Below are 126,042 nucleotides of genomic sequence, written 5' to 3' on the forward strand. Positions count from 1 at the left end.
CTGGCTTGCTCTGTAACCCATCATGACAGTATGATATCTATGCTAAACATGCCAAAGGCACCACTGCTGCTTCAACCACGTCAACCTCTTCAACCCAGGAGGCTACCACCCTAACAGTATAGTCATCATTATCCTCTTCCTCCCCTGAGCCAGGAGAAGCGAGTATTTCAGGAGCTGGAGGCAGTATTAGCCGCTCAACAACAACTGATGGGGTGAAGCCCAGGCAACAGACCACTAATGCTCCAGCATCAGATCCTCTTCTCCAGGATAAAAATTCCATTTGGATGATAAGATTCTATCCAGATCTTTCTGCCACCATGCTGCCAAGCAAATAGGAATGATGCGCACTGCTCACTTAAAGTAGTCCTCCAGTGGATGAAAAGTTATTTAAGTAACAGGCAACAATTTGTGCAAATGGGTGACTGCCAATCATCATGCTTGGACATTGTTTGTGGTGTCCCCCAGGGGTCAGTACTGGGGCCAAAATTGTTTATTCTTTATATTAATGACATCTGTAAAGTTTCTACAATACTAAAATTTGTTTTGTTTGCCGATGATACTAATATTTTTGTACAGGTGATAATTTGGATCAACTTGTAGCTGATATCAATTTAGAGTTATGTCAACTTAAGACATGGTTTCATATTAATAAATTATCATTAAATTTGGATAAAACCAAGTTTATGTTGTTTGGAAACTGCAAAACTAATGTACATATCCTAATAGACAACGTAACAGTTGAGAGAGTTAATGAAATTAAGTTTTTGGGAATAATGATAGACAATAAAATTTGCTGGAAACCTCACATAAAATACATTCAAACAAAATTATCCAGAAGTATTGCTGTTCTCAGCAAAACCAAACATTTTCTAAATTATGCTGCCCTTCATATTCTGTATTGCTCACTGATCTTACCTTACTTGAGTTACTGTGTGGAAATATGGGGCAACACCTACAAAACCTTGCTGCGTCCGTTATGTACATTACAAAAAAGGGCCATCAGAATGGTCCATAAGGCAGGATTCCATGACCATACTAATGTACTATTTATAGAGTCCCGCCTCCTCAAACTCCCTGATCTGGTAGAATTCCAAACAGCTCAGCTTATGTATAAAGCTAGAAATAAACAACTACCAGAGAACATTCAAAATCTGTTCACTAATAGAGTTGGGCCTAGATCTGAAGAGGTTCAAGAAGAGATGAAATCCAAAGTCACTGACATCCATCAGTCTGGAAATGATTACAAAGACCAAAGGAAACGGGAAACTGAACTACATCAATATGTAATCTATATAGTTTCCTGTCAAACTCTAATGGCTCTAGATGTATCGGATCAGCTGCTCAAACAGGTTCTGACTGGATCCTGCTGCCCAGAATCATAAAAACAACCTAGAAATGTTGTGATCCCTAAAACAGAAAGAGTTCTGTTTGTTTGAACCATCAGAGACAGGAGCAATTATAGAATTGCAGCAGGAAGCTGCTGAAGGTTAATTATTGAAGATGTTGAAGTTATATAAAGTTATAGTAGTTGATCTTTGCCCTGTGAGATGATAATTAAGACTGCTTTCTGAGTATCTCATCTTTCAATCTCAGAGGATGACGATGGAGAAGAAGTCCAGGAGTTTCTCTTCTTTTACACAGACCTGGTTCAGATAGCAGAGCTGCAGAGTGAAGATGCTCATGGGAAGAAACTGAGTGAGTCCATCTTTTTTCTTTTAAATCTCCGAGCAGATATTTAGACTCTTGACACAAGTCTTATCCCATGAGACTGTACAGCAACAGGCTGTGAGTGAATGCTGAGGAGCTGCAGGTTGTTCCCAACTTGAAATCAATCCCATTGTGCAATTTCATTCCATCTGCTGCCGATTTGTGGCTTCAACAGACCAACTATATCACTAATGTCCTGTTTATCTCTATATATAACTTTGTTTATCTCCAGATTCATCAGTAAGAGACTGCAGATGGATTTTCATGAAGAAGATTTAGCACAGAGCACCGAGTTCTCCCTGCTGGTTTCTAACAGTGTTGTTGATCAGATTTGATGTTCTGGGGTCCATTTCAATAAGCAGGTTTAACAAACTCAAACTGCGAATCTAAACTCAGAATTAATCTAGCCTGAGGTTGGAAGCTCTGAGTTTTCAGTTTCACAAAAGGTGCTGTGACTTAATTCAATAAACTCCAAGTACAGTTCAGATTTGAACATGTGCGTAACAAGTATGATAAGCCATTATTAGTTGAGCCATGGAGTCACCGTGACGACATGCAACAGGAAGTGTTCATTTCACCCCAAGGGAAGTAGAGATTTTAATACGGAAATTAAGAAAAAGAAATGGAGAATGTCTTTAACAGGGAAACAGCACTACAGTTGTAAAGGAGAAGATGACAGCAAAGGAGAAGATTGTTACTTTAGTTGATGTGTAAGTGTATATGAAGTCGGCAATGGCAGGCCGTTTTAACATTTGTTAAAAGCAATCTACAAAACATTAAACCAATAATACATCAGTTACCAGTTTAACTTCAATAGTCAACGGTAGTTTTAAACAAATTGGTGACAACAAATCTGTTATATATTCAGGTACTGATCCATTCAGTGATTTAAAGACAAAAGAGTGATTTTAAAATATATTTTCTGAGCTACGGGGAGCCAGTGGAAGGACTTCACAACCAGGCTGATAGGTTCTATTATCTTAGTTCTAGTGAGAACCTGGGTAACAGCGTTTTGGATTAGCTGCATCTATCTGATGGACTTTTTAGGCAACCCTATGAAGACACTTTTACAGTGATCAATTTAACTAAAGATAAATGCATGAATGTTCTTCAGGTAATGAAAGGCTGACTAAGTAACTGCCTTTATGTCCCTCTGAAGTTTCTGATCTGGGTCCATCATTTCCGCCATAATCACTGATTTGTAGCTGTCGTACCTGAAGATTATTACCTCAGTTCAATTTTTAATCAGTTGGAGAAAATTATGGCGCATCCTCATATTGATCTGTTTTATGCATCTCCCCAATGCTCTGATGGGTTCATAGTCACCTGGTGACATTGTGATGTAAAGCTGTGTCTTGCCTCATAGTTATGGTAAATGATCTTGTTGTTTGCTATAATCAGAGTAAACGGGGGCATGTAGATGTTGAAAAGAGGCCCCAGAATGCAGCCTTTTAAGAACCCAGCGCATGATTTTTCTGGTCTCTGATTTAATGTTCCCTGCTGATACATAAAAGACAGCATGATAATTTTCATTGGGATTGATGTGTAGACTGATTTTCTCATACCCTGAAATTTTTCAGTAAAAAATTTTGCATAGTCATTGCAGGCCTTTTTCTGTCAGAATGTTGGACTCAGAATTCAGGCAGACAGACTGAATTGATCTATAAAAGCGTTTATTGACTTCTTAGAAAGTCCAAGGTTCAGCATTTAGGACTAAATAGCCAGAACCTCTGTGGAGTGGAAAACAAAGTTTAGTGACCACATAACTATAACAAAGGATGATTTCTTGGAAGATAATATTCAATTTTATTTAACGTCCTTTGGACGGAAAGTATATAAAAACTCTGACTCAATCATACATTTACAGTCTTTAAAAATCCCAGCACACTCTCTCTCTCCCATGAAACTAAAATCCACCTCCGGCACAAAAGAGCTTTCTCACACACTTGAACAAAAGAAGGAAAACAACTCAATTCATCATACACAAATTTAGCCATATAAACATTTCAGACAACTGTTTTCTGTTCACACCAGAAAAAGGATGTAAGAACCTTAAACACAGTAAGGACATGTTTATCTATATTTCCCTATAAGAAATATCTATATTTCCCTTCTATATTTTATCTATATTTAAAGAATAAAATGTAGAAAATAAAAAATAGAAAGTTTAATTTAAGTACAACACAAATTTGTTTGTAAAACGTTCATCCTCCAACAGGGCAAATAGACATCAAAATGGCAGACTTAAAGTTTAGCCAACAATTCAACCTTGAATGATAGTTTAGATCAAAATGTAGCTCTTGAGACAAATCAACACAAGGCAACAGTTTGCAAGCTCAGGGATTTACAGGTCCTTCCCAAAATATTAGCATATTGCGATAAAGTTCATCATTTTCCATAATGTAATTGAACATTCATATATTTTAGATTCATTGCAAACCAACTGAAATATTTTGGGTGTTTTATTGTCTTAATATGGGTGATTTTGGCATACAGTTCATGAAAATCCAAAATTCCTATCTCACAAAATTTGCATGCCATAAAAAAGGTCTCTAAAGGAGCTATGCACCTAATCATCTGAGTCAACAAATTAACTCTAAACATCTCCAAAACATTCCTGAGGCCTTTAAAACTCCCAGCCTGGTTCATCACTCGAAACCCCAACCATGGGTAAGACTGCCTGCTGTCGAGAAGGCCATCATTGACACCTTCAAGCAAGAGAGTATGACACAGAAAGATATTTCTGAACCAATAGGCTGCTCCCACCATGCTGTATCAAGGTACCTCAGTTCGAAGGAAAAAGTGTGGCAGAAAACGCTGCACAATGAGAAGAGGTGACCGGACCCCTAGGAAAATTGTGACCGATTCCAGACCTTGGACTGAGTCAGGAGTAGAAAAATTAAGAGCCACCGTGCACAGGCGTGTGCAGGGTGCTCTACAGGGTGGGCTACAGGTGCCGCATTCCCCAGGTCAAGGCACTTTTGAACCAGAAACAGCGACAGAGGAACCTGACCTGGGCTACAGAGAAGCAGCCTCATTATGCAAATAAGGAAGGAATGTGCCTTAGAGGGTCAACTTCTGCCAATTGGTTGGCGGCCTATCTTCGTAACTCAAAAAGCTCAGACTATTAAGTTAAAAGTTCTCTTTTCTGTTGCTATTGATCTTTTGAGGAGAGAACATTATTCTTTTAAGTGTCACTATATGGCCCATTTACCGATTTTATGTGTAATTTTTGAAAAAAATGTTCTGAAGTTGTGGGGGCGGTGGCAACCAGCAGTGCTCCGAGGCTAACGGCAGCCAGGTCTAATCCTGGCCAGTCTGCAGTGGCCCTCTCTCGGCATAGAGAGAGGGCCGCTGCAGTGTGAAGGACCCCTGGCTGTGATGGCGATTCTTTTGTTTTATTTGGCAAAATGTTAATTTGATTTGTGTCTCTCTGACTGTGTTGATTATTACTCGCCCACTAAATGAAAAAAAAGTCTGAATTTATTATTATCTAGAGACTATGAATAACAGAAAGTGAAATGCAGCTTCAGACGAGCCGAACATGTGGTGACGTCACAAGTAATGCTTCTGTTCCAATTGACCATATACCTCCTTAACGACCGACCCTTAACAATCATAGACAGGTTTCAGGTATTACAGGAGACAACCCCCCTCTTAATCCCCCCCCTTTAATGACCGACCGTCAGAATCATAGACAGGTTTCAGATATTACAGGCTAACAATGGAATCAAACGACCCAGTCATCGGTTACCATTTGCATGCTTCCAAAAAATACAAGGCTTTGTCTATACAAGACTCAAACTCATTGCGGATCTAGACATTTGTATTGAGAAAGCTTCCTGGAGAGGTGGCGAAACATCTTCAAATCTTGGAAACCAAGTGCAGTGGATATTTTTTTAACTTTTACGAAATAAATACGAGGCTAATGATTTAAAAATTTTTAAACGATGAGGCCTTAATCGGAAAACCAAATTCTACAACAAACAGCTATGATATAAAAACATGACTGTAGATCAATCCCTTTTTAATGTTTCTTCACAAATCTCAAGATGCCTATCCATCCATCTTGGTCCGCATATCCGGGGTCAGGTTGTGGGGGTAGTAGCTTCAGTAGGGAGGCCCAGACGTCCCTCTCCCCAGCCACTTGGGCCAGCAGGCCTCCAGGTGAATCCCAAGGCGCTCCAAGGCCAGCCAAGAAACATACTCACTCCAGCATTTCTTAGGTCTCCCCCTGGGCCTCCTCCCGGTGGGACGTGCCTAAGACTACTCACCAGGAAGACGTCTAGGAGGAATCCTAGTCAGATGCCCAAGCTTCCTCAAATGGCAACTCTCAATGTGGAGGAGCAGCAGCTCTACTCCAAGTCCTCCTTGGATGTCTTAGATACTCACCCTATCTCTAAGGGGGAGCCAAGACACACTGCGGGAAAACTCATTACAGCCGCTTGTATCCGGGATCTACCATCCTGACCATGGTCTTGAATTTGGAGGAACGGATCCTCATCCCGGCCACTTTTCATTCAGCTGTGAACCGCTCCAATGAGAACTGTAGATCACACCCTCATGAAGCCAAAACCGACAACAACTACGCTACTCCTTTCTGAATCAGAGATTTGACTGTCGGACTCACTCTCCTTTCCAGAACCCTGGAATAGACCATACCAGGGAGGCTTAGGAATTTGATTCCTCTGTAGTTGGAACACACCCTCCATTCCACTTTTTTATATAGAGGGACCACCATCCCAGTCTGCCAATTATTGGGAACTGCCCCTGATGTTCATGCAATGTTGCAGAGCCGTGTTAACCAACACAGCCCCACAACATCCAGAGCCTTAAGGTCACCCACCCCTGGGGCCTTGCCACAAGGAGCTTTTTGACCACCTCAGTGACTTCAGCATCAGAGATGGGAGAACCCGAGCAGGAGCCCCTAGGCTCTGCTTCCTCAATGGAAGACGTGTTGGTGGGATTAAGAAAGTTTTTGGAGTTCTCCGCCCACCAACATACGATGTTCAGAGTCGTGGTCAGCAGTACACCAACCCCAATATAAACAGTGTTGGTACTGCACTGCTTCCCCGTCCTTAGACATCGGATTGTGGACCAGAAATGGCTTCAAAGCCGTATTGAAAAAAACTCATGATGTTCTTTTTAAAATATGACATGCCATACATTGTACAAAAACAGATCTCATGGCACAAGCTGCCAACTGCACTGACCAGAAGTAGTCAATCAGCTGTAACCCACATTATGTTGCAGTTTAAAAGCATCCAAGTCTATGACTATAAATTAAGATATTTAAATAAAGATTGATAGGCTTTTACAGACTCCTGTTACAGAGGCCATTTTTAGTATATGAAGGCCATGACTTGGATAGGTTTACCTTTTTATTATATTTAGAAAATACTTGTTTTTTTTATTTGAACACATTTGAGTTCACCAGTTAAATGTCAGACATTGAAATGACTTCCATTGGAGCTTTTAATGTTACCTCTCCGATCCAGACTGATCCTTTAGTTCTGTGTAGTAATTTGTGTGATGATGCGGCTCTTGCTGCTGCTGGATGAGTCCTCAGTCTTGAGCTGTGATATAGGAGCCAGATTCAGCACTTCATCCCCAGCACATGAAAAACCAAGGTGTAGTGGGGCTGAAAGTCATTGCAATTTACTTTAACAGCAGCACCTTGATATTCAGTGGGCATTGGTAATTGAGCAAAATCATTTCCCATTGTTCCTCGATGTTCCAAAGAGAATGCATGCCAGAGGTAGTGATACGCTACCTGAGCTAGCTGCTGTTATTGCAAAGCAGCCAGCTTCACAAGAAGAGTCGGAAGGTCATAATACATTTCACTTTTTCCAATGTGGGGTGTTATTACTCACAGGAGGTTGTCCTTTAATCTGGGATGTATGTACATACCAGAGGGGCAGTTTGAGGAGCACGCACCCAGAGAGGAAAATCCAGTATTTTATAGCAGCATGCCCGTGTGGCATCTGTGGCAGCTCAGGAAAACTCTGGTGCTTGATGTACCTCCTCAGTTGAGCTATGTTCATCTACTTCTTTAGCCTGTTCTGGTACTCTGCCAGTGAACTTTTTACAGTGGGAAGCATGGACCCTGCTGATTCTCTCAGTGGCCTTTACTGCTGTGCGGGTGGTCAGGAACACCTGGAATGGACCCATCCACTTCCATCTCCAAATCTTCCTCCTAATTTCTAGTAAAGACAAAATGTCCTGGCTGTAAATCATGGAATGGGTTAGTAACTTGCGCAGGCAGTCTTCTCTGTGTCTGGTCTTCCACTTCCTTTAGCTGGGCTGTAAGATGTATTAAGTAATTAAGCATTTTATCATAACATGCGAGTGTAGATGTGGTATGAGTCTCTGGCAGTCCTGCAAAGAGAATTTTAAAAAGACTGAGGTTAGATTTTTTACGGCGCATGCGCATAAAAACAATGGGAAATGTCTACACCCAATTCAGATCTGTTTCTTCACATATCTTATTTCTCTGTCAACAGCTCCCCCACTCTGTGAATGATAGACACTATGCTTCATTAGGTTAACATGAGGAAATTTAGCATGTGTTGTAATATTCACTTGCAAAATGGTAGGCTTCAGTCCATCTTTAAAACATATCTACATCACCAAGCACCATTTCTTTCCTTCACATGGAGTTAGTTCAATAAAATCTATAATAAGATGTTAGTACCTGCAAAAAAAAGCTGAAATCTAAAACTGTAAATAGAGAGTCATATGTTTATATTACTTTTTTAATGTATTTTTTTACTCTTTTCAAGGCTGCACTTTAAAAGATGAAATTGTGTAGAGAGCTTTTCTTAACAAAATTTCTTTTACACTTGGTTTACACTTGTGTATACCAAATTACAGAATAAATCCGTCTAAGTCTAAGAATGGAGCATCAACTGTTTTTGTGGGCTCCCAGGCCTATCATTTTCTGTCCTCAAGAAATGTTTTGACTTGCACAAATCAAACAATCTTCACAAAACTTTGTTGCTGTTTGAGAAAAAAAAAATAACAGTGAACCAATCTTTACCCAATTTCTAGTCCTCCCTCTATGAGGCATGGTCCCCCATGGGTCAAAACACAAAAGGAATGGAAAAATTGTTTAGGTAACCATTTAAGCCCCACCAGACGCTATTTGAAAAAAGAGTAGAGTCTACTATTCATGGTTAAACAGACAACGTGGACCACCAGAGTGAGAGTTGCGAAAGGGAGTTTGGGCAGCGGAACCAGATAAACCATTTTAAAGAACCTGTCAATGATGGTGAATATACCAGTGTTACCTTTAGAACAAGATAACCCGGCAAATGTCAATAGCTATGTTATACCATATTTGAGGCGGATAGGTTGAGGTTGAGAAAAAACCAGATGGAGTTCTTTCAGACATCTTGGACTGATTGCAAAAAGGGACAAGCTGCCACATACTCCCATACATCTGAAGACAGAGGATGCCACCAAATCTGAGCCCTAACACTTTTGATGACAAAACAAACGGGAACTGTGACAAAACTCTAAGACCCACTTTCTTTAAGCATCAGGGAAAGACAGACAGTCATTAGGGTAATCTGTTGGGGAATGCTGATTTTGGAGAATCTGTCTGACTTCTTTCTCAAGGTTGACCATAGTGATGGAAAATCTTACAGACTCTGGTTAGACAAATTCCTCTGTACCACCGGAACTCTCCTTGCCTCAGAGACCCTGGACAGAGCATTGGGTTTAACATTTTTGAAACAGAGATTATACATCCATCTCCATTTTCTTTTTTGAGGCCCAAGCTTTTACTGGAAGGAATCTGGAGGAATTCTGATGAAGTTACCACTGGAACTTAAAGTATATCACAAGACAGTGAGTTGAAAATCCTGATTGCCAGCACTTCTATCTTTCTTTGCATGTGCAGAAGACAGAATCTTTTGAAGATTGAATGTGTGACTGAAACATATAATTCGTTCAAAGTAATGTATGTTATGTATATGAAAGCTATGCATTCATTCTATTTGAATTAATACTGATCATTCTATAATAATATCCTTGTCAAAAGGACATGCAAAGCATGTTTTTTAAAGCCTAATGTTTCTAAAGGATGGGATGAATGCATTCTTTAATTGTAGGCACACAACTATGAAAAAATCTCCTGTCTAAATAAGAGGACCCTGATTTTACTGACCAAAACCTCCTGACCAGATTAGCTCTTGAGAGAATATTACTATGTAACAAAAATGTTTGGTAAACTGTCTTTCTGAAACTGAAAAGTCTGCGTTTCCCTTATTTCTGGTTTAGAAAACTTAGTTTTCAGTAAATCTGCTTTTTGAAATGGACCCCTACTAAATGTTGAGTGTTTTCTCCTCAGATGAAGGTAGAAGGTGTGTGAGCTGATGTGAAGTGAGCAGCATGGATCAATGTGAGGACAGAGAGGACAGAGTCCCTCCATCTAAAACAACTCTGTTTGGAGAACATGAGGACCAGAGCAAAGCTCAGAGGTCAGATCACCATCTCTAACTGTCCAGGACTCTTCTCCATGTCAGAGCTTAGCATGAACATCACCAAACCATCTTTATTCACAGAAAGCCAGAATCTGAAACCAACTCTGTGACCTTAAAGCAAAACAGATCAAAGGATGCTTTCTGTGATTTGATATCACACCATCCTACTGCTGCAAACAGGTGAGCTGTAAATGTTTTCACTGATCACTTACCTTTATTCCAACAGTGTGTGGTGGAGGCTAAATAGTATAAATAATCAAAGGATTGTATATTTGTGTTGATAGAAATGATCTTGTTAGATGACATTGGAACTAAACTTAAGTGTGAAAGACACAAAATCCGGTTTCACATCTGATAGGACAAAAAATCATGTCAGAGTGGTCATTGAAGGTCACTGAGGATGAACACACCGGACATGATTTTCAAGGGGGCTGGTGTGGCTCAAACTGAGGTAGACCCCGGATCTATTTTAGTCGGGCTACACAGTAATTCAGAGGCAATTTCATGTGTTTGGCAGACAGTGAGACTTAGTTACAAAGTAAAACACATGCGCTTTGTGGGAAACTAAAAAATAAATCTGTTAATTGAAACTGTCAGTTTTGGAGTCGCACAGAGCATGAACAGCAAGCAGGACAGACTCAAGCAAAAACAATGTATAAAACATTTAAAAAAGAATACTTTACCCATGATAGGAGTTCAGGAGGACAGAAAACAGATATAGTAAAATGTCTTTTAAAAAAAAACCCTAATAAATAATTGGGGCCAGACAGTGCAAGTAAGCACAACACTCTCCTCTATTAAAAAAAAAAGAAAAGCACAACTTCGATAAACTTTACAGATGTCTCTCTGAGAATCATCTCTCAGTCCCTCAGTCAGCATATAAACTGTCCCACTGCATTTATTGCTTTTTTTCCTTTTCATTAGAAATTCTTTTCCTCTTTTTAGTATGGGCATATGAACGTTCTCTCTCTGTTCTTGTTTGAGAAGACCCATTAAGCAGTGGTGTCAAAAGTACACACATTTGTTACTTAAGTAGAAGTATAGATACTGCAGTTTAAAAACACTCTGGGAAACATTGAAGTATCAACTTGACCTCTTTACTCAAGTAAAAGTGAAAAAGTATGTGCTCCAAAAACTACTTAAAGTATAAAAGTATAAAGTAACCTTTAAAAAAACAGCCAGATGATACTATATTATTGAAAGCTCAATTTTTCAAATATTATGAAAAATTCATTGAGATAGGGCCAAGGATGAGGGAGGTTGTTGGTCTCCATCTCCGAATACTCTCTAACCTGTGTCCAACCTTTCAGACATTTCAACATATTTTTCTGAATCCGACATTGTACCATGGTATAGACCAGGCATCCCCAAACTCGGTCCTCAAGGCCCCCTGTCCTGCAGGTTTTAGAGGTTTCTCTGCTCCAGCACAGCTGATTTTAATTGAAAGCTGATTAACAGGCTTTTGGTCTACTGCAGTCATTATAACCAGCTGTGCTGAAGCAGAGAAACCTCTAAAACCTGCAGGACAGGGGGCCTTGAGGACCGAGTTTGGGGATGCCTGGTATAGACAATTCGCGTTTGCAGTTTGAAGAACACCTTGCTTCTAATGATTTCCTTTAGCTAACCAATTAGTGTTTGAGTTATACGACTCATCCAATTACACTAGTTTTCACCAGATGTAGATGGAGCCAATGATCAGCATTGGATGCGCATGACGTGAAATAAATATTTATAAACATTATTATTTTTGATGATCTGTTATTTTGAACAGAATTTAACACTGAAATTAAATGAGGTATTTATGCATTCATGTCATACATTCAATTCAATTCAATTCAGTTTATTTATATAGCGCCAAATTCACAACACATGTCATCTCAAGGCACTTTACAGTTCAACATTGAATAAAAGAAAAATAGAAATTGCCAAAAATTGCATCCTGTGCTATTTCAGAGGAGTTGACACTTGTATGACTGTATTGCTGTATATCCATCAGTAGTTAAAAGACAAGGGTCAACAAATAAACATTTATAAACATTAAACCGAAGCCAAGTGTAATGAGTAACATTTCTTTTAAAAATGTAAGGAATAGAAATCACAGATACTTGTGTGAAAATGTAATGAGTAGATGTCAGAAATAGGAAGAAAAATAAGTAATGGAGTAAAGTATAGATTCCTAAAAAGTGTACTTAAGTACAGTAACGAAGTATTTGTACTTCGTTACTGGACACCTCTGAGTAAAGAAACCTAAAGATTGTACTTAAGTACAGTAATTAAGTATTTGTACTTCGTTATTTTACACCTCTGCCGTTAAGTGGTGCTTTGCTTTATAGTTACGCCAGTGGTTTTTACTTTTATCTTTATTTTAATAACTTTTAAAAATCTGTCCAAGTCAAATGTGGGAAATTGTTTTCATTTGTGTTGCACAGAGAAAGATGTGAAAAAAATTCTGCAAAGATCTGGCCACCTGCCTCTACACGCAGTCAGTATGACATAGAAAAGAATAGGATTACAAATTAAAAGGTGGCATGCAAGTGGTGTATTCAGGCCTTTAAGTGTTCTTCCATCCGTTCACATTAGTGAACCAGAGTTGGTGCTTCTGCAGACCTTAAAGGGGTCATAGAATGATCATATAGGGGTTTTGGTGCTGGTCCTTAAGGTCACTGAATAGGGTGTTTAGCAATGGTTGGGCTGAGAATTTCATATTTGTTCTATGCACCATAATGCAAATCTGGTTAAAAGGCTTAGAATGAAATGACAGGTGTTCTTCCTTTTATGGTATACTCATGAATATTTAGATCAGCTGTGCTCTGATAGGTTGGTTTTCAACGAGATAAGCTGCAGAGCAAAGATGCATCATAGCAACAAGCACTCACTCACTGAAACATCCAAATCGTTAATATGTTTACCAGATGTCCTCTTTTTCCCCGACATGTCGTATTTTGCATACCATAAAAAATCTCTGTGGGGGAATTTCAAAATCGTCCGGGATTTTGGTCCACTACAGTGCAGAATGTAGTCGAAACACACCGGGCACTCAAACCGAGCTGTCAGCTCCGGGGCTGATGATTGCTCATTTTCAATATAAAAACTGCCTGCTTTGTAATTCTTGTATAAGTAAACCCAACTGTAGGTTAAACAGCCAAACTAGTATCTTACTTCTTTGCGACCTTTATTCATGTTCTTGGGCCAGTGAACCAGTGGGCTGGTCTGTATGTAAATTTCAGGGCGTGACAAAAGTACAGACCAGAACCAAATAAGGCAACACCCCTGAGTTTAGGTCCACTTGGGGCCTCGTTTGGATTCACCTGTTTTATGGTGGAAGTTTTGAATTGTGAAAAAGGGAGGTGTCGATGGGGTTTGAACCTTTCTGTATGTCTCTTTCACCCAATGAATCATCGTTATTCATCTATGACAATGTAAACTTGGTTTTGCACTCTATGACCACTATAAGGTGACTGCACATGTAGGCAAGTTATGATGCCGATTTAAGTATGGTATTAGATGGAAACTAAACCATCCAAAATAAATCTATTCGAAAACATGATCTCTCACTGTTATTTGCAGATATCAGTGAAATCAGCAGCTTCCAAAGTAAATTTGTATCGCCTTACAGAAACCTGGCTGCAGCAAGAGGATTATGAAAGCATAAATTATACTCCTTCTAGTTTTTTTTAATGTTCACATGCACAGAAATGGTTGGCAAGAAGGAAAAATAGCAACTATCTTTCAATCTGACTTACTCCAAATACTAATATAGGACAGGGCCTTTATTTCACTCAGGTATATCTTGGTCCAGGCCATTATTTGAATGAGCCCAGAATTAGATTAGATTAAATAGAAATAGAGGCAGGCATCTATTCTCAGTCATGGTCAGAGAAACAGGACCACACTGGAAAACAGGCCAATCTCCAACATCTATAAACAAGGGTGTTGATGGAAGCAGCACAGCTGATGTTTCTCTCCAGGATGACGTCACAGCCAAACAGGAACAGACGAGGCAAAGCTACTCTGAGGAAAAGCAGAGAGAGCAGAAGGTTAGAGATTGAACTAACAGATTCTGCAGAATAGGAGAACAGAGAGAGAATGAAGCAGAATGATGAAATGGGGGTCCCTATGTCCTCCAAAAGTCTAAGCCTATAGCAGCATAACTATAGAGATAGCTCAGGATAACATGAGCCACTCTAACTATAAGCTTTATCAAAAAGGAAAGTTTTAAGCCTAGCCCTAAAAGTAGACAGGGTGTCTGCCTCACGGACTAAAACTGGTAGTTGGTTCCACAGGAGAGGAGCCTGATAACTAAAAGATCTGCCTCCCATTCTACTTTTAGAAATTCTAGGAACCACTAGTAAACCTGCAGATTGAGAGCGAAGTGCTCTGTTAGGAACATAAGGAACAATCAGATCTCTGATATCAGATGGAGCTTGGCCATTTAAGGCTTTATATGTGAGAAGGAGGATTTTAAATTCTATTCTTGATTTAACAGGAAGCCAATGAAGAGAAGCCAGGATAGGTGAGATATGATCTCTCTTTTTAATTTTCATTAGAACTCTGGCTGCAGCATTTTGGATCAGCTGAAGGCTTTTAACTACAGTTTGTGGACTTCCTGATAGTAAAGAATTACAATAGTCCAGCCTTGAAGTAACAAATGCATGGATTAGTTTCTCAGCATCACCCCTGGACAGGATATTTCAAATTTTTGCAATGTTCCTCAGATGAAAGAAGGAAATTCTAGAAACCTCTTTGATATGGGATTTAAATGACAGGTCCTGATCAAAAATAACACCAAGATTTTTTACTTTATTATCTGAAATCAGTTTAATCCCATCCAAATGAAGTGACTGGCTAATCAGCTTCTTTTTCAGAGACTCTGGTCCAAAGACTATAACTTCTGTTTTGTCTGCATTCAGAAGCAGAAAGTTAAGAGTCATCCAGGTTTTTATGTCTTCAAGACATGCCTGTAATCTATGCAATGGGTTAGCTTCATCTGGATTTATAGACAGATATAGCTGGGTATCATCAGCATAACAGTGGAAATTAATCCCATGCTGTCTAATAACTCTACCAATTGGGAGCATGTATAAAGTAAAGAGAATTGGTCCTAGCACTGATCCCTGTGGTACTCCACAGGTAACCTTTGAGCATGTTGAAGATCTATCATTAACATGAACAAACTGAATTCGATCAGATAGATAAGATTTAAACCAGTCTAGTGCTGTTCCTTTAATTCCAACAAAATATTCAAGTCTTTCTAAAAGAATATTATGGTCAACTGTATCAAATGCAGCACTAAGATCCAACAGGACGAGCACAGATACAAGTCCATTATCTGAGGCCATGAGAATATCATTAGTGACTTTCACCAGAGCTGTTTCAGTGCTATGATGAGCTCTAAAGCCAGACTGAAACTCTTCAAAAAGTTCATTATGGTGTAAGTGATCGCAAACTTGTTTGGCAACTACTTTCTCAAGAATTTTGGATAAGAAAGGAAGACTGGATATAGGTCTATAATTAACCAAGTCATCTGGGTCAAGAGACGGTTTCTTAAGCAGAGGTTTAATTACAGCAACTTTAAAAGCTTTAGGTACATATCCCTGTAACAGAGATAGATTAATCACATCTAAAATGGAGGAGGAGATCAAAGGGAATACCTCCTTAAATAACCTGGTTGGAACTGGATCTAACATACAAGTTGAAGGCTTAGATGAAGACAATAATTTTGCTAATTCAGAAAGTTCAACTGGATCAAAGCAGTCTAAACCCTGTTCAGATTCCATCACTACCTCAGATACAATCGCAAATAGAGGAGTGCTTATGATCTTATTTTTAATAAGATCAATCTTATTTATAAAGAATCCCATAAAATCATTGCTGCTAAGAGCAGGTGGAATGGACGGTTCAACAGAGCTATGGCTCTGGGTGAGTTTGGCAACTGTATTAAAAAGAAATCTAGGATTATTCTTATTCTCCTCTATTAATAAGGAGAAGTATGCTGCTCTTGCTTTACAAAGGGTCCTCTTATTCAGCAGTAAACCATTTTTCCAGACTAGGAAGGACTCCCGCAGGCCTGTGGAGCGATATTTTCTCTCCAGTTTCCTAGCATTTTGCTTCAAAGTACGAAGCTCTGCATTAAACCAACGAGCAAGCTTTCTATTTTTAACGGTTTTCATTTTCAGGAGCTGCGTTGTCTAAGGTAGTACGCAGAGAACTAGCAACCCCATCAACAAAATCATCAACCTGTGAAGGGGAATAAGCTATGCTTTTGCACTCTGCAGCACTGCTCAGTGACACAGAGGAGAGAGAAAGTGAAGCAGATTCTTTAAAATTTATAACTGCACTATCTTGTTTTAACTTTTTCCCCAATTGAAGTTATTTTGATTTTAATTAGATTATCATGATTTACTCCTTTGGGAATCTTTGCTAATTTATTAGATTTTGGTCGTGGGCAAGACACTGTCTGGATGGAGTAAAGAGTGGGTAACAGTAGAGAAGCTGCAGAGATGTGTGTTAAACTACAACTCTGCTTCCTGGTCTGCACCCTGGGTGGTCAGGGTTTTGGAGGACTAATAAATGTGGCCAGATTCCTAGAAAGAAGAGCTGCACCATCCAAAGTGGGACGGATGCTGTCTCTCCGAATCAGACCAGGCTTTCCCCAAAAGGATTGCCAATTATTAATGTAGCCCACGTTGTTTTCAGGACACCACCTAGACAACCAGCGGTGGAATGACGACATGCGGCTAAACATGTAATCACTGGTCAGATCAGGGAGGGGACCAGAGAAAATTACGGAGTCCGACATTTTTTTGGCAAACTTACACACCGAAGCAACACTAATTTTAGTGACCTCCGATCGGCGTAACCGGGTGTCATTACCACCAGCGTGAATAACAATCTTACTGTATTTAACCTTATCCTTAGCCAGTAGTTTCAGGTAGGATTTGATGTCGCCCGTTCTGGCCCCCGGCAAACATTTGACATCTGCCAATCACCAGAGTGGGCTTCTCAGTGGGTGTGTCACTGAGTGGGGAAAACCGGTTAGAAACGTGAACGGGTTGGTGGTGACCAGTGGGCAGAGATCCACGACTACGCTTTCTGCGTACAGTTACCCAATCGCCTGGCTGCTCAGGCACTTTTGGAGGACAGCTACGTGGGGGGCCTACTTTAACTCCTGGATGTTCAACAGCCTGAAGCCTGGATTCTAACTCTGACACCCTCGCCTCCAAAGCTACAAAAATACTACACGTATTACACATCCCATTAGCACTAAAGGAGGCAGAGGAATAACTGAACATCTGACACAGAGAGCAGGAGAGAGGAGAGGAAGAAGGAAGAGTTGGAAAAGAGTCAAGCGAGGGAGAGAGAGAAGCCATAGCAATGCTAAGCTAGCGCTAGCCTATGCTAGCTACTCCTTGCTATCAGAAATAAAACCGTGTGAAACTGACAAGTGCTCAGTAGAAAAGTGCAGCAGAAGGTGCTATGTTTTAAAGTAGTCAGTTAGAGTTACTCAGATACATAGACATCACAGAGAAAATAACTTAACTTCAGATGGAGTTCCTTTGGACAGCTGCAACAGCTGCACACTCAGTCAATCCAAACAGGAAGTGAACAGCATCTAATATATCTAATCTACCTTTTGTTATCTGGAAATCTTGAGAAAATAGCTGCTAAACAATTGTGTGTTTAAAGAGTTTCAATCAGGTTTTAGAGCTAATCATGGCACTGGAACAGCTCTGGTGAATGTCACTAAAGATATTTGGCCCTGTTGGACAGGGCCGCCTGTGGAGCTAGCTAACAGTTACCTTTCGTTTCTCTTCTTCCTTTTCTATGTCTGCTTGTGTCTCACTGAACCCCAGTCGGTCTTGGCAGATGGCTGCTCACACCAAGCCTGGTTCTGTGTGAACTTTCTTCCGGTTAAAAGCCAGTTTTCCAGTCCACTGTTGCTACAAGCATGCTTAGTGTGAAGGATTGATTGCTGAAGAGTCAATGAGTCTATCTAATAAACTGGTTTTCCTTAGATAGAAAACTTTGAACAAGTCTGACTGGATGATCTGGTTGAATTGTCTGTTTAAAGTGCTTTGAGATTACATGTTAATCGAATTGAATTAAAATGCAACTTCATTGTTTAACGTTAAATACAATATTATACTTAGATTTGCGGCCATTTCATTTTGATTTCACTTTTTTTTCTACAGGATGCAACAGAACCTCAAACCAGAAACAGAACCCAGCTGTGTGTCATTAAAGAGCGACAGGTCAAAGGGTCTTGGTATTTCCTTTAAATCAGACCAAACTTCATCTGCACAGAGGTGAGCTCTGTCTAAATGTTTTAAATGTATGAAAATACAATTAAAACGTTTGAAATGTTTTGATAACACAGTTTTCTAAGTTTTTATTATGAAACTATTTGTTTTTTTCTGGATGTATTTTCACTAATTTAGTGTCCAGTGAGTTCAGGGTAAAGGGGTTTGCTTATCAGTTTGAGACTTGAACTAGAAAATTACCAAAAAAGAACATAAGTAAACTTTTTTCTCTTTATCGACAGTTCTGACTCTGATCCAAAGTAATAAGGTATAGCAGGATATGAAATCGTAAGGCATCTAATAATGTTCTACATCAACATATTTTGATGACTGCTAAGTTCTTATTCATAAACCCAAGTTTAACCCTTTATTATAAGTATTATTATTAATCCATCATTAATATACATTTAGCATTGAAAAAATAAATATTTGGATCCACTTCAGTCTAGAGCCACTGTGGGACACTTTAGAGTTTTGGGCTTCACTGTTTAACTTTAAATATATTATTAGACTAAAAGTGAATTCAGGGTTTTTTCTTCAGGATCCAACAGACTTTCAGACCAGAACCAGAACCCAGCTGTATGTCCTTAAGGAGCAACAGGTCAAAGGGTCTTGGTATTTCTTTTAAATCAGACCAACCTTCATCTGCACAGAGGTGAGCTCTTTCTAAATGTTTTAATTGTATGAGACTGAATGACGCATTTTGAAATGTTTCCAAATATTTTAATTTATAATTATGAAACAATTGTTTGTTTGTTTTTTTTGGGATGCTTGTCCACTAATCCAGTGTCAAATGAGTTCAGGGTAAACACTGTTGGTGATATTTCTAAGGGGTTATTTTGCTTGACACATGGACATTCAACTCAGAAAGTGAGAAACCCAATACAGCAGGGCTGACCCTAACCAATTTGGTGCCCTAGGAAAAATTTTGGGTGGTGCCCCTTGCATCACAATAAATTCCACTGCCAGTTTATATGAAATCATACAAAACTGAATTGGCTTGTCTTTGACTTTTTCCTCTTATGTTTTGAGGCACAAAAAAAAACCTACTGGAAAAAAAATGAAACCAATGAAATAGGATAAATCAACATTAGCTAAAATTATACAAAATTGTATTTTTAACTGCCTTTGCAAAGTGCAATATTGAACTATCTACAAAATAAAACACTGGAAACAAGTAACACGATAAATTCCAAATATAATACAAATAAAACCCCGCACAAAGTGTTTTGGCCTAAAGGTACTACAGAAACCAGCATTGGCACGACAAATAGAAAAAAATAAGTGCAGAATTTCAATTGAGTGTAATGTGTATGTATAAATAAATATGTTACAAAAACTTTATCTGAGATCAATTTAATCCCAACTAAATTAGGTTAGTGAATAATCAGCTTCTTTTTCAAAGACTCTGCTCCAAATACACTCACCGGCCACTTTATTAGGTACCCCATGCTAGTAACGGGTTGGACCCCCTTTTGCCTTCAGAACTGCCTCAATTCTTCGTGGCATAGATTCAACAAGATGCTAGAAGCATTCTTCAGGGAGTTTGGTCCATATTGACATAATGGCATCACACAGTTGCCGCAGATTTGTCGGCTGCACATCCATGATGTGAATCTCCCGTTCCACCACATCCCAAAGATGCTCTATTGGATTGAGATCTGGTGACTGTGGAGGCCATTTGAGTACAGTGAACTCATTGTCATGTTCAAGAAACCAGTCTGAGATGATTCCAGCTTTATGACATGGCGCATTATCCTGCTGAAAGTAGCCATCAGAAGTTGGGTACATTGTGGTCATAAACGGATGGACATGGTCAGCAACAATACTCAGGTAGGCTGTGGCGTTGCAACGATGCTCAATTGGTACCAAGGGGCCCAAAGAGTGCCAAGAAAATATTCCCCACACCATGACACCACCACCACCAGCCTGAACCGTTGATACAAGGCAGGATGGATCCATGCTTTCATGTTGTAGATGCCAAATTCTGACCCTACCATCCGAATGTCGCAGCAGAAATCGAGACTCATCAGACCAGGCAACGTTTTTCCAATCTTCTATTGTCCAATTTGGATGAGCTTGTGCAAATTGTAGCCTCAGTTTCCTGTTCTTAGCTGAAATGAGTGGCACCCGGTGTGGTCTTCTGCTGCTGTAGCCCATCTGCCTCAAAGTTCAACGTACTGTGTGTTCAGAGATGCTCTTCTGCCCACCTTGGTTGTAACGGGTGGTTATTTGAGTCACTGTTGCCCTTCTATCAGCTCGAACCAGTCTGGCCATTCTCCTCTGACCTCTGGCATCAACAAGGCATTTCCGCCCACAGAACTGTCGCTCACTGGATGTTTTTTCTTTTTCGGACCATTCTCTGTAAACCCTAGAGATGGTTGTGCGTGAAAATCCCAGTAGATCAGCAGTTTCTGAAATACTCAGACCAGCCCTTCTGGCACCAACAATCATGCCACGTTCAAAGTCACTTAAATCACCTTTCTTCCCCATACTGATGCTCGGTTTGAACTGCAGGAGATTGTCTTGACCATGTCTACATGCCTAAATGCACTGAGTTGCCGCCATGTGATGGCTGCTTAAAAATTAAGTGTTAACGAGCAGCTGGACAGGTGTACCTAATAAAGTGGCCGGTGAGTGTATTATATTAGTAGAAAGTTAAAGAGTCATCCAGTTTTTTATGTCTCCGAGACATGCCTGTAGTCTATGAAAACGATTAGTTTTATCTGACAGACATAGCTGAGTATCGTCGGCATACCAATGGAAATGACATGATCCTTAACCAACCTCTTAAGAAAGCGACAACTGCGGACAAAGGTGAAGATTTAAGAGTTTTATTTCCTGCATTAATAGAGGAGTGCACTGTCGACTTAGAAATTAACAGAGAACACAGAGAGAGTCTGTGTTTGGATCCTTTGCCGGTGGATGGTCTGGTGTTGGACTGAGGGTGGACAGGCAGGCTGGTAGGTCACGTACGGAGTCACCGGAGAGGAGACAGTTCCGCAGCAGTGAGGAGATGACGGGAATGGGCCTGATCCGTGTGAGCGTCCGTTGTTGTTCTGTAGAGGACAAGAGCAATGAGAAGTTAATAGGAGACTCTGGGAGCTTAGATTGCTAACAGAGCTTGACCCGTTTTACCACTGAGAGAGCAGAACCAACTGGCAGCTTGCTCCAGGAAACTGCTCCAATAAAAAGGCCCCTACTGATTGTCATTAACGAGTAACAGCTGGAATCCATCAAGCCTGCTACCCTGTAAATAAACCTAACACAAAGACCTAACAGTATCCCCCCTTCAATGGTTGCCACCTGGCGGATGACTTGAAACAGAGGCCGTCAAACACTCAAAGTCAGTGTTGAGGGAGGGATTCAAAATGAAGGAGCACGGAACCCAGGAATGCTCCTCAGTACCATATCCCTCCCAGTCCTCCAAGTACTGTCTACCCCGCACCACAAGGCCGCACAACCACAATACGCCTAACTGTGTGGGCTGGGTGACCATCGATGATACGGGCGGGGGAGGTAGATTGGGAAGACACAGGGGACTAGAGAGGTAGGGCTTGTTCAGGGAAATGTTGAACACAAGATGCACTCGGAGGTTGGAAGGCAACTTGTGGCGAACCCCTGATGGACTGAGTACTGACTCAATGGTGAATTGGCCTAGTAAACGGGGGGATAATTTACGGGTGAATGACTTAAATAGAATGTGTTTTGAAGACAATCAAACTCTTTGACCAGGCATGTAGATCGGAGCAGGAACTCTCTTGCAATCAGCGAGTCCGTTTGGGCATCTGTAATCCCCCCTCTGAGTTTTTGTTGGTCTTATTTCCATTTTTGTGTTCTAGTTATTTTCTATTGTATTTGAGTTCTTAGATATTTTGTTGTTTGCCCTCTTGTGTCAGTCTCCTTTTCCCTAGCTCCTTTCTTTCCTCTCTTCACACCTGCTCCCAATCTCTAATTAGCCTGGTCTTTGTTTCTCCCATACATTCTCCTCCTGTTCAGTCACTCTTTCCTCCCTTGTTGTGAGTATTCCTGGTTTTCATACATTTTGGATTTTTGTGGATTTTTGCTTCTGTTGAACCCTTCTGGATAATAAATCTGCAAGTAGCATCTTTCAGATTCCACCTGCCTTTGGGTCCTCCTTCAAACCTCCACCCCACTGTGACAGTGCAAACCAGTCAAAAATGGACCCAGCAGACCTGGACACAGTTTTGGGCACCCAACAACAGCTTAACAAACAGGAGAAGCAATTGGCTTTTTTTAAAAGAAGAGATTATGGTCATGTTATCATTTACAAAACAACTCAACTTCCTTGTGGAAAAAATCCCAAGATTTCAAAGGTTCTCTGGCCTGCATGTTACTAACCATACTCCTCCTAGCCACTCCACCACTCAACCGGATTAGTTTTCCCTCTCCAGGTTTAGCCCTAGTGTCCCTTCTCTAGCCTCTGCCCCCTCTAGTGTCCCCTCTCTAGTCTTAGTCACCTCTAGTGTCCCCTCATGAATCTCATGCTCCTCTGGTGTCCCCTCTCCAGTCTCGGATCCCTCTGGTTTCCTTGGTGTTCCCTCCCCAGAGACCCCTGAGCCCGCTCTGTACCGTCCAGAGACCCCTGAGCCTGCTCTGTGCCGTTTAGAAACCCCTGCGCCCACTCTGTGTCGTCCAGAGACCCCTGAACTGCTGATGAACTGGTACCTGATATAGAGCTCAGTGACAGTTTGTCCCCAAAGCCCCTCAGCGGGCCCTCCTCGCCTCCAAGACCCATCAGCAGGCACTACTTGCTGATTCGTCTTGGGTCCCAAGCATTTGTGTGCTGCAGTCGGCAGGACCCAAGGTTTGTGTGCCACTGTCGGCGGCACTCAAGGTTCGAGTGCCAAAGTCGGCATCTCTGCAGAGATGCCAGCCCCCAGAGGTCCTCCTTCCTCTTCGTCCTCACGACTGTCGTCCAGAGGTCATCCTTTGTCGTCGGCCTCACAGCCGGCCTCCACAGACTCTGCCTCATCTCCGGCCTCACGGTCGGCCTTCAGAGACTTTTGTTTGGCCTCCGGCCTCATGGAGACTCTGTGAGACTCTGCTTGTCCTTGCCCACCTTTGGTGGGTTGTTTTTTGTTTGGACCCAGTTTTTGTTTTTTGCCCTCCTTCCTGTTTCCCCTGTGCCCACCCTGGGTGGGTTGCTTTGTGTTTTGGACTTTGTTTTTGTTTTTTGTGCCCTCCCTCCTGGTAACACCTCCAACCATCATGAGTGGGTTGTTTTTGAAAACCTGGAATCCACCCTTAAGTTCAATTCAATTCAATTCAGTTTATTTATATAGCGCCAAATTCACAACACATGTCATCTCAAGGCACTTTACAGTTCAACCAGATCATACAGTCAAATTGATACAAAGTTTTCTGTCTAAGGAAAACCAGTTGATTGCATTGACTCATTGACTCAAATACAATCCCTCACACTAAGCATGCTTGTAGCGACAGTGGAGAGGAAAAACTCCCTTTTAACAGGAAGAAACCTCCAGCAGAACCAGGCTCAGTGTGAGCGGCCATCTGCCGAGGCCGACTGGGGTTCAAGGACACGGAAGCAGAGACACAAAAAGCAGCTGTAAAAGGCAGCCCCGTCCAGGAAACACACAGCCAGGCAGACGAGCTCCGAGCCAGCTCCCATTCCAGAGGACGAAGAGAGCACATCCACTCAGTCACGGTCAGAGAAACAGGACCACACTGGAAAACAGGCCGATCTCCAACATCTAGAAACAAGGGTGTTGATGGAAGCAGCACAGCTGATGTTTCTTTCCAGGATGACGTCACAGCCAAACAGGAACAGACGAGGCAAAGCTACTCTGAGGAAAAGCAGAGAGAGCAGAAGGTTAGAGATTGAACTAACAGATTCTGCAGAATAGGAGAACAGAGAGAGAATGAAGCAGAATGATGAAATGGGGGTCCCTATGTCCTCCAAAAGTCTAAGCCTATAGCAGCATAACTATAGAGATAGCTCAGGATAACCTGAGCCACTCTAACTATAAGCTTTATCAAAAAGGAAAGTTTTAAGCCTAGCCTTAAAAGTAGACAGGGTGTCTGCCTCACGGACTAAAACTGGTAGTTGGTTCCACAGGAGAGGAGCCTAATAACTAAAAGATCTGCCTCCCATTCTACTTTTAGAAATTCTAGGAACCACTAGTAAACCTGCAGATTGAGAGCGAAGTGCTCTGTTAGGAACATAAGGAACAATCAGATCTCTGATATCAGATGGAGCTTGGCCATTTAAGGCTTTATATGTGAGAAGGAGGATTTTAAATTCTATTCTGGATTTAATAGGAAGCCAATGAAGAGAAGCTAGGATAGGAGAGATATGATCTCTCTTTTTAATTTTCATTAGAACTCTGGCTGCAGCATTTTGGATCAGCTGAAGGCTTTTAACTACAGTTTGTGGACTTCCTGATAGTAAAGAATTACAATAGTCCAGCCTTGAAGTAACAAATGCATGGACTAGTTTTTCAGCATCACCCCTGGACAGGATATTTCTAATTTTTGCAATGTTCCTCAGATGAAAGAAGGAAATTCTAGAAACCTCTTTTATATGGGATTTAAATGACAGGTCCTGATCAAAAATAACACCAAGATTTTTTACTTTATTATCTGAAATCAGTTTAATCCCATCCAAATGAAGTGAGTGGCTAATCAGCTTCTTTTTCAGAGACTCTGGTCCAAAGACAATAACTTCTGTTTTGTCTGCATTCAGAAGCAGAAAGTTAAGAGTCATCCAGGTTTTTATATCTTCAAGACATGCCTGTAATCTATGTAATGGGTTAGCTTCATCTGGATTTATAGACAGATATAGCTGGGTATCATCAGCATAACAGTGGAAATTAATCCCATGCTGTCTAATAACTCTACCAATTGGGAGCATGTATAAAGTAAAGAGAATTGGTCCTAGCACGGATCCCTGTGGTACTCCACAGGTAACCTTTGAGCATGTTGAAGATCTATCATTAACATGAACAAACTGAATTCGATCAGATAGATAAGATTTAAACCAGTCTAGTGCTGTTCCTTTAATTCCAACAAAATATTCAAGTCTTTCTAAAATAATATTATGGTCAAATGTATCAAATGCAGCACTAAGATCCAACAGGACGAGCACAGATACAAGTCCATTATCTGAGGCCATGAGAATATCATTAGTGACTTTCACCAGAGCTGTTTCAGTGCTATGATGAGCTCTAAAGCCAGACTGAAACTCTTCAAAAAGTTCATTATGGTGTAAGTGATCGCAAACTTGTTTGGCAACTACTTTCTCAAGAATTGTGGATAAGAAAGGAAGACTGGATATAGGTCTATAATTAACCAAGTCATCTGGGTCAAGAGACGGTTTCTTAAGCAGAGGTTTAATTACAGCAACTTTAAAAGCTTTAGGTACATATCCCTGTAACAGAGATAGATTAATCACATCTAAAATGGAGGAGGAGATCAAAGGGAATACCTCCTTAAATAACCTGGTTGGAACTGGATCTAACATACAAGTTGAAGACTTAGATGAAGACAATAATTTTGCTAATTCAGAAAGTTCAACTGGATCAAAGCAGTCTAAACCCGGTTCAGATTCCATGACTACCTCAGGTACAATCGCGGATAGAGGAGTGCTTATGATCTTATTTTTAATAAGATCAATCTTATTTATAAAGAATCCCATAAAATCATTGCTGCTAAGAGCAGGTGGAATGGACGGTTCAACAGAGCTATGGCTCTGGGTGAGTTTGGCAACTATATTAAAAAGAAATCTAGGATTATTCTTATTCTCCTCTATTAATGAGGAGAAGTATGCTGCTCTTGCTTTACAAAGGGTCCTCTTATACCGCAGTAAACAATTTTTCCAGACTTGGAAGGACTCCCGCAGGCCTGTGGAGCGATATTTTCTCTCCAGTTTCCTAGCATTTTGCTTCAAAGTACGCAGCTCTGCATTAAACCAAGGAGCAAGCTTTCTATTTTTAACGGTTTTCATTTTCAAAGGAGCTGTGTTGTCTAAGGCAGTACGCAGAGAACTAGCAACCCCATCAACAAAATCATCAACCTGTGAAGGGGAATAAGCTATGCTTTTGCACTCTGCAGCACTGCACAGTGACACAGAGGAGAGAGAAAGTGAAGCAGATTCTTTAAAATTTATAACTGCACTATCTGATAAATATCTACTAAAATTGAACCTTCTTTTGGGGGAGGAGAACTCTGTTAAAGTAATCCTGAAGGTTATTAGAAAGTGGTCAGAGAGGACAGGGTTGTGAGGAAATACTGTTATTTCTTCACATTCTATGCCGTATGTCAGCACAAGACCCAAAGTATGAAGATGAGAATGTGTGGGACTATTCACATTTTGAACAAAGCCAATAGTGTCTAAGATAGCATTAAAGGCTGCTCTTAAGCTATCGCCTTCAGTTTCAGCATGGATGTTAAAATCTCCCACTATGATGACCCTGTCAGTATTTAATACCAAATCAGAAAGGAACTCTGAAAACTCATCTAAAAATTCAGAGTAAGGACCTGGTGGATGATACAAAGTTACAAAAAGAAGAGGTTTTCTTGCCTTGAAATTTGGATCAGGGAAATTAAGGGTTAAATGTTCAAAAAAGTTGTAGGTATTAACTGTTTTGGGAGTAATCAGTAAGTCAGACTGGAAGATTGTTGCTACTCCTCCTCCTTGCCCAGAACTTCTGGGTATGTGAAAATTTAAATAGCTTGAAGGAGTTGCCTCATTTATGCTCACATAATCCTCTTGCTGCAGCCAGGTTTCTGTAAGGCAAAACAAGTCAATGTGATTATCACAAATCAAATCATTAACTAGCAGACTTTTAGAGGAAAGCAAGCTTATGTTAAACACACCGCATTTAATTGTTTTAACTTTTTCCCCAATTGAAGTTATTTTGATTTTAATTAGATTATCATGATTTACTCCTTTGGGAATCTTTGCTAATTTATTAGATTTTGGTCGTGGGCAAGACACTGTCTGGATGGAGTAAAGAGTGGGTAACAGTAGAGAAGCTGCAGAGATGTGTGTTAAACTACAACTCTGCTTCCTGGTCTGCACCCTGGGTGGTCAGGGTTTTGGAAGACTAATAAATGTGGCCAGATTCCTAGAAAGAAGAGCTGCACCATCCAAAGTGGGATGGATGCTGTCTCTCCGAATCAGACCAGGCTTTCCCCAAAAGGATTGCCAATTATTAATGTAGCCCATGTTGTTTTCAGGACACCACCTAGACAACCAGCGGTTGAATGACGACATGCGGCTAAACATGTCATCACTGGTCAGATCAGGGAGGGGACAAGAGAAAATTACGGAGTCCGACATTTTTTTGGCAAACTTACACACTGAAGCAACACTAATTTTAATGACCTCCTATCGGCTTAACCGGGTGTCATTACCACCAGCGTGAATAACAATCTTACTGTATTTAACCTTATACTTAGCCAGTAGTTTCAGGTAGGATTTGATGTCGCCCGTTCTGGCCCCCGGCAAACATTTGACATCTGCCAATCACCAGAGTGGGCTTCTCAGTGGGTGTGTCACTGAGTGGGGAAAACCGGTTAGAAACGTGAACGGGTTGGTGGTGACCAGTGGGCAGAGATCCACGACTACGCTTTCTGCGTACAGTTACCCAATCGCCTGGCTGCTCAGGCACTTTTGGAGGACAGCTACTTGGGGGGCCTACTTTAACTCCTGGATGTTCAACAGCCTGAAGCCTGGATTCTAACTCTGACACCCTCGCCTCCAAAGCTACAAAAATACTACACTTATTACACATCCCATTAGCACTAAAGGAGGCAGAGGAATAACTGAACATCTGACACAGAGAGCAGGAGAGAGGAGAGGAAGAAGGAAGAGTTGGAAAAGAGTCAAGGGAGGGAGAGAGAGAAGCCATAGCAATGCTAAGCTAGCGCTAGCCTAGGCTAGCTACTCCTTGCTATCAGAAATAAAACCGTGGGAAACTGACAAGTGCTCAGTAGAAAAGTGCAGCAGAAGGTGCTATGTTTTAAAGTAGTCAGTTAGAGTTACTTAGATACAGAGATATCACAGAGAAAATAACTTAACTTCAGATGGAGTTCCTTTGGACAGCTGCAACAGCTCCACACTCAGTTAATCCAAACAGGATGGGTGGGTGGTACTGTCATGGTTTTGGTTCTGTTCAAGTTTTATTTCTGAGCTTTCATTGGTCTTATTTCCATTTTTGTGTTCTACTTATTTTTGGTTTTATTTGAGTTCTTATATATTTCTTGTTAGCCCTCTTGTATCTTCTTTTCTCTAGCGTCCTTCTTGCCCCTGTTCACACCTGCTCCTAATCTGCAAATTAGCCTGGTCTTTGTTTCTCTCCTGTATCTTCCTGTATCATCTTGTGTATCTTCCTGTTCAGTCTCTCTTTGCTGGTTTGTCGTGATTTCTTTACCCCCTTTTTGTGAGTATTCCAGGTTTTCAGTAGTTTTCGATTTTTGTGGATTCATCTTTTTGTATTTTCGCTTCTGTTGAACTCGTTTGGATAAAAAATCTGCAAGTAACATCCTTCAGCTTCAGCCTGCATTTGGGTCCTCGTTCAAACCTCCACCCCACTGTGACAATGACAGTATTTGGATTTTTTTCATGTTTTTGTTGTCAAACAAAAACAAACAGCTAGAATTAACACAGACTCTAAATCTATTTGAATATACTTTCAATTCTTTTTTATTTTCAAATTCTTTTTGGAGAAGTAAATGCTCACACATTGTAATGACAGACTAGCAGCTAATTTATCCTGCTGTTTAGTAAGGTCAGTTGAAAAGCAGCACCAATACCTTTATTTTGCTTCTGTTATTGAGAGATCCAAAAGGGCAGCTTAGTTGTCTAAAACTAGAACATGTCACGGTGGAGTTTTGAGAGCGCTCAAATGCGGACACTGAAGCAGAAGCTTGTTACATGTAGGTTCAATAAACCAAAAAGGGAAACAGAAGCAAAAATCCAAAAACATGAATCCTTAGAATCCACAAAAATACTGAAAAAACAGGAAAACTCACTTGACGGGGATGAAATGATGACAAACCAGCAACAGTTACCAGGCTAATTAGCAGATTGGGAGCTGGTGTGAACAGAGGTGTCTAGAAAAGAGCTAGGGAAAAGGAGACTGAAACAAGAGGGCACCAGAGGGCAAACAAGAAATACCGAAAAACTCAAATAAAATCAAAATAAATAGAAAATAAAACAAAATGGAAATAAAACCAATGAAAACTCAAAGACAGAACTTAAACAGAAACAAAATGACATGATAGAACAAACATATTTAGATGCTGCCCTCGCTCTTAGTCATCTCTTTGCTTCCACCTGCTGCACCAAACCCCAGTCTTATAGGTCAGATGATTGTGTGGAATTCAGTTGAGATTTTACCTTTTGATTTTATTTTATGGAGTAGTAAAATCAAATTACGACCACTGTTTTACTACAATGGTTCTGAATTATTGGCCTGGTGATTTTCTTTTTTTTTTTTCATTCCTGCAGCACAGCAGAAACAGTACTACTCTGACTTTAAAAATTATTGTTTAAGTAAATATTGTTTCATGGGACTGCTCAGGCATCAAAACCATGCTCCCGGTGCTGCAGTGAAGAAGAGAGCTGTTGATCCCCTCTTAATGTTCATAGTTTGCATGGAGTGTGAAGCAGCAGAAAAGAGAATCAGCTCCTCTCAGTTCAACACCATGGTTTTTGTCCAAACAAAAGGTGGCTTTTCCACTTCAGGTTAGAGGAGTATTCATGCGTCAAATCAAGGAGTATTTAGGATGCAGCTGCTGCTACAGCTCATATCTTTATGTTGTGGTGAAGAGAGAGCTGAGTTAGTAAAAGCTGTCGATGTATAGCTTGGTCTAAATTCCTACCCTACTCCTTGGTCATTAAATCGGCATCAGGACCGAAAGGACAACCCCTGATTGAAACAGCTCAAATGAGCTTTACAGATGAGGAGGGTGGCTAGGCACTCTCTTAGTCTCAGTCTCAGCTGAGAATCCTGCAACAAAAATGAAGCAGAAGACAATAGCTACAAATACAAGTCAATAGATATACGGATTGGATAGGTTGCCAAAAAGTCCTTTCTGTTACAAACTATAATAGGAGCTGAAGCTGTACAGTTTAATGAAAATTAAGCATTTAGAGACATTTTAAATGAAAAAGAAAAAAATAACTAAAAGTTCATGATTTTATGTTTTATCACAGTTGGTCTTAATATTTGTTAGTGTTTTATGTAGTAATAAATCAACCATATAGAATTTAATAAAATAAAACAAAATTGTTTGAAGTAATTCTTATAATCAAAAACTCAACCTCTGATCAAGTAGGAACTTCCTCGCTCTGTACAGTTTGTGATTGGAGAAAGCAGGACACTGCAAGGACCTAGGTCTTTGTCTGTTTGTTGTTCTACAGAATGTGAGTTACTCCTTCCTGGTTCCTTCACAGAGTCGACCAGCAGAACTCAGTGGTTGCCAGTGGTCCATCTGCCCAGCAGCATCAAACCCAGCTGGACTCAATATTTATGGTCAGTACATGTACTACAACTACTTGTTTATGGGTCCTGTTCACAGTCATCTCAATGCTGCACTTTGTAGAGCAGAAAACTGTAGTTCTGTCCAACATGGATCTGATGTGTGGCTCCATGATCTCAGTCTGATGTGTCCTTTATTTATTATTCTGTTCCAGCTGCTGGAGGAAAACATTGTTAGTTTTGTCAAAAATGAGTTGAAGAAGATCCAGAAGTTTCTAAGTCTGAATGGCTCGGAGGGATCAAAGAGTACATGGGAGGTTGAGGAGGTGTTGGAAGGAGAGATTAAAGAGCAAACAAGCAGCAGAGAAGCTTTGGTGAGGATCACCCTGAACTTCCTGAGGCGGATGAAGCAGGAGGAGCTGGCTGAACATCTGAACATCAGTATGCTGATTTTTCTTTTTTAACCTGCATCACAAATGAGTTGTTTACCCAATCAGAAGTTCAGGAAACATAAAATCTATTGTTTGGGATTGTTTCAGTGCTAATATTACTTTTTCTTCTTTTAGAGCTTTTTGATTCACTTTGTCAACATAACCTTAAATCCAGTCTGAAGAAGAGGTTCCAGTCTGTGTTTGAAGGGATCGCTAAAGCAGGAAGTCCAACCCTTCTGAACCAGATCTACACAGAGCTCTATATTACAGAGGGAGGGACTGGGGGGGTCAATGATCAACATGAGGTCAGACAGATTGAAACAGCGTCCAGGAAACCACACAGACCAGAAACAACAATCAGACAGGAAGACATCTTTAAAGTCCCACCTGGAAGAGATCAACCAATCAGAACAGTGATGACAAAGGGAGTGGCTGGCATTGGGAAAACAGTCTTAACACAGAAGTTCACTCTGGACTGGGCTGAAGGCAAAGCCCACCAGAACATCCAGTTCATATTTCCATTCACCTTCAGAGAGCTGAATGTGCTGAAAGAGAAAAAGTTCAGCTTGGTGGAACTAGTTCATCACTTCTTTACTGAAACCAAAGGAATCTGCAGCTTTGATCACTTCCAGGTTCTGTTCATCTTTGATGGTCTGGATGAGAGTCGACTTCCTCTGGACTTCTACAATACGGAGATCCTGACTGATGTTACCGAGTCTACCTCAGTGGATGTTCTGCTGACAAACCTCATCAGGGGGGAACTGCTTCCCTCTGCTCTCCTCTGGATAACCACACGACCTGCAGCAGCCAATCAGATCCCTCCTGAGTGTGTTGGCATGGTGACAGAGGTCAGAGGGTTCAATGACCCACAGAAGAAGGAGTACTTCAGGAAGAGATTCAGAGATGAGAAGCAGGCCAGCAGGATCATCTCCCACATCAATAGATCTAGAAGCATCCAGATAATGTGCCACGTTCCAGTCTTTTGCTGGATCACTGCTACGGTTCTGGAGGCTGTGTTGGAGACCAGAGAGGGAGGAGAGCTGCCCAGCACCCTGACAGAGATGTACATCCACTTCCTGGTTGTTCAAACCAAAGTGAAGAAGGTCAAGTATGATGGAGGAACTGAGACAGATCCACACTGGAGTCCAGAGAGCAGGAAGATGATTAAGTCTCTGGGAAAACTGGCTTTTGATCAACTGCAGAAAGGAAACCTGATCTTCTATGAATCAGACCTGACAGAGTGTGGCATTGATATCACAGCAGCCTCAGTTTACTCAGGAGTGTTCACACAGATCTTTAGAGAGGAGAGAGGGCTGTACCAGAACCAGAACAAGGTGTTCTGCTTCGTACATCTGAGTGTTCAGGAGTTCCTGGCTGCTCTTCATGTCCATCTGAGCTTCATCAAGGATGGAGTCAATCTTTTGGAAGAACAAAATAATATTTCTGTTTGGTCTAAATTATCTAAGATTGTAAAACTAAAAAGTCTCCATCAGAGTGCTGTGGATAAGGCCTTACAGAGTCCAAATGGACACCTGGACTTGTTCCTCCGCTTCCTCCTGGGTCTTTCCCTGCAGACCAACCAGACTCTCCTACAAGGTCTGATAACAAAGATAGAAAATAGCTCACTGACCTATCAAGAAACAGTTCAGTACATCAAGGAGAAGATCAAAGATAATCTGTCTGCAGAGAAAAGCATCAACCTGTTCCACTGCCTGAATGAACTGAACGATCATTCTCTCGTCCAGGAGATCCAACAGTCTCTGAAATCAGGAAGTCTCTCCACAGATAAACTGTCTCCTGCTCAGTGGTCAGCTCTGGCCTTTATCTTAATGACATCAGGAGAAGATCTGGATGTGTTTGACCTGAAGAAATACTCTGCTTCAGAGGAGGCTCTTCTCAGGCTGCTGCCAGTGGTCAAAGCTTCAAACAAAGCTCTGTAAGTACCTACAGAATTTGGGTTTTGCTCTCACAACCTAAAATTAAATAACAGTGACTATTAACTTGCACAACCTGAGCTACGCCTAAGGCCATAAAAAAATTAGGGATATTAGGGACCTTGGTGAAAAGCTAGATTTTAAATCTTTTCTGAATCCAATTCTTTAGACACAAGAGAAAGATTTAAAAACGGATAAAGCATCAAATACACTTCCTCTGTGAACAAAATATGTATAATACAAAACATCTCAACTGGGGTAATGTTAACATGGATTAAAATTTACATCACATTACCCAATAAACAAACTAAAGGGTAGGGTGAAATATTACATGTCAGAGAGTTTGACAGTTCCTTTCATACAAGACACAAAAAGCTTTGTAATGGTGTGCATGGATATAGTTACCTGGTGTAATAATTGAGCATTGTAGGCAGATATCACACTGTATAAAACTCGTCTTGAACATATAATACCCTGTGTAGAGTACTCTGTGAAATAATTATTTTGAATTAGTTCTAAGTTAGGATTTCCCTTGATATTAAATATTATCAAGCAAATCTGAGACCAACAATTTCAAACAAAGCAAACTGATAGATCAATCTCCCATTTGTTTAATGGGAAAGGATATTGATTCATCTATTTTTGACAATTTCCTTGATATTTTGGACAGTAATGTTGTAAAGTTAATGTTTAGAAAATCATTTATATTTGGTGGCATTTGTAAACCCACTTCATTAATCTTAAATCTGTCTTTAATTAAATACACTATATGTTGGTGTCTAAAAATGAAAACCACAAACTGCGGTCACTGTTAAGCACAATGGGATATAGTTATTTTGTCATGTTGGGTTCAAGGCGTCTAACCCACATGCAGAAAAACACTCGTAAACAGGGAAAAAGTTAAATGATTTATTGAACAATGTTCACAGGTAAAATGATGCACTGGTTCTGGGTTCTTCATACTGGTCACGGGAGGAACACCACTGAGGAGGACAGAGCAGTTAGAGTTGATCCAGAAAAAAACTAGCAGTTTACAGATGACAAGGTAAAATACCTGCTCAGAGATGGATCTGATCAGCAGGGGGGGAACCTTATGAGTCGGCAGGCAGAGGGCTGAGGGCTGAGGCAGAGACTGAGACCAAGTGCAAGCAGGCAGATTCCAGACAAAGATTTCCCTCTCCAGGATTTCAGGTTTCAGGAAAGTCAGGATCTGTGAGGGAGAGAGAAACAGGATCAGACAGGTTCTCAAAAATCAGGGTTACAGATCAGGCAGGCTGGCTCGGGTTTGTTAACCATTACTGGCAAACACTCTGGCAGGGACACTGCATGAAAAGTGAGATTTTCGTCCCCGTAAACTCCCGTAAACTCCCGCTGATCTCCCTGATTTTTGTCAGTTTCCGACAATTTGCAACCCGCGCTTGTCCGCGTTTGTCATGCCACAAATTGTCAGAAACGGACTCTGACGTATGTGGAGAGCGATCAGCTGTACTAATGGCCCTAATTAGCATATGAATGCAGCAAACCCGCGCGGCTGGCCAGGTCTGGCTTGAATAACCTACTCAGTATTGGCTGAAACCACTATTCTCAAACAAGTGAAATCACTCGTGATTGGCAGCAAAACCACACGTGGCCACGCCAGGCTTTAATTTTCTTACTGAGTATTGGACGGAACCATTTCTTTTTAAACAAGTAAAGTCGCTCGTGATTGGTTGGCATATATATATATTTACATATAAATTTACATATATATATATTTATGAATATATATTTATTTATTCATATATTTATTCATTCATATGCTGTGTATTTATGTAATCCTACACTACTACACAATTATTAGGCTACCATCAAGGACATGAATGAATTTATACAGGAAATGAACATTTGCCAGGAAGCTGTTTATGCAAAGAAAGAGCTTTATTAAAACACACACACAACTATATACAACGCGTATCCAAACACATGCGTATCTAAAAATTAAAACTCCGTGAACGGTCCGTTTGCTTCCTCGGGGTTGGAGGTAACTGGCAGCATTCCCTCCGAGGCAGGTCCGATGTGCAGACGCCTACTGTACGTGGCCCTGTACTTCGGCATCGCTTCTAACCGGGACTGCAGCTTAACACAGAGTTCAGTGAGATCCGGCCTACGAAATGGCGGCGACTGTACAATCCATCCAGAGACACCGCCGACGACACCATCTTCTTCGTCGGACATGAGGTCGACGGCGGCGGACTTCCAGAGTTCCACTTCCTCATCTGCTAGCACACTCTGCCTCGCTTTCAGCAGCTGAAAAAAAAAACAATGAATCAGCGCACTGCGTATGGACACAACACATCTATTAATGCACCTGAAAAATAGTCACCAAATAAAGTCTTACCCTCTTTCTTCTAGCCCGACTCCGAGCAGATTGCTTGGCAGCCTCCGCACTCAATGTGTTGGCTGGCTGCGTATATCTGAAGCTCCTGCGTACCGTCTGAAAATACGTCTTACAGGCAGCTGGAAAACAATTAAATGAGAGTGGTATGAATAAAAAATTAAACGCAAGTCACAGTAACAAGGAAGGAGAAAACATTAAAAAAAGTCACTTACACACAACGTCATCTTTATCAACATCGTGCAAATCTGGACTTGCTGATATGGCTCCGAGCAAATAGGTCACCGCCTCATTGTGAGGCGACAGTAGTCTGTGAAAACAAAATGTACAGCTATGATCGGTATCCATTTCCTTTTACCGCAGAATGAAAGCATATTCTTTAAATCTTACCCTTGCTCCGGTTCATAGCGCCTGCAATTAGTCTCCGAGTTGTGAAGACGGCGTTCTGCTTCCTGTGAATCACAAAAAAATGCACTTTAATAAAGCTTGTTCTAAAAGCAGCCTAGCCTAAGCTACGGCTAATAGCAGCCTAGCCTAAAGCTACGGCTAATAACAGCCTAGCCTAAAGCTACGGCTAAAAGTAGCCTTGCAAGCTTAGCAGGCAGTAATCGAACATATATTTACCGCTAGCTTCTCTTCTTTGAGTTTGTCTTGTTCGATGCAGAGTCGCCATCACGTCCAAGAGGAGTTTTACCCCGAAATCCCACATACTCCGCTCCAGACCGCCTGCACAAAGCAAAGCATACATCCTTCTTCTTCTTCTTCTTCTTCTTCTGTTGTTTTATGGCGGATTGGCAGGCCAACGTAAAAGGTGCATTTCCGTCACCTACTGATCTGGAGTGTGGAGTGCACAATTTTGGAAGATTGCGCTATACCCCCAAAAAAAAAAAAGAATCCTATAACTAAATCCTATTAATTGTTCCTGTATCTTTTAGATATTTGAATAATATTTCATTAACTCTTGTTTGTCTTATCTCGTTTCCTAACAATGCTTTTATTGAATTCCCATTAATCCCTGTTTTTCTCAACTCTTGTATGAACTTCATTCTCTCCCTTACATACGCAGTACACTCAAAAATAATATGTTGTACTGTTTCTGGATCTCCGCATTTGTCACAATTTCCTGTTTCATGTTTCCCTATTTGAAAAAGACTGTAGTTTAATGCTGTGTGACCTATTCTTAGCCTTGAAATAATTATATCTTATTTCCTATTTCCATATATTTTCCTCTCCTTTCCAATAAACCTTTGAATCTGATACAAATGTCTTCCTTTTGACTCATTATTCCATATCGTTTGCCATTTCTTTCGAGTTTCAATTGTAATCAATGTTTTCATTTCTGATTTACTTAAAAATACATTCATTTCTATTTGCTGATGATTTAATGTTTTCTTTGCTAGCTTGTCCGCTCTCTCATTTCCATCTACACCCACATGTGCTGGCACCCAGAGAAAGTATACTAGTATTTTTAACTGCCTTATTCTAAATAGACTTTGCAATACTTCAAATATTAAATCTTGCCTAGTTTCAGATTTTCCACTTAGAAGACTATTTAGCGTAGCCATTGAGTCTGTACATATTACATAGGGTGACCAAACGTCCGTATTTCCCGGGACATATCCGTATTTCACGTCCTGTCCCGGGCGTCCCGGGTTTTTTTTAGAAAGTGAGGAAATGTCCTGATTTCACTGCGCACGACGCTCCGTGTGACGTAATCCCTGAGCCGCGTCAGTGCGGGCAGCCCTGTTCTTAATCAGAGGCTCTTGCTCTGTTCGGAAACCTGGGCTGCATCCTCCAACGACGCGGTCTACCTCGACTGGATCCTTCGAAGTCTTTGAAAATAAGGAGGCCGGAAGAGTTTTGGCTGTAAATTCGAACAGGTATACCCGTCGGCGGGTTTTACCGCCGTATGCTCTGTTGCTTAGCAACCGTGAAAGTTGACACACAAAGCAGGAAAAGAATGAATACCAAGGTTTTCAAAACTGTTTATTTTTTTATTTTTTTAAAAGTTAAAGTGAACAAAGACTACACTCACAAGAATCCAGAGTGGAATAAAGGTTCCAACCACCGGGAGCAGGAACAAATCAAATCAAATGTAGTGATATAAACCTTAGTCAGTTAAATAACCTGCTGCTGTCATTCTGCACATCTCTGATGTTGCTGCTATTTTAAAAAATCCATTACTGTAAAAATGTCCCTAGCTGCATATTGGTTATTTATTCTCCAGTTTTATATTGTTAAAACACTTTACAGAATTGTATTTTTTATATTTTAACTCTTCCCTATTATGTTATTCTTATACATTTTTCTAAGGTCTACATTTGTGTGACCATTTTCAATAATCTTTCTGCTGCTGTAAATCTGCCCATTGTGGGACAATAAAGGGATTTTCTATTCTATTCTATAAAAGGGGTAGAGAGATATAAGTAAATCTAAACAATGTATCTACAAAATATATCTGCAAAATCTCTAATATTCATCAAAAAAAAAAATACTTAGTTAAGCATATTGTGCAAAACAACAATAAAAAAATTAAACTCCTATCAGATTTATAGTCTCCACTCTGCAGATATATTAGAATCTGTCCTTAAATTACAGCCAAACTCATTTACACAGTAACAGATAAAAACCTTTAGATAAACCACACATTACCGCCACATATCTGACTCTATAACCACTAAATCGACTATTTTCATTCATTTCAGACGGAACTATTCACAGAGTTGTATTATATTAAACTGAACTTTTCACCACTGTTCTGCGCCAAGTAACATTTCCTCTGATCACGGAGACATTTGATTCTATCAATCAAACCCCCCCCCCCCCCCCCCCCCCCCCCTTTAAGGTGTCCTGGTTTTCCCAAATGAAAATATGTTCACCCTATATTACAGTTCTTAGTGGTTGAACTTCTTCGATCCACTGTAGTGCTAATATGATAGCTAATACTTCAGTTGTAAATACTGACACATGATTAGATATTCTTTTTGCAATTTTCATTTTGAATGTCGGAATGTATACTGCTGCTGCTATTCGTCCAGACTCTGGCTCCTTAGACCCATCTGTATATACCTGTTGAACTGAATAATATTCTTTACTTAAATGTTGTTGTACTATAATAGCAGTTGGTGTATTTTTCCCCCGTTTATTCATTATTTTTTGTATTTGTAAATCGATCACTGGTGTAGAAAACATCCAAGGGGGAATTGCCGGGATTGGAACAGTTGGGGTTATTACATAATCTTTCAAATTCAAACTGCTTGCCTCTTTCTTTACTACCCATCCAAAGCTTTTTATGTCGTTATATACATATTCCCAACAATCTTTCAGAAGAAGTCTGACCGGATGATTTTCTTTATGTCCTTTTACACTAGCCCAATATCTCATTCTCAGTTGAGTCCTTCGTTGTTCAAGTGGCCTTTCTCCCAATTCAACTATGATACTACTGGAGATGATCTAAATGCTCCACAACAAATACGTAAAGCCTGATTTTTTATAACTTCTATCTTATTAAGTAAGGTTTTATTCGCAGAGCTATAAACTATACTACCATAATCTATGTTTGACCTAATCACTGCATTATAAATTCTCTTCAAAGACTGACAGCTTGCTCCCCAATCAGCTCCTGACAAGCATCTTAACACATTTATTCCTTTTTTGCATTTTTCTATTAATTTCTGAATATGAACTCCAAAACTTAATTTATAGTCCATCCACACACCTAAATATCTCACTACTTTCACTTGTTCCAGCAGGTAACCGTACATTTTGATATTTAAAGTAGGATTTTGTTTTTTATTTGAAAAGCATATTGCATACATCCTCCGCTGTAGAGAGCATGCGTGAGATGAACCAGGGTTTCCACGGATCAATAAAAATAATAAAAATTAATTCATTTTTTTTTTAAATCAAGGCCTTAATTGGCACTAAAATTATTTAAATATGTTTATCGAAGTATTTATAATTCTTTAATAAAAAATGCTTATAAAAACAATTTCGTCAGATATATTATATCGCTCCAGGCGGAGAAAAAGCTAGAGGATATATATATACATATATATGTGTGTGTGTGTGTTTACATACATACAGGAGTCATGGAACTCTGCTTGCAGCTCCTTCATATTTCATGTACACTAATAACTTGTGTACATGGTTCTTGTTGATGGCATTAAAATCATTGCTAATAGCATTAAGCCATTTAGGCCTAAAACGCTTGGAAAAAACACCTTAAAAACCTATGGCCGATTTTAAAAAATACCCCTAAAACCTGAAGTTTTTCTGTAAATTCAGCAACTGTGTCAACGCCTAGTAAATTATTGATATCTCAGCTTCTGTAGCAGATAGAAACAAAATTCAAAAAGTATTTGAAAGCTGACACATGTGGCTTTCCTGGGAAATTGAGTTTATTTAGATACTCCTTCACAAAAATAAACAATGTAAAAGTAAAGTGAACATTAATATTTTCAATCAAAAATAGTAAGAAAAAAATAATAAATAAGTAATATCAACTTGTGTCAGTGACTTGATGAACTGTTAAAGGAATATTCCGGTTTTTAACACTTTTAGCCCATTTTCTGTAGTGTCCAGGATGAAATCGAATGATCGACACCAAAATTTTGACGATTGGTCCTGTCTCCAAATGGCTCATGCAGAATCCCCCCCTGGCTGCTTCAGAATGGCTTCCATAGTGCATGTCCGATAATGTCCTTAAAACAACCTTAAACGTTCTTTTTTTAAAATATGCTACTCACCGGGTCGTCAGCGCTGTTCAATGACGTTCCAAAAAAAGTTTCGTGAAGAAAAACCGTTCCTGTAGTGTTTTATTTAGCATTAAGAACAAGAACAGAACATACTGATGACTTAAACAGTCTGATTCACATGTAACGACGATAGTACTTGCCGAAGCACTCAATGTGCAGTGGCAGGCTGCACTGTTTACAACCTACTTTTTCAGTGTCCGAGACAAGCAAACACTCCCTACACTGTTTGCGCTTGTCATAGACTTTTCCAAAGTCATGTTGTGGAGGAGGTGTGTCTACTCTGCTACCTGCAGATGGAGCTGGAGAGGGAGGAAGACTAGGAGATGGTGAGGCAGGAAGAGAAGATGGAGGAGTCACATTAACAGCCCTGGTCCTGTGCGGTGTGATGAGCTGCTCAGCCAGGTCCTCCAGCCAGGGTTTGTAGCCTCTGTACTTGTGTCTGAAGGCTGTTCCTCCAACAGACCTTGCAGCAATGTAGGCATTGTGGCAGTACATAGCTAAGAAAAAGAAAAACACCCTTCTCCACCACTTCTTTGATCGATGCTGGAATCCATAATAGCCAATCATTTGATCAAGCAGATCGACGCCTGGAACGCACAGAACACTCAGTTGACACACATGAAACTCAGACATTTGCACTCCAAAGACCAACAAAACAAACCTTTCATGTGCTTCTGGTAGTCTGCGAGGGAAGCTGGCACTTCCACCGGGACGTGGTTGGCTCCGTCTTTTTTTCGATTCACTGTCCCTGTCTGAGTTGGATCGTGATGGTTGGAGAGCACCATGACGGTTTTTGTGTCTTGCCAAATATAGAACGTGAGGTCGTCCTTCTGAGCTACCCTGAACTCGTGCTTTTCCATTGAGGTGTTTTTTCTAAGCCTCTCATTCTTTGGGAGTCCAGTCCGGTTGGCACGAACAGTGCCGCAAGCGTTCAACCCATGGGTCTTCATCTCCTCAAACAGAGTTACCCCCGTGTAAAAATTGTCCATATAGATGGACAGGTAAGACCCATAATATGGTCTGGCTAATTCCATCACCACACGGTGTGCGAGACCCTTCTCTATAGAGCCTTCACGACCAGCATACACCTGGAAGTTGGTCACATATATAAAAAATAAAAAATAAACTCTTGTTTCAGCATACAGTAACCAGCACTGTACTATACTGCACTCCATGTTTTTAATACTATTTATAATCTGTTCACTGCACCTTAGGACTGTTCACTGCACCTTATAATGTAAATACGTGTGGATGTTATGTTATTTTTACTTTTTCTTATCTCATTGTGTTGTTACTGTCACTATGTGTAAAGCTGCTGCTACACTGTAATTTCCCAGCTTGGGATAAATAAAGTACATCCATCTATCTATCTATCTATCTATCTATCTATCTATCTATCTATCTATCTATCTATCTATCTATCTATCTATCTATCTATCTATCTATCTATCTATCTATCTATCTATCTATCTATCTATCTATCTATCTATCTATCTATCTATCTATCTATCATCTATCTTTCTCTCTTCTCTCTCTCTCTCTCTCTCTCTCTCTCTCTCTCTCTCTCTCTCTCTCTCTCTCTCTCTCTCTCTCTCTCTCTCTCTCTCTCTCTCTCTCTCTCTCTCTCTCTCTTCCGGTGAGTGTGAGTGCAGGTGGTGGACGTGAGAGTGGCGCGGAGATTTGAATGTTTTTTTTCTTTTCTTCCTATGGTCTGATTTTGGTTTCTATTGTTTCTCTGACTGCTCTGAAATGCACCAAACCAGGTAAGGTTATTATTATTTATTTTCTCATTGAGGTTTAGCCAGGTAAACGGTAGGTGCGTTAGTTAGTTGTTTCCAGGAGGCATGGCGTCCCCCGCGACGCCTCCTCCGTCTATCAGGCAGGGAGTGCGGATAGTCCCGCCGGATGGCTCTGTATCTGTAGAGGAGGTGTTGTTGGCTGTTGGTGAACAGGTAGGACACGACAAACTCTCTCACGCTTCACGAATGAACAAAGCAGTGGTGGTGTTTTTGAAAGATGAGCCGACTGTCCATCAGCTGATTGAGGCCGGGGTGGTTGTCAGGGATTTATTCCTGCAGGTCTCCCCGCTGTCAGTGCCATCCACACGGATCACCGTATCCGGTGTTCCGCCGTTTATACCAAACAACCTGTTGGAGAATGAGCTCCGTAGATTTGGCAAACTGGCAAGTACTTTTAGAACAGTTAGTTTGGGGTGCAAGGACCCCAAACTGAAACATGTCCAATCTCTGAGGCGGCAGGTGTTTATGTTCCTGGAATCACCCACACAGACCCTGGAGGTGGCATTCAGAGTAAAACATGGAGATGGTTTTTACATGGTGTATGCCAGCTCGGGACACATGAAATGTTTTGAGTGTGGAGATGTTGGACACAAAAGATCTGGGTGTCCACATAAACAACAGGAAGGAGATCACTCAGCGGATACAGCTGGTGACTTTGCTGCCGGGTCTTCGGGGAGCGCGGTGTCGGTCGGCGCGGGCCCTGTGCCCGCGGGTGCGGCGCCCGGTTCTGACGGGGCTGCGCCCCGCGCTGTGGCCGCGGTGCCCGCGGGTGCGGCGCCCGCTTCTGCGGGGGCCGCGCCTGGTGTGGGGGGTGCGGCACCCTCTACGGAGGCTGTAGTGGCGGATTGTAACGTTGTACAAGAAGTAATTGAACCGAGTCAAGTGGAGAAACAGCAGGTGTCTGAAACTACAGAGAGCTTAAATGAGAAACAGTCAGCAGGAATTGCTGAGGACAGAGCTAGCAGCAGTGTAACGGGACAGAGTGACGTCTGCAGTCAGATTTCATGTGAAGGAGATGAAATGGAATATGAGTCTGAGTCAGACACAGCTTCTATTCCTGAGGGTGTAAACCGAAGGCGTGATCTATACTCTCTAGATGAAATAAATGAGTTTCTGGATGCAACTTTTAATAAATCAGTTAAAGTGAGCGATTACTTTGAGGACACAGATAAGTTTATCAAATCGGTCAGCACTTTAAAGAGACAGGTTGGCAATGACCTCCTTGATGAAAAGAGGCGTTATCGTCTCAACAAACATCTGGCAATACTGAGGAAAGCTAAGAAAGGAAAAGTTGGTAAGAAAGTTAAGAAATAGGAAAAAAAAATGCATCATCACATGGCGGCCTCTTCTTTCTACTGCTTTCTACTGGTTTCAGCCTGTATGTTCCTTCTTTTCCTTAATATCTCTATGCAGAGCCTAAAAATAGGATCTTTAAACATTAATGGAGGGAGGGACAAACATAAGAGAGCTTTAATTTCTGAGGTGGCATCTCAAAAAAACATTGATGTGTTATTTTTACAGGAAACACACACTATTGAAACTGGTGACACAGATTGGGCCTTAGCATGGGGTGGATCATGTTTCCTGAGCCACGGCTCTAATCTGAGTGCAGGTGTAGCTATCCTTTTTTCAAATCGTATTGTTCTGTCAAATGTAGTAGTTTCTGATATAGAGCAGGGTCGGATGCAAATAGTACAAGCAACAATCAGAGAGACACCTTTTGTGTTTGTTAATGTATATGTTTCCACCTATGCTGGTAACCGCCTTGATTTTTTTCATAAGCTTAATGACACATTAAAACAGTTTAATAGTAGTTCAGTAGTAGTGGTAGGAGGGGACTGGAATTGTACCACAAATGATTCGGTTGATAGGAATGGAAGAGAGCCTAATTTATCATCAGCTTCTCTTTTATCAAAAATTATTCAAGAAAATGATCTTGTAGATGTCTGGAGGAAACTCCACCCAAATAGTAGACAGTATACGTGGGTGAAAGTCACTGAGGGCAGGGTTAGTGCAGCCAGACTGGACAGATTCTATGTCAACCAAACATACAACAATAGGTTGAGTGCAGCCATGATATCACCTGTTGGTTTTTCGGATCATCATTTACTAACTGTTCATTTTTCTTTAATGGTGCATCCCCAAAGATCTCCCTTTTGGCATTTTAACATCAAATTGATTTATGACAAAACTTTTTGTCAGTATTTTTCTGATTTCTGGGCACAGTGGAGAAGCAAAAAATCTAGTTTTGAAAACATAGGTCAATGGTGAGAGGTGGGGAAAACTCAAATTAGAATATTTTGTCAGCAGTACTCATCACACACAGAAGCAATAGAAAGGGATCACCTTGAATTATTGGAGAAGGAGATTCTTTTATTGGAAGACGGCATAATTAATGGGTTGGATAAAAATAATGATAATAATTCAACTTGGGATACGAAGAGGACATCTTTGAGTAGGTTTTTATATGAAAAAGCTAAAGGTGCTCTAATTAAATCAAGAATCCTGTCTATTAAAGACATAGATGCGCCCACTCGTTACTTTTTTAAGTTGGAAAGGAAAGTCAGGCAACAGAACCAGATGATACACCTCAAGAACCCTAATGGAACGGTGACTGCTGACCCATCAGAGATGAGGAAGTTGGCTATAGACTTTTACAGAAGCCTGTTCAGTGCTGATGACTGTGACTCTGACTGTGTGGAGGAGATCCTGGAGGGACTCCCTCGGCTGGAGGAAGCATCTTCAGCCTTACTGGAGTCTGTTATTCATTTCGATGAACTGTCTGCAGCGGTGAAACAGCTCAGCTGTAGTCGGTCTCCGGGCATCGATGGACTTCCTGCAGAATTCTATAAGACTTTCTGGAATTTAATTGGAAAGGACTTCATGGAGGTTTTCCAGGGATGTTTGGACTCTGGGACACTACCAACGAGCTGTAGGAGGGCAGTCCTGACATTGCTGCCGAAGAAAGGAGATCTGGGTCTCCTACAGAACTGGCGGCCTGTCTCACTTTTGTGCACGGACTATAAAATTCTGGCTAAAGTCTTATCGAATAGACTTAAAGAATGTATGGACACGATTGTACATGCCAGCCAAACATACTGTGTCCCTGACAGGACTATAATGGATAATTTGTTTTTGATTAGAGATATTATTGATTTATCTAAATTTCAGGAGTTTGATATAGGTTTGTTTTCTTTAGATCAAGAAAAAGCCTTTGATCGAGTTGATCATAATTATTTGTTTAAAACATTGAAAGCATTCAGGTTTGGTAAAACCTTTATTTCATGGATTGAGTTAATATATTCAGGAGCCACTGTATTGTTAAAGGTAGGAGGGGGTCTTAGCAAACCAGTAGCTGTTCAGAGAGGAATCAGGCAGGGATGTCCTCTATCTGGGATGCTGTACACTTTAGCTATTGAGCCTCTTTTGCATAAGCTTAGGCAGAGTCTGTCAGGGTTAAACTTGGTAGACAACATAAGCAAATCAGTCAGGTTGTCAGCATATGCTGATGACGTCACAATTTTTTTATAACATGTCAAAACGATATTAAGATTCTGGAACAAGGATTAAAACTATATGAACAAGCTTCTTCTGCTAAGGTCAATTGGTCAAAGTGTGAGGGACTTCTACTGGGAGAGTGGAGCAATAAAGAGCAGCCAACCTTACCAGCAGGGCTGCAGTGGGGCACAGAGGCAATGAAAGTCTTAGGTGTGTTTCTGGGAAATGAACATTTTCAGTCCAAAAACTGGGAGGGTCTAGTTGAGAAAATAAGCGCCCGATTGTCTAGATGGAAATGGGTCCTGCCCCAGTTGTCCTACAGGGGGAGGACTTTGGTCGCCAACTGTCTGGCTGCATCTATGCTCTGGCACCGTGCCATGGTCGTAGTTCCTCCAGACAAAGTCATTAAAGAAATACAGAAGAAACTGGTGGATTTTTTTTGGAATGGATATCATTGGATTAAATCTGCAGTACTGTTTTTACCTGTGTCTGAAGGAGGTCAGGGACTGATTGACCTGAGGAGTCGCATAACTGCGTTTCGGCTTCAGACGGCACAGCGTTTTCTTTACAGGACACAGCAGCCCTGGACTGAAACGGCTTCCTTGTTGATGCGTAGAGTGAAGAACCTGGCTTATGATAAGCATTTTTTTCTCTTGGAGCTGGACGGTATGGAGGTAACACAGACTTCCAGTTTTTACCAGTCGGTTCTACATGACTGGAGAACAGTTTTAAAAAGTAAGAGAGATTTCTCTCAGTTATATGGGTTGGTGGAGGAGGAACCTTTGTTTTATAACCTGGCTATTCAGAGCAAGATTCTGGGCTCTGACAGCATTCGGAGGATCCTTACAGCTGCTGGGCTGACGAAGCTGGGAGGACTGAGGTCAGCGGGTCAGTGGAAAAGTGCTGCCAGACTGTGTCAAGATGTTGGAAGTAAGTCTTTGCGCCTCATGGACAAACTGGTGGAGGAGGTGATGAATGGACTTCCTGGTTCTTTCAGGAGAGCATTAGAGGTAGAACACCATACTGAAGGATTTCCTGAGCTGTCCATCTGTGCTGCAGTGGTGGAGCAGGAGGAAGCTCATGGATTTCTGTTGTCCTTCAAAACACCTGAGTTGGGGAACTTCTCTGAGGCATCAAAAAAGAGTTTGTACGCTGTGTCTGTGAAGGTCCTGAACAGAGCGATGTTGTCCGGGGTCAGAGAGTCGAGGTGGGCTGATGTGTTGGCGCCAGGTTCATCTCCCAGGGGTAGCTGGAGGTCCCTGTACAAAGCTCCCATAGAGAAACGCAGTGCGGATCTCCAGTGGAGGGTAGTACACGGGGCCGTGGCCACGAACAGATATGTGGCGCGTATTGATCACAGATCAGGGAGTCAGTGTGCCTTTTGTCAGGCTGAGGAAACGCTACAGCATCTCTGGCTCGGATGTTCCAGACTGGTTCCTCTCTTCTCACTGCTAAAGCAGTGGGTGGGCGGATTAGGATTCAGTTTTAATAATGAACTGTTTATTTTTGGTCCCAGATACTCAGTAGCACAACGGCGTAATATTTGTCTGGTTAATTTTTTGTTTGGTCAGGCAAAGATGAGCATTTGGCTCAGCAGGAGAAATAAAATGAAGGAGAAAGGTTCTGTAGATGTTGACCTGATGTTCAGAGGGCTGGTAGCTGCACGTATTAGGACAGAGTTTGCCTTTTATAAGGTGGTGTCAGACTTGAAAGAGTTCATCTGTATTTGGGGAAGTAGAGATATTTTATGTCGTGTAATTGATGAATTGCTTACTCTCAGTTTTTGAGGGGTTTTTTGTTTGGATTTCGGGCTGTTTGTATGACTGTATATATATAACTCACATGTGAGTTTTTTGTAATGACATATTGGACCAATAAAAGGAGTTCATGGTCTCTCTCTCTCTCTCTCTCTCTCTCTCTCTCTCTCTCTCTCTCTCTCTCTCTCTCTCTCTCTCTCTCTCTCTCTCTCTCTCCTCTCTCTCTCTCTCTCCATATCCTGTGGAGCTCTCTGCCATTACCCATACCTTGACACCCCACTTTGTCGGCTTCATGGGGAGGTACTGCCTGAAGGAGAGGCGCCCTTTGAATTTGATCATGCTCTCATCTACAGACACGTTGCCATCTACCTCATACAGTGCCTGGAATCGGTCAAGGAGGTAATTCAGAAACCAGCGCATTTTCCATAGCTTGTCATCCTTGTTGACATCTGCTGCCTGGTTATTCTGAAGGTGTAAATACCTGAAAATGCACACCTAAGTTATGTTTTAGTTTTATGTGAAAGCATCACATAAAATATTGTCAAGCTTTTGTAACACATTTGGCATACAGTTGTTTATTTTTTTATTTTCAACACTATTCACATTGTAGATTATGACTGAAGACACATGTAATTATGTGATGAACAAAAAGTCTAAGGTAACTCAAAATATATTTTATCTTTGAAATTCTTCCCAAAAAAAAAAAAGTGAAAAGCAGTAATCAAAAAGAAAAAAAAAATTCAACCTTTTATTTTTTCCATATGTGATCATGTCTTCATTGAGAATGTGCAATATAAAACGTTTTTAAAATAAAGAACAAACATTACATAAATAACTATCTGATGATTACTTATTAACAGTATTATTATGCATAATAATGCATATGTCTGTGTTATAAATTGCATACAACTTACCTCCAGATGGCCACAAATCTGTCCCGGGACATATTTTGGGGGAACTGCGTCCTAAAGAGAGGTTTACTCTGTCGCCAATAATCTCTTCGTACTGGCAACACAAGAAGTCCTATGCCCATACACAGCCCAATAAATGTCTTCATCTCCGTCACAGTCACGGGTGACCACTTTGCCATCTTTGCTCTTGTTGGAGTTTGGTTTGTTTAGTCACTGTACCTATTCGTCTCGGTAACAATATGCAGCCAAAGTTCTTCATTAAAAATATGTTCAAATGCCTGCAGCGGTGTGGCGTCTGCAGGCAAATCAACTTTCACTCCAGGTGTGCGGTTGAAAACACTCAGTGCATTGCGGTGGTAGTTCTCCGTCTTCCAGTCACTATCAAAACCTTCAAACTCATCGTCGCTAGCGTCCGGCTCGTCGTCTTCGAACATATGTCTTAACCACAAATCCCGGTCGATTGGTTCAGCACGTTCAAAGTCATCATTTTCATCTATACCGTCATCAAAGCCGACACACTCCTCAAAATCACTGCCTTCCGACATCTCTTCTCTGTCAAACTCCTCCATGTTTGCTTGAAAAAAACTTCCCAAACAATGACCAGAGGGTAATTACGTCACTCCTTTATCTCTATTCTGATGCATTTCATTGGCCTAGAGGCCGACAGGCGGTGCAAAAACCTGTATACACGGAAACTGACTTATATGCTCTCCCGGCGTCAATGGTAGAATTACGCAACAGCGCCCCCGGCTTGAATGGTAGAAATGCGGTAATGCTTTCCCGGCCTAAATTGGTTAAAATAGCATTAAATTAGAGTCACTCATTCCTGTATGAACCCTGTGAGCGCTTAATTTAATATGACATGTTAAAAAAATCCCACCATCATCCAGCATATGTTCAGTTTCTGCCCAAATATATATATATATTTTTGTAGATTTTTGTAACGGGGATAAGGATAATTCAAAACTGCTTTTTTTGAATGAACTTGTTCTCTACTCCCAAACTCAGCATCTCTTTTCATTCCTGTAATAAGTTTCTTTTGAATGGATTTGATTAAAGTTTAAGTCCCTCGGTATAAAATAAATATATTGATGGAGATGAGAAATCTGCTTCCTCGTTGGTGAATAACCAATAGTTTGGATAAACGGTGTTAGTTTTTTTTTTTTTATATATAACAATTGTGCTATAATTTCTAGTCACCGATCTGTTGCTGCTATATTTTAATTTGACGAACCGGAATTTGTCGATGTTCTTTTTCCTGTTTGGTGCGATTGCAATTGCGGATCTTGACCTGGCCGGACCTTATGACCACAGTGTACCAATCTTCTGATGGCTACTTCCAACAGGATAATGCGCCATGTTATAAAGTGAATAATCTCAGACTCATTTCTTGAAACTTTTCCACTTAAGTAATTGTGAATTGAGCATATTGACAGACAACATTTTATTTTTTATCTTAAATGCAATTTTTTTTAAAATAATTACTGCTCTAAATGTATTGCTCTGTCAGCTAAAGATGTGTTTTGGTCTCTATACTTTAATTAAATAAATCAATTCAAGCTAAAATGTAAGAGGCTATACTGAGCCTGATCTCTTTGTATCAGAGATTTTCTTACCTTTTAGAAAAATGTCACTTGGAGTAAAACCCCCCCTGCAACCCTGATTTGCATTTGTATAGCTCACAGCATGTTCATTTACATGTTAAAGCCTCCCCTAGAATTCCATGGGGGGGAGGCATGGGGGGAACACTGCCTAAGAAATTCCACATCAATTTCTGACAATTTACGGGAGTTTTCGGCGAAGCCTGCAAATTGCCGTAAACCTGAAGTTCCACGACAATCTACAGTGCCCCATATTGACGAAAATCCCACTTTTCATGCAGTGGGAAGTGTCAGTCTCCTCCTCCTTAAGTAGGTCCTCTGACGAGCAGACAGGAAACAGGTGTGTAGGTGAGCTCATGCCCTCAGGAGGAGATCTCAGGCACCCTCTGGTGGAGAAAGTGGACAAGCCTCCAGATCCCAACATATTTCTGTCAAAAAAAATTTCCAAGAATTTAGTTTGTTTCATAATCCAATCAGGAAAATGTATCATCATATTTTTGTATGATAGCATTGTTATTAAAGATAAGTGGGTAATTTTAAGAAACCTCTACCAAGATGCCAAAGATGAGGTGTTGTTAATGCTGTTGTTATTTACAATTAGATGCCTCTTTATATGTGCTCTAATGTATAGTAAAACTGCAACCCTTATGTTAAATGATAGTGTCTGTTCTAAACAGTGTTGTTTTTGACAGCCATCTTAGATTTAATCCTAATCTTCAGGAAAAAAAAAAACTGTTATTAGTTTCAGTGACATGTTAGCTTTACAGTTCAACCAGATCATACAGTCAAATTGATTCAAAGTTTTCTATCTAATGAAAACCAGTTGATCACATCGACTCATTGACTCAAATGCAATCCCTCACACTAGGCATGCTTGTAGCGACAGTAGAGAGGAAAAACTCCCTTTTAACAGGAAGAAACCTCCAGCAGAACCAGGCTCAGTGTGAGCGGCTATCTGCCGAGGCCGACTGGGCTTAAAGGAGACAGAAGCAGAGATACAAAAAGTAGCTGTAAAAGGCGGCCCCGTCCAGGAAACACACAGCCAGGGAGAAGAGCTCTGAGCCAGCTCCCATGTCAGAGGATGAGGAGAGCACATCCAGCCAGTCACGGTCAGGGAAACAGGACCACACTGGAAAACAGGCTGATCTCCAGAATCTATAAACAAGGGTGTTGATGGAAGCAGCACAGCCAATATTTCTCTTCAGGATGGAGTCACAGCCAAACATGAACATACGAGGCGCAGTGATGGGCAGTAGCGCCGCTACATGTAGCGAAGTTATTAGTTTAACTACATTTTCCAGTAGCTTGACTGTAGCGTCGCTGCTTTATTTATCAAGTCACTTTCCAGTAGTGATGTTATTGCTTTGATCAAGTAGCGACGTAGCGTCCACAAACGCTACAAAATCCAGGGTATAACTAAGAAATGAAACCAGGTTTTCTATTTTGAAACAACAATCAGAGTTATTCGTTGGACATTCATGTATGAGCCTCTATTCTGCCTCTTGTGTGTGTATCTACCGCAACATGCGCATGCGCACGGCAGTGGAACTCAAAGAATGACACACACAGACACACGCACACACACAGAGCCACACACACAGGATGGAGGAGGAGACAGGAGCAGAGCGAGAAGAGCAGCCAACTGCAGTTTACCTGACAGGATGTTTATACAAATCTGTTTTTAGGCTTTGCACAGATAAGATTTTTTAGGTATTGAGGAACAGCTCTACTGTATATGAAATAAATAAATAAATGCTCAATAAATAAATAAATAAGCATTCAATTAATTGCCCCCAAAATACAATGAATAAATATGTAGGTAGAAATTAAATTATACGGTGGGACATAAATATATGTATCACTTAATTAGCTTCTTTATTTTTTCACTTTCTTTTGTAAACAGTTTCATTTGTTACTTGAATCGACTGTTTAATTGAGGTCTGAAGAAGTTTTCTCTAAGGGAGGCCCTAAAGAAATAAGATGCCTTTTGTAAGGTTTTGTTTTCCCTAGAGATGTCCATTGAATGCAAACTCATAGCCATGTCTCCATGTGTAGAACACTACACAGTACCTTTAATTTGGTTCTAATAACAGCAGATTGTTTACTAGTTTGTCTATTAGTAATTACTTCAGTTTTTATTTTGATATGTTGATCATAAAGCAATGTTTACACTGTGATATGTCATTGGCTGATCTTTAATAAATGTTTTAACTAGTGTGTCAGACTCATTTTGAATTGACATTAGCTTGGTACAACATTAAGTAGCTTCTGATGTAATTAAGCTACTGTTAACACATTAGTGTAACTTAGCTTGCTATAATTCTTTAGGTGGTAGCTTTTCTGTAGTGAAGGTTAATTTATTGTTGAGTAACTGATAGCTTAGCTCACTACATTGGACAAGTAGCTTGCCCAACACTGACGAGGGGAAGCTACTATGAGAAAAAGCAGAGAGAGCATACGTTAGAGATTGAACAAACAGATTCTGCAGAGTGGGAGAATAGAGACAAAATGAAGCAGAATGATGAAATGGGGGTCACTATGTCCTCCAGCAGTCTAAGCCTATAGCAGCATAACTATAGAGATAGCTCAGGATAACCTGAGCCACTCTAACTATAAGCTTTATTAAAAAGGAAAGTTTTAAGCCTAGCCTTCAAAGTAGACAGGGTGTCTGCCTCACGGACTAAAACTGGTAGTTGGTTCCACAGGAGAGGAGCCTGATAACTAAAAGATCTGCCTCCCATTCTATTTTTAGAAATTCTAGGAACCACTAGTAAACCTGCTGATTGAGAGCGAAGTGCTCTGTTAGGAACATAAGGAACAATCAGATCTCTGATATCAGATGGAGATTGGCCATTTAAGGCTTTATATGTAAAAAGGAGGATTTTAAATTCTATTCTGGATTTAACATGAAGCCAATGAAGAGAAGCCAGGATAGGCGAGATATGATCTCTCTTTTTAATTTTCATCAGAACTCTGGCTGCAGCATTTTTGATCAGCTGAAGGCTTTTAACTACAGTTTGTGGACTTCCTGATAGTAAAGACTTACAATAATGGTAAATGGTAAATGGCACCTTTTTTCAAGTCAGGAGACTTGATCAAAGCTCTTTACACTACATTCATTCACCCATTTACGCACACACTCACACACTGATGGTGGCAAGCTACATTGCAGCAACAGCTGCCCTGGGGCCCGCTGACAGAAGCAATAGTCCAGCCTTGAAGTAACAAATGCATGGACTAGTTTCTCAGCATCACCCCTGGACAGGATATTTCTAATTTTTGCAATATTCCTCAGATGAAAGAAGGAAATTCCAGAAACCTCTTTGATATGGGATTTAAATGACAGGTCCTGATCAAAAATAACACCAAGATTTTTTACTTTATTATCTGAAATCAGTTTAATCCCATCCAAATGAAGTGACTGGCTAATCAGTTTCTTTTTCAGAGACTCTGGTCCAAAGACTATAACTTCTGTTTTGTCTGCATTCAGAAGCAGAAAGTTAAGAGTCATCCAGGTTTTTATGTCTTCAGACATGCCTGTAATCTATGTAATGGGTTAGCTTTATCTGGATTTATAGACAGATATAGCTGGGTATCATCAGCATAACAGTGAAAATTAATCCCATACTGTCTGATAATGTTACCGATTGGGAGCATGTATAAAGTAAAGAGAATTGGTCCTAGCACTGATCCCTGTGGTACTCCACAGGTAACCTTTGAGCGTGTTGAAGATCTATCATTAACATGAACAAACTGAATTCGATCAGATAGATAAGATTTAAACCAGTCTAGTGCTGTTCCATGAATTCCAACAAAATATTCAAGTCTTTCTAAAAGAATATTATGGTCAACTGTATCAAATGCAGCACTAAGATCTAACAGGACGAGCACAGATACAAGTCCATTATCTGAGGCCATGAGAATATCATCAGTGACTTTCACCAGAGCTGTTTCAGTGCTATGATGAGCTCTAAAGCCATACTGAAACTCTTCAAAAAGTTCATTATGGTGTAAGTGAACGCAAACTTGTTTGGCAACTACTTTTTCAAGAGTTTTAGATAAGAAAGAATGGATATAGGTCTATAATTGACCAAGTCATATGGGTCAAGAGACGGTTTCTTAGGCAGAGGTTTAATTACAGCAACCTTAAAAGCTTTAGGTACATATCCCTGTAACAGAGATAGATTAATCACATCTAAAATGGAGGAGGAGATCAAAGGGAATACCTCCTTAAATAACCTGGTTGGAACTGGATCTAACATACAAGTTGAAGTTTTAGATGAAGACAATAATTTTGCTAACTGAGAAAGTTCAACTGGATCAAAGCAGTCTAAACCCGGTTCAGATTCCATGACTACCTCAGATACAATCGCGGATATGGGAGTGCTTATGATCTTATTCTCAATAAGATCAATCTTATTTATAAAGAATCCCATGAAATCATTGCTGCTAAGAGCAGGTGGAATGGGCGGTTCAACAGAGCTATGGCTCTGGGTGAGTTTGGCAACTGTAATAAAAAGAAATCTAGGATTATTCATATTCTCCTCTATTAATGAGGAGAAGTATGCTGCTCTTGCTTTTCAAAGGGTCCTCTTATACAGCAGTAAATTATTTTTCGATACTAGGAAGGACTGCCGCAGGCCTGTGGAGCGATATTTTCTCTCCAGTTTCCTAGCATTTTGCTTCAAAGTGCGAAGCTCTGCATTAAACCAAGGAGCAAGCTTTCTATTTTTAACGGTTTTCATTTTCAAAGGGGCTGCATTGTCTAAGGCAGTACGCAGAGAACTAGCAACCCCATCAACAAAATCATCAACCTGTGAAGGGGAATAAGCTATGCTTTTGCACTCTGCAGCACTGCTCAGCGACACAGAGGAGACAGAAAGTGAAGGAGATTCTTTAAAATGTATAACTGCACTATCTGATAAATATCGTGCAGATGGAAGGACCAGTGACCTAGTTACCTAGTTCAAAGCCATTGCCGGTCTACTTAGCTCAGTCTTCCATATTGTTTTAATACCAGCGAAAGTAAGGTGGTAGTTTTACTTAAGACAATGGCAGTACAGGCTCCAAAACCTTGTCAAAAAAGAGCACAGAAAGGTATATCTGAAACTGCTGCTGTCAAGACAAAACCCGAGGAAGAAAGAGAAGAAAGATCAGTTTATGTATTGGAAAAGCATTTGAACGCTGGTTAAGTTTGAAAGAACAGCAGCAGCTCCAAACCGAGACCAGGGTCGGTGTATTTCTTTTCGATTGGTGAGCTAATAACTTCATGTCTTATTAGGATTTTGTGATACTAATTGGTTTTGGGAAGTATGATGTCTCGGAATAATCTGAACACCTAGACAGACAGCATGCGTGTTAATGTGTTTTGAAGGCGTGGTTTCGAGGGGTGGTCTGAAGGAAGAGGCATTGTTGTGTATTTTCAAAAATATAGCTTGCTGGAACCATTTTTCCAAGATCTCCTACAGCATCTCTAAGCAGTGTTGTGTTTTTTGAGTTACTACGTTTTAGTCAATTCTATCCACACCTGCTCCATAATAGCTAAATACCCTAGCCTATGTTCTGTCTCCCATATATAATCTCCCTGTGCAGTCCTTCAGTGCTGGTTTCTCGTCGTTACTAAGCACCTCTTTTGTGCTTTCCCCTGGTGTCTCTTACCTTTATTTTGCATTTTTAGTTCATGAACCTCGTCTATGTTGGCTTTGGTAATATTATTAAATCAGCAAAGCTTACATCTGTTTTCTCATCTCTAACTTCCACCAAACCTGTAATACTGAGGATGGCTTGTTTGGGATCATCATAAATAAGTTATAGATTTTTTGAAAGACCATCATTTTTATCCAAGCAATGCTTCCAGTTTCTAAACGTTATTTAAAGTGGGATGTGGTTCAATGTTATAACATCTATCAATTTTGGATACCTAAATATGTTATTGTAGTTGTACATTAAGAAAATTCTGGAAATTACAATCATTAATTTATGAAATAATATGAGATTCTTGAGAAAGATTTCAAAAACTCTATGTCTAAAAAAATGGTCATGATCTTATCACTTTAAATTTAATTAAAAAAGGGCTTTATAAAATCTCCTGAATAGCTGTTTATGCTAGTATTGCTAGTTAAAAGTTTTCAATTAGAAGAATGTGTTTCAAGAATGTGTTTTTTTGTCATAAATTTTTTCTTTATTCTAATTTAGCTACTAATTGTACCCATTGCTTCATTTTCCAGAGGGTTCCTTATGCTTTAATGGTTTCTTCTAAATCCTGTATATTGTAGTTTTCGATTTTGTTTTTATATGATGAGTATGATGTTATTTTAACTTTCATCACTTCCTTCCCAGCCCCCCCTGAAGACAGATGGTGATATTCCAGGGAAATCCTTTTTTTTTCCAAATATGAAGTCTGTGCTCTTGAAAATATCATATAAAATCTACATCTTCAAGCAGTAATGTATTAAATCTCAGGCCTTTAGTCTCTGACTATTTTCCTTCTTAATTCTTAGGTTTAGAAAAGCAAGAGCTTGGTTGCTGACAGTTATATGGTGAATCTCAGTGCCTGAGATGTCAGTCAAGAGCTGCTGAACATAAGCTAAACAAGAGAAACAATGATGTAAATTTGAGAAAATTATATTCCACTACAGGAAATGTTGTCTTTTTTAAATTCTTAAAGTGCCTTAAATCCCACTGCTTTGTGCAAATGGGAAGTCATTTTATGCTGGGAACAGCTGATAACAGACATTATGGGTCAGGGAGGAAGTGGGGTCAATGGAGCTGCTAGCTAGGAGGTGTTAACAACTCTAGTTAACATATGAAATGCTACTCCGGTGGCCAGGAGGCTAGGAATATCCTAGCATGACTACCCATTTACTGGATCAAATAAGAAGACTTCATAAATCACATTTGATTGTCTGTCATATGCCCATTAGATCAATTCCAATTGGATGATCTGAACCTTTATTGGTAAACTCGTGTTTCTGTCCATCCATCGATCAATTTTCTCCTGCTTAGTCATTGTAAGTGTTGTGGTGGGGCCACCACCCATCTCCAGGAGTGTAGTCAGTCTGTAGACTGCTGGTTAGGGAGATAGTAGGCTGAGTTTTATGGGGAGACCAAGTGGACTGCGTAAGCGCAGCAAGACTCCGGTAGCAATGTGTCATAAAGCGGGACAGATGGACCCAGTATTCAAGGTGAGAAAGCCAGTAGGAAAGTTCAAAACATTTATTTTAAAAACACAAAACAGAACAGAAACAAAGCAGGCTGCTGTGGATCTGGCAGCTGCACGAGGGGGGCAGGGCACTGCCCAATCACTGACACTCTTAGGTTTAGGGAGAAACACACGTAAGTGACCACAATCATCTGAATAGGAGATGATTAGAGTGAGTCCTTTACCTAGTTTAACAGTTCAGTCCATCCTCTCCAACATAGGCAGGATAAGGCGATGCACTGCCAATGAGAGGTGGCCCTGAGCCATCCACAGAGTTCCCGATGCAGCAACCCCAGTGTGCAGGTTGGAGTCCAGTCCAGGACAGGTTCAGATCAGACCGGAGTAGTACTGGAATCCAGGAGTCCGGAGTCTGGTCGGTGTTCTGATCCACTCAGGAAGGGACATATCCGGGTGTTTCGTGGAGGTGTGGTTCAAACCTGATTGCCTGTGTCGTATGTGGATGTAGGCGAGCTATCAGTTTCTTCTGTTGAATTTCAGCCTAGGCTCCATTTCAATCTGAAAAACTCACTCGAAGAGAAATGACAATTAGAAGAAACTTATTGATACAATTATTTGGTCTTTGGCGCTCAGACTCGACAGGAAACATAGCTATGAATTTTAATAGATATGCATGAACAGGAGTAAAGAATAGGGTTAGGTAAGACCAGTGCCACAAAGGCTTACCTAAAGAGGGACAGGGATAGTTGCTGCAAAGGCCTACAAAGAGAGGGCCAGTTGCTGCAAAGGCCTACCAAAAGTTTGCGAAGGGATGGTGAGGTGAGGTGAAGTGAGGTGAATGGTGATGGGATAAATGCTGGGATGGTTGCTGGGATGATTGCTGGGGTGAATGAGGCAATGAATGATAGTAGGGAGCCTGGTATAACAACCATCTGGCATGATGGTTGAAGCCCCGTTGCTTCGAAAAGTCAAGCTCCATTCTTAATGAATGGCCCGACGACGCAAGCTAAAGCTAATGGGTAAACCTCACAGAACAGAGAATTAGAATTGATGAGGGGGACCAGGCCATGAACTGTGAACCAACTATTTGAAAGAACCCCCCTGAAACCTATGGATGGGGAATCACCGTAAAAATGAAGCATGGCTGCAGACAGAATGATGTGATAGTAGAAAAGATAGCTGATCTAATCGAGAAGCAGTCTAGACCAGTGTTTTTCAACCCTGGTCTTCAAGGCACACTGCTCTGCATGTTTTGGATGTTTCTGAGGTTCAGCACACCTGATTCAGATGATTGCAGTTCAGCAAAGCCTGATAATCTGCTATCAATTGATAACGCATGTGAAATCTGGGAAATATCTAAAACATGCAGGGCAGTGTGCCTTGAGGACCAGCGTTGAAAAACACTGGTCTAGACCAAAAAGAAAAGTCAGAGGGCTGCCCCTAAACAGTGAACCTGGAGAAGGAGGAAGGAAATGAAATTAGCCAGAAGAAGCAGCCTGCAATAAAAGAGCGCTGCTTGAGATAATGCACAAATTTGACTGACCAAGCAAGGAGATACTGAGGGTTGAAAATAACGATGCAATGATGACTGCGGTGATAACTGCAATGATAGGCTGAGGTTGAGTGCTCTGGCCCGCCACAACCATAGATGAGCTCTACGTAGTGATAAGCTGAGGGTGCGAGCAGAGAACACACACACACACACGTGTAGCGATGAGCTGTGGATATTATAGGCAAGCCACGATGAGCTAAGAAAGCGAGATGGGGATGCAATGATCTAGGCTAGCCCACAAGCCGTGATGACACAAGAAAAAAAAAAACGAGCAAGCCGCAATAGTTAAGAGTGATGTTTCAGTTGAGATACGTTTGCAATGATGTCCCAAGGGGTTAGAAGTGAGGGTGTCATGAAATTATACCGCAATGGGATAAAAGAGGGATGCGTCTGCTACAATGGGTGTAGGGCGCCATGATCGCCTGCAGCGATGCTATAATATGGCATGAAGTACCTGCCATGATTCTGGTGCCATAAGCACCCACAATAATAGGCGCCATGAGGCACCTGCCGCAAAGATGGAAGGTGTCATGAGGTGCCCGCCGCAAAGGTGGAAGTTGCGATGAGGCTCTCCACAAAAGATGGAAGGTGCCATAAAGCGCTCACCGCAATTTTGGACAGCAACATAATCGCATGCAGTACTGAATGGAGGGCACATAAGCAACAGATATAATGCACCATGAGGCGTATGCAGCCATGGATGGAGGGCACCATGAGTACTTGTAGCGATGGAAAAAAGGGGTGCCATAAGGGCACCATGAAGCGCCGTGCAATAGAAAGCACCATAGTACCTGCAGTGATAGAAAGGGTGCCATGAGCGCCTGTACTGATGGAAAGAGTGGTGCTATAAGCGCCACCGCTATGGATGGAGGGCATCATGAGCACCTGCAGCGATGGGAAAAGGCACCATAAGCACCTGCAGCGATGGGAAAACAGCACCATAACCACCCGCCGGGATTATAGAGGGCATCATAACACCTGCAGTGAGGAGAGTAAATGCCATAAGGCACTTATTGCAATGGATGGATGGTGCCATAGGGTGCCAGCCGCAATGAAACTTGTCTAACGTGAAGGAGATTCAGATAGAAACAATGCGCTGAGGGAATGCCTGTGACTGTGCTGGCGTTGAGACATCCAATTGGTGATGATCTGAAACTAGAAGCAAAGATTAATGAATGCAGTGGGCTACATAATCACTAACACAATGATAGACGTAGCGGACACGTAAGCTTCCTACAGGGTAACTGATTAAATCGTCAAGACATAATTAACTGGGAATATTTTACAAAACCCAGCTTGAAGCCAAAATATAAGAGGACTGATGTTAATTAACGATGAGCTGTGAGCTGAAAAGCATGTGTGTGAAGTGTTTTTAATGGAGAAGAAAGAGCTATAGCTATGAATGAGGAAACACTGGAGCCTTGACGGAATACATGTCACCTGAAGAGAATCAGTGTCTGCGAGCTGAACGCAGAGCGAGCCAGCTGACTGCTGATGGCTGAAACACAGAAATGTTTGGAGACAACATTTCTGCACAGCACAGGGCATGGCGGAACCTCGAATCTCAGCAGCACTGCATGGATCAACACGTGTGTCAGAGGATAGGATGGGATGGCGGAGGATCCGAAGCTCACTTCGAGTTGAAACTGTGTAAACTCAATGAAGTCACACAGTGCAACCACCACCTGGTAGCATACAAGTTGCGGATCTGATGCCTTTTAAGATAAACTTTGGATGCCGATTGGCTTTCGTGGAGAGCATTCAGGAGCGAGTGTTCAGTTTCTTCAATTGAACTTTGCCCTAGGCTCAATAATACACTTCCATCTGACTTACTTGTGAAAAACTCAAGAAGACTCAGGTGGAGACATTAACAATTACCTGGATCAAAAATTACCTGACAAACAGACCACAGTTTATGGAAACTTTCACCCTGTTCTCCTTTGCAGAAAACACAAAGCATGTTTTCACCCCTGTTCTTGGGATGCCACCCAACATTCTTCTTCCTTCAAAAAGTAGTTGAGTTTGTACAAAAAAATTATTTTTTGGTTTCATCTGACCACATGGTTTTCTCTGAATCCTCTTCTGGATAATCTATGTACTCTTTCCCAAACCTCAAATGGGCCTGGACATATACTGGCTTAAAAAGGGATGTGAGTCCCTCTCGTCATAGTTTGCTCTCAGCTCTCTGCCAGTCTTCCTAGGAATTAAAATTACAATGTCTGCCTTATTGATGATTTGTAACCAGTTTTATGATAATTAAGTTTATATATATATATATATATATATATATATATATATATATATATATATATATATATATATATATATATATATATATATATATATATATATACAAACATTGACTATTTCTGCTTACATCAGTCATTGTAAATACAAAAGGGGAAACATATGTCATACCAGATTCACACTGGTTCATACTGATCAATTAATTAGTTCCACTATTTATAAATATATACAAGATATTATCTAAAACAGCAGAGTTCGTTTTTTTACAGGTCAGTCTGTACGGGTAAAACATAATTCTGAGTTTAACTAGGTCATTGAGCGTAGACATTTGTCCAAACCACATATGTTCTGATTTGGGGTTTTGACCTGCATTGGATTTCTATGAGCTTCTCAGTTTAATTATATATAAGTTTGAATTTTTAATTCATCAGACATGTTTTTATTCATTTTTATATCTCTCCCTTCAGACTGAATGACTGTAACCTCTCTGCAAGAAGCTGTGAAGTTCTGGCCTCAGTTCTCAGCTCCCAGTCCTCTAATCTGAGAGAGATGGACCTGAGCAACAACAAGCTGCATGATTCTGGAGTGAAGCTCCTGTCTTCTGGACTGAAGAATCCAAACTGCAAACTGGAAACTCTCAGGTCTGAACATCTGTCCAGGACACATTTGAGGCTTTGCTTTATAACCAAATATATGTTGAATATTTTTGTGCTGAATTTTGTGACCACTACAATGTTTTTTACTTCAACTTCATGAAGTTACAGAAAAATATAACAGGTTATTGTTAGGGTTGTTAAGTTTCCCCAACTTTAACCTATAAAAAATGAAACAAAGACAGTGTAAGATTTTTTCTTGAAATGCTTTGCAAAGGGGAGTCCAGAGTTGAACTATCAGGCCCCGTCCACACGAAGTCAAAAAGAACATGAAACGCTAATATTTTCCAGAACGTTTGTCGTAAAGACGGAGACGTAAAATAAATGTGATCGACCACACGAATGCATGAAAACGCTGCAAAATGTATGCCAGGCCTGTAAGTGGCGCTGTGGTGCCAGAGCAAAAATAGGCGAAAACATGCAACGAAATGTTGGGCATGCGCAGTAATATTTATACAACAACCAAACCGGAAAACCCCTGCGGGTCCATTGTCGTGGTTCATTCAATTTCAGGTGCTGAACTATGTCGTCGATATTGCTCTGTTCTTCCTGGAGATATTCCAGAAGAAGAAGATTCTGTTGTAAGCCCGACAGCAGGGTGAGTAGCATGAGCAGCAACCATTCAACACAGTACGGCGCCATTGTTGTTGTGATACTGTGTCGCGCATGCGTGTTTAGAGGCGACGCTATGACGCATGCGTGTAAAAAAAAAAATGCGGTTAGAGCTTAAAGGTGAAACCGCGAAAAAAGCGTTTCAAAATCTTCCCACTCAAGGCTTAATAAAAAAAAGATTGTTTACAGACCCCCGAAACGCCGGCTTCGTATGGATGAGAGGCTGGTTTGGTGAAAAATTTGTGCGTTTAGGCCAGGGTTTGACTTCGTGTGGACGGGGCCTCAATCTCTGCATCTCCTCTTGGCTAAACACTTGCCAGGCTTTTTATTGAGCAGTCAACACATTACAACAGCAGGCGTTAGTTTCGATTATGCAGTCTCTTAGACGTAGCATGAACTTTTAAGATAGGGAACTTGCCTGGTTTCAGTATATGCTTTACACAAGGTGTCGGAGTTATGACTTTTCACTTCTCTGCTTCTCAAATGAAAAACAGGAAAGCATTCTTACAAAACATTTGACAGTCTTATGACCTCCATACACTCTTTCCAATGATGAGAGTAACATATAGAAAAACAAATGATTGAGAGCAATATAAAACATATAAATGAATAAAATAATAAAAAAAACAGAAATCATAATAACTCCAGCAGTTCTCCACTCACAAAATTCTACTGATGAAGTTTCAGATGAGGGGAAAGGTGAAACGAACTACAGCTCAATGAGAATATTGGCTTTTTTAACAGAAATAATTTACATAGTTGGGCATTTGATTGAACTTCTCACCCAAAACAACATCAAGCTGAATCTAAACATTGCTGGCACTGGAGGAAAATTGGGATCTACACACTTTTAACTGTCTTGATTACATGAAATATGATCTCAAACTGGAAAGCAATCATAAGACACATCAACAGAAGTGTTTCTATTAAAGTCATAGATTTAGAATTAAACAGAATAAAAATTCCACAAATTAATAGCCTCATCATGGCCAAACAGAAAACCGTCAAACTCCAACGACCCAGTAGCCTGATAAACCAGACTAATAGTGAGATTAAATGTGTAATTGAGTCTGCCCCCGATAAATGAGACATTGGAAGATTGTTGATGAGAACAGCCTATTGTTTTCAAACCATGTCTGTACATATTGGCCAACGCTCTGACCAATGAGCGCAACTGACTGAGACGTGGGAAGCACAACAGAAAGCTGATGGAGGAGTGTAAACAAACAGCCTGTTTTTAAAACAGAGAATATGTCCGTCTTAAAAATTAATGAGCGTAGAGCCTCTTCCTGCTCAGGTTTCAACGAAAAACCCCAAGTCTAATCCTTCCAAAACTGATTCCAAAACTGAGTCAAATGAGAACTGTTCAATAGTTGTTGCCATCTTCCTTTTTGTGCTTTCTCCAGTGTCGTGCAGCTTTGTCGTCCCACTCTCAAAACCCCAACTGCTTTGCATCTAGAAATTCAAAACACATCTCTGCTTTGTGATTGGCCCACCAGATCTAGGGCCTGGGGCATTGATAGAAGCTAGACCCACTAGCAGACAAAAATGATTTTGGCTGCTGGTGGGTGTGGCTAGTTTACTAGGCTAGCGACCTAGCAGAATTAACAAGTGGATAATTGATTTATATCTAACTTGGCAGTAGCTGAAGAGGATGGGCCACAAAGGGCTTAAAAGCATCATCGCTCCAACTACAGATTTTTCTAGGACAAGCCAACAGAACTGACAAAAAGTACTGAATGTCAATTCTCGTTTAGGAGAACTGAACAAAAGATGAATGTCCCCTTCTTTTAGCTTGTTTTGCAGTTGGCATTATCTCGATGATGAAGAATTTGCACAGGCATCTCTAAGCATACACTCAATTCTCATTCTTCCACCCATGATGTCCTCCAGTAGAGCCAAGGTTACTATCCTTCCATTATCATACAGCCTTTATGTCACAAATTCAGAACTTGTGACCCAGAATTTCAGGCAGACAGACTGATGTGATTTACAATGCAGTTTATTGACAACAAGTTCATTCTGCAACTCAGCAGCTAGGACAAAAATGGCCAGAATCTCTGGTTTTAAAGTTCAATCTGAACCCAGAGGAAGGACTGGAAACCAGCCGGACGATTTCACACAGCATGTGGCGAATGCCGCCCAGAGAGTTTCAGGAGCTGAAGCCAAGGAGGCTGCTGAACTGGCTGATGAGCAGAAGCAAGCAGAAGAGGGAAGGCAGGAGTTTCCCAGAAGCTAAAGCTGTTGGCTATGAAGTATATTGGTGTCCAAGACAGAAGACCAGAGATCAGAAGAGGTACTGAAGAGAAGTCCAAGTCGGGGCCAGGAGACATATCCAGGATATTAAGCAGGCAGAATTCAGCAGGAGTCTGAAGACAAATCAGGCAATTAGATCAGAACAGTCAGGCAGGCTCAGAGGTCCAAAGGTAGAAACTAGTCAGGATTAGGCAATCAGAGCAACACAGAGGGTATGCTAGAAAACTCTAACCAATGGTTGAAATTATCTGGCACTGACGACTGGGGGCAAGCAATTTAAATAGAGGCAGGAGCATGTGGGTGAGATGAACAGTAAAGAGAAACTCTGCTGAGCTAGGCAGGTAAATAGAACGAACCATAAAACCAGTCATCAGTGCCAAGATCATGACACTTTACACATTATGGACATGTGCATTGCGTACAGCTTGTTAAACTCTTAACAATCTTCGCACCTGAATTGTGTAGAATTATTCTGTTCATCCATTATTTCTTTTTTAAGTAAAATAAAAAAAAAATACTTTTTGAGAAAATATATGGCTCTCAGATTGCTGTGCATTTGTAGACCAAAACAGTATATATATATATATATATATATATATATATATATATATATATATATATATATTTTTTTTTTTTTTTTTTTTTCCCGCTATATTTCAGTTTAATCAATTAGGTTTAATTCATAAAAGCTAAATGATGATGAATGGTGTCTGTAATTTTGTTTAATTAGATTAGTTTTGGTGCTTTATACTTATTATTCTTGTGCAATAAACTATTATGATTTTCGATAATGGGGACCCATTTCCATGCTTTATGTAAACATAACCAGTGATGGGAGTAACGGCATAACACCCTTACCTTTTTTAAGTAAGGAGTAATCAAAATTATTACTCTTACTGTATAGTAAGAACAGTAACGCAGTTACCATTGCCGACACCCGGTTACTGCACGTTACTCAGGTCGCCACAGGGGAACTACGGAGAGCGTGAAGGATCAAATATTGGATGGATGGATGGATGGATGGATGGATGGATGGATAGATAGATAGATAGATAGATAGATAGATAGATAGATAGATAGATAGATAGATAGATAGATAGATAATCTGTAACATCTCAAACATACAGGATTTCAGAATTAGACATCCCCAGTTAATAATTTCATTCACTCACCAGATCTGAACACCCTGTTAAAAAACTTCACACCCATGAGTAGGTGTGAGCCTGATGATATTTAAACCACATCAGATACCGTTCCCCCCATGTGAAGCAGGGGAAACACTATCTGATTGGGTTTATAGGCCCATCAGATAGCGTTCCCCCCCTGATGTCATTTACGTTGAGTTGCAATAAGTGCAAAACTTTCTGCAGGTACTTGTCTTTGTCCACTCTATTCAGCTGGCTTTTGAAACACACGGCGAGAACGTGGGGGCCGGGTGGTGAGGGGGTTACGGGGGCGAGAAACGCAAAAGTAACGCAATAGTTACTTTTACTAGTATCTAGTTACCTTTATTGTGGAGTAACTAAGTTAGTAACTCAGTTACTTTTTGGGAAGTAACATGCCCAACACTGATAACCACTGGGTTAAGTAGATTAAGGTTTGCCTGCTATTTGGACACTCAAACTTCTGCAACCCTCACCCACCCCAAGAAAACACCACAAGACACTTCCACAGGAGTGTGCCTTTGTCCCCCATGGTGCCTTGAGGACGAAGCACTGTCCCAGGCCTCTGTGAAGCTGTCTTGGGCTTCATACTGGAGGAGGCGCCAGCATGCTAAGCCTGTGCCCAAGGTCCAGATTTCCAGACTGACCAAGGCTACGTCTGATGGTTGACATTCAGATTTGACTTGCAACAAAACAGACCGTTGGTAGCAGTTTTCTCTGAGTTCCAGAACTTTTAGATGCTTGAAGAGGCTTGAAAAGGCTGGAGCAGTAAAGCTTCCCTAATGTCTGCCAGCCTGGCTAGAACAAAGGATACTGTCTTGTTGCAAGCTTATCATGCTAAGCTGCTAAATGTTGGATAAAACTCAAGCTTTCCAAAACGAAAATTGGCAGATGTACATGTGTGTTACAAGTTAGGGAGAGTTACTAGCTAAATAATTTATTTCTATGAAGATTCTTGATCATTTCATGTGTTTACTGTTGGGTAAAGACAAGCTAACAAGATCGACTGGCGGTACACTTTGCTAACATATCTGAGCTATTATTTATAAACCTATAACAAACTTTAATTCACTAAAGGTTTAGAAATTGATATAACGTTAACATTTGTGTTTTCTCATACACTCATTACATTTTTATTACCAAATTATGACCAAAAGTTGTGTAATGGGAATAATTAAGCTGCTAGCTAACTCAAAGAAGGTATAAAACTAATTAACTAAAGGTTATTGGTTTCTGTGTCAACGTTTGGTTGAGGTTTGAGGACTCAGATACAGAGGCAGGGGTTAGTTCTTGCATATTTAAATAGTTAACACAGGTAACAGAGGCAGGAATCCAAAAATCCAACTTAAAATGATACACAAAACAGAACCACAGAGATATCAGGGTAAAATCAAGCACAAGGAACCAGGGAAAGACAAAGAGACACAAGGTAAAAAGAGGAACCAGCACTGTGGAACTGCACAAGGAGAGTATTTATGGGAGACTGAACAAAGAGAGGACTAACGATCTGATTAGGAGCAGGTGTTAACTGAGGCTTCTAGGGAAAGAGCTAAGGCAAAGGAAAAACAACAACAGAGGGCAACAAAGAAAAGCGTAAGAACCCAAATACATCCAAAAACACAAAAATAGGAATTAAACCAATAAAACTTGAAAAGAAAAACATTTATCAACATGAAACTAAAAACTCAATGAAAACTTAACAGAACCAAGACCATAACATTCTGATTAAGTAAATTATTTAATAAATCTTTATTTGGCCAAAATAAGATTTATTCATCTCTTGGATTTGCATTGTTAAGTAGTATGAAAACAATCCAATTGCACTAAATTAGTTTAAAGCTAATTTGATCACATCCCAAATTCTTCAAGATGAATATTGGTCCCTTAAACACAAAAACCATGCTAAACTGGTCAGAAAACAGGACAGATGGACCCGGTATTCAAGGTGAGACAGCCAGTAGAAAAGTTCAAAACATTTTTAAAACAAAAACAGACAGAACAGAAACACGCTGCTGTGGAACTTCGACTGCAGACACTGCAGGTGCTGAGGCAACCCATCACTGATTCTATAGAGAGAAACACAGGTAAGGGACCACAATCATCTGAACAGAAGATCATAATTAGAGTGAGTCACTTATCTGGTTTAAGAGTAAAGTCCATTCAGGAACGGACAGATCCAAGTTCCAGGAATCCATCAGAGCACAAAGGCAGATTCAGAGTCCCGTGCGTCAAGGATCCAGCTCAGACAGAAACGCACCCTGGGAGCTAGAATCCAGGAGGAGTCCAACCGTGGTACTGGCAAACAGATCTGGCAGGGACAGACAGGGCCAGTGGGTAAGAGGGAACAGAATCAGGAAGACAAGGGAAACACTGAAATGCTCTCACCACTGGTTTTGGAATACTCGCCTGAGGACACAGGCTAGAGAATAAACTCCTCACCGGAACATGAACCTTAAAAATAACTAAAAATAAGTAAACTGACAGACATGACACTAACATAAATCAAACCAGGAGCAAAACAAACAGCAAACAAAAAACGATCAGCCCTAATAACTGTAACTGAGGGAAACCTTCAGGGGGATGAGATGTGTGATAATTGGGAGCTAGAGAGAGTTAAGCAGGTGAAAGGCAATGAGTAATTTAGGTGAGCTATCAGGGCAGATCATGACAAAACTGTGATATCACTGCATCACCTCATTGATTATGGTTTTCAACTATGTTTTTTTCCCTTCTTTTTTTACATAGTATCATGATTTAGTTGAGTTTATAACCAAAATATGTTTGAATTGGGCTGAAGGATTTTTATTAACAATTATATTCTTAATGGAATTTATTTCATATATGTGCAGAATTATCTGACCATGATTTGAGCTTGATTTCTACTTTCATTTGTTATTCTAACACACACCCACTAGGGCATGTGTTCACAAAAAATATATAGGAGTCTGATTATCGTCTGATGAAATAATAAATAATAAATTAATTCAATTTCAAACACATTCATGCAACATTTATTTTTGCACATGCAAAATATGCTTCAAATATTGCTTCACAAGAGTTTTGTGCGTTTGCCTTCATACCTGAGGTCCCTGATTCTCAAGTGCCCCATATCAGTATAAAGGGTAAATGCCCCACTGAACCACAAGGGTCCTACAGGGGTTTTAACAAGAAAATAAATAAGAATTTCAATATATAGTTTTTATTTTTATTAGAGAAAACTGTAATCGTCCTGACTGTTCATTGATTTAGACATGTCCCAATAACATCTGTTTGTTCTTCTTTGGTTTGTTTCATTTTGTCTCTCAGACTTAGATCCTGTAACCTCTCAATGAGAACTTGTGAAGTTCTGCTATCACTTCTTAGTTCCAAGTCCTGCTGTTTGAGAGAGGTTGACCTGGAGAACAACAACCTCCAGGATTCAGGGGAGAAATTGCGGTATTACCTGAAGAAATACTCTGCTTCAGAGGAGGCTCTTCTCATGCTGCTATCAGTTGTCAAACCTTCAATCAGAGTATTGTAAGTACTGACAGATTATCTATTTTTTGATATGAGTTTTTTTGTCTTTTTTCCTTTTCTATGGCGCCTGCTTCTATCTGGAATAAAAATGTATTATGATGATGATAATGATGTTTTAATATTTACTGTTACATCAAAGACCTGCTCACTGTAAACAAAGTGTTTTCACAGGAAAACCCTGTAAGTTTAATTTACAGAGACTAAAATCACAGCAGAATCACATTAAAAATCTGTTAATTCTACAAAATTGAAATGTTAATTTTGTATAACAGTGTTATATATATATATATAAAAAAAACTCTTTCCTGTATTTTTACATGGCATAAAGGTTTCTACTGCATCAATAACAGCATTTACAGGCAAATATTAGGCAACAGTCCATAAAACAGCTTGGATTACTTATTTTTCCTTTTCACAAAACAGTCCAACAAAAATAACCAGGCAACAAATAACCGTAACTTTCTCCCCCAAAACAGTCCACAAAAAACCACTTACATTACCTTTTGTTCAAAAACAGTCCACAATGCAATAACCTCCCATTTCTTTTCCCCCTATAACAGTCCACAAAGCAGTAATATTTTCCTCTACAACAGTGCACAAACCAACAACTTGCAGTAACTTTTTCCAGAAACAGTCCTCAATGCAATAACTTGTAATACCTCTTATGAACGGAGTCTACAGAAAAAGTTCTTCAACAAGGTCCACACGACTCGTGATCACAGAGTTCTTATATCAGGGCGCGGACCTGTTGGTTCACGCTAAGGAGATGCTTTGACTTTTTTTCCCACTTTAGTTCCATTCTCAAGGTTTGTCAAGAAAAAGCACCTGTTAAATACAAACAAACAAAAAAAGGCCATAATAAGCATTTTCATTTATGAATTTAAACTATTGTACGGAATTACATATTGAAAGTATGCTATATTCACTCACCTTTGAAGAAATTCCAGGGTTAAAGCCAGCCCAGATGGATAATGGATGTTAAAGCACTATTAGCTCACAAACATTACGCTCAGTGCAGAAGTGAATAGATGTTTATGTTGACAAGGGGCCGATCCAGATTTAGCATGTATGTTGTTGAGGACTAGCATGACTATCTAATGAAAAAATTATGGAACAGGGTATATTAGTGTTATTCTGACTGAACAAATTCCATTAGTAGCACAATTTGATACAATAGATTAGGAACAGGCTTACCACAGCCAATAATGGCTGGGGTCAAAGCACCTTGTTACAGTCAGACGTCTTCTGCCAGACTTGTGTCCTCTACATAGAAGAAGATGGACTCCATCTTCTCATCATAGTAGAAGCATGGGTGCGTGGAGGACTGCAATCAATTGGATTAGCCTCAGACTTACTTCTTGTGATTTCACACTACCTGCAGAAATATTGAGAGTGACTGAAGTTCACTGTAAAACCCACTATGCAATGGGAACCCAAGGTATCCCCCCAGCAATGCAGTGCAAGCTTCCTTTTAAAGTTTCTCCATCTACATTTATTCCATCTGTTTCCAAAGCTAAAGATCTGTCAACAACTCTGAAAAAAACTTTGCTCATTCCAAAGCAATTTAGGTAATTATCAATACACGATACTCAAAACATGTTATCATTGTTTGCTGCTGAAAGATAGACTGCAAGAACATTGTGTGTCCTCTTAGCAGAACCCAATGAATTCACAATTTCGAATGAGTTTTGGTACAAAATCAGTTTCAGGCTTTGAGGGTTTTCATAAAAAATTGTGATATTTAAAAAATCTTTCCAAAATAAAAATCTATAAAAACCTCTGTGTCAGCATTGCCGCACTTTTGTGACTTTATATTCTTTCATAGAGTTGACTGTAAAAAGTTTGTGCAACAGATATGTAGTAAACACATCTTAATCTTTGTGTCATGTTTTCATCCGATCCAAGGCCATTTTTTGGGGTTCTCTATATGTAAACATTTTTGTGAATGTCTTGTTTCTGGAATATGTTGTTTTTAACCGTTCCTGGTGACAGGAAGGGAACAAATCTGAGTATTTAATAACGTCACAGATTTGATTAACAGCTTTCTCTGACAGGCTTATGTTTTTTAATAAGGTACATACCTTTGTTATTGTGTAGGTTTTACCCAACTCATGAATATTTTGCATTTACTCTACAATGATTTGTATAGTAGAACCAGGAATAAGCAGCTGTCCTTGCAGATTAAAATTAAAAAAGATAGGCATTTCTGAGATATGATTCACTATCATTTTATATTATATCAATAGATCCACAAGCTACTCTCTGCAGATCATGTGTATTTTCTGGATTGTCTGTAATGCTGATCATATTTGATGGTAGAGGCTGAGTTTCCCTGTTCATGTAGTCAACACAATCAGCGGAGCATGGTTTATGCTTCCGACATTTGGGAGAAGTAAATGATGACTATTTTGTAAAGATATGTTTACAACCCCTTACTGGGTATGACTTACCTTCCCCGATATGATCATTTAAGTGAGACACTAGTTCTTTCACTGTGTGCATATGGTGGGTACATAATGCAATTGGCAACAACTGCTGTAGCATGAGGAGTAGGTGCATTGTGCACATGATAAAATTGCCTTTGAAAGCAGAGTAAGTTGTAAATGTTTGACTACAGTTGGCACCAACGCACTTAAATAGACGAGGCTCATTCCTCTGCAATCTGCAATGTAGAACATAACCCCTTAATGTGTCAAATTTCTTTTTACAAAAAAGACACAGCTGATTATTGTTAGAAAACTAAGTGTGTCTCTCTGATTTTCAGTTAAAATGAACTGTCATACATCGATCTAGAAATTTTCAAAATTAACTGGAACTAGCTTTGAACACGTGCGTTAGGCAGATATATTCTGTAGGTCTAAAAAAAGAAATTGAATGAAACTTACCATGCAAGCGTTAATTTTCTGATTAAAGAGTCATAGACCCGGGTCGTGCAGTGATGCAGTGGTTGGCGTGCAAGTTCGAATGCGACCTTTGGTCATTTGCCGCATGTCTCTCCTCCTCTCTCATACCCCCTTTCCTGACAGCCTACTGTCAAAAAAAAACGAGCCACTAGTACTCTAAAAACTCAAAAAAACAAAAACAAAAAAACACTCAGACCCAAAACTGATTGTGCAAAAATCACAGACTTGTCAAAAATAAAAATAAAAAATATTTCATATGCTCTTCAGCTCTCCATGCTCGTTCTTGAAGTCAGCTGCAGCAGTGAACATGAAGGCAGCTTGTTCTCCTCTCGCCATCACTGCATTATCCAATGTAAATCAGTCCTTACTCATTAGTAGTAATGGTAAAAGTTTGTGGTTATTGGAGGCACTGTCATGTAATCTTTTTTCTTTGTTTTTCTACGGTATTGACACAATGCTTAAAAGTTACTTTTTTTCTAAATTTTTCTAAAAATTAAAAAAAAAACAATTTAAAAAGAAGACAGTAGATTTAACATTAAAAGACTATAGCAAGTATTATGTTCAGGACAAAACAGATCTATAAATAATGTTGTCAGAATTTGGTATTTAATGTATCAAAAAACAGGCAACTCTGCAATAAAATATTGAATATATATATATATATATATATATATATATATATATATATATATATATATATATATATATATATATATATATATATATATATATATATATATATATATATATATATATATTGTTTTTTTAGGTTTCAGCTGACATTTAGGTTTGTTTGTTTTTTTCAAATCAACTGACAAAAGCTATAGTTTTTCATTTATGAGTGTCTTAATAACAGAATTATTTTGTTATAGGTCTTACAAAATCCCTGTGTGGTTTAACACCATTTTTTGTTTTAACAAATAGATTCAATTAAACTCACATATAATTTTAGTAAAATTAAGATAATAATTTTGTTTCACAGTTTACAAAGCTTTACCATGAATTAAGCAAAAAACATTTTCAGAATACAAAATTTTCCTGTTGTGAATTTAAAGTTGTTATGTATTTGTAGTTGTTATGTTATGTATGTGTGCTTCCTTCGGAAATCCCTAAGGACAATCCAGTACCCCGGAACAAAGGAATGGAGAAACCAAAAATGCACCAAATTTCACTTGAATTTCTCCACGGAATTCCCCAACGAGGAATTACTTCTATTAAAAGAGCTTTAGAAGCTATTGCTTCAATCCATTTACTAAACATGTCAACCACAACTAGGACATACTTCTTGCCCTCAGATGGAGTTAGTTCAATAAAGCCCATCATTAAATAATTGAAAGGTTCTCTGGGAGGCAGATGACCAGCTGGAGTCAGCTGTGTGGCTCTCCCTGGATTGAGAGTAGCACAAATCATGCAGGCCTTGTAAAATCTTTAAGCAAAAAAAGGTCAAAGCATATCTAGAGTGAGTATAAAGACTTTTTCCTTCAGCCAACTTGAAGACTTCTGTTAAAGCAATTTGAACTGCAAAGGTTTTGGCAAAGAAGCTGAAACATGAGTTTCATGAAGAGAACAAAAAGCACATCTAACCTTAATAGCACCAGTTTTAGGGTTGTGAGAAGTGATCCACCAACAAACAATAATACAAACTTTGGATTTTCCAAAGGCACATCAGACAAGTCAGGCCTAGGGGTGCAAACTTCATCTAGCAAAGCTACATAATTTTGAGCTTCACAATCCTCCTCAGTAGGAAGAAGGGGGGCTGGGTTTAACACAGTACAACTTTTAACCCTGACATTTAACATGTCAAACAAAACAGAGATGTATTTCAGCCATCGAGCCGCAGAGAAATGACTAGTTCTTTGTTCCTAAAGAATTGTAGCGACAGAATGTGGCATCAGGACCGTGAGTTCAGCATGACCCACAATGTCTTGTGAAGCTAAGACAGCTTTCTCTGCTGTTGCTACTGCTGTAAGGCCATGATCTTGGAGAAAAAGAGAAGTCATACATCATTATTTTATCAACAGTCTAAATAAAAAGCTTATTTGGATTTGGAAAGCTTAAAGGAATAGTAAACCCAAAACATGATTAGCCTTCATTTTCTACTCACCCCCATGCTGAACAACACTCTGGAGTACTTTTTTGATATCTCAAATGCATCTGGAGATCTGGGAGGCTCCTTGCTGTCTGCTGACATTCAAATAATGGAGGTCTATGGTGACCGAGGCAGAAAGGTCCATAAAAGTCCACAAAAAACGTGTCAATATTCCTCCATACTGCTCGTCCAATGTATTCCAAGTGTCCTGAGTGGGTAGCGTCCATAATTTACTCGAAACAAAGTCATTTAGAATGTTTTTAGGGCATAAACAGTAGTGTATAGGATTTCCTAAAAGCGCGTTCACGAGTCTACGGAAACCGCGGCAGACCAAACCAGATGAAAGTGCGCATTCAGCTCGGCAAAGAACTCATGCTCTTCCTCAACACTGAAGTCCTCAGACATTTTTCATTCGTTGTTTCTTTCTTTGCACATGTAAACAGCACATTTCTTTTTCTACGCTTGCATTATCGGCAGAGCAGACGCTGAATGCGCACTTTCGTCTGGTTTGGTCTGCCGCGGTTTCCGTAGACTCGTGAACGCGCTTTTAGGAAATCCTATCAAACACCGTTCCCCCCATGTTAAGAAGACGGGAACGCTACCTGACGGGGTTTATAGGCCCGTCAGACACCGTCCCTCCCATGTTAAGCAGGGGGAACGCTACCTGACGGGGTTTATAGGCCCGTTAGATGTAGGTGGAACGATTTCAAAGAACTTAGTAAGTGAGAATAAAATCCTAGGTTCTTTTCTTTTTTCTTTTTTTTTTTTAACAGTGTCCTGTCTGGCAATATGGCAATAAGAATAATTATCTTGATACTAAAAAGAGCCCAACAGATTTTACTTTCACAAGTGGAGCAGCAGGGCTATTGCTATAGTGTTCTGCTTGTTTCATGCATAGAAATTGCTTTATTTACAGATTATATGGACACTGCAATGTAGGTAGAACAGAAGAGGAAAAACAGAAAAAATATGACAGAAAGAGGGATAATGAAAAAACAACCAACGGACATGGTACAAGACATACAATAAAGTAACACCTAAATACTATAGCTGAAGTAGTATTATTTAATCTGACATGTGCTCTGTGTTACCTGAAGATAAGTATATGGGCTTTCTGTATGGAAGTGAATCTCTGAGTACCTGGAACCAAGCACCTGTAGCTGTTTGTGAGGGTGCACTTGTGCATGTAAAGTTTATCAAAAGGGAAAATGCTCAATAGTGGTTGTGCAGAGCCGAAGAGGCGCCCCCCCAGAGCATTGAGTCCGAAGCCTGAGACACCCAAAGGGACTGCAAGAGCGAAGGCAACAAGGAGGGGCCAGCCCAGGAAATCCTACCCCCACCAAGGGAGGAGGAGAGACAGCCCCGAGGAAGTCCCCCAGCCACCATAATGCCGGAGCCCCTGGGAGCAGCGGGGACAAGTCTGCTGGATATACCGGCAGCCAGCCACCCCAATGTAAATGCGGCCCTGGGCCCCAGGGATCCGAGGCCCCAGACGCCAGACTCTGGGCGGCAAACGGGGAACAGGGGTGTGAAAAGACGCCATTCCTCTAATTCCTGGATCTTTCTGTGTTCTAACTTTTTTTATGAGATGAGAATGAAATACTTTTACCTCTCATCACTGCTTTCCCTGCTTCCCATAGTATAGATGCTGATTTTCCTGGTAAATCATTGCACTCCAAGTATGATGCCCACTCTTCCTTGAAAATTTTAAGAAATTCTTCATCTTTAAGCATTGATGTATTAAATCTCCGGCACTTGTTTTGTGGGGCTATTTTTTTTATTTATTAGGGTTAAAGTAACAGGAGCATGATCACTGACAGCAATAGGATGGATTACAGCATCCGAGACGTCAGACAGCAGCACTGGTTGAACTAGAACGACATCGTTTGGTAGACGGTGTGTTTGTGGATGTTGGATTCCTTGCTTCCCCATTACGATGTTGTCAAAACACTTGTCCAGGTAGCCCTCCAGGCTCGTCAAGGTCTCTTCTTCCAGTTTTTCCCTTGGAAATACGGGAAAATTGTTAAAGTTTAAACCTACTTTGTTTAATTTACAATTATTGGCTTACTTACCTGAGTGGATTTGTTTTTTGAATTACCTGTATGTCGCTATTTTACTTACGCACACAGCTCTCGCGAGATCTCAGCTGCTCATTCCCAAGCCTCTCTCTAAAATCCTCAATTCTTATTATTAGGAATGTAAGTGTAGCATTGACTTCTCTGTAGAATTAAAGAAATGTGTTAAGAGATGATAGTTTATTGATTATATGTGATCTGGGCAGCAGAAGAATTAGGCTTTTCTGCAATAAAAGTGCATGTAATGCAGCTCTGAGTGGTTCATGGGTTGATTACATTTTTCCCCTTTGGAAGATAATCCAGAGAAGCTAAGAACAGTATCTTAAAGGTGGAATGAGTTCTATTAAGAAATTGATGAGAAGTGAGGATGGCAAGAGTTGTGAGTCTATCTGTTTTGTTGGAATTTAAAGGGAAAGCACTCCTAGAAATGGTTAATGCCGGTTGCATGAGCTATTCTTTAATCCTCATGCGCACATAGAAGCTCGTGTGAAAATCTATGTTGAGTGTGTGTTCTAGATCCCTAAGAAAGGAAAACAATGTTTTTGCCTAGAGTTCTGATGCAGAAACAAATACCTTCACATCGTCTTTCCCTCAAGGTGCCATTTTTCTTTTTACAAATGTTTCTTTTCTAAACATTAGGCCTCTGTTTTTCTCCATACTACTAACTAAGGAAAAGGCTTGCTTACTGAACCACAGCATATACATTGCCTCAAATAATATCTTTTCCTCTTCCCCCTTGTAGTTAATTTAAAAATGAAATACTAATGTGGCATTACCATGTGATATGGACTATACATGAGATACACTAAGCACACATACACGTGTGAAATTTAAATTTGAAAAGTAAAATATTAAAGGTGATGACACAAACTTAGCATGGATGTATGTTAGAATATGTGAACCTTTAAATCAAACCATTAATGTGTGTGTGATTGCTGAAAACCCAAAATGAGTATTACTGAACACATGGAATGAGATTATTGTTTTCCACCTAGCCATAATTCGATTAGTATGGGATTGAAAACCTCTCCTTGTCCAGCGAGTGTTGTCCTTTATGTCATCATCATTTAAGAGAGGAAACTATCACATCGACCCTGGTCCCCCACCATCCATCCATCTTTTATGGCATTGGCCGAAGCACAAATTGCACCTTGGCCATGGTACCCAAGAGGATTTATAAGCCATCAATGGTTAAATTCCTCAAACCAATTGTGATTTTCAGAATTACAAACATTATCTGTAAAGGATAACTATTCAAAACAAACAACAAGTTACTTAGTATTGGTCATCAGTGTATAAGGCTAAGTAAAAGGAAAAGGAAAAAGAAAAAAAAGTCAGTCATTCGTTTGTCAGGAGTCTAAAGTTAGTGTCTAAATTCCTCTAAACAGTCACACACTAGAACATATCCATTGAAGCAGGGGTTACAGGGAGTGTGCATAGAGCATCCGAGAAGAGTGCAGAGCCTTGGGGACACCTCTATGCAGACTGAAAGGAGCACACAGATTGCCACTCTTCAGCATTTTCTAAATGGCGCTGCACATCACCTGATGGGCTAAGATCAAGCCCATTCCTGCACCCAGTGAACTGGAGACCGAGAAATCATCCCATATTAGGCAGATATTATCTTCTATGGACCTGCTGGAGACTCAGTATATCTGGTCCCAGTGTATGATCTGCTCTATAACTTCTCTCAGACAAGGTACTTTGGAGAGATTGTAATTGGTGCAGAGGAGAAACACAGGGCACCGGTTCTTAATATCTTGCAGACTTTTGTTATACACATCTAGCAGGTGCTCCGCTAGATAACGATAACACAGCATGCAGGTCCAGAAGGCCTGTAGGGTTGATGGGCTCACCAGAGAGTTTTACAAAATAGACTTTTTAAAACTCCCATGGCTTCTGGACCTCTATGCTCAGGAGGGCTTTGTCACCTCTTTGACACCTTGGGGGAGTGCCAGCAAAACCAGTCCTGGGCCTACAGAAAAATTTCCCAAGCAGCTCCTAATTTTCTGTATACTCAATCTCAAAAATTGAGGAGTAATACTAACTACTACTACTACTACTAGTAGTACTACTCTAAAGCTATCCACCTATGCTGGCTTGGTTTACTCAGCTGCTGCTGAGATTTTGACTGGTGTCTTGCCTATTTGATCCTTCATTTCTTCCCATGTTCAATATGTTTTCCTTGTGCCAAGCCATATTATTACACATAACTTAATTTCTAGACATCTGTTGTTTGGTTTCTTTGTATGTGTGGATGGCATGAACTGTTACCGAGATCTGATTAAAATATCATCAATAGCATCTCTGGATATATATTTTACTGAGAAAAATTGTGGCGTGTTCAATATTTATTTTACCCACTGTATGTTTAACTCCAGATGTCTGATCATATTGAGGGTATGATGCTGACGAAGTAGTTTTATTTGACGCTTCTATGGTCCCACCACTGCCTTAACCAAGTAAAGTCCTTCTTTCTTTATCTTAAAGCAGTCCATAACATAACAGAGCTTCTCTGAAACTGTGATTGTGGGTTAAAGCCAGGTAACAATGCCAGTAGGCACTTTTAGGGTAAAATGTTTACGATAAAAACACTACTTAAAAGAAAAGAGTGGTCTGTAAAATTTACCATTAAAATATGGTATATTTTGAACACATTTTAATAATGTTTAAAAACAAAAAAAGGGGGGACCATGTTTACTGTCTGTGACATGTGTGTACTTCCTCCAGACGTCCACCAGGCCATAAGAAGAGAAAAGCTGCCTTGGGGCCTGTTTGGAGGCTGGATGAGGTTCTGCATGCTTGCGTTTTAAAAACGAACTCTCCGCACAGTTAAATTTCAAACAAAAAATACACAAACTCTTAAGACCCATAAACTCCCAACCTTTCTCAAATTTATCTAAAAACACTTTTCTCTCTGAGCTGACATTTGGAGCATAAATAAAGATAAAAACCATGTTAAAATGTCACACTTTGCTTTAACAAAGTGACACCTTCTGTTGATGATATTAAATCTGTTGTGAAACCTTTGCTAAAGAGGAGGCCCACCCGAGAATTCTGGGGGGATTTCTGAATAAAAGAAGCTTTTTGCTTACACTTGCTGCGCCAATCCACTTCATTGACTAACACTAGAACTCCCAAGGCAGTAATTTAGACAAGTCTGAGATCTGAAAGAGCTTTATTTAAATTAATCTTTTGCTGGTGTTGTTAATTGACTTTTTTCTGTTTCTATATTTCCTCCATTTTCATGTTCCTTAAATTAAATAAAAACTAAAAAATAAAAATGTTTAATTTTACTTTCATATCCCAAAGCCATCATTTTGATGGCTCAATTGGTTGCATTGTAAATTTTTCCCGTGGTCGATTGACGTTCATAGTGTTGCCTTGCAACCAACATTCTACAGAGAAAACTGGAACTCTTTGTCTAATATAGAAAATTGTCTTTCAGAAGAAATCTAACACCAAAACAGGATTTAGAAAAGCTTCATAATAATAATGATAGCAATTTGGGTGGAGAGGAAGAGGCATATGATGACAACTGGTCGGTGGGAAGCAGCTGCCTCTTTTTACAATTGCTAGGCATAGCAGCAACAGTTGCGTGCTCACCACATGCGCTCCAGACAGACACAACATACCAACCTCTCCGCCACAGAAGAGCCAGCTTTAACAAGGCAAAGAAAACAGTGCAGGTACATCAGCGCTGCAAAAGAAAAAAAAACGCTCAGATGGTGTTTGTCATTAATGTAGGAATCAATAGATTTCTGTAAATACAATTGTAATTTCGAACTTTGAACCTGTGTAGTAAAACAGTCCTATTTATTTTACTGATTTATTCTTAATATAAATTTAGACTACAAATAATTTAATGTAATACACCCTTGAGAAAATATATATTGGACCTGTTTTTTGGTCTACATATCCACAATGGGTTTATATCAGTACTCGAGTTGAGAGGCGATGAGGGGGGATGGCATCCCCCTTCTTAAAAAATCTTAAAAATCATTCCCCTTTTTAAATGACAATCCTCATACCATCCACTTTGACATTTTATCCCTGAATGTGTAAAATATATACTATATATTAATCATAATGGCAGTAATGTTGCCCTTTGAACATTTGGCGGGCTGTGGGCTTACGAGTAGCCTGAGCAAAAGAAATAATCAAAAATCAAAGAAGTGTCCTACCATGACTACAAAGCTGATCCCAGTGGGAAATGTATCTTCTGCATTTGTCCCTAACTATGTAGGGGCCGTGATAGTCATGCCAGTCCAGCAACTGACTGTAGTTCCACTGTAAGGAGCCATACAACCATGCAATGCATATTGCTTAAGGTTAATAGACTAAACTAATTAGGCTAATAATATTTTAGGCCAAAAAAAAAAAAATCTGTCACCTTTCCTTGATCCCTAAACAAAGCATTCATCTCTGTCTCACCCTTCTGCTCGGCACCCGCCACACCATCCTGCTCCATTTCAGCCTGATTCCTCTCCTCTTCACAATTCAGTCCACATCTCTCCCAACCACCAAACTTACATGTAATGTGCTTTAATTACTTCTCCGCATATGCTATCAATATTAGGAGTGGCTGGGACATTTACTTTGTTCTAAATTAAATACCGAAATTAGATTACACATAAAATAAAATGAGGTTCCAGATCATACATCTTATTATTAATTAGTTTATGCAGTTCATCGATCAATGCAGATATGTTTACATTGTTTACCATTATGTTCTACATCTAAAGAAAACCATAAGTAAAATTACAGATTTTAAAAATTTTATGTTGTTCGCATAGAGTACTAGCTTGAGGAATGCTATAACCTGTCTTCCTGCACATTTAGATATCAATGGTTAAAATCTCTGCTCCAGCTTACCATCAGATGTACATCCTTCAACAAAGTCAGCCTGAGATATTGCTGCTCATGGAAGCAGCAGTATCTCAGGCTGAGTTTACACAGCCTGCATTCTCTCCCCTGCTATGTCATATACATATATATATATATATATATATATATATATATATATATATATATATATATATATATATATATATATATATATATATATATATATATATATATATATGTGTGTGTGTATGTGGGAACTTATCATGCTATGTCATATACATATATATATATATATGTGTGTGTGTGTGTGTGTGTATGTGGGAACTTATCAATTTTACAGCACGATTAAATATACTGGATGAACAATAAAACAAATTCAATAGAAAGGTTCTGCAAAACATAGTTACAAAACAAAAAATAATAAACTCAACTGAAATTTTTTATAAAGGGGACAGATGGACCCAGTATTCAAAGTGAATCAGACAATGGGAAGTTTCAAAACATTTAATGACAGAAATTATAATAAAACAGAACAGAATGTGGGCTGCTGAGGATAAGCAGACCACAGTGTCAAAGCATGCATAACTGAGGCTAATTTAAACATGCCATTATCATACTTAGTACAAAATTAAAACATGCTTTCTAGTAGGTTCTAATAGTTTAAAAAAGCAGTAAAAGCTTTTAGACTCCACAGCAAGTTAAAACTTTTGCTCTGAAGAACTTTTGGGGCAAAAGTTCAATTCTTTACATTCTTGCTTTTCTCATTTGTATCAGTAAAACATTCCATATTGCAGGTCAATCTGTACATACTGAAGCATAATTTAAAGTTTAAACAAGTCACAGAACAAATAATATTTCTACATCACATTTGCTTCTTTGTCAGTGTTTTGAAATGCATTGCTTTGCTTTTACAGTTTCTTGTTTTTTATTTAATCAATTTGTTACATCATTTCTGTTTATTAATTTTTTTTATTCTATATGTCAGAAGATTTCATCTTTCTGTCTCCGTCTTTTCAGACTGAATGACTGCAACCTCTCAGAGAGAAGCTGTGAAGTTCTGGCCTCAATTCTCAGCACTGGGTCCTCTAATCTGAGAGAGATGGATCTGAGTAACAACAAGCTGCAGGATTCTGGAGTGGAGATGCTGTCCTCAGGACTCAAAAGTCCAAACTCAAAAGTCCAAACACTCAGGTCTAAATATTATTTATGTCTTTAAGCCCTGTCACACCTTGACGGTTTAGACAGCAATATGCCTGGCGTACGAAGGATCTGGCAAAACGCTGGCATAGGTTGGATAAGTTATGGGTATGTTTTGTATAAGTTATTGTACAAGTACGTTGAGAAATTTTGAACATGCTCAAAATTTCCTGTAGTTTGCCAGCATATGCTCATATGTGGTGCATAAGTTACAGGTAAGGTATCTAATCGTATCTAATCGTTGACATTCATTAAGTGTAAGTTACTCATCGTGGGATCTAGCATATCCAAAACCCATGAGTAACTAGTGCATGAGTTATGCATAACTTATGAAGAACTTATCTCCAATGCATATCAACGTATTTGTTCCAAACGACCGCTGAATGGGTTTCTAACTTACAGCTAATATACAGTTGCAGCCTTTTGGTATAAAATGAGTGTGATGGATCCCTTCTGCGTTCGCACCCAATGCCATGACCAACAAACTTCCTAGCAGACATGATGTTGAATCTGCTGCAACTGCAAACCTTCCTTCTTTCTTTTTTTTATTTATTTATTTCTTCTTTTTTTTGGCGGGCAGTAAACAGTAAAGCAGTTAGGTTAATACTACAATAAAAGAAATATTTTCATGCAGACAGACTGGGCACCTTCGGGTGCATTGCTACCCCCCTCAGGACACTGGCTTTTGACATTTGATGGGCATTAAGCTGCCGTCAGTTATTTATAAGTTAGGCTGTCATTGGACATATGCTCTGTACTCGTCATGAATACGTTCTGTATGTGCCCATAGAAAGTTTAGTATATGCCAACGTTTTAGAAGATTCTGGGACGTCAAGCATAAACTGGCTAAATCATCCGAAAAGAAACAGTGTGAAATATTTGCAACTCCAAACTAATCTGCATGGGCATAAAGACAATCAAGGATCTGTCATGATGGGTTTAAGGTTCTTAGCCCACATGCAGAACACAACGGAGGCTGGGTAAAAGTTTTACAGAGTTTATTGAATGTTTACAAACACAAGATAATGTACTGGGTCTGGAACTGGTCCGGGCTGGTTCACTGAAGTCTTGACTGAATCCGGGCTTCTCTTTGAGAGAGAGGGAACCGTTGGGTCCAGAGACTGTTTGTTCAGCAGAGTACAAGAGCAGCTGCAGCGTCTAACTTCTGACTTTCAATGGCAGACCTTGATCAGAGTTTCCAGCTCTTCACTAAGAGCAGCAGGGGAATCCACATAGGAATCTTCAGGTTAGGCTCTCCAGGGCAGATTGGCAGGTTAAGCTCATCCAGAGCTTCAGGCTAGAGACAGGTTTCCTGTGAGGCAAAAACAGAGGAGAGTTAGAATCTGATCTCTCTCAAGAGACAACTAAGATTCTTTCAGTTTTCAAAGGCTCAGGTTTCTAACCAAACTAAGGTCAACACTGCGGCGTCGAAGCAAGGTCTGGCAGCTTATTATAAAGGGGCGGTCTCCTGATGAGTAGATGCGTCTCAAGTGTGCTGGAAGGCTCCAGCTCCAGGAGACCCACGGCGCACTCTGCTGGAGGAAGGTGGTACAGCTCCAGATCCCAACAGGATCTTGACACTCAACACAACACCTGAGTTAGCAGGTATTGTGTGTAAATATATATAATTTTTAGAACATTATCATGTTGACAACTCCTCTAAACTATACGGATCAGAGGCTTGATACCATGTAATGTATTTGACCATGACAAAGGCAGATGATCACATGCTCACTGGCCTCTTGGTTGTCCAAGGTTTATGGGGGAAGAGAGCCAAAGCTGGCTACCTCTGTCTGGAACAAGTGAGCATTTGGGAGATTGCTGGCAGAGAGAGGCAGGCAGGTGGAACAGAATCCCTGGAGTGTTCTCCACTCTGGGATGTAGCAGAGAGAGAAACATGGGTTTATTCAAGGAGATCATGAAATTATTTGTTGGGTACTTGCTCAGGAAAATACATAAGTTCTACCCCCAACATCTGACCATCTAGCAAGGAGATATGGTCAATCTGCTCCTTAAATGTCCACCTGCTAATGACCTGATCTGTATCAGGTGGATGGTGGACCAGCTGCCAGCACACAGCCCCTCCTCCCGCAACACAAGAAACAAGAAAAGCAAAAGAAACTTGCCCTATTGCTGCTCTGCTGACAGCCAGGTATGGATAACCTATCCGGGGAGGGTGAATGGAAGAATAGGTTCTGTAACTCACAGCTTTCCGATGATAGGAGGTGACTGAGCGACAAGTGGGACTTAGTCGGGGGCCCGAGCGGCAACGCAGCCGAAAGCAGGATTTTGGAGCAGCTGAAAGAACAAGTGCAGGAGAAGGACAAAAGACTGGAAAAAACAGGCTTGATCTGGGAAACATGGAAAGAGGGATGAACACAGGAATGAGGTGGCAAACTTAGACAAACTAAGATCGGGCTGATGACTTCTTCGATTTCGTAGGGACCAGTGAATCGGGTGGCGAGTTTCTTGGCAGAGGGGTTGGAGAGGACGTCTTTTGATTATGGCCAAACCTTTTGACTGGGGTGATAATCAGGGGCAGGAACTCGATGACGGTCGGCAAACTTCTTGCTCTGCTCAGCGGTGCGATGCAGAGCAGTTACAATCGATCTCCAGGTCTGTTGGCAGAGGGGATATACTGTTAAACAGAGGTGACTGGGATACGGAGTTCACTGGAAAGAAGAAGTGGTTGTTGATAACCCAAGGCTATTTCAAAAGGGGAGTGACTGGTTGCTGTGGAGATGTGGGAGTTAAGTGCATACTCAACCCAAGGTGGGTGGGGAGTGGGGAATGATGAGGTGAGCCAACAGAGAGTGGTTTCCAGTTGTTGGTTAATTCTTTCAGTCTGGCCATTGGTTTGTGGATGATAGCCGGAGGTGAGTGTGTAACGGGCACTGAGAGCAGAACAGAAGTGTTTCTATACTGGGGACCCCGGTCAGAGAGGATGTCGGATGGGATTCCATGGAGCTTGAAGACATGTTTGATGAGCAGTTGAGCTGTTTGTGTGGCGTTGGTCAGCTTACAGATGGAGATGAGGTGGCAGGATTTGGAGAACCAGTCAAAGACGGTGAGGATAGCTGTCATACCTTGAGAGGATGGGAATCCTGTGACAAAGTCCAGAGCTATGTGTGACCAAGGGCAATTGGGAATGGGAAGTGGTTCTAAGAGTCCAGCAGGTGGTTTATTGGAAGGTTTGTTTCTTGCGCAGACAGGACAGACCCGGACATATTCTCGGACATCTCTGGACCAGGACAGCCACCAAAGCCGACATCATACCTTGGACTGGGTTCTAAAAATCATCGGGTGTGCTGAGAGCTTTGAATCCTGGCACCAGCGCAGAACATCTGGACGGACAGATTTGGGGATGTAGGTCAATCCAGCCGGCCCGGTAGCAGGATCTGAATCAAGCAGTGAGGCCTAGTTGATCCGTTCCTCTAATTTCCAATGAAGGGCTCCAAAGGTGCAAGACGAGGGCAGAATGGTCGCAGGTCCATCCTCTTGTTCTTGGGGGGCATGAAGTCAGGACAGAGCATCTAGCTTGACGTTGCGGAAGGTAATGGACAGATTAAAACGAGACAAGAAGAGGGACCAGGGGTTCAGACTTCAAGCTGACTGCACGTATGAGAGGTTTTTATGGTCCATCCAGATGACTATGGGCTGCTCGGAACCCTCCAGCCATTGTCGCTATTTCTCGAAAGCTAATTTTATAGCTAGCAGTTCACAGTCTCCTAGATCATAGTTTAGTTCGGCTGGAGACAACCGATGTGAGAAAAAGGCACACGGATTAAACTTTTGGTCGGACTCAGACTGCTGAGAAAAGACCACTCTGACACCTGTGTCTGATGCATCAATCTCTAAGATAAACTGTTTTCTAGGATCAGGATGAACTAGAGTGGGAGCCTGAGAAACCCTGGTCTTGAGTTCAGCAAGAGGCCTCGGCCTCTGGACTCCTAATAAAAGGAATCTTAGATGAAGTTGGGGCATGGAGAGGACATGCTATATGGCAGTAACCCCGAATAAACCTATAGAAGTTAGCAAACCCTAAAAAAAGCTGCAGCTGTTTTCTGCAACCCGGTGTAGGCCACTCAACTAAGGCTTTGATCTTATTGGGGTCGGATCTAACTTGTCCACCTTCTACAATGAGTCTAAGGAACGAGACTGAGGACTTATGAAACTCACATTTCTCAGCCTTAACAAACAGATGTTTTACAAGCAGACGTTGCAGACCTGACAGACATGATGTTGGTGTTGGACAGGATCTCGGGAGTAAATCAGAATATCGTCTAGATAGACAAAGACAAAAACATTAAGGAAGTCCCGTAGGATATCGTTCATGAGGGCCTGAAAAACAGAAGGGGCGTTATAAAGCCCAAAAGCATGACAAGATACTTAAAATGCCCTAGGGGGTCTTGAAAGCCGTCTTGCAATCATCCTCCCAACGGACTCAGACCAAGTGATAGGCGTTTCGCAGGTAAAGTTTGGTGAAAATGACAGCATCCTGGACAGGTTCTAAAGCAGATGACAGCAGCAGGTGAGGATACTTGTTTTTAACGGCAATCTGGTTTAGCCTTCAGTAGTCAATACCAGACATGGGCAATGTGGAGTCAACAAGTCATCTCCATGTCATGTATTTGTTCTACCCAGCCACTGAAGCAGGTGAGTCCAATCTTCACCGTGAATTAACCTGTGCAGATTGGACTCACCTGGTTAATTGGCTGGGTAGATTAAATACATGACATGGAGATGACTTGTTGACTCCACATTGCCCATGTCTGGTCGATACACGGACGGAGGGATATGTTCTTCTTACCCACAAAAAAGAACCTTGCGCCCAATGGGGAGCAAGCTTGCAGCAAGGGACTCTCGACTGGTGTGTAGGAGCACCCGTTAAAAGATCAATGGCGCTGTGAAAGGGGCAGTGTGGTGGCAACGAACTGGCCTTGCTTTTATTGAAAACCTGGCACAGGTCAAGACAGATCTCAGGGACCAAAGTTAGATCCACCAAATCCTCTACCTCGGGATAGGAGTTGGATGGCTGACAAATGAGTTGCGCTGACTGGAGACAATGTAAGGGACAAGTTGGGGAAAAGGATTCTAAACATGACTCTGCCCAATTAAGCTGGGGATTATGTTTCTGGAACCAGGCCAATCCTAATACCACCGGAGAATGTTTTATGGGAAAAACAAAAAACAAAAGTAAGTCCCTGTGGTTACCAGAGATTATTAGCTCCAAAGGTTTAGTTTGATGAGTGGTTAGGGTTAATCGTTCCCCATCCACAGTGGATACCTGGAGAGGCGTGGACAAAAGTTCTGTCTCAGTCTGAGACGACTAAGGCGGAGACATTTAAACTGTCCCGAACCAAAACAATAGTAGCAGGAATACACAAACGAAACTTATCGGGCCTAATAGGAAACGAGGTGGGCGAAAACTTATTTTGGTCCATCTGCTTCCCCACTACAGGCAATGGACCTGATCTTTTGGCTGAACCGGACACGAATTTACAAGGTGTCCAAGCTCTCCGCAATAAATACACAAATTATCAGAAATGTGTTATTCCTGGGATAGGTGAACCCGACCAATTTCCATCGGTTCTGGGGGTGACGGCTGAGCCTCCACGGGACATGGTGATCTTAACCCGTGTGTAGGCGTAACTAACAGCCCTATAGGTTTGGCTGTTCGCCCCGACCTCTGCTTCACAAATGGCGTCAGACCCAATAGCAAGAGCTACTAAACCCTCAAAAGTCTCTGGTTCCTCAACTCGGGCCAGTTAGATCAAGTGCTTGGAAAAACACAACCTTTAACGACCGAGCCTCCAAGCCGGCGGCAGCGGCTAAAATACAAAACTCCCCCGCAAAATCAGCAACGTGGCATCCGTGTTGTTTTAACATCAACAATTGGCAAGACTACTACATAGGATCTGTTTTGGCCAAAAACACTGTCTTCTATTCATTAATAAAAGCATTGAAGTTGCAGTCCGGGAAGCGAGCTTCAGCCCATCTGAGAACTGTTTAAGTTAATAACCATAGTATACACAAAATCTTGGCATGATCTAAGGCATAAGTGCGGGGAGACCGATTAAACACATGCGAGCATTGAGAAAGAAACCCTACCCAATCTACACTGTCTCTGGATTATTTCTCTGGGGTCCTAGACAATCCCTCGGAGAAAGGGACAGACTGATCAGATTAATCGGACCAGAACTAGAAGCGGAGCTTAATGCAGCGGAAAGTTGGTTAAGTCAATCAGCCATTCACTGCATCTGTCCCTAACCCTAGAGTCTGTAACTGCTCCTAGAGTCTGTAACTGCTCCTGCTGGGCAGCAAGCTTCCCACTGAAAGTGGCTGCTTGGTCTATTTGGCCAGAATCTTCTTCTGTCATGGTTTTAAGGTGTTTGGCCCAAATGCAGACACAGACGGAGAAAACAGAAGCAGTTTAAGATGTTTATAGACTACATAAAAATAAGGTCAGTTCAGAACAGGGGTTGCAGACGAGGTTCAGAACGTCGGTGTTCAGAGTTCTGTGTGAGGAAAGAGGAAATTGATTAAGACTAAGAAAAGCAGAAGCCTACTGAACACTCCTCATATTTGTAATTAAATATAATTAAATATAACTAGGTCTACGTCATCAGTGTCGCCAACACTGCAATGACTTCAGCGCAGCCAGCCGCGCAGCGATCAGACAATAACTGATCTGTAAAATGAAAATAGTTGCATGACCTGGAAAGCTGTAGAAAAGCAACAATATTGATACAACAATGACCATTTATATGATAATGACCGTTATTTATTTGGGGGGGAATATAACTCAGGCGATCTCACTTCCGCTGCAGACACGCAGCCAGCATTGCGAGACTGCAGTAATGTTGTCAAAAATATTCACAGATTCGGCTTTTCCGGATTAATAACTCGGCGGATGAGTTATGATTTATTATACAAAACAGACACCAGAGCAAGGCAGACAATGAGCTACAACCATAGTTTACTAAAAACGAGTCTCCTATCGCGCTGGTAGAATTACATTGGACCCTATGGAGAGCACACTGCTCCAAAAATGCTCGGTCTGCAAGTCGCAAAATAAATATTCAAAAGCGTCACCAAGGAGAGGTGGATTATTATCACATTCATTGGATTTGAAAATAATACTTTTCAAAGGAATTTCCAAAAGCCTAAATGACAAATGGCACCTCTATTCTATTATTAGAATAAGTATAAAATGAGCAATGACTACACTATAGATCACTGTACTGCATTCAAACTTGTAGGATAAACAGATAACTTAATCTGGATCATACTACAACTCTTACTTTGGGAAGATAGGCCAAACTGATTTTTGGAGATTTTGTCTAGCATATAATAGCCAATAATTTCACTATAGATCATTGTAGTGCCTACAAACATCGATAACCTCATCTAGTTCACACTATAACTCCTACTTTGGGAAAATGTGCTAAACTCAATATTTTTTTTCATTGTTATAAGCATATAAAAAGCCAAGAATTACTTATGATTTAGAGAATTAGACAGATTATTTTTTCATTTTGTATACACAAGTGTAAACAAAAAGAAATTTCGTTTAGAACAGCTCTAGACAATTTTATATTTTAAAGTGCAGCCTTGAAAACAGTAATAAATACATTTAAAAATAATGGTTATATAAACATATGACTGTATATTTACAGTTCTAACATTCTTTTTTTTCTTACTTTGGGAAGATAGGCCAAACTGTAGTTTTGGAGATTTATTCATTGTTATTATAAGCATATAATAGCTAATAATTGCACTGTAGATCATTGTAGTGCCACCAAACTTGTAGCACACATAGATAACCCCATCTAGTTCAGACTACAACTCTTACTTTGGGAATATGTGCTAAACTCTATTTTTTTTTTTTTTTTTTTTGCATTGTTATTATAAACAGGCCAGGTGTGCAATCTCTGCAACAGGAACCACAGCACTGAGCGTTGTGTGCACTGCACAAAGTATACCTGTCGCAAATGCACGAAGGACTCACCTTGGGTTTGTAAAAACTGCTACCGTATTTTCACGACCATGAGGCGCACTTAAACGTCTTTTTTTCCCCTCAAAATGTGCGGTGCGCCCTTTGGTGCGGTGCGCCCTATGTGTGTTGTAACTGCGACTTTTGAGACCACCTCATTGAGCAGATGATGAAAGAGTGGCTGAATGTAAGGAGACCAGGTGTTTTTTTTCCACGCATCACCATCGCAGTTAATCTGTAACTCCATGCGTGCCCATCTCACAGCTGATGTGAAAAACATGGGGAAACAAATTAACGCTGTGCTCGCTGTTCAACCTCTCGACATCGGTGTGAACGGGATGCAGCAGGTGCAGCAGAAGCAGCGAGTTTACATGCAAAGTCAATGGTTGACGCGCGTATAGGCGCAGCAAAAGGTCCTGCAGCGCGTTTTGAGCAGCAGGAGCGTTTAAGCATCTGCCAACGCGCTGCTGCTGCTCGAGATGGAAAAATTGAAGTTTTGCTGCTGGACGCGCCGCATCAACCAATCAGAGAAGCTGATCTGGGAGCTGACAGCGAGACAGACACAGCGCTCTGATGACATATGATATTAACGCAAATGAAAAGGGCTGGATGGATGAGGAGATGATGAAAGCGTGGCTGAGGGAGGTGTATGTGAGGAGAACAGGTGTTTTTTTCCACGCATCACCATCGCAGTTAATCTGTGACTCCATGCGTGCCCGTCTCACAGCTGATAAGAAAAACATGGTGAATCAAATGGACGCTGTGCTCGCCGTTATTCCGGGGGTCTGACAAAGGAACTTCAACCGCTCGACATCGGTGTGAAGCGGCCGTTCAAAGTAAGGCTGCGAGCGGCGTGGGAGCGATGGTTGACAGACGGAGACCACAGTTTCAGGATAAGTGGAAGGCAGCGCCGGGCAAGTTAAGCCACCGTTAGCGGATGGATTGTAGATGCTTGGATTAATGTGTCTGCTGGCTCTGTTGTTCAAGCTTTCGCAAAAGCCGGCATTATTTCTGAGGAGCCGCCCGGCACGGAAAATTACTCTGACAGCGAAGAAGGAGAAATTGGCATGTCTGATTTAGCGCAGCTGTTTATTTCAGAAACAGAGGATGATGACTTTGATGGGTTTGATTAATACTTTGTAATAAATACATTAATAAAGCACAATCATACTCAGTTTTGCTCCCGCTCTATTTTTCTACCTGAAAACTTAATTCAACAGCAGCCTCTGGGCGGGGTCTCCTCCTTTTCACCGCGGTGGCTGGCAGGTGTTTTTTCATCTAAATAATCTTAATCTTGCAGCTATATTTGCTGTGATCAGTGGGAATAAAGTAGTTTTAATATGTTTTTAAGTGAGAAAGTCCACCTGAAAACTTAATAATTGCAGTCAGTTCATCCAGATTATCTATTTCTGTCGGAGCCGCTCAGACCCCCACATACCAGCGGTGCACCGACAGTAGAAATCCCTTCAACAGCAGCCTCTAGGCCGGGCAGCCTCCGGGTTCACGCGGCTGCTGGCAGGTGTTTTTCATCTAAATAATTTTAGCTGCAGGCACCAGGATACCGGTAATAAAAGCGAACAAATTCCGTCGGCAGGTTTCAGGATTTTAAGTTAATTTAGGAGTGATCACAGCGCTATGTCATCTGCGATGTGTCTGTCTCACGGCCAGCTGCCAGGTTTGATTAATACTTTGTAATAAATACATGAATAAAGCACAGTCATACTCAGTTTTGCCCCCGCTGTATTTTTAAATACGCAGTAGAGGTATTTAAAGGTAGTAGAGGACATGTACCTGTATATAAAAAACGCGCCCTATAGCCAAGTGCGCCTTATGTGTGTATTAAATACAGAAATGGGATACATAACTGAGACTGCGCCTTTTAGTACGGTGCGCCTTATGGTCGTGAAAATACGGTAAATGGAAAAATTGTAGCTTCATATGTAGTGCTTTTTCCTTGGGTGAAATAAATGTTACTCCAGTACTGAAATCATACTGTTTGTCATTCTCTAAGCTGAAATGTTAAATGACGTGAAAAGGCGAGACAAGACAAGATACAATTATTCTCTAAGTTGTTCTTTCTTTCTCATAGTGAGCTTTGCAATATAAATGAGTCTGTTGGTGAATGGACAATATGAATAGGCTCTGCCTTGCCTTGTTGGAAAACCATGGTTATGACCTGTTCTCAGCTCAGGAACTAGGACCGTATGATATCTGGTTGTCAATAGGTTTGCCTAAATAAAAGATTTAGATATGACTTATCAAGATATTCCTGCAAAAAGGTCTGATGTTGCAAGGGAAGGTAATGAAAAGATTTTGGAAAATGCTCTTGTTCTGATGCCAGTTTGTTTCAGCCTTATCCAGTCTCCTGTAGAAGGGTTGGTCACATCACAGGTTATTTGCTTTACAACAAGGACAGTTAGCAAGGTAGAGCGAATACACAAACTTGAAGAGGGGAGGGGGGCTTGCAGGAAAACTGAAATTCTCTGGGACATCTAGTGTTAAGCTCAGCAGAGCAGCCTCTATGAGCCACAGGTGCGGGCCATGCCCACCTGTCAGCAACAACCACCTGTTGACGAGAGAAAGCAGAGCACACAACATTGAACCCTAAAACCCCCAAAATGAGGGACAGGATGTTGGAATACATTGAGGATCTTTGAGATCAGTCCTTGTTTTGGATTCACTAACTAAGGCATTAGTATAGTAGTAGAGAAAGTTAAACATTCATTAACTTTAAACTCATTAATTGACATTTGCATTCTATCAAAATAATTTAACAGCTTATTTAAAACAAAAAAAAAAAACAGCTGTATCTATCTAAACATGAATAGAAAAGAGGTTTTGGATTGTGAAAATGTATTCCTATTAGATTTCACAATACCTTTATTAAGGGACAGGTTATTTTTGCTGGCCCTGAGAACTTATTATTCATTTATGTATATGTTTAATGATAATAAAACATATATTTTTGGTTTGGCTGCTTCAGGGTGCTCATGAGAATTTATAGACGTCTTTTAATGGTTGTCATTTAATCAGAATATAAAAATCTAACTAAACCTTTTTAATATCAACTCAGATTTTAAAACAAGAGGCCATTCCATTTTATAGGTTTTATATGTTTTTGGACTTTTTGTCATAATGGGCTTTAAAGATCTAACCCACATGCAGAGAACCACTCAGAGACTAAGGATGAAAGTAAAGGGTTAGCAGAACACAGATGGAGAGATATTCTGCTGGATAATACTGTTGGACCTCAGCGGACTGGTGAACTGGATCCGTTAAGTCTGAAGGGGAGATCACAATGATCAGTTCAGGGACCGTGGGAAAAAAGACAGAGGCTTGTATATTGCTTGGATCCAGTTTGTGGGGTTAAATCCAGAGAAGAATTAACTCGTTGGAGAGCGGACAGGCATACTAACGTTTGACCCAGAGGAGTAAAGGAGCGTACTGTCACTTGGTTTTTCCAGAAGTGGACTTGAACGGATCATGTGGAGGTTTCCCCTTGCTCAGTGTGACTTAGGGAATCCTTCCAGGGGGGGTAGAAGGTCCGGGCTTATCCAGTGATACAGGAAGGCTTCCTGTCAAAGAACAAAAACAAAGTAAAGGTTAGACTCAGAGACCCAAGGCTAAGGTTAGACTCTGCTAATCTCAGTTTGGCTAGAGCACCCAATACGGGCAAACACTCTGGCGTTAAGGTAGTGACAGCCCACTGCTCAAAAACTCCTCTGGTAAAGACCCAACGAGCCGCAGCTGTGCAAGGAGGCCCAACAAGAACAGGGCACCATCTGGTGGTGGAGAGAGGAAAAGCACAAAAACAACCCACACAAGCAGGAATGCTAACAGTTCCCCTCCCCCTCAACGACCGCCACCCGGCAGTCCAGCAGACACGAAGGGCTGAGACAAACGAAAATCTCTAATCAAAGAGGGGTCCAAAATAAAAGAACCTGGAACCCAAAAACGGTCCTCAGGACCAAAACCCTCCCAGTCAATGAGGTACTGCTAGCCCCGCCCGTGGCGGCGGGCATCCACAATCCTGTGCACAGTGTAGGCAGGTCACCATCCAAGGGGGGAGGGGGCTCAGCGGGTGGGCACAAGGAACTGGAATGAACCGGCTTGATCTGAGAGACATGGTACGTAGGATGGATGATGAAGGTGGTGGGCAGACGTAGACGAACAGCAGATGAGCCAACAATCCTTTCCACCTCGTACGGGCCAATGAAGCAGGGAGATAGCTTCTTGGACATGGCCTTAAGTGGAATGTGTCTTATAGACAGCCAAACCTTTTGGCCAGGGGTGAACGTTGGACGGACCCTCCTCCTGCGGTCAGCCCAATGACGGTTCTGTTCAGCAGTTCGACTGAGAGCCGCTGCAGTCCTGTCCCAGACTGCCTTGCAGTGGCAAATATGATACTGGACAGACGAAACGGCAAAGTCTTTCTCCTCTGCCGGAAACAGGGGAGGCTGATACCCCAATGAGACCTCAAAAGGGGACAGACCAGTGGCAGAAGAGGTGTGGAAATTATGGGAATACTCAACCCAGGTAACATATAGGCTCCAATCGGTGGGGCTAGCTGTAGTAAGGCATCTGAGAGTGGCTTCCAACTTCAACGTTCAACCTGTTTATTAGACGGTGGGTGATAGCCAGAAGTGAGTGAGACTTTGGCCTAGAGGGCCGAGCAAAAACTTCTCCAAACCTGGGAGATGAACTGAGGTCTACGGTCCAAGAGGATGTCTTGGGGAATCCCATGTAAACGGAAGACGTTTGACCAGCAGTTGGGCTGTGGATAGTTTTATTAAAGAGAAAAGGTGGCAGGCCTTAGAAAAAGGGTAGATTATAGTTAAGATGGTGGTCATCCCTTTGGAGGTGGTTAGCCCAGTGATGAAGTCGATGGCAATATGTGACCAGGGTCGTTTGGGGATGGGCAATGGATGTAGTAGCCCAGCTGGAGGCAGATTAGAGGACTTGTTCCGAGCACAGGTCGGGCAGGCTAAGACAAACGCTTTCACATCCTTATGAACGGAAGGCCACCAAAAACGCAGATTGATAAGAGCCACAGTCCTACTGACGCCTGGATGAGCTGAAAACTTAGAAGAGTGTAGCCAATTAATAACTCGAGCAGGAAAGGCAGAGGGTACAAAAATCCTCTTGGGAGGACCAGTCCCGGGATCAGGCTCAGACTGCTGAGCTTGTTTTACAAGGTCCTCAATCTCCCAAGTAACAGTGGTAACTGAGCGGCTAGGAGGGAGAATAGGAGCAGGAGTGTTCTCTGAGTCGTCTGGGGCGAACTTTCTTTATAGGGTGTCAGGCTTAATGTATCTAGACCCTGGGCAGTAGCAAATGGAGAAGATGATAGGCATTTCTTAAATACAGTTTAGTAAACACCGTAGCTCCCTGGACAGGCTCAAACACAGAGGACAAGAGAGGCAAAGGGTATTTATTCTTAACAGTTATTTGGTTGAGACCTCTATAGTTGATGCAGGGCCTCAGGGAACCATCCTTCTTACCCACAAAAAAGGAGCCTGCCCCAAGGGGTGAAGAAGAGGGTCGAATGATGCCAGCAGCCAGGGAGTCCTGAATGTACACTACCGTTCAAAAGTTTGGGGGTAACATTGAAACGTTCTTATTTTTTAAGGAAAAGCACTGTACTTTTCAATGAAGATAACTTTAAACTAGTCTTAACTTAACTTAACTCTCTATAGTATAGAGAGTATTTCTTTAAAGTTAAGAAATGTATAGAGTCTTTACATTGCTGATGTGGTAAATGACTATTCTAGCTGCAAACGGCTGGTTTTTGATGCAATATCTACATATGTGTATAGAGGCCCATTTCCAACAACTATCACTCCAGTGTTCTAATGGTACAATGTGTTTGCTCATTGGCTCAGAAGGCTAATTGATGATTAGAAAACCCTTGTGCAATCATGTTCACACATCTGAAAACAGTTTAGTTTGTTACAGAAGCAACAAAACTGACCTTCCTTTCAGCAGATTGAGTTTTTGGAGCATCACATTTGTGGGGTCAATTAAATGCTCAAAATGGCCAGAAAAAGAGAACTTTCATCTGAAACTCGACAGTCTATTCTTGTTCTTAGAAATGAAGGCTATTCCATGTGAGAAATTGCTAAGAAATTGAAGATTTCCTACAACGGTTTGTTCTACTTCCTTCAGAAGACAGCACAAACAGGCTCTAACCAGAGTAGAAAAAGAAGTGGGAGGCTGCGTGCACAACTGAGCAAGAAAATAAGTACATTGGAGTCTCTAGCTTGAGAAACAGATGCCTCACAGGTCCCCAACTGGCATCTTCATTAAATTGTACCCACAAAACACCAGTGTCAACATCTAGAGGGAAGAAGCGGCTGTGGGATTCTAGGCTTCAGGGCAGAGTGGCAAAGAAAAAGCCATATCTGAGACTGGCCAATAAAAAAAAAGACTAAGATGGGCAAAAAAACACAGACGTTGGACAGAGGAAGACTGGAAAAAAGTGTTGTGGACAGATGAATCCAAGTTTAAAGTGTTTTGATCACAAAGAAGAACGTTTGTGAGACGCAGAACAAATGAAAAGATGCTGGAAGAATGCCTGACACCATCTGTTATGCATGGCGGAGGTAATGTAATGGTCTGGGGTTGCGTTGGTGCTGTTAAGGTGGGAGATTTGTACAGGGTAAAAGGGATTCTGAATAAGGAAGGCTATCACTCCATTTTGCAACGCCATGCCATACCCAGTGGACAGCGCTTAATTGGAGCCAATTTCATCCTACAACAGGACAATGACCCTAAACACACCTCTAAATTGTCAAAGAACTATTTAGAGCAGAAGCAGGCAGCTGGTATTCTATCTGTAATGGAGTGGCCAGCACAGTCACCAGATCTGAACCCCATTGCGTTGTTGTTGTCATGATGCGATGGTTTTACTAGCCCAAATGCAGACTCACAGACACAGAGGGAGGATTAAAAGTCCAGTATTTTATTGGAACTGGTTGACAGACTTACAGGTTGCAGATTCAGACAGGCATGGTGGCACAGGTAAGACAACGATCCAGCACAGAGGGAAGTTCACACTCAGCTTATATAGGGAGCTTCCTTAATCAGCAGATAGAAAACAGCTGATCCATGCTGAGCCCAAACTCCCCAGGCATGGATCCACACCGCCCTCTGGTGGGCAAAGCCCCGGATCCTGACAGTTGTGGGAGCAGCTTGACCGTATGGTATGCAAGAAGTGCCAACCAATCCAACTTGTGGGAGCTGCTTCTGGAAGCGTGGGGTGCAATTTATTCAGATTACCTCAACAAATTAACAGCTAGAAGGCCAAAGGTCTGCAATGCCGTAATTGCTGCAAATGGAGGATTCTTTTACAAAAGCAAAGTTTGATGTAAAAAAAAAATCTTGTTTAAAATACAAATCATTATTTCTAACCTTGTCAGTGTCTTGACTCTATTTTCTATTCATTTCACAACGTATGGTGGTGAATAAGTGTGACTTTTCAGGAAAACACTAATTTGCTTGCGTGACCCCAAACTTTTGAACGGTAATGTATCTTTCCATAGTTTCCCTCTGGCTTGGAGATATTAAAAAGGCGGCTGCTGGGTAGAGGTGCTCCGGGAAGCAGATCTATGGCACAATCATATGGTCTGTGGGGTGGCAGAGAAAAGGGAGGCCCAACGAGAGCAGGGCACCATCTGGTGGTGGAGAGAAGAAAAACACAAAAACAACCCACAGAATCTGGAATCCTAACACTTTTTGGCATTTGTTAGTTTGAATTATGGTTCTGTAACCCTTTTTGTTATAAAATATGAAAAAAACAACTTCAACTTCAGTCTCTGCATTTAGGTCCTCTTAAAACCTCCACCCAACCTGACAAAAAAGAGCCCAATATATGTAAACAATATATGTACACATCAACCATTGCTATGCCACCAAAACAAAAACACAAAACAATAAACAAAACTGAATGGAAAAAAGTCACATGTAAATGTTTTTATTTTTAGATATGTACCAGGCTTAATTGTTGGATGGTAACTCCAGAGGTTAGTAGTTCAGAAAACTAATTAAAAAGTACAATAGTTCAGGATTATTAAAGTATTCTAACATTAGAGGTAGATAACCTAGGTAGCAAGTGAAACATTTCAATGTAAACAAGTTTCACACCTACACATATACAAAACAGGTAACAATAACCTTTTAATCAAGATCCTTGGTGGTCATTTCAAAATGTAGCTTAAAGCCTGCAGAACCTGAATGTAAGGACAAACAGAGAAAATGCATTATTGTCCCTACAATGCTTAACAGTGAAATGTCCAAAAGTACATTTTGACTTCTTCATTGGCCTTGTCTCTTACAAAAATGGTCCAATGCATGCATTTTCCTCTTTTTCACAAGATGTTTGATTACTTTGCATAACTGATTCTGTTTTTTTTTTTTTTTTTTAAGCTGACCTAACAACTTCATAAATCTTCGTTCTACATTTACAGTAAATTATAACACAAAGTGTATGGAAAAGTTGTATTATTATTGTCACTTATTCTTTGCATGCTATTTATATATATTTTCTCTCATATTGGTGTGTTGTTGTTCTAGCCTGGTAGTTTTTTACCGCTGTAGCATGGGTTTGAGAAAATGTCATTTTTTTTCTTGATCACACTAACCATCTGGTTTGTGTTGAGTCTAGGGTGCATGGATTTTTGCTTTCAGAGGTCCCCTCTGTACTGGATCCCTCGATGCCAATGTCTAGAAATAAATATGAAAAAAACAAGCAAAATGGTGTACAAAATCAACTACACAGTAACGGCACTTAGAATAAATGCATCCCATTTCAGTTTCCACATTTGGCCAACTGCCTTACAAGGCCAATTGCCTTGCAATTTATGCCTGTTCGTGGTTACATATTTTTCTTTACCTTACACACCTATACAATTTTACCAAAGGACATGTCCTCTATAGGCTCTAATAGGCAGTTCATTAAGTTTAATCCATCTCTATATCTGTCGCTTCAGACTGAATGACTGTAACCTCTCAGCCAGAAGCTGTGAAGTTCTGGCCTCAGTTCTCAGCTCGCAGTATTCTAATCTGAAAGAGATGGACCTGAGTAACAACAAGCTGCAGGATTCTGGAGTGGAGCTTCTGTCTTCTGGACTGAAGAGTCCGAACTGCAAACTGGAAACTCTCAGGTATGAACTGCTTTTTCTCTTTTTCTGTTTCTGTAATAAAATGAACTAGGCATCAACATTATTATCAAGCAACAGAAATTAATTGTATTATAGCTGTATTATATATGTGATCATGACATTTCTTTTGTTAATTTTTTTTCTATTTTTCGAACATCCACAGATGAAACCCAATTTAAGACAATTACATTGAATTATCGGATTCGATGCTCAAAAATTGACATCATAATCACAATCATCTGAGCTTTTTTCAAAACTTTTTTCAGTATTATTAATCTAAACTTCGGACCTAGTAGAACTTTTCCAGTTTTGTCTTCTATATATCATGCCGTTCTGACCTGATTTAGAGGCAATGACCAAAGGGAAACCGACCATGTCTAAGAGTTTTGAAATAGAAATAAATTAAACACAGTCTAAGGTTGTTAAAGTGAGGAGGATTTGTCCCCTTGGAAGTAAAGGCTGTAACGCCCCGGGGCCTCCTCACACGGTTCTTTTCCTGGGAGCAAGTTAGTTACTACTCTTAACTCAAACTCGTCAAAACCATATAAAAAGGACTATAAAAACAGGAGTAAAAAAGTAACAGAGTTTATTACAGATCAGGTCGTTACAGGACAGAGAAAAATGCTTAGAGCTATGCACAGCTGTGGTCTCAAAAATCACGTCCGCAAGCGTCCGGCAAAGTTTGAGCCCCGAACAACGTCATCTCCTGCTTCTTATACCTTCTGAGTCTGTCTTGCATCATGTGGATGCTTAGCTGTCCGTATCAGAAACTGACACGCCATCCATGTCTTGAACTCCATGCAGGTTGCCTCTCTGTCTCAGGGTTACAGATACAGCAGCTCTCCTATCAGACCGGCTCCAAGATGTGCCCATATTCTGTGTATTCTTAGAGACACGAAGGCTCTCTTGATTAGATGACCTCCGTACACACCGTGATATCCACAATGTGAAGGAAGGCCTTCTGCTCTGTCTAATCTGACTAACAAATTAACAGTGCACATGATGTATAAATAATAAAACCTAACAGGTGAAAAACCAAATTTAAAGCATGAAGTGGGAAAGTTAGTCAAATCAGTGGTATATATTTAGCATGAGTGGAGGATGGATGTGAAAGTGTTGGGATGTGCAGAACAATCATCTCCAAAGCTAAAGGCGACAGTGTACCTGTGGAGAAGGGAAGAGACTTGTTAGTTGGCAGTCAGGGTTTAAAAAATAAGGGCCTTACCAGGTCTTCAGGGGCCCCATATCAGTAATCAGTGCTGGATATGAAAACTAAATGCCCCCAAACAACAAGGGTCTTGCAGGGGTCAGAACACTGGAACATAAATACTGACCCAATATAGGGTTTCTATTAATCTATGCAATATTCATCCTGACTGTTCGTGGATTGTGTCTTTATACCAAATAACATCCATTTGTTTTTCTTTGACTTGTTTCATTTTGTCTCTCAGACTTAGATCCTGTAATCTCTCAGGGAGAACTTGTGAAGTTTTGTCATCAGTCCTGAGGTCCAAGTCCTGCTGTCTGAGAGAATTTGACCTGGAGAACAACAACTTCCAAGATTCAGGGCAGAAGTTTCTGTCTGGTTCAGACTGGACACTGGAAATATTCAGGTGAGGATTCATCCAACTGGTTCTTCTAGGGAACATCAGCAGGTGGTGGAGTGTGTGTCATGTCTAATAATAGATGGTTTGATGGTGTGAACATCAGGACTTTCCCATTCTGGGCTGAAACATGACAACTAAAGGACAGGACTTTTGAGACTCTCCATTCAAATGGACGGGTCCAAATGTTGGACAGTTGGAGCGAAGAAGAACAGAGCCATGTAATGTCTGCTGTGGCAGAACCTTCAGTACTGAAACAGAAAGAGTCGGATTGGTTGATTTGGACTCTTTAATGTCCAAAGAAGGAAATGAAGAGAATTGAGTCCAGAGGCCTGGCTGACTGCAGCTTGGCTGACAGACATGAGCCAAGGTTCCTCAGTCATCAGCTAGCTTTATACAGCATAGTTCATTGTTAGCAGCTGACAGACAGTACAGGCTGCATCATGTTGTCTGCTTTGATTCTGCTCTATCAGTTTAGTTTCTCCACAATGGACCAGACAACGTATGCAGCAGGTCACAGAGTCCAAATGACCCAGATCCAGTTCTTCCAGCAGCATGTCAGAGTGGGATCTGATCTGATCTATTACAATGTCCATGTTTACCCGCTGAAAGACACTGATGGTCTGACCCTCCTCCTCCTTTCAGGGAGCCTGATGGAGTCCGATGGTTGAAACCAGGTCTGAGGAAGTGTAAGTGTGTTTTTCATTGGTTTCATGACAACAAAGCAGCTCACATCCAACCATCTTCAAACTGTCCATCATTCATTCAGCAGTCATCAAAGTGTCAATAAAGGATCTATAACTACATCAGGACTGTCTTTGTTTCCTCCATCAGATTCCTGTCAGCTCACAATCGACACAAACACAGTGAACAGAAACCTGAAACCGTCTCAAGAACACAGGAAGGTGACATATGACGGGGAGCGTCAGTCGTATACAGATAATTTAAACAGATTTGATCACTGGCCTCAGCTTCTGTGTAGTGATGGTCTAACTGGTCGCTGTTACTGGGAGGTTGAGTGGGGAGGAAAAGTTTATATATCAATGAGTTACAGAAAAATCAGGAGGAAAGGAAAGATTATAGACTGTGTGTTTGGATTTAATGATCATTCCTGGAGTCTGATCTGCTCTGATGATAAAGGTTACTCTGTCTGGCACAATAAGAAGAAATCTCATATCTCTACCTTCTCAGTCTCTAACAGAGTAGCAGTGTATGTGGACTGTCCTGCTGGCATTCTATCCTTTTACGGAGTCTCATCTGACTCACTGATCCACCTTTTCACCTTCAACACCACATTCACTGAACCTCTTTATCCTGGATTCTCGATCAGTTCTGGCTCCTCTGTGTCTCTGTGTTGAGTCTAAGACAATGTAATTGGAGATAGGCTGAAACAAGCATAAACCAGATCATGTTTCAGAACTTTTTTACCTACCATTTCAATTTTTTCTTCTATTTGTAATTCTGTTTTAAATTGTTTTTATTCGGTGTCTTTAGTATAACTATAATAATAATATGATAATAGAGAATGGTATAGCGCAATAGACTAGTGTCAGTTGTATTGAGCACTTCTTTCACGATCTAAAATATAAAGAGGACTTTTTTATGACATACCAGCCAAGGGAAACATTAAGAGCAATGGGCGATGAGAAGAGCAAGTCCCTGATTTTTTATAACAAGTCGAACAGCATCAAATTAAGTGCCACCTATCGAGAAATCTTCATTTCCTGTATCTCCTTCTTAAATAATTGTATTCGCATTGTCCTGCAAAGTAAGCTTAGAATCAGTCTGTGCTGTGTAGCTTTTTTTTTATTTCTAAATAATAATGCCAAAATACAAAGAAAAAAGTAATCCAGAGTGTCATTTAAGTTTGTTTTAGTGGACTGTGATGAATTCAAGATGAGATCATTGCAATGTTTTAGGTTTTGTCAAAATATTAGTAATCAGTTGGTCATTGTGTTGAAATTTTTAAAGATTACAAAAGCACATCATACCGATCTCATTTCACAGCATGTTAAGAGCTGCAAACAGAGTGTTGATTAAAATGAAGAGCTCCAACTTCTGTTATTCCTTTTTTTTTACCATTATTTTTGTTTGATGTTATGTCAGTTCTGCTATTGTAAAGTTACCACAATTTGGGTGAGATTATTCCTTGTGTCAGGTTTATTAATGATGATTATAAAGTTAATGTATGTGCATATGGAACTTTGAAGAAATTAGATTCTTCACTCTGTTTACTGCAAACTGTCATGCAACGGTGGTAGAAAATTGCTGATGTTTGTGCGAGGCTAATCACAGTTATCAGGAGACCACTCTATTCTGTGATTCAATCAGAGGAGCATTTTGTCCTATGACCTGATCAATTGCCTTGTCAGAAGAACACTCTATTTTGTAACCCACCCCATGTGTTATGATCTGCTAATAAAAAGGCTTTGCAGAAGAAGTCAGTAAGAGAGTAGATGTAGCTGAACGTGGCTCTCTCCTTCTGTAGAAGCCATTAAAAAATCCCTCTTCTGTGTGGACTCAGTTTCTCTTTGATGAACCTACATTTTTGAACGGAACACCTTGATTAGTGATAAAATGAATAAAACATCAGTATATTCTTTGTTCAAAATTAATGCATGGATAATATAATTGTCTTTGTTTCCAGAGGCTTTGGATTTAAAAGCCTTTGGAGTTATGGTTATGCAGTTTAAAGCACTAATGTATAAGAAATATAAGAAATAAAATGTAATTGCATTCTATGTTATGTATCAAAGAATTAAATATAATCTTTGATTTAATCAGAAAAGAGAATTTTAAAAAGAGTCTGACACATGAAAGTGGAACTAAACTGGGGCAGTCACTGGAACTTGCTGACTGAAAGTGGACAGAAGTCAAACACAGTCTCAAGATGAGGTGCATTTGACATGGTGGAAGTCACCCTAACATCATGTAAAAAAGCTCGAGTGATGCACTTAATCTCATGCATTGAGTATGTATTGCAAAAAAACTTTCCAGAAACCAAGTAATCAAGGCAGTATTCTGTTTTGCTAAGATAAATATGAACACAAACCTACAGTTTGTATTAAAAATAGATTTAAAAAAAAGTTTGCCTTGTTTCAAAAAGATTTAGTGTAATTGCAGAAGACATATTAATGGGGTCAGACCAGGAAGAACCACAAGACACTTTTTTGCCATACAACAAAGCTAATCTGGATGCCTGCTTACTGCTTTTCTAATAATTATTTGGTAAATGTTTTGTGGAGTTTTGAAAAAGAGTACTTTTTGGTGTTCTTTAACCTGATTAGTGGAGCTGAAGTTTGAAGGAGGACTATTCTTTAAAGGAGAACTATTCTGTCCCTCATTATAAGTGAAGTACACTTTCAAAACAAATATTCTGAACAATGGACGGCCCAGCTATCTTACTCCTTGTAAGAACACAATCTGTGGCAAAGACAAATATACGGAAAATGGCTCTTCCCTTGACAATGCACATGAAGAACTAGGTTAACAGCTTTTTAAACAAACAACAAAATATGACAAAGTTGCTCTTTCTATGGAGGATGCATCATTCCTAAATATTATGCATAATGAGTTTGCAAAAGATAAGGGGAATAATTGGGTAGCCCCACTCCCATTTCGTTCACACGACAGCGCCTGTCCAATAATAGGGAACAAGCCCTCAGTCGTCTCATGTGACTGCGTAAAACACTAAAAGGAAGACTGAAATGAAAGAACATTATGTGGAGTTCATGGAGAAAGTCTTTAGAAAGGTCCACATAGAGCCTGCTCCTCCTCTAACCCCCGGGCAAGACTGCTGGTATCTTCCTAGCTTTGGGATATACCACGCACAAAAGCCTGGAAAATCAGATATGTTTGATTCAAGCACTCAATGTGACAATTATGTTTTGCTAAAAGGGCCAGATCTGAACAACAGTCTTGTAGGTGTGCTCATGCATTTCCAGTGCGACCGTTATGCAGTTATGGCAGATGTGGAGCAAATGTTTCACAATTTTCTTGTCAGAGAAGATCACGCGACTGCCTTTGTTTTTTCTGGTTCAAAAACCACAATATTGATATTTCCCAAATGAAAGTCTTGCAAGTAGCGCTCAGAGACTTGAGCTAGGACAAACCTCAGCCCCTATACAGTGCAATTTAGGCTTGGGAAGGGACCTGTCCACTGATCAGGGCAAGTTTCAGGGTACCATCAGGGAAAAGCCCTACACCAAACGGGGAGTGCTATCAGTAATTAATAGTGTGTACAATCCCCTTGGCTTTGCAGTGCCTGTCATAGAAGGCAAAGCCATCCTAAAATACATTTTATCTGATGTCAGTGACTGGGACACTGACCTACCAAAGAAGAAACAAGAACAATGGCAAAAATGGAAAGACTATCTAAAACATTTGCAACAACTTGATATCCCCAGAATGTACACTTCAATCCCCTTGTTTTGCAGCACAAACAAAGGAGCTAATTGTGTTCTGTGATGCCTCCACAAAAACTGTTGGTGCTGTTGCTTACTCATTTCAACCCAGCTGACCATGCTACACATGCATTACCTGCTAAGCAGCTCTCCCTCTCCACTTGGCTCTGTGGGCCTGCCTTTCTAACTGATTACAGTCAAAGCTCACCACATGAACAGCAGTTTGATCTTGTTAACCCAGAGGATGACACTGAAATATGGCCAGTAACAACTACATGTGTTACTACTCTGTCAAATGCTGTGCTTGGAAGCACACGTTTTGAGAAGTTCTAAAGCTGGAGCCTGCTAACAAGAGCCATTGCTAGACTTCAGCACATTACTAAATCCTTCCATCACAGCCCAGATTCTGCACGTCATGGATGGCATAAATGCAATAAACATTTGGATGAAAAGCAGCTTCACCAAGCCAAGGTCACAATCATCTGTACTGTTCAGAGAGAGCTCTACTGAGAGGACATACAGCGCATCATATGTGGCGAGTCTATCAAACAGTCTAGTCCACTTAGTAAACTAAGCCCATTTATTGACACAGATGGGGTACTTAGAGTGGGTGGGAGGCTAAAAAGAGCACAGTTAACACCACCTTGCTCAGCTCATAATCAGAAAATGTAATGAGACTGCCAGCCACCAGGGCAGATATTTTACTGAAGGAACAGTTAGAGCTTCAGGCTTTTGGGTTGTTTTGGGGGAAAACGAGCCGTTAGCAGTTTAATATTTAACTGTGTCACATGGCGTAAATTGAGAAAAAAAACAGCAAACAAATCATGGAGGAGCTTCCTCATGATATACTATCCACCGACCCTCCCTTCACACACATAGGCCTTGATGTATTTGGTCCTTGGTTACAGTCAGGAAAACACATGGAGGTCGGGCAGATGCAAAAAGATGGGTAGTCATCTTTACATGTATGAGTACTTGTGCCATACTTGTGCCATTACATATCGAAGTAATTGAATCAATGGACACTTCATCATTCATTAATGCTTTAGTTGCTTCTTCGCAATAAGTGGTGCTGCCAAACAACTCAGGTCTGATTGTGGCACCAACTTTGTAAGTGCTTGCAGAGAGCTACAAATAGACAAGAGCGGATGTCACAACCCTAAAATTGACTCCTTCTTAAAAGACAATCACTGTCACTGGCTGTTTAACCCCCCCACATGCATCCCATATGGCAGGCTCCTGGGACAGAATAATAGGGTCACACGCCATATTATTGATGCAATGCTTCTGGAACACAAAAATGCAAAACTTACATGAGTTAGTGACATTCATGGCTGAAGTGACCGCAATAGTAAATGCACAGCCACTAAAAACAGTTTCTATAGATCCGAAAAACCCAGTAATCCTTACACCTGCCATGTTGCTCAACCAAAAGGCATTCCACCAATACCACCTGGTAGGTTTGAAAGCCATGACCTTTTCAGAGCACAATGGAGACGTGTGCAGCACTTGGCCAATGTCTTCTGGAGCCGATGGCGAAAAGAGTACATTACTGGACTCCATCATCTCCGCAAGTCTACAACCAGGAGATGTAGTCCTGCTCAAAGAGGGATCAGTGCACAGAAAGAACTGGCTACTTGTTTGCTTTTTTCATTTGCATAATGTTTGTCTTGTGCGTGAAGTTAGTGTAAAATGCTGTCCTCTGGTGACCAACGGTATTAATCAGAAGCTAAGCGATCTGCAGTTTTTTTCTATGGTTCAGCTCAGGAGGTGTAAACATGTCCATCCACCTCACCACTCATTTCTTCGTTTGGACTCTTGGCAGATCTTAATTTGTAAGTTTTGTTATCACTGTTGGGATCTGGAGCTGTACCACCTTCCTCCAGCAGAGCGCACCGTGGGTCTCCTGGAGCTGGAGCCTTCCAGCACACCTGAGACGCATCTACTCATCAAGAGACCTGCCCTTTATAACCAGCTGCCAGACCTTCCTTCGACGCCGCAGTGTTGACATTAGTTTGGTTAGCAACCTGAGCCTCTGATACTGAAAAATCTTAGTTGTCTCTAGTGAGAGAACAGATTCTAACTCTCCTCTGTTTTTGCCTCACAGGAAACCTGTCTCTAGCCTGAAGCTCTGGGTGAGCTTAACCTGCCAATCTGCCCTGGTGAGCCAAACCTGAAGATTCCTATGTGGATTTCCCCTGCTGCTCTTAGTGAAGAGCTGGAAACTCTGATCAAGGTCTGCCGTTCAAAGGCAGAAGCTAGACGCTGCATCTGCTCTTGTACTCTGCTGAACCAACAGTCTCTGGACCCAACGGTTCCCTCTCTCTCAAAGAGAAGCCCGGACTCAGTCAAGGTAGAATCTGAATTATCTAAAGGACTCATTACTCATCTGCCTGCCCAGCTAATCAAACTATCATCTCTGCAGACTTCAGTTAACCAGCCCGGACCAGTTCCAGATCCTGTACATTATCTTGTGTTTCAGAACCTTCAATAAGCTCTGTTAAACTTTTACCCAGCCTCTGTTGTGTTCTGCATGTGGGTTTGATATTAAACCAATCATGACAGAACACTGCGGCCACAAAGCCCAGCAGATCACCTCCGGAGGAGGCTTGAGGAACAGGACGGTCAGATCTTTGGACATGCGCATACCCTCCGTGAGTTACACACAAAAATTTAACATCAGAACCAAATACTACAAACGTATGCCAGCTACATGGGAAATGCTAATGCCACGCCAGCAGTGCGTCCAGTTCCGGATCCACTTCCGCCTCTTAGGTCACTGGCAGTGACGTCACTTCCTGAGCTCCGTCCTAGTCCGCCTGAAAGATTTTCAGGTAACCAAAGGGATTGTAAGGGATTTTTGTTTCAATGTCGTTTACTTTTTTAGCATTCTCCCGGCATTCTTTCTCAACTCATTCTCTCATTCTTTCTCAACTCACTGGACGAGCCCTTGAATGGGCGGAGGCAAGGTTCTCTTCAGAATCCAGTTTTTCTTGTACTTTTTCCGAGTTCATATCTGAGTTTTCCCAAGTATTTAACCACGACTCAGATAAAACAATTGACTCCCAAGCCCTGCTAAATTTAAAACAGGGAAATTCTACAGTGGCTGAGTTCTCCATCGACTTCTGGGTCAAAGCCGCAGCCTCAGGTTGGAACGAATGTGCACTTAAAAGTGCTTATTTTAAGGCCTTAAATGATAACATCAAGGATGAACTAGCCACGATCAACGAACCAACTAGTTTAGAGGATTTAATCCGTTTAACTATCAGACTGGATAACAGGCTCCGAACTAGAAATAACACTAGACAAAGAAGTCTAAATTTTTCTGTGTCAGCTCCTGCATTTAATAATGTTCCTGTTTTTTCTGGATCCCCAGAACCCAGTTCCAAGCCAAAGTCTAAAAACCAGACTCTTTCTGTGCCTGTTCAAGTCTCTCACTCAGATGGAGCGGAGGTTGAACCCATGCAGATTGGACACACAAGGCTATCCCCTGAGGAAAGACAACGACGATTTAGGGGCAATCTGTGTCTATACTGTGGTGAGATTGGCCATTTCATAGCTTCATGTCCGGCTAAGTCAAAAGCCAGGGCCCGTCAGAGGAATTGAGGAGTCTGACGGGCCATTTGAAAACTGAAAAAGCTCCTCATCTGTTGCCTGCTACTCTTTTTTTTTTTCTAACCAGAAACCTCACCTTGTCTGCTTTCATTGACTCTGGATGTGAAAGAAATCTCATTGATTCAAATCTGGTCCAACAATTACACATTGAAACCGTTCCTTTATCCAAACCTCTCAGATTATCCGCTATTGATTGAAAGAAACTTCATCAAGTCACTCATCAAACACAACCTCTAGAACTTTTGATCTCTGGAAACCATCGTGAGACATTAACTTTTTTTGTTTTTCCCTCTGCATGCTCCCCCTTGGTGCTGGGATTCAAGTGGCTGGAACGTCATAACCCCCATATCAACTGGGCTGAACGCCACATTGAGTCTTGGTCCACTTCCATTCACCAGACATGTCTTCGTTCTGCAGCTCCTGCTATTCAGTCCCCTAGAGGTAGGGGGGAGATGGACTCTCCTGACCTTTCTTCCGTTCCTTCCGAGTATCATGATCTGGCACCAGTTTTCAGTAAGGTCAGTGCAACGTCTCTTCCACCTCACAGACCATATGACTGCGCCATAGAATTATTACCAGGAGCTCCCCTTCCCAGCAGTAGACTTTATAACATCTCTAAACCTGAACGTGAGACCATGGAAAAATATATCAATGAGTCTCTAGCTGCTGGGATAATTCGTCCATCTTCTTCTCCTCTTGGTGCTGGTTTCTTTTTTGTGGGTAAAAAGGATGGTTCCCTACGACCCTGTATAGATTACAGAGGCATAAATCAGATAACCGTCAAGAATAAGTACCCCCTACCATTACTGGCATCAGCATTTGAACCTGTTCAGGGTGCAACAGTTTTCACTAAACTCGATTTGAGAAACGCTTATCACCTTCTTAGGATAAGAGAAGGAGACGAATGGAAGACAGCCTTTAAGACCCCCTTAGGCCAATTTGAATATTTGGTCATGCCTTTTGGTCTCACAAACGCTCCTGCCTGTTTTCAAGCTCTAGTCAATGACGTCCTCAGAGATTTTTTGAATGTATTCGTTTTTGTGTACATCGATGATATTTTGATCTACTCCAAGAACCTCTCAGACCACAAGAAACATGTCCGTCTAGTTCTTCAGAGACTTTTGGAAAACAAGCTCTTTGTGAAGGCAGAAAAATGTGAATTTCACCAACCATCTGTCACTTTTTTAGGGTTTGTTCTCGAGGGCGGGCAGGTTAAGCCATCCGAAGACAAGATAAAGGCAGTTCTGGACTGGCCGACACCTGAAAACCGCAAACAGCTTCAGAGATTCCTTGGGTTTGCAAACTTTTACAGACACTTCATAAGAAATTACAGTCAAACAGCTCTACCTCTCACAACTCTGACTTCTGTAAAAAAGACTTTTCAATGGACACCTGAAGCCCAGAACGCTTTTGAAAAATTAAAGAACCTGTTTTCTAGAGCTCCTATCCTTATCCAGCCAGATCCCTCTAAGCAGTTTATCTTAGAGGTGGATGCATCAGACTCCGGTGTTGGAGCTGTTTTGTCTCAGCAATCTGACTCAGACCAAAAGATTCACCCCTGTGCTTTTTTTCACATAGACTCTCACCTACGGAGCAAAATTATGATGTTGGAGACCGAGAACTTCTTGCCATCAAACTCGCCTTGGAGGAATGGAGACACTGGCTCGAGGGGGCCGAGCATCCAGTTTTGGTCTGGACAGACCACAAAAACCTGGCCTATCTCCAATCAGCCAAACAATCCAATCCACGTCACTCAAGATGGTCATTATTCTTCTCCCGATTCAATCTCATTATCTCTTACAGACCTGATTCCAAGAACGTCAAGCCCGATTCTCTCTCTCGTCTGTACTCCTCTGATCAACCTGAGACCTACCCGAGCCTGTTCTTCTTGCGTCCTGTACTGTTGGAGTGGTTTCCTGGGAGATCACTGATCTCATCAACTCTGCCCTAGCCTCTGAACCTGACCCAGGTAACGGTCCTCCAAATAAAACCTATGTTCCATCTTCCGTCAGATCCCGTCTGATCCAGTGGATGCATAGAGCTAAATTTTCCGCCCATCATGGAGTGAGCAGAACTATTGCCCTGATTACAAGACGTTTCTGGTGGCCATCATTACACAAAGACGTTAAGGAGTACGTTTTGGCATGTCACATCTGCGCCAGAAACAAAACCTCTCATCAACCACCTTCTGGCCTGCTGCATCCTCTACCTGTTCCAACCCGTCCTTGGTCACATATTGCAGTAGATTTTGTCACTGGTCTCCCGATTTCCAGAGGTATGTCCACCATTTTAACCATCGTCAACCGTTTTTCCAAGGCCTGTCACTTAATTCCCCTCAGGAAACTTCCCACGGCTTTCCAGACGGCCCAGCTTCTCGTGAAGCATGTTTTCTGACTCCATGGCATCCCACAAGAAATCCTCTCTGACCGCGGTCCACAGTTCATCTCACAGGTCTGGAAAGCCTTCTGTTCTGCGTTAAACTGTAAGTCCTCCCTCACCTCTGGTTATCACCCACAGTCTAACAGGCAGACAGAGAGAATAAATCAGCAACTAGAGTCCACTCTCCGCTGCCTGACCTCTAACAACCCTACTGACTGGAGTCAGTTTCTGACCTGGATCGAATACGCCCATAATTCATTAAGATCTGCTTCTACTGGTTTATCCCCGTTCCAGGTATCTATCGGTTATCAGCCTCCACTTTTCCCTGCAGACGAGAGAGAGATATCAGTCCGATCAGTCCATCACCACATCCGCCGTTGTCAGAGAGTCTGGAAGGACACCATAGCCACCCTCAACCGCTCATCAGCCTCCACTAAACGCTTCGCTGACTCCAAGAGACGCCCGGCCCCTGACTACTCCATAGGCCAAGAGGTATGGCTGTCTACCCGAGACATTCCCCTCAAGGGCATGTCTAAGAAACTGTCACCCCGGTTCATCGGCCCATATAAAATAGCCCAGATCATCAACCCCTCTGCTGTCCATCTGCACCTGCCTCAGAGTCTTCGCATCCATCCCACGTTCCATGTCTCCCAAATTAAACCTGTTATTTCTAGCCCCCTGTGCCCACCGTCCGACTCCCCTCCACCCGCCCTGGACATCGATGGTCATCCAGCTTTCACCGTTCGCCGGATCGTGGACTCCCGTTGGCGAGGTCGCGGTTGGCAGTACCTCGTCGATTGGGAGGGCTACGGTCCGGAGGACCGCACATGGGTTCCTGGTTCATATATCCTCGATCCATCCCTAATCGGGGAGAGTGAGAGCTCCCTCCCGTCGACATCCTCTGGACCGCCAAGAGGCGGTCGTTGAGAGGGGGGTACTGTTGGGATCTGGAGCTGTACCACCTTCCTCCAGCAGAGTGCACCGTGGGTCTCCTGGAGCTGGAGCCTTCCAGCACACCTGAGACGCATCTACTCATCAGGAGACCTCCCCTTTATAACCAGCTGCCAGACCTTCCTTCGACGCCGCAGTGTTGACCTCGGTTTGGTTAGCAACCTGAGCCTCTGATACTGAAAGAATCTTAGATATCTCTAGTGAGAGAACAGATTCTAACTCTCCTCTGTTTTTGCTACACAGGAAACCTGTCTCTAGCCTGAAGCTCTGGGTGAGCTTAACCTGCCAATCTGCCCTGGTGAGCCAAACCTGAAGATTCCTATGTGGATTTCCCCTGCTCCTCTCTGTGAAGAGCTGGAAACTCTGATCAAGGTCTGCCGTTCAAAGTCAGAAGCTAGACGCTGCAGCTGCTCGTGTACTCTGCTGAACAAACAGTCTCTGGACCCAACGGTTCCCTCTCTCTCAAACAGAAGCCCGGACTCAGTCAAGGTAGAATCTGAATTATCTAAAGGACTCATTACTCATCTGCCTGCCCAGCTAATCAAACTATCATCTCTGCAGACTTCAGTGAACCAGCCCGGACCAGTTCCAGATCCTGTACATTATCTTGTGTTTCAGAACCTTCAATAAACTCTGTTAAACTTTTACCCAACCTCCGTTTGATTTTAAACCAATCATGACAATCACAGCAAAGTGTAATTTTTTTTTTCAGTAGTTTCAGGAACGTTTGTGCTTTATTTTTCATTGACATTATCATAATTTGCTGTGTGGAATGAGCTAATGTTGTCAGCCTTTGAATGCTAGGTCAATGCAAAAGCTGAGGCTGTACACCTGACATGTCATGTGTGTGACATATTATTTTAAGTTATGCGAGAGCATTTATATATTTTCCTTTTTTGTATGTTTACAGTTTCACAAATTAACATGGTCTTCAATAAAGACAGAGAATACAGAGAAAATAATAGTGACTTTTCATTGCTGGAACCATAAGTGTTTAGCTCGCTGTCTAAGTTAAGTTAGATATACTAACTGAGGGCAAAAGAATGACCATCCAATTTATTTTCTATTAGATTCAAAGGAAGATCCTGTTTGTGGATTTTCATCATATTTTAATGCGGAGTACAATCTGATTGTTCAGGAAAAAAATCCCTCCACCTGTTGGCAGAAATCTGATAAAGAGCTGGACTATTTTGGATAAAGAGAGAGCCTTGGGCATTGGACAAGTTGGGAAGAAATTGGAAAAGGGAAAAATTGTAATGTTGGTTTCCAGTTTCTTAACCCACTTGCAGAACAACAGGAAAACAGGTAATAAGATACATTAAGTTTATTTTAACATTTGAAATTGTACAGTAAATGGTATGGTTCCTTGGAGGGAAGGCACAGGGAGTTGTCTTTACACTGCTGACAACTCATCCTCTCCCTTTTTCTGCAGCAGAAAAAGGGAGAGGATGAGTTTGAGGTTGTCGGCATTAGGATCTTTGAGCGCAGTATGTAAAACAGATCTTACTGGGGTTGAAGTCTACCTTTACCCATAAGGGAGGAGGATGTGGGTTGCGGTCTTGGTTCCTTTGTGAGTGTCCAGGTTCCAGAGAGATGTTTCAACTGGGTGAGTTCAGGTTGATAATTTGGAGACTGCGGTGGAGCACAAACAGGCTACTCAGGTTTGGAGAAGGAAAGAGGAGCAAACGGACTCCCAGGAACTGCTTTTAAGGAGTTGATGGAGGAACTGAGGCAACCAGTGGGCAACCACTGGGTAACAATCAACAGCATCACGAGAAGAGAGAATCCAGAAAACCAAAACAACATTTTGACAAGGAGGATCCACGGCGTCTGGAGGAAATACCCCTCGGTAGATAACGAAAGTCACTACTAGAAGTTAATCTACAGGAAAAAATACAGAGAGTATCTCTATGGGGGCTCAGAGTCCCATAACTGGCAAACACTCAGGCAGTGAGTTGCTGGCAGCCGCTTTCTATTAAACTCCAGATTGATTAGGTGATGAGTAACAGGTGCGCAAACAGAGCCAAATAGGTGTGCGCCTCGAGGTGCTGCCTCTAGTCGCCACCTAGCAGATGAAAGTGAAAGCAGCAGGCAAACAAAAAAAAACTCACAAGGAGAAATCAAAACCCAGTAACCCCCTCTAGCTCTCTAATTATCATTTATCTTCTCCACCTGCTCCTTCAGCTTTATATGGGGTTCAAACAAGCTATAGGGGCCAGATCAATGGCTATTCGTGTTTGTTTGCTTTTGAGTTTTAGTTAAGTCCCTGGTTCATGTCCTTACTCTTGGAGGCCTTTGTGTTCAGAGGGCGTTAGTGTTTGTCTCGTGTCTCCTGATCATGTCCTGGCTCTTCTCCGCTGAGCCAGTGTGCTCGGCGTAATGCGGTAGTCAGTTTTAATTCCTGTGTTCCTGGCTCTTTGATGGAGTTCTGCAGTTTTCCTGGTAACCTGTCTTGTCTTTGTTCCTCTCAACCACTGGGCCCGCCTGTCTCCACCTGAGCGTGTCTGTCTGAGCTGCTGGAATTGTAGAACTCTGAACCTGCCTGAATGCTCTGTGGATTTCTGGAACCATGGATCTGTCTGTTCCTGTTTGGATCGGAACCCCTGTTTGGGCTAAACACTCCTGGATCTCAGAACGGTCCTGTTCTGACCTGTTTCCCTTGCTTAGCTCAGAAGCTTGCCAGCCTATCTCATCTGCAGTCCATAGGCTGGATCCTGCCTCACCTTAGAGGATGGACTGAACTGTTAAACCAGTGTGGACTTTGGAAGCTGAGTAAGAGGCAATTCTTGCAAGAATAGAAGCTTTAATTTTAGGTCTTCAGATGGTGAGACCAAGCTCTGACTTTGGTGAACTCAATGCATACATTTATACATCTCCCAATACACACACACTCCCAGGAGAAAAACCAACCCACCTTCAATTTCTTCAATTATTGAATTAGTTAAAGAGTGAGTGAAATACTTATCTTTTCTGTGAATGCTGGTCCTCCTGAGTTTATCTGGATCTGAGGCTAAAGACAGAGTGAAGAGACAGTTTTTTTTAAACGTTTCTTAAGTTATTGAATGAGTAAAAGAGTGAGTGAAATACTAATCTTATCTAAGGATGCTAGTCCTACTGGTGATGGAGAATGCTGGATCTGAAGACTAAAGACATTGTGAAGAGACAGGGTATTAGTAGAAAGCTTCCTTAGTTATTGAATGAGTGAAAGAGTGAGTGAAATACTTATCTTTTCTGTGGATGCTGGTCCTACTGATAATGGAGAATGCTGGATCTGACCCTAAATACATATTAAAGGGACATGGTTTAGTAAACTGTTCCTTGAGTTATTGAATGAGTTAAAGAGTCAGTGAAATACTTACCTTTTCTAAGGATGCTGGTCCTCCTGATGATGGATGTCCTCCGGATCTGAATCTAAAGACATAGTGAAGAGACAGGGTTAAAGTAAACAGTTCCTTTAGTTATTGAATAAGTGAAATACTTATCTTTTCTGTGGATGCTGGTCCTCCTGATGATGGAGCTCCTTTGGATTTGTGCCTAAAGACATAGTAAAGAGACAGAGTTTTAGTAAACTGTTCCTTGAGTTATTGAATGAGTTAAAGAGTGAGTGAAATACTTATCTTTTCTGTGGATGCTGGTCCTCCTGTTGATGGATGTCCTCCAAATTTGAATCTAAAGACATAGTGAAGAGACAGGGTTAAAGTAAACAGTTCCTTTAGTTATTGAATGAGTTAATGAGTGAGTGAAATACTTATCTTTTCCAAGGATGCTTGTCCTACTGTTGATGGAGGTCCTGCGGATCTGAACCTAAAGACATAGTAAAGAGACAGGGTTAAACTAAACAGTTCCTTCAGCTATAGAATGAATGAAATAGTGAGTGAATTACTTATCTTTTCTGTGGATGCTGGTCCTGCTGATGATTGAGAACTTTGGATCTGAAAACTAAAGACATAGTAAATACACAGGGTTTTAGTAAAACTTTCCTTAAGTTATTGAATGAGTTAGAGTGAGTGAAATACTTATCCTTTCTACGGATGCTAGTAATACTGATGATGGAGAATGCTGGTTCTGACAACTAAAGACATAGTAAAGAGACAGGGTTTTAGAAAACACTTCCTTTAGTTATAGGATGAGTTAAAAAATGAGTCAAATACTTATCTTATTTCTGGATTCTGGTCCTACTGATGATAAAGGTCCTCCGGATCTGAAACTAAAGACATAGTAAAGAGACATTGTTTTAGTAAAACATTCCTTGAGTTATTGAATTAGTTAATGAGTGAGTGAAATACTTATCTTTTCTAAGGACGCTGGTCCTCCTGAGGATTAGGGACCTCTGGATCTGAACATCAAGACATAGTAAACAGACAGGTTTTTAGCAAACAGTTCCTCGAGTTATTGAATGAGCTAAAGAGTCAGTGAAATACTTATCTTTTCTGTGGATGCTGGTCCTCCTGTTGATGGATGTCCTCCGGATTTGAATCTAAAGTCATAGTAAAGAGACAGGGTTAAAGTAAACAGTTTCTTTAGTTACTGAATGAGTCAATGAGTGAGTGAAATACTTATCTTTTCCAAGGATGCTTGTCCTACTGATGATGGAGGTCCTTTGGATCTGAACCTAAAGACCTAGTAAAGAGACAGGGTAAAAGTAAAAAGTTCCTCTAGTTATTTCATAAGTTAAAGAGTGAGAGAAATACTTATCTTTTCTAAGGATGCTGGTCCTACTGATAATGGATAAATCTGGACCTGAAAAATAAAGACACAGTGAAGAGACAGGGTTTTAGTTAACTGTTCCTGTAGTTACTGAATGAGTTAAAGAATGAGTGAAATACTCATCTTTTCTGTAGATGCTGGTCCTCCTGTTGATTAGGGGCCTCTGGATCTGAACATCAAGACATAGTACACAAACAGGTTTTTAGCAAACAGTTCCTCGAGTTATTGAATGAGTTAAAGAGTCAGTGAAATACTTATCTTTTCTGTGGATGCTGGTCCTACTGATGATGTAGGTCCTTTGGATCTGAAACCTAAAGACCTAGTAAAGAGACAGGGTTAAAGTAAACAGTTCCTCGAGTTATTGAATGAGTTAAAGAGTCAGTGAAATACTTATCTTTTCTAAGGATGCTGGTCCTACTGATAATGGATAAATCTGGACCTGAAAAATCAAGACATAGTAAATAGACAGGGTTAAAGCAAACAGATCCTTTAGTTATTGAATAAGTTAATGAGTGAGTGAAATACTTATCTTTTCCGATGATGCTTGTCCTACTGATGATGGAGGTCCTTTGGATCTGAACCCAAAGACATAATAAAGAGACACGGTTAAAGTAAACAGTTCCTTCAGTTATAGAATGAGTGAAATAGTGAGTGAAATACTTACCTTTTCTAAGGATGCTGGTCCTCCTGATGATGCATGTGTATTGATGGATCAAAGGAGCAAGCCCATATGCAGAACACACACGGAGGAGGCAGGGAAAAAGTTCAAAGGTTTAATCAAAGTTCTGAACACGAGATCATAAACAAGTTCTGAGACTGGTTCACTGAAGTCTTGACTGGGACCGGAGACTGTTGGTTAGCAGAGTCTATGAGAAGCTAAGCGTCTAGCTTCAGGCTTAGCATGGCAGACCTTGATCTGAGCTTTCAGCTTATTGCAGAGAACAACAGGGAATATCCACATTGGATTCTTCAGGCTGATTCCACATAGGAATCTTCAGGTAAACTCCACATAGAAGTCTTTAGGTTAAATCCACATAGGAATCTTCAGGTTGGCTCACCAGGGCAGATTAGCAGGTTAGGCTCACATAAAGCTTCAGGCTAGAGACAGGTTTCCAGTGAGGCAGCTCACCCAGAGCTTCAGACCAGAGACAGGTTTCCTGTGAGGCACAGACAAAGGAGAGATTAGAATCTGATCTCACACTTGAGACAACTAAGATTCTATCAGAAACAGAGGCTCAGGTTGCTAACCAAACTAAGATCAACGCTGCGGCGTGTAAGCAATGTCAGGCAGGAGCTTATAAAGAGGAAGTCTCCTGATGAGTATATGAACAACAGGCAGAGGCGTGCACAGACATTTTTTTTGGGGGGCAGGTGCTCAGGAGGGGGGGGGGGGGGGGCACTTTTTAGCGCACGTGTAACACTTAATTATAAAAAAAAATAAACGCATGTTGAATGAAATTTGACTTTTATTTGTAACATTCTCTAAACGTGAGTTTTCAATGGAAAAAAGTCACATCACCAACAGAACAGACTAAAGCATACTTCTTTCATCTGGCTCATCTCCCTGTTTTCCCTCACCCATCTGTTCTCCCTCATCCTGGTCTTTTTCTGTCTCTGTGTCTTCCCTGAACTCTTCCTCATCTCCTGTCCTGGTAGATGTTGATGGTATAGAGCTTCCCTGCTGTGACTGGCTACAATATAATAATAATAACCATCATGACAATAATAATAATAATAATAATAATAATAGCTTTAACAAATATGCCACATTAGTTTAAATAATGGGCTATGACTGGAAGTCTTGTCACGTGGATATGACTTATGGTAGCCTACAAAATAATAGCTATTTTAATACCTGCTGCACAAACCACTTAAAAATAAAATGTGAACAGCTTTTAAGATTTTTCAATATGATTAACCCTCCTTTCTTGGTATTGTGCTGCAATTACTAAATCAATATACAATTAAGACAGTAAAGAGACCAAAATGTGTTAATTTATGTTGCCTAACAAAACCTTTACAACAGAAAACGTTTGTCTTAACACATAGATTTGTACAGAAGAGGATTAGGGCCACTGAAAAAAAAAAAAAGTTAACTGATTTTTAAATTTTATTTCAGTTTAACATGGGAAAAAAGTCAGAATTCTGACTTTTTTATTGTCAGAATTCTGAGATTAAAGTCAGAATACTGAGCAAAAAGTCAGAATTCTCAGCAAAAAGTCAGAATTATGAGAAAAAAGTTAGAATTATGAGATTAAAGTCAGCATTCTGACTTTTTTTCCCATACTAAACTGAAATAAAATTTAAAAATCAGTTAACTTTTTTTTTTTTTTTTCAGTGGCCCTAATCCTCTTCCGTATTTGCAATTGCAAACTCTACCAAAATTATTTGTAGCCTATGTGGTCGTCCTCACGTTATCTGTCATTGACTTGGGCTACAGTGTAAAACTTTCAGAATCAGAATCAGGTTTATTGCCATTGTTAGTGAAGGAGTTCACAAACTAGGAATTTTTTTATGGTACAATCGTGCAACATGAAACATATAATATGGAATAGGTAAATAAAATTATAAAAATATCTAAAAACTGTGGGTATACGTCATGCAATAAAATAGACTAATGTATACACTTAAGATAAAAAATATGGATACAAAATATAAAAAGTAAAATAGCATCTTAGAAGGAGACAACTAGTTATCTGGTGACCAGTCGGCAAAATGCTTGTTTGGTGCTGCTGAATGAGACATTTTAATGCACAACAAAATGATTCTGCTTGATCTGTATATTACCTGGCTAATGGGGCACGGGAGAAGCAGCCTGTCAGCGACCGTTCCTGCTATCTGAAAACTGCTATGATGCTGCGCATCTGGCATGCCCTGCGGGCGACCGAGCGAGTTCACGTGACAAAGGAAGAGAGAGAGGCTGGTCATTTGTGCGCAAGTAGGTCGGTCATTTCGGGGCATTGTTTCAGTCGTTTTTAATGGCTCAGGTTTTCAAAAGATCATTTCAAAACCGACCTCAGTAAAATCTTAATAATATTAATAATTAAAAAAAAAAACGAGTTTCAAAAGGGCATTTTCTTTGATAGAGGGCAAACTTCCTAGTGCTTTAGCCCCACCTAATGTCTACGTGTGCACGCCCCTGACAACAGGTGTGCTGGAAGATTCCAGCTCCAGGAGACCCACGGCGCACTCTGCTGGAGGAAGGTGGTAAAGCTCCAGATCCCAACAGTAACTCCAGTCTAAGAGAAAATAACAAAGAGCAGAAGAGGATCCTCGGCGCCCTCTGGTGGGCAAGCCTGAGGATCCCAACAGAGCCCCCCCCTCAAGGGCGGATTCCAGACGCCCCCTGAAAAAGTCCAAAAAATAAACAAAAAACAACCCACCCAGAGTGGGCGAAGGGAGAAACAGGCCAGGAGGGCAAAAGCAAAAACAGAGTCCAGAACAAAAAACGATCCACTTACGGTGGATGAAAACCAAAGAAATCCCAGACGATTTCTTGGGCAACGTCTCAGGTGGCCGGTCGTGGGACCGGCAGCGGGACAGAGTCTCAGGTGGCCGGCCGAGGGACCGGCAGCGGGACAGAGTCTCCGGTGGCCGGCCGTGGGGCCGGCAGCGGGGCCAGAGGCGTAGCAGATGCTCAGGAGGCCGACCTTTGGGACGGAGGCGAGGCCGATTCTCAGGGGGCCTACCGCTGGGCCGGAGGCGAAGCAGCGTCTTAGGGGGACCACCGCCAGGCCGGAGGCATGGCAGAGGTTCTGGAGACCGGCCGAGGATCCGGCAACAGAGCAGAGTTTTAGGTGGCCGGCTGCGGGGTCGGAGGCGAAGCTGACACTCTGGGGGTCTGCCACGGGGTTGGCGGCGAAGCTGACGCTCCGGGGGTCTGCCGCGGGGCCGAAGGCGAAGCCGACGCTCCGGGGTTCTGCTGCGGGGCCGGAGGCGAAGCTGACGCTCTGGGGGCCGGCCGCGGGGCCGGAGGCGAAGCAGCTTCTCAGGAGGATGACGCCCAAACTTCAGTAGGTACCCCCACGGGGTACCCCGTCCCCTTTTCGGCAGCTCAGGAACAGGCTCTGTAGCGACCGCCGACTGCAGCTCCTGGACCGGAACAGAGGAGCCTGCCGATTGCGGCTCCGGGTCTGGAACAGGGAAGCCCGCCGATTGCGGCCCCGGGTCTGGAACAGGGAAGCCCGCCGATTGCGGCTCCTGGACTGGGACAGGGGAGCCCGCCGATTGCGGCTCCCGGTCAGGAACAGGGCAGCCCGCCAATTGCGGCTCCGGGTCAGGAACAGAGGGGACCACCGACTGTGGTTCAGGAACAGGCTCGTAGGAGACCGCCACCTGCGGCTCCTGGACAGGAACTAAGGAGCTCGCCGATTGCGGCTCCACATCTGGAACAGAGGAGACCACCGACTGTGGCTCCCAATCTGGAACAGGGAAGACCACTGACTGTGGCTCTTCATCAGGAACAGGGGAGACCACCGGCTGTGGCTCCACCTCAGGAACAGGAGAAACCACCGACTGTGGCTCCACCTCAGGAACTGGAGAGACCACCGACTGTGGCTCCACCTCAGGAACTGGAGAAACCACCGACTGTGGCTCCACCTCAGGAACTGGAGAGACCACCGACTGTGGCTCCACCTCAGGAGCTGGAGAGGCCACCGACTGTGGCTCCACCTCAGGAACTGGAGAAACCACCGACTGTGGCTCCACCTCAGGAACTGGAGAGACCACCGACTGTGGCTCCACCTCAGGAACAGGGGAAGCCCCCGACTGTGGCTCCACCTCAGGAACAGGGGAGACCACCCATGGAGGCACATGTTCAGTCTCTGAGGTGGCTTGAAGCGTCTGTAGAGGGCTCTTGGCGGTTTGTGGCCTCTGCTGAGAGGCTCTTGGAGGCATATTTCCACCAACTCCGAACTCTGAAGCCCTCTTAAGTTTATGCTCAGGGGTCTCTGGACGGCACAGGGCAGGCTCAGGGGTCTCTGGACGGCACAGAGCTGACTTAGGGGTCTCTAGACGGCACAGAGCTGACCCAGGGGTCTCTAGACGGCACAGAGCTGATTTAAGGCGACGCCGTTTCTTACGCCGAGGGGCCTTTGGAGCTAAGCTAACAGGATTACAGGCTGATTCAGGCAAAAGGCTAACTGGTTGAAAGATTAGTGTTCCAGAACGGATTACTGGTTCTGAGGCTAAAAAATCAGGCATGGGAACAGGTTCAGAAACAGAGGTGACGGGTTCAGGTGTCTGATCGGGCTGGCTGGGAACTCTAACAGTTAGAGGTGTAAGTTGTGGGCCTATTTTGAGTCCTTTAACAGATGGAGCTAAGTGACTATTGTGTATATGAGAACTGAGACTGACCTGGCGCAGAAGGGAACTGGAATCCTGAATCTGAGGCTGCACGGCTCTGGGTCTAGTTTGCAGTTCAATGTCCAGCCCTATAGCAAGCTCAATGAAGTCCTCAAGGTTAGCTGGCTCATCAAAAAAGGTTAGCTCGTTTCTGACAGGTTCATTTAGAGCATGGAGAAACGCGGTCTTAAGTGCAGACTCGTTCCACCCGAAAGCGGCTGCTTTAATCTGGAAATCTGAAGAAAACACGGCAACGGATCTATCTCCCTGTTTAGTTTCTAGAAGTCCACTAAAAACGATGGAATTATTAGAGGCTTGGTTAAATGTCCTTTCAAAATCCTGGATGAAACTCTCATAAGTACAGCTATCCTACTCATATCATAAAGAAAACTAGGCTCATAAAATTCAAAAAATAACTGACACTGAAACAGAAATCTCCTGAGCTTACTTGGATTGCCGGAAAATCTCTCAGGCAGAGAAGGGCTGAGTGCAGAAAACGACGGGCTGGGTTCTGACCAGAAAGGAAGATTATTATCTTGACTAGGAAGTGACGTCACTGCCGGTGACCTAGGAGACGGAAGTGAATCCGGAACGGGGGGTGCCGCTGACGTGGCGTTAGCATCGCCCATGTAGCTGGCATCTGTTACAAGCATTTGATTTTGATGTTGCTCACGGAGGGTTTGCGCATGTCAATGGATCTGAGCGTCCCGTTCCTCCAACCACCGACGGAGGTGATCTGCTGGGCTTTGTGTTTGGCCACAGTGTTCTGTCATGATGGATCAAAGGAGCAAGCCCATATGCAGAACACACACGAGGCAGGGAAAAAGTTCAAAGGTTTAATCAAAGTTCTGAACACGAGATCATAAACAAGTTCTGAGACTGGTTCACTGAAGTCTTGACAGGGACCGGAGACTGTTGGTTAGCAGAGTCTATGAGAAGCTAAGCGTCTAGCTTCAGGCTTAGCAGACCTTGATCTGAGCTTCCAGCTCATTGCAGAGAACAACAGGGAAAATCCACATAGGATTCTTCAGGCTGATTCCACATAGGAATCTTCAGGTAAACTCCACATAGAAGTTTTCAGGTTAAATCCACATAGGAATCTTCAGGTTGGCTCACCAGGGCAGATAAGCAGGTTAGGCTCACCTAGAGCTTCAGGCTAGAGACTGGTTTCCTGTGAGGCAGCTCTCCCAGAGCTTCAGACCAGAGACAGGTTTCCTGTGAGGCAGCTCTCCCAGAGCTTCAGACCAGAGACAGGTTTCCTGTGAGGCAGCTCTCCCAGATCTTCAGGCCAGAGACAGGTTTCCTGTGAGGCAGCTCTCCCAGATCTTCAGGCCAGAGACAGGTTTCCTGTGAGGCAGCTCTCCCAGATCTTCAGGCCAGAGACAGGTTTCCAGTGAGGCAGCTCACCCAGAGCTTCAGACTAGCGACAGGTTTCCTGTGAGGCACAGACAAAGGAGAGATTATATTCTGATCTCACACTTGAGACAACTAAGATTCAATCAGTAACAGAGGCTGAGGTTGCTAACCAAACTAAGATCAACACTGCGGCGTGGAAGCAAGGTCTGGCAGGAGCTTATAAAGAGGAAGTCTCCTGATGAGTAGATGCATAACAGGTGTGCTGGAAGATTCCAGCTCCAGGAGACCCACGGCGCACTCTGCTGGAGGAAGGTGGTAAAGCTCCAGATCCCAACAGTAACTCCAGTCTAAGAGAAAATAACAAAGAGCAGAAGAGGATCCTCAGCGCCCTCTGGTGGGCAAGCCTGAGGATCCCAACAGCATGTCCTCCGGATCTGACTCTGAAAACATAATGAAGAGACAGGGATAAAGTAAACAGTTCCTTTAGTTATTTGATGAGTTAAAGAGTGAATGAAATACTTATCTTTTCTAAGGATGCTGGTCCTCCTGATGATAAAGGTCCTCTGGTTCTGAGATTGAAGACACAGGGAAGAGACAGGGTTAAAGTAAACAGTTCCTTTAGTTATTGAATAACTTAAAGAGTAAGAGAAATACTTATCTTTTCTAAGGATGCTGGTCCTACTGATAATGGATAAATCTGGACGTGAAAAATAAAAATATAGAAAAGAGACAGGGTTAAAACAAAGAGTTCCTTTAGTTATTGAATAAGTTAAAGAGTGAGAGAAATATTATCTTTTCTAAGGATGCTGGTCCACCTGATGATAAAGGTCCTCTGGTTCTGAGACTGAAGACACAGGTAAGAGACAGGGTTAAAGTAAACAGTTCCTTTAGTTATTGAATGAGTGAAATAGTGAGTGAATTACTTATCTTTTCTAAGGATGCTGGTCCTAATGATGATGGAGGTCCTATGGATCTGAACCTAATGTCCTAGTAAAGAGACAGGGTTAAACTAAACAGTTCCTTCAGCTATAGAATAAGTGAAATAGTGAGTGAATTACTTATCTTTTCTGTGGATGCTGGTCCTGCTGATGATGGAGAACTTTGGATCTGAAAACTAAAGACATAGTAAATACACAGGGTTTTAGTAAAACTTTCCTTAAGTTATTGAATGAGTTAGAGTGAGTGAAATACTTATCCTTTCTACGGATGCTAGTAATACTGATGATGGAGAATGCTGGTTCTGACAACTAAAGACATAGTAAAGAGACAGGGTTTTAGAAAACACTTCCTTTAGTTATAGGATGAGTTAAAAAATGAGTCAAATACTTATCTTATTTCTGGATTCTGGTCCTACTGATGATAAAGGTCCTCCGGATCTGAAACTAAAGACATAGTAAAGAGACATTGTTTTAGTAAAACATTCCTTGAGTTATTGAATTAGTTAATGAGTGAGTGAAATACTTATCTTTTTTGTGAATCCTTGTCCTACTGATAATGGAGAATGCTGGATCTGAAAACTAAAGACATTGTGAAGAGACAGGGTTTTAGTAAATAGTTCCTTTAGTTATTGAATCAGTTAAAGAGTGAGTGAGATACTTATCTTTTCTGTGGATGTTGGTTCTCCTGTTGATTAGGGGCCTCTGGATCTGAACATCAAGACATAGTAAACAGACAGGTTTTTAGCAAACAATTCCTTGAGTTATTGAATGAGTTAAAGAGTCAGTGAAATACTTATCTTTTCTGTGGATGCTGGTCCTCCTGATGATGGAGGTCCTCTGGATCTGAGTCTAAAGACATAGGGAAGAGACAGGGTTTTAGTAAACTGTTCCTTGAGTTATTGAATGAGTTAAAGAGTCAGTGAAATACTTACCTTTTCTATGAATGCTGGTCCTCCTGATGATGGAGCTCCTCTGGATCTGAGCCTAAAGACATAGGGAAGAGACAGGGGCTCTGTTCGAAAACCTAGGACGTGTCCTCCAAGGACGCGGTCTACCTAGACTGGATCCTTCCAAGTCCTTGAAAATAAGGAGACCGGAAGAGTTTTGGCTGTGAATTCGACCAGGTCTACTCTTCGGCGGGTTTTACCGCTGTATGCGCTGTTGCTTAGCAACCGTGAACGTTGACACACAAAGCAGGAAAAGAATGAATACAGAAGTTTTCAAAACTGTTTATTTATTTCTTTTTTATTGTGAAGTGAACAAAAACTACACTCACAAGAATCCAGAATGGGAAAAA

The 126,042-nt window shown here is 41.2% G+C and overlaps 1 protein-coding gene across 1 annotated transcript; it reads left to right on the forward strand.

Moving 5' to 3' along the window:
• The first annotated feature begins 10,086 nt into the window (after nucleotides 1-10,086).
• On the forward strand, nucleotides 10,087-102,411 carry LOC119797484 (NACHT, LRR and PYD domains-containing protein 12-like). The gene is made up of 14 exons (XM_038306570.1): nucleotides 10,087-10,190; nucleotides 10,275-10,373; nucleotides 18,386-18,499; nucleotides 19,035-19,148; nucleotides 30,939-31,017; nucleotides 31,179-31,404; nucleotides 31,530-33,330; nucleotides 61,451-61,624; nucleotides 68,974-69,183; nucleotides 82,116-82,289; nucleotides 99,279-99,452; nucleotides 100,901-101,062; nucleotides 101,699-101,742; nucleotides 101,888-102,411. The coding sequence occupies exons 1-14, from the start codon at nucleotides 10,102-10,104 to the stop codon at nucleotides 102,409-102,411; spliced, it is 3,984 nt and encodes a 1,327-aa protein (XP_038162498.1). The 5' UTR covers nucleotides 10,087-10,101.
• Nucleotides 102,412-126,042: the final 23,631 nt, after the last annotated feature.

This window comes from Cyprinodon tularosa, unplaced genomic scaffold, assembly GCF_016077235.1.
Source record: "Cyprinodon tularosa strain WSP-4 unplaced genomic scaffold, ASM1607723v1 ctg1158, whole genome shotgun sequence".
NCBI classification, from domain to species: domain Eukaryota; kingdom Metazoa; phylum Chordata; class Actinopteri; order Cyprinodontiformes; family Cyprinodontidae; genus Cyprinodon; species Cyprinodon tularosa.

Bases quoted from the DNA above. Each gene is read 5' to 3' on its own strand.
- LOC119797484 (XM_038306570.1), top strand. From the start codon at position 10,102: ATGGATCAATGTGAGGACAGAGAGGACAGAGTCCCTCCATCTAAAACA. The intron at 31,405-31,529 runs GTATGCTGATTT...TTCTTCTTTTAG, and splicing joins GGCTGAACATCTGAACATCA to AGCTTTTTGATTCACTTTGT. The intron at 82,290-99,278 runs GTCTAAATATTA...CTGTCGCTTCAG, and splicing joins TCAAAAGTCCAAACACTCAG to ACTGAATGACTGTAACCTCT.